At 37.7% G+C, this 144,179-nt stretch overlaps 1 protein-coding gene across 1 annotated transcript; it reads left to right on the top strand.

Annotated features, from left to right (window-relative positions):
- Positions 1-27,004: 27,004 nt before the first annotated feature.
- On the top strand, positions 27,005-110,748 carry LOC135714094 (uncharacterized; the record flags this gene model as incomplete). The annotated part of the gene is made up of 11 exons (XM_065237361.1): positions 27,005-27,337; positions 32,016-32,159; positions 41,374-41,568; positions 46,127-46,387; positions 46,466-46,586; positions 50,130-50,461; positions 50,525-50,698; positions 56,458-56,574; positions 56,690-56,723; positions 104,599-104,769; positions 104,830-110,748. Coding segments are annotated over 11 exons (5,108 nt in total), but the record flags the coding sequence as incomplete, so codon positions are not given.
- Between the last annotated feature and the right edge of the window lie 33,431 nt (positions 110,749-144,179).

The raw sequence follows: 144,179 nt of genomic DNA, 5'->3' as shown, positions 1-144,179 counted from the left end.
TCAATTAAGCCGCCGTTGCTCACACTGATTAGAAGCGTAATTCTCCGGCAGCAGTTTGAAAATTCAATTCGTCATCGCTAATACCAACCGACGTACCGTAATTACCATAAGAAATAAGCCAACTACATAAGGAAATTATACAACGGTAACTTTCTGCTCGGGAAAGGCCCCGCGTCGGGATGACTCTTCTCTTTGCCTTGGCTACATGGTTGAGATAAGAGATAGAAATATTCAATCAGCAGTGAGCCTTAAGACGTAATCTTTCTTCTTCTCGCTCGGGTTTAAATTTACCCATTCTGATAAATTATGATAATAAGTTTAGCGCTACTGCTGAGTTGTATCTTTCCGTGCTTTTGACTTATCCAGGTGCAGCAGTAGTCTGATCTGAACGTCTTCCGGTAGTTTTATCAGCATCCCGAAGATAGGGAAGCCGTACATTTGTTACCATTTCCATATTACTCAAGCTCAAGGTATACACGGGTTGTGGGTTTTTCGTCTATATAAAGAGCTAGGGTGATTCATAATGACACAGCTCACGTTTGGTTGAACTTGCCTGCATTTACTCGGGTTTTCTGTCAAAAATAGCAGTCAAACCTACCTCGACCAAAAACGAGCTTGTTCGACTTGCTTGTCTGAATAAACACCCACTTATTAGTTAAACAGGTCGTACTCACATTAAGTGGAATTTGGCTGAATGAACACTAACCTAAAAATAACAATTGTTTCAACCTGTACAAATATTTAAATAACGAAAGTGGATTCCGATTGATGATTTCTATCGTAATCTGCTATAATAATGGGAAAGGTTAATATTAACAAAGTGACGAAATGTAATTTGTAATTCAAATTGTGATATAAAATAAGGATTGTATCGAAAATAAGTTATCCACATATTTTTCTTTCAAATCATATAAAAAATGATGCTTTATTCAAACAAACGATTGATCCTTTATGGTACGAGAATGAACTTGAACATTGTGAAGACCGGGTGAATTTTATATTATTCCTTCACAAATTTTCGAATTTTTGAACGAACATTTTTCATCAAGTTCCGGACAAGTGTTTCAAGTGTTTGGACACTTTAGCCCAAATTTTTTTTAACTCCTGCATATTCCCAGCTGCTTTACCAGCCTTTTTGCCCTCTTCACAATCGCCCAGTAACGTTCGGTGGGCCGAAGCTGACGGCAATTCGCTGGATTGATGTCTTTCTCAACGAAATATATACCTTTTTCCGTGAGCCAATTGAGAGTTGTTTTGGCGTAGTGCGACGACGCTAAATTCGGCCAAAACAGTGGAGGGGTACTATTCTTCTCATATAAAGGCAGCAACACTCAGATCGATAGATTTCCGCATTTATAGTTCCGGTAGTGTAAAAAATGGTAGACTTCAAGCCGCAGGAACATATTGCTTGCCATACCAGCACTTTTCGACCAAATTTCTCCACTTGAATCGACCTGTCCGCATTGCTTACATCCTCCCCTACGGCAATAGTATAATATTGTGGACCTGGAAGGGTTTTTGAGTCCTCTTTCACATAGGTCTCGTCGTCCATCAAAATGCATGTATCCGGTCGCTGCAAAATTCGCGTATACAATTTTCGGGCCCTCCTCTAGTGGGTACACCACCTGTGGTCGATGTCACCGATTTGAGCCAAACTTTGTCAAAACGCTTATTTTGGCATTCTGAACAAACGCCTTTTTTTTATTTTGCTCTGAAGTGCCTAGATCCCTCTCGGCTACAACCCTGGATTTTCGAGATTTTTAAAAATTTAATCTTTCAGAAGAGATTACTCCACAACCAATAAAGCAATTCGTGATCTTAGAACGTCCATTTGAAGGTTTTTCGATGTAGATTCTTATAGGTGTGCCCACATTTTGTTTTTGAAATAGTGACTACAGTAAACAGGCTGATTACCGGCAGGTATCAAAATTGTCAAAAAATGGCCTATTTTTACCATGGGCGAGATTTGTTATTTCTTAATATTTTGGGCTCAAATTTTCACCACACTTTGGAAAACTCTTTTACTTGATGTGTTTCCAAGGGCAAATGATTTGGACAAATAGTTTTTAAAATATGACCAGATGAGTGAGCGGTAGTTTTGAGCTTTTCTGGCGGAAAATCAATGCTATTTAATATTTTTTTATTTTTTTCTTGAATTTCTTCACGCCGATGGCATAATAATATTTTCATGTTATGTGAAAACATAAATGGTCATTTATTTACTTCTGTCCATAATTCAATTGTGGTCCTAAAAGTGAAAAAAAAACGTTCCTACGGGATACAGCCAAAACGTTGTGCTTAAGAAGTACGATGAAATCAGAGAGATTAGCAGGTATATAAAATTTTAGTTGTGGATGACAGCTGCTACTTGAATAATTTAGTTGGCCAAGTTTGACCACAACTTTTTTAAATTCTGTACCCACTTGAACTGGAATGACCCATGTCTTCAGGTTGTTCCGTTTCTTGATACGATGGATCATTCCGACGCTCGTTCCCGCTTTATTGGCCAAATCACGTATTGATTTGTTCATCCTAACTAGAGATACCACTTTCTGGTCCAGTTTCAGGTTGGAAGATCCGGGTTTTCTACCTCTTCCTGGCAGTTCATCCAAAGAATAGTGCTCCCCAAACTTGTTTATGATGAATTTTACACTCGCGTGATGAATTCCAAAGCGCTTCGCCAATTTTCGCATAGTTACACCCTTTTCTCTTAGCCATGTGTCTAAAACCTTAATTTTCACTTCATTTTCAATGCGCGACATTTTGGAAACGAAGAATTTAAACCGTACAAAAAAGTAAACAAACGAAAGATGACAGTCAAACGCACAGGATGCAGTGATTAGCATATTAAAACTATCACAAATACGTGCGTACAACGCAAATGTATGTGGATAGCTTATTTCCGATACATTCCTTATAGAACTAGCCACATATATAGCCCTAAATTACCCGAGTAGCACATTTCCGTCACAATAAATTGCAGCAACTTGTTTATGACTGATATAAGTTGTATAGAAGTTGCCAAAACCGATTTGTTACAAGCGTGCTACTAGGGTAAAGTTCAGTAGTCGGATTGCTGACTTTCGAATCTACTTTAGACCTTACTTCCGACTTTCGACCCACATCCAACCCCTTGAACCAAGGACTCTTCGACACCTTAGGGATGATCGAGAATAGCCATCGTCCCAAACTTCCTTCACTCCATTTATTTTGCCAGCTGGCGAGCGACTGTTGACGATAAATGAAGAAAAATTCATTGTAGGCGATTTGTCGATCGTAAATATCGCCTTGCATAGCGCCCACCTTAGCAAGTGAGTCCGCCTTCTCATTGCCCGGAATCGAGCAATGAGATGGGACCCATGCAAAGGTGATGACAAAAGATCTTAAAGATAAAGCACTCAGAAGCTCTCGTATTTTCATGAGAAAATACGAGGAGTGCTTTGCCGGCCTCATGGATCGAATAGCCTCGACAGAACTGAGACTATCCGTAAAAATAAAATAGTGATCTGGTGCAAGTGAGGCGATCGTTTCTAGCGTATAGTGTATTGCCGCCAGTTCAGCAACATATACGGAACAAGGAGCTTGAAGCATTCGAGAGGCGCTATGAAATTCGTTAAAAATACCAAAACCAGCGGACGACTCTATTAGTGATCCATCTGTGAAGAACGATCTTGCGGAATCAACTTGGCCAAACTTTGCAGCGTAAATTGACGGAACAATCATGGAACGATGATGTTCTGGGATTCCACGAATCTCCCGCGTCATAGATAAATCAAAACTAACTGAATTTCCGAAGTCGGAGAAGCATACACGATGGGGATTAGGCTGTGAAGGGCTGACATCCTGAGTTATGTACACGTAGTACAATGACATAAAACGAGTTTGAGGGTTTAGCTCAAGAAGCTTCTCAAAGTTCACCAGTGGGTTCATAACTTCACAACGGGTGAGGAGCCTGTGGGACAATTCCGAAAACCGATCCGATAGTGGCAACATGCCCGCCAACACTTCGAGACTCATCGTATGAGTCGAGTGCATGCATCCTAACGCGATACGAAGACAACGATACTGGATACGTTCCAGTTTGATGATGTAAGTTTTAGCCGCCGACTGGAAGCAAAAACTACCGTACTCTAAAACCGATAAAATCGTTGTCCGGTACAACGTTAGAAGATCGTGGAGAATTCGATACCTAGCTGGATAGGCCAAGTAGACAAATTGTCTAAGGTATCCTGTAAGGGTCCTTGCAGGTTGACCACTTTGGGCCCTGTCATAGACACTGCGCCATCATCTGCAAGTTGTCTCATCGTGCAGTTGTCACTAAGACAATTGTCAATTTCTCTGACATAGAAATTGTACAAAAGGGAGCTTAAACATGAGCCCTGTGGGAGACCCATGTAACTAAATCGAGAAGCTGTAGAGTTTCCATGAGAAAAGCTCATATGTTTCTCTGACAGCAAATTGTACAAAAAGTTATTAATTAATGGGGAAAGGCCACAAGCGTGGAGTTTGTCTGAAAGGACTTCAACCGATACTGAATCAAAAGCCCCCTTAATATCCAAGAACACAGAAGCCATTTGCTCTTTTTTAGCAAAAGCCAACTGGATTTCTGTGGAAAGCAACGCGAGACAGTCGTTCGTTCCCTTACTCCTACGGAAACCAAATTGAGTATCTGAGAGTAGGTGGTTCGTCTCAACCCATTTGTCGAGGCGAAAAAGGATCATTTTCTCCAACAATTTTCGAATGCACGATAACATCGCGATGGGACGATACGAGTTATGATCTGACGCGGGTTTTCCAGGCTTTTTAATGGCTATAGCTCTCACTCGCCTCCAATCATCTGGAACAATATTGAACTCCAGGAACTGACAAAACAAGTTCAACATGCGCCTCTTAGCGACGTCTGGGAGGTTCTTCAACAAGTCGAACTTGATCCTATCAGCCCCCGGAGCCGAATTGCGACACGAAAGGAGCGCGAGTGAGAGCTCCAGCATTGAAAAAGGCTGGCTGATCTCGTCTACCGAATTCGTCGTTTCGCGAGGAATCATCTGTGCCGGCACAGAATCAGGACATACTTTTCGCGCGAACTTGAGAATCCACCGATCCGAGTACTCCTCGCTCTCGTTGTTTGAAGACCGGTTACGCATCCTTCGCGCCGTGTTCCAAAGCGTATTCATCGACGTTTCGCGCGATAAACCGTCCACGAATTGCCGCCAGTATCCGCGTTTCTTGGCTTTGATGAGGCTCTTGAGTTCGTGTTCAAGAGTCGAGTACGCTTCGAAATACTCGGGTGTTCCGCGTTTCCGGAAAAGCTTAAACGCGTCGGACTTTTTACGATAAACCTCAGTGCATTGCTGGTCCCACCAAGGGGAAGGAGGTTTCCTACGAAAAGACGTTCCTGGAACCGGCCGAGTTTGAGCTCGAAGCGCGCTGTCCAAGATCAGATTGGAGAGGAAGTTATATTCCTCCAACGGTGGAAGCTCTTCTACCGACGACACGGCTTCATCTATCGCGGTCTTGAACGTTGTCCAATCGATATTACGGGTGAGGTCGTACGCGACGTTAACGGATTCCGACGAATTGAACCCACTGGCAATCGAAATGCCGATCGGCAAGTGATCACTACCGTGGGGATCCTGGATAACATTCCACGTGCAATCCAACGATAATGAATTAGAGCAAAGTGTGAGGTCTAATCTACTTCCATTTGAGGATGGACCAGCCAGACGTGTTACTTCTCCATTGTTAAGAATTGTCATATTGAAGTTATCACAGAGGTCATATATCAAAGTAGAACGGTTGTCATCATACAGTTCCCCCCAGCCTGTACCGTGGGAATTAAAATCTCCCATAATCAACCGTGGAGTAGGAAGAACTGAACAGATATCTGAAAGTTGTTTTTGACTAATCGAAACTCGGGGAGGAATATACACAGAAGCAATACAAAGGCTCTTGCCTTTAACAAAAGCCTGACATGCGACAACTTCAATACCTGGAAATTGTGGAAGATTCACTCTATAGAAGGAATGGCACTTTTTGATCCCCAAAAGTACTCCTCCTCCACGCGAATCCTCACGATCCAGTCGAATAATGTTAAAATCATGAAAAGGAAGATCGATATCTGAAGAGAGCCAAGTTTCACACAGAGCAAATGCATCACAATCATTATTGTGAACCAAAAACTTAAACGATTCTATCTTAGGAATAAGACTTCGACAATTCCACTGTAGAACAGTGATCAAATCCCCGACCTCGTTTGGAAAATTATCCATCGAAGGAGATGATTGCTGCAAGGAGAGGCCACTTCAATGTCAACTTCTTCAAGAGGGTTTTCACAGTAGGAAGCATTGCCAGAACAATGCTTTTCAGAGGATCAGAAATATCGAGGTAATTGAGGATACTGTCCACAATGTAATCAAATGAGAACAACCCAGATGAAGAAGGGGCTTGTGTTCTGAAAATTGGGGCATCGGGGGTTTTGGATGTCCCCGGGAGAGGTGGAAAATCCTGGGTATAATCAGCTCTGCGGAATCCAGGAGGAGTAGAAGTCTCCTTTTTTCCACCACTCCTTGATTTGGGCAAGCTGATTTGGGGTTCTTGATCTGCAACTTTCCGCGAACGGATGCGTTTTCGTTTCCGGGCAGAACCTTCCGGAAAACTGAAAGAAACTCCCTCCTCAGCCAAGTCAGAGCCAGACTCGTCATCTGACAAAAGAGCGAAGGGATTTGTTTCGTTGGTCGATGGCTTGGCTGTCTTAAGCATTTCTGCAAAAGACCGCCTGGAACGTTCTTTAAGAGAGCGCTCTAGTTTTTCCCCGCGTTGTTTGTACACCGGACACGACGAGAGACCATGAGGAGGAGATCCTTTGCAGTACACGCATTTTGGTGCCGTGACTGTGCAGGCGCCATCCTCGTGCTTCTCCCCGCATTTGGAACAGCGTGCCTTGCTGCCACAGTGAGAGGCCGTATGTCCCAACTGTTTGCAGTTTTGGCAGATCATGACCCGAGGAACAAACAAGCGCACAGGTAGCCGAAGTTTTCCCAACTCGATGTACTGAGGAAGGGCTGAACCAGAAAAGGTCACGCGAAACGAGTCTGTGGGGGTAAAACTCTTTTTACCCTCGCTGACAGATACTGAGCCCAGTTTTTGGACATCCAGTATCTTCACCGGGGGGAGCAAGGGGTTCTTGAAACAGCCAACCGCCTGCTTCTCCAAGATCTCGGGGGTCAGACTCGCTTCGGTGACCACACCTTCGATCTCCACATCACGAGCTGGTATGTAAACCCTGTACTCAATCGTAAAGAGCTGGGAGGCAGCAATCTCGTTAGCCTGCTTCAGGTTAGAACGACAACACGAAGTTTATTATGCCTAACCTTCGTGATTTCGGTCACGGCCGAGTATCGCTTCGTCAGATCAGTGGAAATTTGCATCAAGTTCAAAGGTTTGTTTTTGGGCTGAAAATAGACAACCCATGGCCCAGTCGAGTCATCTGGATAGGCTCGCGATCGGGGGCTTTTCTGAGACGAACCATGAATGACAGGACGTTTTCGTCTTTTCTTGCCATCGAGTGGCAAACTGGTGTCATCTTCCGACAAAATGTCCATATCGTCTTCTGACGAGACGTCCATTTTGCCGTACTAGTGGGAGCGGTAAACGCTCTACCACTGAAACGATGCTTAAAACCACACAGACACAATAAACAGAAAAAACTACAAACACAGAAACACAAAATTAAATTTAACTGATGGGCGAGAGAAAGAAACAGGAAAAAAAAACTTATCTGCTATACTACTACCACCAAGTGATTACACAGCAGCAGCGGAGCGACGCGCAGCGTGGGTGACCTTCGATGCGCGTGTGCGGGCGATCTTTGTAGTGGTGTGCTTGTATGAGGCTCGGCACTCAGCTTCACACACGATGATGGATGACCGGTATAAATGCGGAGGCAGATGCTGACACTCGATGACGATGATCCGTGTGCAGGTATGCGTTACCACGCACCGATGGTGCGCAAAATGGTTGGCGAATTGGCAATCGCAAAAACAATTTTCCTTCCGATGATGCCGAAAACACACTTTCTTCTCAGAAAAAACTCACTTTCAGATAATTGTTTAGCCGGGTACTATGCCAGTTATCACTAAGCGAGAAAAAACTGATAATTTAAACCAACCGAATACCGAGAAAACTTCCGAAATACCGGAGCGCGAAACAAGTCGACTGTACTTCTTGCTAGGTCGCAGTGGGATGATTTTTGTGATGGTTGTATCGGAAATACTTTTCATAAGAGATGGTTTGAGTGCTTTTTCAAAACAGCGAAAAACACGAAAATGGTTTTTTAATATTTATGTAAAATATGTAACACATACTGTAGAAAAACTATATACGATATCAACGGAAATACCCTAAGCTACAATATGGAACCAATGTTTCTTATTTAGAAAAAACACGCGAGTAAATTTATTCTTTAAAGTTACCCGCATTATCAAAGATACCCCGTTTTACAATACGTGAGTAAATCGGCGATCATCTCTTTTGCCAGTGGTGACGGGGGGAGATACCAGTTTAAATGTTTGAGCTTGCATCTTCTTTTTTTTTTTTGTATTCACTGTTTGATCGTTTTTTATCTAGAATATACTCTATCTTTGGAGCATTAGCAGTTTTTTGCAACGTTTCATCGATTTTAACGTACTTTTTAGACATTTTTTTTCCATTCGACCTTTTGTTCGTTTTGATTGTTTGCCCCTTTAATATTTATTAGATCTTTTATCGCTTAAAAATTCACGATTTCTTTCGATGATTTGTTTTATGTTATAGATTCAGGACAACTGCAATACAATAAACCCTCTTTCAAGCTCTACAAAAGCACAGACTATATCACCCTAATGATCACCGTACAGCTGATATCGTCCATGGTATAGTTATCGCATTATATTTGCATTCTCCATTCTGCACTTCAGCTTCTGCACGTGAGTCACATTCGTAATGCACCGCCCAGTTGAAAGGAATGGTGATTCTTGGGCTCACTATCATGGTTGATTGAATATATAATCCCTATCCATTCCCTAGAGAGAAGACTGTTAGTAGTGCAGAAAGATATGTTTTAGAAGACGTCTGTATCAATGACGGATGTGATTCTTTTATTGGATTGAATCTTGAATCAAGTGTAGTTTACATTCAATATGTAATGGCAGGTATTTGTATATTGAGGGGAAAGTTTTAAAAAGCCTAGCTCTATGGCAAATTAGCAAATACTCGTCTAGCCTGTGTGCTCACTGGAACCACTCTAGAGTTGGGGAACTGGGTGTAATACGTGTCATGAGGTAATACGTCCAACGGAATTTGTTCTCGTACTATTCAAAGCCCAATTTATATGCACAGTTTTCCAAGCAGTTCATCTAGTAATTCTGGGTGAAAAACCTTTGAAATAGTTTTGATAAACACATAAACAAACATGATTGGGTATATTACCCTGTGGCGCCACCTTACCCTATTACTTCAAGAGGAGGCTTTGCTTATGCGTTGCTAGATAGCTGATTGTCTATGTATCTTCGTTGCCACGCCAGGAAGGCAGCTCCCACACCTGGACCCTACCTATCGACCCATCAACTCATGAACCGGGGACCAACGGCTTTACTTTCCTTCTGAAGAAAGGCGTGATCAGAGATGTTATGCCTCAGAACATCCCGGCGGCGCCGTCTAGGATTGAACCCAGGCCTGCTGGGCTGAGAGATAATCACGCTTACCACTATATCACCGCCGCCGCTAAATAGGCGATTAGGCCGAAGTAAATTTTCACTTGGTGGTGGTATGGTGTAGGTGGCCAGGTAGTTGGTTTATATTTTGGAAAGAGTCCCCTAATGATGACTTTCAATTAAACTGGGAACATTTCGGAGGGTGTCGTTGAGCCTCTGATTGTCGTCATCGCTACTTGTTTTGAAATGGTTTCCAACTTACAGGCTTGAGTTAGAAAAAGTTCAAATTGACTAAGTATCATTCAAATGCTAGAGATATAAATAAATTTCGTCCGTGATTCGGTTGAACCAAATATGAAATATGTAAATCAAACCTATCAATACTCAACAGACGATACGTACGTGTGACTTATACTGCCAACAAATGCTATAGGAGAGACTGGAAATGTTTGGTTCTTGAAGTTCCTACCAACGATTCCAAAATAACAAACATATCCTAAGACATTTCAACAACCGTTCTCCTTATTACATTATAATGATTAACCATTTTAGTACTGTTTAACAAATGAAGATAAAAGACTGTGCAATTTCTTTTGACACATATTAAGTATCTCACTATTTTTTTTTAAGACAGAGTAAAACATCGTTAAAAAAAATTTTTATCATCCGGCCCCATACGCCCGTAGGCCATCAGGTCAAGCGAATGCTGCCACGCAATCAAACCTACTACAGCGGAGAGAAATCGACGTGAAAAGCTCGAGGAAATCATTTCACAGAAGCCACTCGCGGCAAAGGGGGAAATGCCATTTCAATCATAAATCAACCGATTCTCATAATACACCAGCTTTCGACGGGGCTATACATACGATCGTTGACTGTTTGCCATTTCTCGCTACCATCCCTGTGGCCATTTGGGAAATATGTTTTATTTTTCCGCTCCGAAAGATTTTCACCGATGTTTTCCCTCCGATGGAAGTTGGTTGGCTTCGAATACTTGAGCCTTCCGATACATATGTGTGGTACATACTGTGAAAATAATCTCCACGGGGAAAAATTTTCAAATTGGAACCGAATGGAGAGTGATATTAATGACAACGTTTATGGGAAAAGTTTGTCCTGCTGGTGGCGGAAAATCTGGTCATAAAATCGATGTGAATGGGACCGTTGTTGTTTTTTCTTTATTTTTTAAATTGAACTCTTCAGGGAGTCCAAATTTCGTGAGTATGTTATTAATGGACTTTCAACTCAAACTTATAGTGCACATCGTTTCTAATGCGAAATAATGTGTTGTATCTGACAATGATGTTATGCAATCAAGTTTTTTAACCTTCATACATGACGATCTTATGAAATAGAAATAATTTGTAATTCCAAAACGTAAGTATAATTTGACATTCTATATGGGAATGAACTATATACATGTAATTCTGTAACAAATGAGTGAACGACCCAGCTCGTCCCTCTCTGGCTAGATTGACAATTTTTTATCATTTTGTGTTGGGAAATCATGTATTTCCTGCAGATCAAGATACTATTCTGGATCGAAACTTATCTTTCGAAAAGTTATATATATGTTTCTACAAATCTTACCTCGAAAACCGTTGATTGTATAGATCATTATACGAGACTGATCTGCTGATTTTTCAACTCATAAATAAACTTTGACAGGAGGCAATTATAAACCCGCGGAGAGATGCAACATTAGTATCATTAGATCTATCAGGACATACTGCCTTGTGTCCAGAGCTGACAAATATCACGACCATCATGTGAGAATGAGAAAACAGGTCCTTCCTTCGCTCAGGAAGGAATCCACCTTTAAAATACTCTTGCCCTGCGAGATTCGCCTACACTCGCCCCGAGTGAGTCGATCGTACTCACTTTCGTCCGATGTATCGAGTTGTCAAAAACTGAGTAAACGAGAAATTTCAAACTGAGTAAAACCCACTCAGTCAGCAAAATCCTGGAATTAGAAAAATGCCAGCCATGTCGGAGGAAACGTCTTAGGAAACGGGCGAACATTTTGCTCTGATCACGCCTTCCTTCGGAAGGGAAGTAAAGCCGTTGGTCTTCGGATCATGAAATGATGGGTCGGAGTAAACCAACGGAGCATTTCGTAATAATATAATGTCAATCCATTTCTTTCAGTTCCTGAATCGCAAACCACTCACGTTGGTGAAGATTGTGATCTGCATTTTTGAACTAAGTGTGTGTTTTTTTTTCCAAAGCCAGTAGTAGTAATACAGAATTGTAAACCAGAATATGATGAGTTGTACAAACTAATTAATGATGTATGGACTGAACCCAAATAGTATTGTAAGTCCAGATCATGGGCAACAAGACTGTGATAAAACCAAAATTGCTATATAGAAAAGTGGTTTTCCCAAATTTGGAAATAATTCACAAGATATTTGTTTCAACGGTGACCACAATATTGATGAAAATTGATATCAACACTTCTATTATCAAATTTGCAAGTATAAGGAGTGGTTAACAGATTTAGTTTATTCAGCAGAAATTTAAACAGAATTGTATTGTCGCAAGTACCTATTGTTATTGCATGTGTGCTAGAATTTGAAAATTGATATCAAATCATATAGGGTCTCGTACTTAAAAATAGACCAGAGTCTCCAAGGTTGGCTAACACGATCCTTGGGTAAGTTGTAATGAGCGGGGAAGTTTAAACGGCTAGCGTATCTTAAGGGTCTGTCCACAAATTCCTTAAGCAATATTTGAAGGGGGAATGTAGAAAAGTGTTACGATTTATTTTGGATGGGGTGTGGGAGGGAGTGCTTGTCAGAGTTACGCGTAACAATGAATTTTTAATAAATTTTAATTTTCTCAGAGACAAAAAACTGATGAGGCATAGGAAATGTAAAATCCTGAAAATATCTGTCTGACCCTTGTGAATGTGGATGATAGATTGATTTGATATAAAAGCAGAGTATTTGATTTCGAACATTCGGTAATTTCTGATTTGGACTTACTACCAACACGTAAATAAAGAATGAATGGCTTCTCACATGCTTCATTCAAAAATTTACTGTAGACCGTAAAATCTACGGATGTTAACTGCATCATTCAGTGTTCACTCGGCTGTCGACAAAAGCAGGCCACTCTTGATGTGTGTTGCGCGATCGTCTGTTTACTCGGCAGCAACCATTGTGAGGTCCTCCTCATTGTTCTTCATCAGCAGTTCTTTCGGTCGATGCGTCGTCGACTTTGGAAACCAACCGTTTAGTGATGAGTGTGTGAATGCTGACCACGTTTTGCGTCCATTGCTGCAATGGAAAGTCTCTGCCTCCCGTTGGCGATACTGCCATGCAATGAAACCGCTGGAAGCGGCTTCCGTTCTGATGGAGGAGGCTTTTTGGATAGCGGAAGAAAAAGTGTTTATTGTGTTGTACCTTTTGACTATAGTTTTACGATGTTTTGTATAGTGAAAAAGAATCCTCGGCTCTGTAAAGTTAATTAGGTTGAGCCTTATCAAAAAAATTAATGAACAAAAAAAAACCTGGATCATTCCGCAGTTGTAGGAAAAGTGAGGAGGGGTTATCACATCTAAATTTCAATCAGAAGATCCTCAAACAATCTACAACAAATCATCTACCATTTATCGCATCTAGACCTACCACGTATAGTGCTCCACCTTTTTGCAGGAAACCTTAAAGATCTTCATACATCTTCTTCTAATGAAAAAATAAATTGCGATTGGAATGATATCGCACGGCATGTTTTGGTGTTAAAACCTAATTGTTCCCTGCAACAAGTTCCCCCAGGGCAATCCTGGCGGTTCCAGTAGCCAATGAGGCCAATTATCCACTTCAAGTCTATCGAAAGCATATTGATGAACGTGTCGCACGTGTAAAATACAATTGTCCCCCGCTAAAGATTCCCCCGTGGTTTCGAGAGCGGCTAATGTGGTAAATGGTCCATTTAAAGTTTATCGAAAGCCGATTGATGAAAAACCATGAAGAAAAAGCTGTCGCACGACATTTTTTGGAGTAAAATGCAATTATCCCCTGCTTTAGGTTCCCCCGGGGCACAGTGGGGCTTTGAACCCGGTAGCGCGGTAAAATCCTCTAGCGCCGTGGGAATACATTCTACAGATTTGTAGTCTTGAACAAAGCTGCTCAGTTCATTAAGTGTTAACTTTTGGTGTTTTCTGATTGATTCGTATTCCTTCCGCATAGGTGGTGCTCAAATCTATAATTTTACCGGAGGATCCTAGATGGATGGTTTCTTCGGCAAAGTTGTGCATTTTATAGTTTTCAGAAATTTTATCGAAGATATCAAAGACCTGTGACCAGGCATACCAAAAGTACCGCCTCATGACAGTATTCCAACGGCTGTCGCTTTCTTTTTCCTACGACAGCCTTGAGATTGAGCTATAAGCGACAGCCCACAGTGAGGCTGTTATACGACATGCAACGTTGCCGTCTTGTGCAGTACACGACAGCTCGTTCTAAGTAATGTATTTTGTTCGTTCGGCTATGACAGCCTCGGATGGTCATTCGTAACGTTCCTCGTACATAAAACAAGCAGTCCGTCAAACTGCCGATTCGTTGCTGCTGGCTTTGAAATTTTGTTTGTATGTCGTAAGACTGCTACTACACTACCAGTGTGGCGCCGGAGCTCGTTCGGTTGCTATCACGTTCGTGCTGCCCATTGCAAAATTTTCATCCGATATATTTTTTTTTTAAACGCACGGTCTCCGGCGAAAAATATAAGCCTACCCGACTCCAACCTGACTTCTACCAAACCCCAACCCGATGTTGGCCCGACATTGACCCGACATTAACACATAATTGACCTGACATCGACCCGACATGACCGTAAATTGACTGCCGTATATCAATTGTATATAATGTCTCGTGACAGCCTTTTCGTGACTTGGGTAAGCTGAGGGATGTCGTCGGTTTGTGAAGGCTGTTATGACGACAGAAACATTGAGAAGCTGGTCATAAAGAAATGTATAAATACAGCCCATTCGGTTCACTACGTTCCAAGCACGATGATTTTAGCAAACGGGTATAGCACGACTGTTCTAATACAGCTTTCATTCGTTGGTGCGTGCGCTGTTGCCAATACACTTCGAATTCAGATCTGAACGTACGGTAGCAAGCAGTAGTAAAGCACACAAAGTAACAGTCAATTCAGGTATAAACCAACTGTCGCGAGGAGGCTGTACTTTTTGGAAGCCTGCCTGTGACTCCCTTAAAGTGAGACATCAGCTTACTAAAAAAAAACTTACCGTAAAAGAAGTGTTTTCGTCATTTTGTATAGTATAAGGACTGTCCAAGTTATAAAAAGGAAACAAACTTTTAGTCCCAAGTCCTTAATGCTTTATTCTGCTAGTTTAAGCTCTGCTTATAAGCAACATAGAAAAATTATAATTAGTATATTTGAAGCAGTATGTACTTTTAAATCACATGCTATAAAATTAAATGTTTATTCTCATGTCAATTTAACTTGAACTACAGCATAAATTTTGAATTGTATCGTGTCTTTCCTAAAAATATAGATATTGAAACGGCATTCTAAAAAATTATCATCGCAGATTTAGCTAACTTTAGGCATGCCTTCGGAAACTCGGAATGTTTCACTATGGTTATTTTGTTGACTGCACCATAAAACTAAATTAGTTTTGCAGTAGAATGCTTTAAGAAAAATTAAAATCGGAGCTTTTTGAGTATGTGGTTAAAATGATTTAACATCAACATGTCATGATTAGAAACTTAGAACAAACAGGAATTAAAAAAATCTAAATTTCTGAACAGTTCACAAATCACACAATCGGTCTGAATCTAGGGTACACCAACATAGCCCACCAGTAAAGTTTATGCTTCAAAATGTTGAACCGACTTTCAAATTGTGCTCTTTTTTTGGCATCATGATTCTACAAATGGCTCCGATTGGTGTCGATGGGGCGTTGTGTGAATCATCCCATTCGTTTTTGCTCTACAGAAGCGACATTCTCACTTGAACTGTTTGCTACTATTTGATCCATTGCACACTACATATATGAAAATGCTCGCCCCATCACTATGGGAAAAATTTATCCTAAAATCGTACAAACGTTATTCGGAAATGTTTCGTCGTTTTGAAATTTTATATTCATGCTGAGATATGTAGAATAAAACCTACGGTCAGGGTTTTTCTTAAAAATGTTTTTTTTTAGTTCTTTATGAAGGACTAGTTCATCTCCGGACACATTCTTAATAATGTGTTACCCTGTTTGACCATCTCTACGAGATGACTATTTGAATGTGTTGCTTTCTGTTGCACGGTTTGATACGAGAGCTGTCTTCCCCGAAGCAATGCTGTTTGGCATAAACATAAAATCCTTTCATCTCGGTTCTGCTACCAAATCGTTCATACTGCGGTGGATTGAACATGCCATGTGAGGATACGCAAATGTACTATCTCCCACTGTTCCGCACTGCCAACAATAGCACAGAAATGCTCTTTTGGAAGTTTACTTTCAACGTACAGTTCATATGCACCTCGGTAGTTAATCATAGGAACTTAGTCAATGGCTGCTGTCAGTAATAAAAGAAGCATGTTTTGTTTATTCGCATTTATTTCAGCACATTTTCTGTACATTTTAAATAAATTGGATTAGTATGAAAATATTCCAAACATAAGACGCAGAACAAGCATTGGAAATGTTGAAAAAATCATATCCGGGAAAAAACCATTATGAGCCATCCGAAATATTATTTATGTATCAACCGGTGTTGTATAAGCATTTCAATTTCTGTCTTTAGAGATAATTGCAAGACAACAATTTTAGCTATACAGCAGCTTACAGTCGAAAATTTCCTTATACAGCTATTTTTTGTATGTATAAGCAGTTTGTTGGGGAGTGCTTCGATCTTACAAATGAAAACACTTAAATTATAATCGTTATTTCCGTTTTAGATCTCGTTGATTCCGACATGACTGAAATTAAAAGGGTTCGATTCCCTGGTTTTAGATATCCTTGTAAATCATAAACTATGTTAGCAAACCTCCCATAGCTCAGTCGGTAAAGGTGCAGCTATAAAGCAAGACCATGCTGGAGCCAGTTGGGTTTGATTTCTGGTCAGATCTTGAAATTACTTGACTTTCCTGGGCATATGTATGATGGTAAATAATTATTTATTCCGTTTCTGCTCATTTAAGGGGCTTGGTGTCTTCGTAGAAGTTGTTTATAAAGTTCGGACTACAGTGCAAAATAGAAAATTTTGTAAAAAAAACTTTATTGTAAATAAATACTAGGACAACGAACGATGTAACACAGTTTTCCCTTATATTTAATATAGAAATAAAATGATCTGGTTAGAATGACAATTAGAATATCCAGCACTATAGAATCGTTGGCAAATATTATTACTCAGAATAAGTTGTTATGACCTCTATTTGTAGCCTCGAGCATTTACGATCATATTCGATTACTTTTTGCTGATGAGTCCTATTTCCATCCCCAACAAACTCACCGTCATCAGAAGACGAAAAACACTTATTACCATTATCGCTACGTTTATCCTGCCTGAGTCATCATTCTATTAACGCACATTTCTCTGTTTACCGAGATCTTCATCAAGAAAATTAAATCTGTCAGATACTCTCACTGTGATGCCTATTCTACTTTCACGACGAGCAGGAAAAATGTTGCCGAAGCACTTTTCTGATGCTCAAACCCAGCTCACAGGGGTAATGCTGGATGCGTACTTGGATAGTAGCGACTCTATTTCCCCACCGAACACACTTTCTTGGGGTCGTAAAAAATAATGTCGGCGAAAGCGTGCGTGTCTTCTGGGGCAGGAAAAAAGGCCAATACGCGCGGATAGATGATGATGCCGGTACACCTTTCAAATACTTGACATTTTTCTCCTGGGACGGACGCGGATGGCCAAAGGTCACATTTTCCGGTAGCATGATTCTCTCTTCTAAAAGAATGCTGTCCAAGCAAAAATGCGACCCCAACGAAGTGTGAAAATTGATAGCAATCAGATATGATAAATGAAATTAGATACTTTTACACGAAGTGCGTGTTTGCTTGAGTGTAAACGCAACAGATCCTTTTCAAGGTAGGGTCTAACGAATACATTGAGCAAGCAGCGTTCCTGGGCTGATCTGAAGGAATTTTGTTCCCCATCATGTTGGTTGTGTACGCTCAAAACGGGATTCCAGGAAGGATCTATATAGGGGAAATGGATCTAGTGTTGGCCTAAATGTCTCTAATTTGGGCCGATACATACATGCAGTAGTATGTCAAATTTTCATTAGCAATCAAAAAATTGCATTGGAACCGCCACGATGATGCGTTCATCAAGATAAAATTGATAAATAGGAGATTTTTAGCAATGGGCCCAATCTTAGATCCATGGACCAACATTAGAACCATTTCCGATAAATAAAAATGAATTTCTAACCCTTAAAGACTTGGAAACTACTGAACCGATCGACGTGAACATTTGTATGCAGGGGTTTTTGGGACCGGTTAAGGTTCTTATGATAGTTCGAGACCCCTCCCCATCTGTATAGCATGCTTTTTTTAATCGGCGCATAAACTCAAGCTAATACTGAATCCCGAGCAAGGTCGGGCACACTCAGCTAGAATCAGATAAATTGCTTTATTTTGAGGGTGGGTATGGATGGAGACAAATAGTTTTAGTAAGATCTGCTCGTTTAATGTGTAATTGTAATATGTAACAATTCCAAAAAAAAAATAATAACAGTTCTGTTGATATTTCATAGAACGAATAACCCACTACGCAAATCATACGCTTCTAATGTTTAAGGGACCATATATATATATAGCACGTGGAGAGTCAATGCTTGTCCCTATTCGTGAAGGTGGGGGTACGTGGACACGTTAAATACCGTTCTGATTAATATATCAGACACTTTCATGTTTCGGACACTTTATAATTTGAAATACGGTAGGTGACCTATATGATATAAACATTAAAAATATATCACGCTTATTTCTACAATCTGGTATTGACTGATTCAATAAAAATATTAAATAATTGACGATTTACACTAAGGCATCAGTCATTATCTGAACCTTAAAATAAAAAAAATATTAGTCGTGATAGTGTTACAAGGCATTCAAGTGATTTGAAAATCAGTAATGGGTTTAAATTCCAAATGAATAAAACTGCGCGACATTAGGTGCAAACATCGCTCAATTCAGTGCGGCGTTCAAGGCGAAATTTAAAATTTTGATAGGGAAATTTACGTATTCTCGTCAGTCTAAGCAGCCTCCGTGCTTCTATTATATTTTCTCAGCGTCACGCACACATCGCTCTACTGTGCATGAATTGCCAATCAATCACCATATCCAATTACCATTCAACAGTATAAAAATAAAACTCCTCAACTCCGTCCGTCACTATCAAAACCTAAATTATATGAAATCCCATTCGAGCTGCCCCCCCTCAAAGATGGCCGGTTCAATTTTTTAATAATTGAACAGGATTTCACAAAGTGTCACAGTGGGATTGGCGATAATTGAAAATTCACGCTGATATTATTTTCCACAATTTGATGGCTAGTCAGTTGGCTTGATTGCGATTTTTTCACTCTCGGCATCACCGCCATCCTTTCTCCTTTTGGTGCTTCTTGATGTGAAAGAATATTAAACGCGCTGCTTTCGCCGAATAATGAAAAATGAGATTGAATTAAAGTTGCGCAAATATTTCCACTCGTTAGGCGATGCTTTGATAAGAAGGCAAGAAATCATCACTAGAGGCCCCGTACTAAGGCAGAAGATGACTTTCCATGCCGCCCGCACTTCGTGGCCTGGTAGGGGAGGGGTTTGATTTTTTTCGGTTCAGTGATGCATATAAGAGAGAGAATTTGCTTGCCAGCTAAAACACTGAAGGGGGCGAGACGAACGTCAAACGAGAAGTCGAGCTCGAGAAACCATTTTCAGAAGATGAGTCATCTAGTAGAGTATGCAGTCATAATGTTGAGCTTTCGGAAGGACGCATTTTAATTTTAACGTTCAATGATTTTCGTTGTGGTCTTGGATGGCTTTTATTCCTTTACTAATCATTAATTTGGCGCCAAGGGTGGATGATTGGATTTAAATGATGTTATTTTTTTAAAAAGGTTTTGAACAGAAATGCCTAAAAATTGATCCAGATTGTGTAGAAAAAAGTGAGCACAGAGATGCAGGTACAGAGAAAAAAAACACGGTAAACCACCACCCAGAAAAGATCATATTACGATCCTCTTAGACTTTGCAACGAAATAGTGTTTTATGTTTTATAATTTGAAAAGTGTTTAAAGACTTTCGAATCTGTAATGTTTTATTAAGACAATTGAGCCCTTTTCATTACAGTCCCTTGTAAGAACTGCCATTGTATTTGTTTTAAGAAAAATATATATCCACACAAAAAATATATATCCACCCATACATTCGATTAACGTATCATTTTTTTTTTTGCGTGTAAGAATGTCGGTAATACGCGAACACACAAAAAAATTCTGAATATTAACTATCGCATCACTATTTTGAGCTATACTTGGCATAAATAGCGAAATCGTTTACCAGATGGCACAAAATATTGCTGGAAATGTATATTAAAAATTCACTAAATGATAGATCAGCAGCCCACTTAGCAGTTCTGGATGAATAATCATTAGATTTTGGTGCAAGTTACACCATTTCCCCCCACATTCTTGAATGAAATCTCTGGAGCTTTCCATATACAACGTGAACATAAAAAGCAAGATTTTGACTCCCCCCTCCCCCTTCGTGGATAAGTTTGGTTTTCATCTATATTTTGTTAACCTACTTACTTCACTTTTTCGATCCGCCATCCTTCAGGATTTCACTTACTGTATTATCAGTAGGTACTTTAAAAATGATAACATTTGAGAAAAGGTACCGTCTACAAGTTTATGGCAAAGGATGAACTAAATGACCACCATAGGTTTCTTAATTCGCACTTATTATTCCGGTAATAAATGAAACCAAAAAGTAAAGCAACCGTCGCTGACTGGAAGTTGAAGTCAGATAAGTTAAATAGATATCAATTGTAGTTCTGAAGATCAGGGTTGCTTCCACTCACTTGCTATAAAAAATTGTTTTTCGGAATTATAAAATCATTAGATGATGTAACGATATGTTGTACTTGTAAGTAACAAGAAGAGGGTGTAAAGTATGTGTTTGACTCATAAAACCTGTCAATTTCACTTACAAAGCGTCACAATCAGCGATCTTATGATTCGTGAGCGTTCACTCAGAGTGAGTAGCACTGAAAGCAATATTGACAGGTTTTATGAGTCAAACACATACTTTACACCCTCTTCTTGTTACTTACAAGCAGGGTTGCTTCCACTCACTTGCTATAAAAAATATTATTCGGAATTATGCAATCATTAGATGCAATAATGATATGTTTTACTTGTTAGTAACAAGACGAAGAAGTAAAGTATGTGTTTGACTCATAAAACCTGTCAATTTCGCTTTGAGAGCGTCACAATCAGCGATCTTATGATTCATGAGCGTTCACTCAGAGTGAGCGCTCACGAGTCGTAAAATCTCTGATTGTGACGCACTGAAAGCAATATTGACAGATTTTATGTGTCAAACATATACTTCATGGCCTCTTCTTGTAACTTACAAGTACTAATAAGCATAATACTATATCATGATTTCATCATACCGAAAAACATTTTTTTATAGCAAGTGAGTGGAAGTAACCCTGCTTACAAGTACAACATATCGTTACATCATCTAATGATTTTATAATTCCGAAAAACAATTTTTATAGCAAGTGAGTGGAAGCAACCCTGATCTTCAGAACTACAATTGATATCTATTTAACTTATCTGACTTCAACTTCCAGTCAGCGACGGTTGCTTTACTTTTTGGTTTCATTTATCTCTTCTTGTAACTAACAAGTACTAATTATCATTATAACATCTAATGATTTCATAATTCCGAAGAAATTTTTTTTTATAGCAAGTGAGTGGAAGTAACCCTGCTGAAGATTGTTCACTCATTGCAAGACTTAAGATGACTACAGTTTCAGATATAACTAAAGATAATCCCAAAAGACTTCCATGCTTAACAAACTGAACGTTGATGGCATTCATTAACAATAAAAGATATTCCAAGTAGATTATTTGGGAATTTGAAAAAAAAAATCCCGTATTTATAAGTTTTCCTTATCGTAGGCTTAAATTTCTATGGGATTTTCAAATCACTATTCGTAACTCAACAAATAGAATAAAAATAGGCGTAAACATGATCAATTTAAGTTGTTCTGTGATTGGAAATACGCGTAGGGTAGGTGTTCCAGTAAAAGTGGTGTACACACTTTGAAAAATTAATTTAAATTTAGGTGCTCTGATACTGACTTATACGAGCGTCAATTTTGACATAAAATTGAGTCATAATAGACGCGAAATTCAGCTCAATCAAACGTAACCTTAAAATTTTAAATCTCGGAGCACTTAATTTTTGTTTACTTCTCATCCTTTATGTCAAAGATGCACATAAAAAAATCTGAATTTTACTGATGATGTAAATATGCATGCATGCAAACATTCATGCATGTAAACTTCCTTTTCACGTAAGCCTGCAACTTGCAAGAAATGTTGCTTACAAAGGTGGACGGTAGCATACAATTTATGGAATATCTCACGACTTGTGTCATAAATTTACGCCATTTATAATGTAAACTTGTACGATATATGACGCTCCATTTATGTGCATCATAGTAACAGAAATTTACATTAGTTTTTCAAACTGTGTGGATTCCGTCACGTGTAAGATTAGGTATTTCGAAGTGTGTACCAAAAGTTGCGGTATGGTGGTTTTGTCAGAGTAATGATGGAAAACTGGATAAGATTATTTTTCATCGATGGCTATCCTAAAATAAAGTAGATTTACTTAAAATTAGCCCAAAAATGACGGAAAACAATTTAGTTTCCCTAAAATTTTTACTCCCTTGCACCTATAGTTGCGGTAGTATTCCTATAATAGTGGAACCCATAAGAAACCAATGCGTTCCACTATTATACGAACCAAAGTTAGCAAATACCACTTTTACTGGAACAGTGTTATTAATGGATTACGATGTAATATTTTTCTAGCAAAATACAGATTGAAACCCATAGTTTGAAGTATAAAAATTGTACGTACATCGTTTATTCAATTTTTAATAAATAATTTGTGTTAGTTCCTCCCCTACTGGCTCACCCACCCTATTCTCATCAACCATTTGTTTAAAATTGAAAAATCAGCTAAACGTTTCAAATTATTCGAATTATAATTTTCAAGACAATTCATATTAACCAGTGAGTATATTTAATTTACTAGAATCAAGAATTGTCTCGAGTCAGTTCTCTAAAACTAAAAGTGGATGTTTTTCCTCATCAATCTGACGTAATGCTACGTAGTTTGGGACAACACCTCAATAGTCTAATATAAAAATCGAAATTGATTCACATTCCCCTGGCAGTTGGTTGCTATTTATTGAAGCGCAAGCTGCTTTTCTTCTGATCAAAAAGTCTTTTATAAACCAAAATTCAGAGCTAAATGTTGCATGGTTGACGTCCAAGTTCATGTTCGTGTTATTCTTCAATGATGTGTCCCACGTCCTTGAAAACTGCTGCTTGTTCTACGCAGTTGATTTGAACATCTACTTAGTTCTAAGGAGCAGTGATGACTGTCGTCAATTGCAACAACAGCTAGATTTATTTGTCAGTTGGTGTGCGCTGAATCATCTCACTGTCAGCACGACAGATTTTGGTTCTTATCGAGAATTGAAAATATACCCGGGAACACCGGAATATGCCCGCGAGGGCCAATGGGATCGTGAACGCTCTGTAAGACCATTACCATTTTTTTTTCCTCTTTTCAGGACCTAACACCACTGCTACCAGTAATTTGATCTATTGTAGTATATCCCGTGTCCTTAGTTTAGTGCATGTCGTATTCCTCCATAACTATTGAGAAATGATGAAGTATTCGATTTTTTACAGTTGTCTTTCTTGCATTTATCGCAAGGATCCGACTCTAATTGAAAGGTCCCGCTATTTATACCCTTCGGAGTGTTGAAACACCCTCCAAAGGCGCGCCCCTTTGTCAGTCAAAATTGTATTCCTTAGCAACAAAATTAAGGGATGACACCGAAACTAGAGAACAACGAATAGAAGATTAGGAATCACATAACTGAATACTAACTAACTCATTTTTTCCTTGTTTCAAGATCATCTTCGGTGGACAAAGCCGATTTTTGTCACTATCAACAAGGCATAAAAAGTAACAAGGACTAAGATGTGTTCCTTTGATTACTGAAAAATCCTGTTCCCCTAGTTTGAAGTAGTTAGGACTAGGAATCGGTGGTAGATCTTACATCCCGTAGCGTACCACGAAAAGGTGATCTACCCACGTTACGGGGCAGACCATTAATGTTATATGTCGCACGACGGATTGTGGTTCTAATCGGGAATTATCCAGTTCCTCGGGGCGCCTGAATGTGCGCGAAAGCCACAATGTGATCGTGGACTCTCAATAAAGCCAAAACTGACAGAGCTACGTTAAATCTTGAAGTTTGATGTATGGCGGGTTTTGGTTCAGGTCGAGAATTAATAATTTCCTTGGAGTACTGGTACATTGCCGGGGTCACTGAGACATGCCTGGGATGGCGAATATGACCGTGAACTCTTAATTAGGCCATTACTGGCCGAGTTCTGAAAAACCATGAAGTTTGATGTGTCGCACGACGGGCTTTGGTTTTTGTCGAAAATTGGCTACTTCTTCGGGGCACCAGAACATGCCCAAGGGAGCTTGTGTGACCGATGACTGTCAATAAGGCCATTACTATCCGAGTTTTTTTTATTGATGAACTATGCTGTGTCGCACGACCAGTTTTAATTCTTGTTGAAAATTGACCACTTCCCCGATGGTACCGGGGGTAGCCAATGTGAACATGTCATCTCAATAAATCCATTACCCACCGAGTTAAGAAAAATCATGAAGTTAAATATGTCGCACGATGGGTTTTGGTTCTTGTTGAGAATTGGCCACTTTCCCGGGGGCACCAAAACATGCCTGCGAGGGTTAGTGTGTCCATGGACTCGCAATAAGACCATTACCGGCCAAGATTTGAAAAATCATGAAGTTTGATATGTCACACGATGGGTTTTGGTTCTTGTTGAGAATTGGCCACTTCCCCGGGGGCACCAGAACATTTCCAGGATGCCCAATGTAATTGTGGACCGTCGGTATAGATGCTATTGGTCCAATTACATAATTTGAGAGAAAAAAAAAACATAATCTTCATCATGTGTATAATTATTACAGAACAGTAAAGTCGAATGCCGACCAAAAGTGACTCCAACGGGAACCGTTATAACTCCGGAACCATGTATTTATCCAAATGTTTTCACATGAATTCAAATATTTCAATAGATTCCCGAAAAAATGCAACTTGTTGTGAAGAAAAAGATTCAGAAATTATGTTTTTAGAGCTGAAATCTATGCAAATTTAGACATTAGGCTCGCAAAGGATATTCACTTGATATGGACACTTGATTTTTTTTAATTCTCATGTGATTTGCGATGTCGCATGATGGGTTTTTCCCAACTCAACGTGACAAACGTGATCCTGAGCGCTCAATATGACTACCATTGACTACTTATGGCTCATATACATCCCCGTAATCAGTTGGTTATATATCCGAAACCGGTTGACCGATTTCAAAAATATCCAAAAGCATTATATGGAAGCATAGTACTATTCATTTAACGCTGAATTGATGTACTGGTTGCTGAGAAACACGACTTACTTTATTTCGTCACAAACGCAGACACACAGACATTTTCCAATCTCGTCAAGCTGAGTCGATTGATTGGTAGTTTTGAATCGGCTTAGCATTTTAAAATGTAAAGCGCTGATTACACTATTATCATCGCCTGGTAAAAAAAGTGTATAGGTTTAGCACTGATTTTTTTTTATTTGGTCACTTTAACACTCTTGGGTCATTCGTGACTTGTCCGGGGGTGAGATTTGAACTCGTGACTTTGGCGTGAGAGGAATGGATGTTAACCACTACGCCGGGGTCGTACCCTAGCACAGAAAAAGGAATCGGGTGTAATTCACATTTTTGATTATTTGTGATTGCAATTTTCACAACGGCTGCATTTTCGTGACGTGACCACATCTATAAAACTATGTTTGAAGCAAAAGATTATAAATGGTTTTAACAGTTTACAGTAAAATTTTAATTTCTTCATAAACCGTTATTTTATTTTATTGAATTCAATAATCAATAAGGTTAACTTGATACATGCACATAAATGATTGATCCTCGATAAAGTGGATTTCTATGCTATGCGTTTGGTTTAAGAAAACATATTAAAAAAAATCACTTTTTCACAAATATATTAGTAATGGTAATATTAAAATTCATTAGTCACAATCGCTTCCTGGATCAAAATTACTTAAAAATTGATTTTTATTTAAATTTATGTTTATACATCCATATATCGATCACTACAGTAACTTGTAAAGGATATCAAGGCTTGCATCATTCTTGATGGTTCCATAACTCTTTTTTTCCCTTGATTTGTTTTCCGTCGATCTTGTTTTCCGTGCTGCCAATGCTACCGACGCCAGGGAGGCAGCTCCCTCACCTGGACCCTACCTATCGACTCATCAACTCATGAACCGAGGACCAACGGCTTTACTTCCCTTCCGAAGGAAGGCGGGATCTGAAATATTATGCCGGAATATCCCGGCGGCACCGACTGGAATTGAACCCAGCCCTGCTGATGTGAGAGGTTATCACGCTTACCACTACACCACTGGCGCCGCTAACTCTTGTCTCTGTATCTTTTTTTATTGATAGCCAACTTATACTTAGATAAAACAGTAAACTCACTAAACTTGAACAGAAAAGCATTGTTGTTCCTTGGTGAAAATGTTTCATGATGATAGGACGAGGTCAACTAAAGCAAAATACAACGACAAAATATTGCCATTATAGAAAAAAAAAACCTTATTTTGTTTCCTCACATTCATGTTCTTCAACACAATATGCTTCTTCTACCACTAACAAATGCCATATCCACGAGATGGGAAAGCTCATAAATTTTAAATTGTCTTCGTTATCTCGGTGGGTAGTTTTGAATCCGTGCCAGCATATCAACCATACTTTTAGTCACTCCGTTGGATATTGCGGGCAAGTGCCAAGAGTATCGCAAAACATATGTACCTCAGACATGCATTAAATAATTATACTGCTAATTGTGTTCTGTCAGTCGACCTAACAAGTTTTGCTTTTCCTTTTCTCTTCAGACTCCGTTGGTCTTCAGCGATTCGCCGAGCAACCAAAGTACACAGAGGTCAATCCTGGCCAGGACGCTTTGCTAGTATGCAAAGTGATCGACAAACGAGGCGTTTGCTCGTGGCAAAAGGACAATAAGCCAGTTGGGATATATCTCAAAAAGTATGAATGGGCCAGTCAGTACGGAATCGGCCAAACGACGCATATAGGAGGCGATTGTTCGCTGTGGGTTCGAGCAGCTCAGCTAGAATTTGATGACGGTCTTTGGGAGTGTCAGGTGACTGCGAGCGATTTCACAACACAGGATGCCCTCACTAGTCAACCTGTCAGATTGGTAGTCAGAGGTAAGTGAATTCTTATTTATTTGTTGATTTACCATATGATAGGTATTTAATTGTAGTTAGCACACAATGTGGTATGTAACGAATGGTATAGTGTGCGCCTTCTAGTAAAAATGCAGCACTTAACGCCGTAGGAAAAAGGTTTCATTTCACCATTATGAAATTAGTAGTAGATTACAATTCCACCAATAATTTTCATTTGTGCAGTGTGGGTGGAACGAAGTTAATTAACTAGTTTAACTAATTATTAACTCATAATAAACTCATTATTATTTGAACTAAAAGTTCTGAAAATCTGAGATGAATTGAGAATAAAGAACCTTCTTTATATTCGAAACAATGAAGGGGTGTAATTTTTTCATGAATTTTAACCGTAAACCCCATGTAAAATTCCGACCAAAAGTGCCAGAATTACAACCAAATGAGCTTAAACTTTAAGAGAGTGATTCTTCTAAACTAAATGTGGGAGTTAGCCCGTGGAAAATTTGAACTTTAATTTTTAAGGGCCAGTCTGCTCCACAAAACTCAGAGCTCTGATAAACTGCACCCATATACATATAATACAAAGTGTACCATGTACAAGACACTGATAAGACCGGTGCGGTAGTTATCTACGGTCACGTAGATAACAGGGTTGCTCCAACTTACTTGCTATATAATATTAAAGTCGGTGGAGGAAACCCTGCTTAGGACCATCTTCAGCGGAAGGAAAAGTGGGACGCCCGAAAAACCGGAAACAAGCAGTGATGAACCGAGTTAGTAGGCGTGTAACATTGTCCAGCAGGTGAAATCCTGTACACCAGTAAACAACTCATAAATTGCAAGCTATTATAAGCGATTTGGAAAAACTTTTAAACTCACGCTGTCGTTCTTTTTGCAACACTTGTGAGATTTCCGTTATAATTTTATTGCAGATGTCAAACCAACCTAATTGAAGAAAAAAAAAACATATAATTTTTTACATCAGAAATACTCTAAATTGTAATTTTAAATTGTAAATTTAGATCACGTAAATGCAACACGTAGCATGTGGAGTTTGGCATAATCCAACTTGGAATTTCTAGAGATCCTGACCAAATATAAATTTTCTGTTTTGGGCACAATTCTTCTGTGGGTGGAGAGCATTTGGCTGGTGCACAGTATCTTAGAATTTTCTCAGTACGCGTTAGTGTAGTTTTTGTTTTAAACTTTATTTAGGAGATTTTTAAAACGCTAGTGTACAAGTGAATTTCCTGAATATGATATATCTTGAGATCCTGGCCATATTTTGGTTGATGGAAAGCATATACGATTGTACAAAATATTTTTTTCTTCTGCACCAGTTGTTCTCTATAGAAGTGCAAACAAACTACTGTCAAAGATTTTCAATTCCCAACACTAGAGGCGTGCTTGTAGCGTGTGAGGGAATACTAGTTTACTTTTAGTCAGCCTTTACATTTTTCTAAATAATATGTGTATTAGAGTGATGCAAAATTTGAAATTTTCGCTCCACAATACTTAAACGATTCCAAATCGGATCCTGACTAACCTCTCAAAATTTGAACCCATTTGGTGAGAAACTGAGATGACACAAACCATTTGAAGTTTGTATGGGAATTACTATGGTAAAACCAAGATTTTTGTTCATGTCTATCTAATAATTCACCATATTGGTTTGCTTCAAAAGTTTTCTACAACCTTGCTCAAGACCACTTTTTGATTAAATGCAAGGATCGAAAGTTATCAATGGTTCAATGCGCTGATGTCTTATGATCATGCTCAATCAACTGCTCAGCAGGCAACATTGGTGTTTCTGGGGCGTTGAATAAGACACACAAATCATGGCTACTATGTCACACTGCAAAATACAGTGTTGCCTACAGAGCAGCTGCTTGATCATGTCATAAGTTTACCAATCTTTTAAATAATCAATAACTTTTTCCTGTCTCGTTTTACATAGAAATAATCTTCAGCAAAGTTGTAGCTGAGAAAATTTTCTATAAGAATGGCTATCGAACTGTTTCTCAGCTCAATATGGAAAAGACTAGAAGGCGATGAACAAAAAGTTCAGATTTCCCATAGTAATTTACATGTAAAGTCAAATTTTGCATCAGTCTGATGTGTATTATCCTGCGGAAAATACTGAGTCTATAATTCTGAAAATATGTGCCAAGTATTATGCAAATCGAAGATGGTTGAGCACTATTTCTGGATTTTTGAGGTAATTCTGGATGAAATTCCTTTGCTAGCTTTCATTTCTGTTGAAATCGAGCAGCTCCGCAGCATTCTAGCACCATAGTGCCTACAAACAACTGTTCAATAGTTTGCCTCTCTTTCTCCCGTCGCTTCATTCGTCATTCATTCAAGAAAGTTACATTTAATATGTTTAATTTATCTTTCATTTCCTTCTTCTTCTTCGCATTTCAAGCTTATTGCTTATCGCACATTAGCTTATTGCGGGATCTCAACTTAATGATCTAGATCCTCTTCTACAATTATTAATTGAGAGCTTACGATGCTTGTTATTGTGTGGCAATTACAATCATACTCTATGTCCAGGAAAGTCCAGAAATTTTCCAACCCGAAAAGTTCCTCGACCGGACCGGTAATCGAACCCAGTCACCTCACATGGTCTTGCTTTATTGCTACGCCTTTACCGACTAAGCTAAGGGAGGTCCCATCTTCCATCCACATATTTATCTAAAAAAAGTAACGAAAATGGGACATAATGCATATTAAATACATTGACAGAGCGGAGACAGTGTCAGTGAAGGGATTGAAAGTCATAATGTGGTTTCGGTTTCAACTTGAAAATCGATGTTACTTTCGTTGATACATGGTTAGGAACGCAACGACGAGAAAATCAATAGCCTGGCTTTCGTTCTAAGCATGCTTCTTTTTAATTTAGGATTCGTGTTGATGGTCTAGCTAGGTGTATGAAAAAACAAAACTCGAGTTCATTTAAGAGCTTCGAAAATGTAGAGCCCTGATCCCGATGACGAAATTAATGTAATTTGGATCGTCCCAATGAATTTCAGAGATCTACCCCCATAATGAACGAAATGTATTTTATAAGATTGTCACATTTAAACCAAGATTTATTGAAGTATAAATGTTAATAATTCGGAAATTTGGGCAAAACAAGTTACAGACAGTGATATGTGCAAGTTGAAACAATTATTTTCTTTTGAAACAAAATCAAAATAAAGTTTATATTTATCAACACGATTAAAAGTTTTGACAGTTATACAAGTTTTGAGAACACCACCTGCACAGTGGTCCAGGATGGGAATTCAGCCGGAAATTAGGTCTAAAACTTTTTCTTTAATATTTAGACGTTTAAATCTTCGGTGAAATTTTTGTGCTTAAAATGTCATTTCTTTTTGGGCGCTATAAACATTATATAATTTTCTTATTTTTTAATAAAAAGACATATGTTCTTAAGCGAAATTGCAACTGAATTGAAAAGCAAGCTATTTTGTTAAAAAAAAACATGTTTTTCTATCTTTTAACTTTCTAATTTTATAGTTGTTTTTCGGTATAGAACTAGGATGTACCTGAAAACCTGTTAATATGATCAATTATAAGATTTATTTATAAGATACGCTCTTTTCAAATTTTAATTACTCAGCATTGGGCAAATTCAAATGAATTTTATGTTTAGTTCAAGAAAGGCCACAACTAAAAGTACATTAGACAAAAAAAGAGATATGGTTTTTGAAATCAATTTGACGTTAATATTTTTTAAGCATGTTTTCTCATAAAACTTGCTTGTTAAGAAGCCTGAAAAGTATCTCGGAGATGTCTTTCATGAAAAATTTTAAATTAAAAATGTACAGGGAAACGACAGATTTGCGAGGGCCACCCTAACGGCAAATTTTAATAAAATGTGCTACCGCTTACCTTTTTCAATACTGTTTTTTTTTTTAATTGCTGTTACATTTTTCAGGAAGACGAGATCTTTAAGGGATAGAAAAAAATATATTGCAAAGTTGCTTGACATAAACTTACAACTTTGCTGAAGAATATATGTCTTTATTATTAAAGATATGAAAGTTAGTATTTGAATATAAACCAATTTGAAGGCCAGCAGCCACCAAAAGAAGATACTTTTAAAGCACTAAATCATCTAACAACCAAACGTCTAAATATTACACCAATTTATCAATACCTACTGTCCTGCTAAATTCCCATATTGAAACCAATCCCATTCAATTCCTGATATGTTTAAATTGTAAGGACTAATTTGATCAAGTTTCTGTAACGGGAACAGGAGATGATGAAATTAGAAACATGATTTGCAATGTTATCCCCAGGCATTCCAAGCTTCGAAAAGAAAATGAATTTTTCGTATAAAGAATATTATTTTTATCAAACCATAATTTATTTACTACTATTCTCAGTAGACCAATGCATAATATCGGGTTTAAAGCTAAGCACTTCAATTATGTCTTGGGCTCAAACCTGTAAAAAGTCATACAGTAGTGGTTTTTGATCAAATGCATATTTTCCAAATCCTCTGCCAAAGCGTTGCTTTCCAGTCGACTGGAACTCAATTTTCATAAAGCTCGTTTGAATTCAAATCGATAAATTGTACCTGGGACGCTAAACTAATTTCGCAAATCTACTGTTCCTGTCCCCATAAACTCACATAGGAAAATGGACCAATCTAACTTTTATCGTTTGCTGTTTTTATTTGCAGTTCCACCACAACGACCCAGACTCGAACATGAAGGCGTTCATGTTCCTCCCGGGCACAACGTTACCGTAGATTCCGGTGCGATGGCCACCGTGAAATGTGTCTCGCACTACGGAAACCCTCCAGCGCAGTTGAAGTGGTTTCTAGGTAAGCATTTTATCCGATTAAATCTAGCACTCTGTACATCCGTATCCGAAATTTTCTGCTATTTTTTTTTTATTTCACTTCTCGCTGCAAGCCATTCAATGCATCCACTCACAGACAGAGTCAGTTGTCGTATATTCGGTTGCACCGTTGCTCTCATTCCACTCCTCTGCCAAATTCACGTTCCACTGAGATTTTCCAAAGCTCAAGAGTTTTCCAAATTTGCCGCATCACGTGCAACGTATATTCGTAAATAAGCTTAAAATTTAAATCGCTCCCCCCAAGCTTCACTTCAACTGTATTTAACGAGAGCCTGATCTCGTTTTAGCAATATGCAAATTACACTTATGAAATAATTCACAAAAGCTCGCGCACGGTTTCAGGATGAAATAGCAAACAAAAACATTCGCGCACTCTATCTCACTTGTACTCTCACTAGCACACACCCACTCGACACTCGCTGTTCCGGAGGAAAAGATGCAAAAACGTAGCTGGATTTAATTTAACCCAACATATTTTCCCACATTCTCTTCAGGCTTGAACCAGCCATTCCCAACCTACACCATACCCACGGCTACTCCTTGCATCACAATCCGGAAGCCTTCTGTTTCACGGATTTTTGCCCTTGCTGCTGCATGTGCCATGTTTAGCAACCAGCACCGAAAGCATCCTCTCACTAGCTGAGCTCACATGGAAAAGAAAAAACAAAATTAAATTTTCAACAGCTGCCAAAAAATCATCCTCAAACCGACACCATCAGCATTCAGCAAGAATCGGGTGCATTGGAAAACAAAACAGAAAAAAAATACCTCAACAGGATATGGGAATTGGGAAAAGCCATCCCATCAGCGAGCGTGGGCCAGCACGTCTATTTGCCTTTCTAAAAAAAAGCACTTCAGTCGATGTAATACTGAGAAAGTGAAAAACTATGGCCGCATGGAAATCTCGGAAGCAAAGCGCTGCACTAAAGTGTTTACCCTCCAACAGAGGCCACTCAAAGAAAATTAAAATGCATATTAATAAAATTGCAGTAACGTTGGGGATATGAACAACAAGCCATTCGTTTAGTTTAAAAGACCATCTTCAAAAGGAAGAGAAAATTGCTGGTGTGAAAAAATCTGCACAATATTACACAGAATAGAACTGGGATTTATGGTGTATGAAATTCACGGATGATGCTTTTGACAAGATGGAAGAACGTTATTGATGTAAATGTGCTCGGCATTACATATATGAGAACCTACTTAGAACCAATTCGCTGACTGAAGTTTCGCATACGAGCATATTTTACCAATTTTGTTAAGTGTTACTTCATACTACATACATAGTTGTGGTGACATGCAAGAATAAAGCATACCAATTTGTGAACATAGGGTTTGTATCCAAGCCCTGTCGAAAATCTTTTCTTCTCGCATATTTTTTAGCTGTAAGTTTAGAGCTCAATTCAATCAATCATTTAAAAAAATCAGGATGCTATGTTACCGAAACATTAACCCCTTTAAGGAAAAAAAGGGTTTTACCGAAGACAACAAATAAAGAAGACTGGCAACTTTTCTCATACAAACGCTATGAAATAGGTAAAATCGCGTCATCTGCCTCTCAAAGGTAAATGCTTCGAACGAATTTGATAGCAAATATTACATCCTCAGAAGAAGGGTATGTGTATTTGCTCATTTGTCTATGCGTTGCTTCAAGCGCAGTGCCATTGTATATGTCGCTTGGATTCTGGCAAAGTTGCAAGTCTTCTTGAATTGTTGTCTTCGGTTTTACACAACAATTTAGTTTTCTTTATTTGCACATGAAAACAAAAAAAATCAATGAGAATGAAGAGGTCATTATCATACGGCAAATACGATAAATTCTGACAAAACAAGACGATTACAATTTATTATTTGAAATAATACTTGAGCACCATTAAAAAAAATCAGGCAATAAGGTAATGAATGACCTTATACATTCAATTTGGTATAACAAACAAATTAATTTCAAAATTGACAGCTAAATGCACACAAAATGAATGAAAGGGATAATAACAACGGTAATTTGGCAAAGTATTTGGACATTTACCACCAACTAAATCTGGGTTAGGTTGGAATTTCTTTATTAAGGAGGCTTTCAGCCTGTGGCTGGTTCGCCTCCTGAACTAAATCTAGTCATTTATATTGCATTTTAGGAAAAATAGAAATAAAATTTTGCCCAATAACTTTAAAACTTGAACTTAAATCAGACAAAATTTCTATCTAGAATTAATCTTAACAAAATTGTTGATAAAAACTCGAAAGAAATCTGTAATCTATTTGCAACTTTCTTTCAAGAAATCTATAAAAAAAAATTCTGAAGATCATCGAGTTCGCGATTATTTTGATTTCTTCTCAGAATTTACTAGAGACATTAGTGTCAATCAGGTTCAAGTGCAGGACACTATGGAAGCTTTAAATAAATTAGATGCCCCTAAAAGTTCTGGACCTGACGGGATCCCAGCTATATGAAGAATTTAGCACTGGAACTTACAGCTCCATTGTTTAGGCTTTTTTAATATGTCGCTGGAATCCGGCAACCTCCTTGATAAATAATTGAAAAGCTCCTAGCAGAACTGTCTGTTGGCCCGGCATTGTAGATAATCCTGGTACACCATCAGTTTTGTAGGAAAACAAATTTTGTACATTTGAATAAACACAGGTATTTCACTTTTCATTATTTAGAACATTTCGAGACCGATTGGGCCCACAATCAACTGTCTTGCAAATAAAAACATACCCAAGCATCGTTCGAGTGCAGTGGAATGTTATTTTAATCCAGCAGATTTCAAAGTTTTGACACAATTAAAATACTGAAATCCTCTTGTTTTTGCATACACTATCTCATCTTAATTCTTTATGCGATTATAAATAATTTTGTTCAATAATCATATTTTTGAAAAATTATGCTCTACAGGGGTTAGTCAGTAACTTGTTGAGTGGGGTAAGATCGCCACCCTATTTGGAAAACTGAGTATAATGTTATAGAATTGTCTGTAATATGTCGAAGAATCTTCCGTCAAAACAAGCTAATATTACCGTCAAAACAAAATAGCGAACTAGTTTTCTAAAAGGGTGTATAGAAATTTTCACGTCCAGTTGTATTGTTACGATATATGAGAGCGTGTTAGTGAATATCCGAGGAAAATATTTGTTTGCTGAAATTTAGTTTCAGGTGTTCATAAAATTATCATTTAGTCATATATCGTGTTTTGCCTGTGTTTGCCTTGAGTGACTCGTTTGACCTTGAATGTTACCTTCAAAATCTACGACACAGCATCAGTTTCACTGATCGATGTCGGTTTTCATTGCCTCCCGGGAGCCCGGTTCTCCGAATTCGGATGCCACCCTTTCGGCGTGTGTTCTATTGAGAGATTCGTCACCGTGGGCGAGTTTGAACCAGGTCCGGCTGGTGAATTAGCTCGAGAACGTGCTGATAATGTATCCGTCGCGAGTTTTGGTGCCGTGAATCAGCAAGTTTTCCGCATGCAAAAGTGCTCGGCTGCTTGTCTCTCGTCGGTGTTGGACATTGCGAGCAATCTGAAAGATGCCCGCTGGATACGCTAAACACTGGACGGGTGGTAGCTGGTGGCTGCAAACGGTTCCTAGGGAAAGCACTAGACGCGAACCTCCTCCTAGATTACCATTACAATGCAAGAAAATTTGTGTTCGTTGATAGAAATATTACGACCACGACTTACATATACCAGGCTAGCTACTCCGCTGCTGTCATTTTGTGTGTGATGTCATCAGATTCGGTGAAATAAACAAACAAGTTTTCATTAACAAATATACATCAATTTTCAAACTTTTCTAATTTAAATGATACATCTGTGGTCTTTAAATCAGATAAAGTTCAAGCTAATATTGAATCGCGAGCAAGGCCGGATACACTCAGCTAGTCCAATATAAAAATACTGATGTTCGGTCACAAGACATAAAAAATAGTGCAAATTCAATAATTTACTAACGAGTTGACTCTAGGATTATCAGTTTAATCGGGTTTCATAAACAAACATAACTTAAAACTATTCCACAAATAATTTGGATGATACCCCAAACACGTCAATAATCATTTTCTAAAGAACTTTTCATTTAAAGCCTTGTATACAGATCGAAGCGAAACGAAATTGGGTTCTTTAATTTAGAAAAATATATCGATTTTTATATATCATCTGAAAGAGCTTCGTTTTCTGAGCACAGCGATCGCGGGAACCTACACACTTTCATCTCGATTTTTAAATCAAGATTTAAAGCAAAATAATAACTCCACTGTTTGACACTAAACTGACAAAATGACAGCTCGCTCCCATACAAAGTGACACCGAGGAGCGCTAATAAGGTGATTTTTGCAAATGTAATCGTTCTTATTTAAAATAGTTCCAGTGTACCAAAATTGATAACATTTTGGGCTTAGGTTACATTTTTAATGCAGATTACGAATATGCATTTACCTCAATACCCTTAAAGAACCCAAAAACGCGAAAAATCATGAAATTTCGCTAGCGAAAAAGGTTGTGGAACATTTTCCAGTTTCCTTTTTCTGCAGTTTACAGTTCATGTGAAACGAAATCGATCAGTTTACACCTCCGGTGAAGTGAAAATCTGACAGATACGCTCTTTCTCGAAACGTCAACTTTTCGCTAAGCTACTTTTTTATAGCTCTTTATTTGTTTCAAATTCAAAATAAATTACATTTCATTTTAACCTAGGTGCTCCAGTTACTTCAGTAACGTACCAGCCTTAATTGTTATGATATATATCTAAGTGTTTTTACATTGTTCATGTCTTGGCAATTCAGTATTTTAAACAGGTTTTTTAAACCTGCACGTCAGTATAACAATTGATATCTTAAAACTAAAAACTAAAACTAAATCTTATCTAAGTATAAAGAGAATTAATCGTTGCAATTGAGGATTGCAACGATTTTTGCCTGAAATTATTAATTATTTTGTGGGAGATTTGTTCTAAGGTCTCAACATTCGAAATTCTATGTACCTCAGTAGTACTGTACCAGGGAGGCAACTTCCAAATCATCTTCAGAACTTTGTTCTGAATCCTTTGAAGTGCTTTTTTCCTGGTAGTGCAACAACAAGCCCATATTGGCACAGCGTAAAGCATGGCCGGTCTAAAAACTTGTTTAAATATTAGAATTTTATTTGTCCAAGAATGCTACCCTGAGGAACTCCTGCACTAACAGGTAGTCGATTGGATTTGGAATTTTGGTAATTTACCTGCAGAGTTCTGTCATTTAAATAATTCTGAACTAAGTTCATAATGTAAAGTGGAAAATTAAACTTTTTCAATTTAGCAATCAAACCTTCATGCCAAACACTGTCGAATGCTTTTTCTATGTCTAGAAGAGCAACTCCAGTTGAGTGGCCTTCAGATTTGTTTGAACGAATTAAATTGGTAACTCTCAAGAGTTGATGAGTAGTTGAATGCCCATGGCGAAATCCAAACTGCTCATCTGCAAAAATTGAGTTCGTATTGATGTGAAGCATCATTCTATTCAAAATTATCTTTTCAAAAAGTTTACTTATTGCAGAAATCAAACTTATTGGACGGTAGCTAGAAGCTTCAGCTGGATTTTTATCCGGCTTCAAAATTGGAACAACTTTTGCATTTTTCCATTTACCAGGAAAGTATGCCAAATGGAAACATCTGTTAAATAATTTTACCAAGCAAGACAAGGTACTCTCTGTGAGTTTTTTGATGAGGATATAGAAAATTCCATCATCACCTGGAGTTTTCTTATTTTGAAACTTTTTAGTTATAGACCTTACTTCGTCCAAATCAGTCCCCCAGGAATCATCAAAAATATTTTCCCGAGAGAAAATATTCAGAAAATCCCGAGCAACCTGATTCTCAATAGGCCTAGTAAGATCCAAACTGAAATTATGGGAACTCTCGAATTGCTTAGCAAGTTTCTGAGCTTTTTCCAAATTTGTGATCAAAATTTTACCACCTTCTTTAAGCGCTGGAATAGGCTTTTGAGGTTTTTTCAAATTTTTTGTGAGTTTTCCAAAGGGGTTTGGAACTCGGGTCTAATTTAGAAACATTATTTTCAAAAGTTTTGTTCCTCAGGGCAGAGAATCGCTTTTTAATTTGTTTTTGCAAATCCCGTCAGATAACTTTCATGGCAGGATCGCATGTTCTTTGATATTGTCTCCTACGGACATTTTTAAGACGGATCAAGAGCTGAAGATCGTCGTCTATTATAATTAAATCGAATTTAACCTCGCTTTTTGGTACTGAGGCAGCTCTTGCTTAAACTATAGAAGTAGTCAGAGATTCAAGAGCATAATTAATTCCATCTTTGGTTTGGATCGAAATTATATTCCATAAATGTTCGATATTGCTCCCAATCAGCTCTATGGTAATTGAAAATAGAGCTGTTGGGATTGCAAATTATTTCTTGGGATATTTCAAAAGTTACTGGAAGGTGATCAGAACCGAAGTCAGCATGGGTAACCAATTGGCTACAAAGTTGACATGAATCAGTTAAGACCAAATCAATAGTTGAGGGATTTCTTGCAGAAGAAAAGCATGTTGGACTGTTTGGATATTGAATAGTGTAATAACCTGCAGAACAATCATCAAACAGAATATTACCATTGGAATTGCTTTGAGCATTATTCCATGAGCGGTGTTTTGAATTAAAATCACCAATAATGAAGAATTTAGACCTATGACGGGTAAGTTTCTGGAGGTCACCCTTGAGAAAATTCTTTTTCTGGCCTACGCATTGGAATGGCAAATAGGCAGCTATAAACGTAAGTTGTCCAAATTTTGTTTCAACAGAAACACCCAAAGTTTCCAAAACTTTGGTTTCAAATGAAGAAAGAATTTTATGTTTGATTAGTCTATGAACAATGATGGCAACGCCACCACAGGGTCCATCAAGACGATCATTTCTATAAATCAAATAATTTGAGTCCTTCTTAACCTTATGGTCAGGTTTAAGGAAAGTTTCAGTTATAACGGCAATATGCACGTTATGAACTCTCAAAAAGTTAAATAGCTCGTCTTCATTATCTTTAAGAGATCGAGCATTCCAATTTAAAATATTTAAAGCTTTAAAATCCATTGCTGAATTTTAAAGTCATGACAATATTATTAGCAAATTTTACTCCAGTTTGAATAACATCAAACATGGAATTAGATTTAAGCATATCAGAAATCATGTCAATTAATGAATTCTGTGAAAGTTCCATTTTAGTAATTAAATTCCAAGTAATTTTGCCAGTTCATCTTCGATCTGATCCAGAGATTCACCACTGGGCAGTCCTTTCATGACAACCTTGAACACACGTTCAGTTTTGGTGTCGTAAGTAAAAAATTGTGCTTCTTCTCAGTAAGATACTTGAGAAGACATTTAAATCCATCCAAGGCTTCAGCCAATACACGGCATTCACCTCGACGTCCAATTTGTAGTGAAAACTTAACTTTCACGAAATTCAAAAGTGGATCACAATAGGGGTAATCTTTTCCTTCTTGGCATTAAGCCGGGAAAGTTTACTGGAATTTTTCTTGGATGATAGATCATTCTCATCATCCGTGAGCAAATCAAATTGATTACTCAAATTTATTTCATCAGAAGGGGGATCAAGAGTTTGCCCCTTTCTTTTGCGTTTAGGCGCCATGGCGGCAGTAAATTTTTTATCCAAATCGACTTCCAAGCTGATTACTATAAGAATCTGAAGGATCGAAGAGGAATTTTCCAAATCGATATCCAAGAAGGATTACCTCGGGTAGGGTCCAAACAAGGATCGAAGAGGAATAAGAGTTGAACAAGGTAGAAAATTTTTACAGGTTGAGCACTGAAAAGTGCTGTTTAAATTTGTTGTAGCTTTAGGTAGTAGTAACACTTCCTTAAGCAAAAAGCAAATAGATCCGCACGGCAAGAGAGCACGATGCGGACTTTCGCTTAGCTACTGATATTTTCGCGAGCGCTGCATACGTGAAAAAAGTAAACGTAAGCGAAAAAGATGCGATTCACAAAATTCGATTTTGCTAGATCGTATTTGTTTACAGTTCAAAGCGAAGTGAAATATTTGCCAATTGCGTTTTTCACGCAGGTGAAAAATGTAGTATTTTGTATGAGATTTTCGCTTCGCTTTGATCAGGCCTTAAGGCAAAAATCAGATCTCAAATGAAATAAATAACTGACGGTGCCAGTTTGACCGCTACTCGCCACCCTAATAAAATTGTTATGATTATTTTGCTTAACGACGTGTTCGGGGTATCATCCAAACAATTTGTGGATTAGTTCTATTATTTCAGCTATCGTTCGTTTATGGTAATTTTTAATAAGGGCTCCCCTTCTGCGCACGCTAGTGAAACTATGTTGGCGCTTTGAGGGGAGAAAGTATATGTAATGACGGTAGAAATGAGCTACACATCGTACAGTGAATTAAAATATAAGAACGAAGCTCGATGACTCTAACGTCATGCAATCAATTCATAGACTTTATTCACTTCTTCTCAGCATCAAATAACAAACAATACATAATAACATTAAGTTCAGAAGCGCACTTGCATTACAAACAAATTGGAATTTTATTACTGCTTACACTTCTTTCCTCTTTTAATGAATGCTTATAAATTGCACCTTATGGCTGTTCGATTTGTATTCGCGCCGATTAGGGTGGAGGAAAGTGCCAGATAATTAAACAAATTCAATTTTCCGGCAACTTTTAATATACTAATTCACATTCACAGCTTGCTTCGGATTTTTCTCCTATTGTCTTGTATTGAAGGAAACTTTCCACAGAAAACTGAACGTTCTTTCAGTTTTCTCTTTTCTTGCTCACGGAAAAAGATCCTTATTTCCTCATAGACTCGATACCAGACGATTTCAGTTGGATGCCGAGTGTACTGAGTTAATTATAAATTTTCAGCTTTACGAACTTCCTATTGTTGAGGTGGAAAAGTTTCCCCTGTGCAAATCGTAGACAGATAAGCAAGGTAAGAAGAGCAGCGCGAGTCAATGATGAGCATTGAACAAAAAAACAATCTCCATGGAAAAAACAATGCTTTCAGATGAATTGACTACTCCTGAAGATTACAGCCCTACAAATGGAGATTTAAATATCCCAGACGATGACGATAAAAGCTTCGACAGTCATGCAAATTTAAAAATTAACATTCATTAGCATCGTTTAATTGTTAACTACTATTTCTTCTGTTTTTTATAGGTGACCAGGAGATAACGCCATTGCATCCGCAAATGAACTCGACAGAACCAGACAACCCTAGGACATGGTCTGCAGCGTCCGTGGTTCAAATTCCAGCTAACAAGGATCGACATGGTGCTATTCTTAAATGTCTAGCGATACATGAATCGTACGCGGCCCGCTCGGTAGCTGTCGAAGCACGATTGGATGTGAAGTGTACGTATGCCTAGAATACTAATAATTGGGCAAATCCACAAATTTCAAACTGGTGGACAAACCGGCATATACTATTAAGCTATACCATTTAATTGTTAAGATTAAAATTGAAAGACTTTGATTATGGCATCCGCACAACTAGATCAGCGACGATAGAAGTGATGCTCACCGCCAGAAAAGTTTCAATCACTTAGATTATAGAAACTATGATGTATAGCAATTTTAACCCCCTTACTGTTGCATAACAAGTAATTCCCCTAACGGGAAGACGTGCCTTTCTAGAACAAAGTCAAACGAAAATACAGAAAAAGTAGGGACCAAATATAAATTAATTCAGCATTCCTCAATGGTTAACGAGAAACCGGTGGGTCGCAGAAATTTAGAACACTTTATCAAAGGTTTTTTTATGTTTCTTGCAGAATCTAATTAATTTAAAAATTATGCTGTAAAAGCAACTAATTGTTTTTTTTTTTTTTGGCGTTTGGCATTATATAGTCAGTTTGGAAAGTCTACACACTAACTTTAGATTACTATAGTCAGTAAAATTTTACTGGGTTTTTGAATTGCGGATCACCCAGTAATCATCACAGAAATAATTTGCATTACCGAACTGTCCGTAGTCAATCTGTCAAAAATAGCTGTTCATTCAGTAATTGGTTCTAGTTGCGTATACTGGAAAACCCAGTAATTTCTTTTTGTTTATTTCGCTGCAATTTAACTGAGAAGACAGTTATTTGGTTCATTATTATACCGTGTTACCCAGTTATATTAAAAGTAGTGAATGTGCAGCAATAAAAGCATGAATCCTGGTGCAATCCACCGTTTATAATATGCCAATTAATATGACGACTTAATCCCTTGAGCGCGTCGACAGTGAAAGCAAACAATGCAAACATCCATTTTGTTAATCAAAATTTGTTGGAGATCAAGGAATTGCAAAAAGAGTAAATAATAAATGTTGGTACCAACGAAATAGTTCTTCAATTTCGCTGTCGAGCTTTCCCAGTTCCGTCATGATATAATTCATGATATAATTCAAATTTTAACAAAACTGCGCGATTAAACACTTGCTCCCGGATTTTACTGAAGCTAAAATGGCGGCGGGAATAAAATTGACAGGTTAGAGTTTTACAATCCGTGGTCGGTAAAACAAGGTGGCTATTTTGCTGACCAGTCGGTAAAAAAATAAAGACTACTTTGTGCACAGTAATTGTTTTTACTGACTTTTCGTGAAATCACGAAAATTTGGAAATTAACGACTTTCTCAGTAAATGAATGTTCTGTGTACAGTATTTTGCATCAAACGATACCGAAGTTCAGTTTGTGTTTTACAGAACGTCGGTTATTCACCTGATTTAAACTGAATTTTCAGTAAATCTTTCGTTTTACCGTGTAAGCCCAGTACAAAAAAATACCGAACAACTAAATACTGGATTAGTGTGTAGGTCATTTCGACTGATTTTAACAGTTGATAACTTTTCAGGATTATTATCTTCTTTCCTTTACTTAACGTCGGTCTCTGTTCCGCCAATCACCGACGGACATCGATTGCCATCCATTGACGGCAATCGAATGTGCAGAAAGGCAGCTTCCACACCTGCGTAGGATATCGCACCCATTCAACACACATGGGCCGAGACCAACGGCTTTACTTCCTTTTCGAAGGAAGACGTGACCAGAGATTTGTGTGAGAAAGCAGTCACGCTTGCCACTACACCACCGGCGCCGGCTTTCATGATTATTATGAGAGTTGTCATTTTCAGGCCTTTTAAAATAAATATAAAATAAATTTCTAGGCCGTTTTAGTGTTTTAAAGGAATTTTGGTAATTGTTAACATGTTAAAAGATTTTGAGGCCTCTCAAGTAACAATTTTTGATTTATAAAGGTTATACATAGCAATTTGAGACCTTTTTCGTGATTTAAAGTCATTTTCCGTTTTTAAGGACATTTTGGTGTTGAAATATGATTTAGAGTTGAAGTTTATATTATTGCAACATTATGAAGCAGACTTTGGTTGTGGGCAAAATTTCATAAAATTCTGAGCCCTTCCAATAATTTAAACAAATCCCCTACAATCAGCAAATGGAATTAAATTTGATGAGGCTAACCTAAAGCACTCAAGTACACTGAAGTCTTTTTTAACACGGTTTTTTTTACAGTTTTCCACGATTAACACGGTACGTTTTCAACGATTTCTCGACAACGATACAACCTATCGACTTTATTCCAATCACATTATTCGTTTCAAGCTATAGGTAATCGAATGGCATACTTAAAAAAAAATGAATAGACGACTGTGCAGCAGGCCTGGGTTCAATCCCAGTCGGCGCCGCCGGGATGTTCTGAGGCATAACATCTCTGATCAGAATTTCCTTTGGAAGGGAAGTAAAGCCGTTGGCCCCCGATTCATGAGTTGATGGGACGATAGGTAGGGTCCAGGTGTGGGAGCTGCCTCCCTGGCGTCGGTAGCATTGGTGCTCAGGGAAATCATTTAAATTTGAGCTGGAATTCTGCCATTTTGACTCACGGCTCATTTGTCAAAATTGAATTTTCAAGGTAAAGAGATAAATCCAACCTAAAATCAAAATTTGATACAAAAACAATATTAAAATTTGAAATTAAAACAATGTTGACTAAAATTTGAGATTATGTTATTGTATTTTTTATAAAAAAAGACCAATTTTTTGCCTAGAAAGTTAATTCTAACGTAATTTTGATTAGACGAGTTGTTTTCGTGCTATAATTTATTGGAAAATATTGAATACGCCAATTGAAAAATGAGACTCGAGTCAAAATAGCCGAATTCCAGCTCAAATCATACAAATTTTCATGGAAATCGAAGAAGATGACTTCAGAAATTGTTTTTTTGTGTGGCCTGATTTTCCTCAATTGTGTTACATTCTAGTTATATAGGGAAGAGCACGATATTTTAATACCACATTATTTCCATAGCAATAGAATGGTGTGATTACGAGAAAAGTGTAAACAAACCAAATTCCTATGGAAAACCCGAATTTATCCACCTATGGTGTGATCAGACCCTTCTTACTTATTCAAGTTTATTTATTTTATTGTCATTATCAGTGACCAAGCCCCCAACCCCCGTGTCATCCAGTGACGCTACGCCACTGCCTGGGGGTACCCGGAATATATCCGGGTGTAGTCTATTTGGTGAGGCTACCAATCACCTTATCATCGTATTTTAATGTGATTTAATGGGTTTTAATTCAATTCATATCAACTTCCCCGGGGTACCCGGAACATGTCCAAGTGTGTCCAATGTGGTCTGGAACACTTAACACGACTTGCATTGATCTTATTTTTGAATACTGTAGTAATTTGATGTGTCGCATGATGGTTTTGATACGTTTTCCGTTAAATCCAGCGTGAAGGCCCATATTCACCGGATCTTATTCCGGCCATATCTCCGGAACCGGTTCACCGATTCCAAAACCGTTCAATAACGTTCAATGGGACCCCTATCATTTGGCGCCGAGTTTGTCCAAATCGGTTGAGCGGTTGCTGAGAAACGTGAGCGCATTCATTTCGTTACATACACACACACATACACACATACACACATACACACATACACACACACACACACACACACACACACACACACACACACACACACACACACACACACACACACACACACACACACACACACACACACACACACACACACACACACACACACACACACACATACATACACACACAGAGATGTTCCGATCTCGTCGAGCTGAGTCGAATGGTATATGACACTCGGCCCTCCGGGCCTCGGATCGATAGTCGGTTTTTCAAGTGATATCAATACCCTTCTTTGTAAGAAGGGTAAAAAGTGATATTCAAATATCGTGCATTTCCCTATGCTATGATTATATACACACTTAGAAATAACTAATTTACACGTGACGGAATCCATTTTTGGCATAAAGGATCAGACTCACGTAAAGTACGTTTGATTGAGTTGAATTTCGCGTCTGCTATGACTCAATTTTATGTCAAAATTGACGCTTGTATGTTAGTCTCAGAGCACCTAAATTAACATGATTTTTTTTCTAAGGGTGTAGTCAGTTATGAACACATGAAATCAGTTACATTTGAGGTAGAAAAGAAAAATCTGAATTTAACTGGTGATGTAAACATCCATACTTGCACTCATTCATAAATTTAAACTTCCTTTTCACGTAGACTAGTAACTTGCAAGAAATGATGCTTACAAAAATGGACAAAAATGTTTACAAGATATATGGAATATTTCATGACATGTCTCATAAATTTACACGATCTATTATGTAAACTTATGACTTATGACGCTCCATTTATGCACACATAGTTACAAAAATTTACACTACTTTTTCGAACTGTGTATGTACAAGGAAAGAGATTTAAAACAACCTCTTTTACAGAATAACGACAAATTTAAATCATTATGAATCAATGTAAATTAGTTGACTGTGGGAGCTTTAAACACAACCTTATTGTTCTATACGAATCTAGACCCACGATGAGATTATATTTTAACAACAAACAACCTTCTCATTTCAGATGCGCCTACGGTAAGACTTTTAGGCGCGCCACAAATCGACCTGGAGGAAGGAAAAGATTCACTCATCCTACGCTGCCAGGCCGATGCCAATCCTACAGCAAGCATTGTATGGCGACGGGCGGGCCGCTCGGAAATAGCTAGTTTACAAGAATCACTCCAACTGAGACCCGTTGGCAGGCGTGATGCCGGTCTCTACACGTGCCAAGCGCAAAACTCTGTGGGCACCTCGGAAACACTTTCAGTTCAATTAGATGTAAAATGTACGTAAGCGGATGGTATTAAAATTGATAACTAAATAATTAATTTCTCTCACCGGCTTTCTCGGAACCGTTTTCCAGATGCCCCAAAGATTTTATCAGCCGGTCCCGATCGATTAACAACGGCACCGCTGTTTAGTCCCGCTGCCTTCGAATGTGTAGCGGAAGGAAATCCGCAACCCACATACAAATGGGTGCAAAGGTAAGTTTTTCGGAAGTCGATTGTTCATTTACGCAGATGCTCAAACTCATTAAGATTTAAAATTGGTTCGCTCAATTGCAGAACCAAGCCAAGTATTGAAATGAATTTATTTTGCATTAGGGGAAAACGGGGTAAGAACGCCCGGTGGGGTAAGAGGGGCCACAGCCAGTTCTATATGAAATCCTCAAGATTCTTACCAATACTCAATACAAAAATATTAACAACATGTTAACTTATGGAGCTTTAAAACAATAAATAAAATCAAACTTCTCGTTCCAGATCAAGTATTAAGCGACATTGATTTCTCTTAGCTATATCCAAGAAAAAAAAACTGGTTTCATCCATCTATGGTGAGATGTGACCATTCTTACTAATTTACATCCCAAACATAAAATAAATTTTGTTTTGCTCCCAAGTGGTATCCGTAACATGCCCGTGAGTGGCCAATGTGGTCCACCATACTCAATTTAACTACCAATAACAATTTTGTAGAGTTCTCATGTGATTTTACATGTCGCATGATGGATTTCGAGTTAATATGATTTTGACCACTTTCCCGGGGGTACCCGGAACATGTCAGGGTGTAGAAAATGAGGCCCTGGGCACATAATATGACTCCTATTGACCATATTTTCTAATGCTCTGTGTCACAATATAGGTTTTAACCGCTTTTGGTGACTTCTAGACCTGTGCTCACAGGACTTATGGTCACTGGAACCTGTTCCGGCCATATCTGTGGAACAAGTTGACCGATTCCAAAGATATACGGTTATGATCTATGTGACCATAGTATCATTCATGCGGCGCTTATTGCGTCCAAGTTTGTGCAATGGTTGTTGAAAAATCTTATCCCTCCTTGTCCTTCTTACGCCGCTTTTAATAGAACGAGTAGTTTTTGATCGTTCCAAAAATTGATGAAAAAGCATAAATAATGTGATGAATTTGAAAATTTTATAACTTTTGTCCATTCAACGCTTATTCATATGTAGCAAAGCAAACTGTGAATTTCCTGCTCATTTTAGTTACTAAATTTATTGCTTGGGGTGGCGGTCTTACCCCGTATTCCCCTTCATCTTATTTTAAAACAGAGTAAAGCACTTTCTTGGAATTCACCAAAAGAATGACTTAATTATTTGGTCTCTCTTATCTTATGGATAATCGAGTAGTGCTATTCATTTTTTTATTAGTTGATAGGGTTATTGGAACTGCATTTCAAAGAAGTAATATCTTTAAAAATAAAGAGAGGAGGATTAGTATTTACCATTTAATCCCACTACCCACTAGTTAAGTATTAGTACAAGACACTGAAGAAGTATGCACATTGTAGACGAAATACGCGTATCTGTCAAGGATAAGCAAATAAGGTAGTGAAATTAAATGGAATTTAATAATCCTGCTCTCTTTCTTTATATTTAATTGGTTGTTAATGCAAAACAATTCAACACTGTCATTGCATGATTTTAAAGATTGTGTATATAATAGATCAAATTCTCCTATCTTATTCCTAAGGAAATCAATAATTTTCCCAACACATAAAAACCCAGTGTATGTAGAACTCTTTTGATCTGCCAAGTGTTGTTCCACTTCTCTTTAAATATTATTTTCATTGCAGCCCTCTTATATGTGTTGATGAAGGTGCAACAAATCAGAAGCCAAATTTCTATAAATGAAAATGTAATCACAGTATTTTGCTTGCCTCTTGATTCAAAGAGAAACCTCAATAGGAGTAATCTTGAACAATAACAGAAAGCTGCATTCGAATATTATAGAAACTACCCTTGCCTTTGAAGATTTTGAAAATATCTTGACTTCTCTTAGCATGGAGTATCATAAGCCGGGATGCATCAAGGTTTTGCATCTCCTATCCGACGTTTCTAGGATATATTTCATCTTTTTCTGAGATTTCTATAATTGCGTTTTCATAATTTTTAATTAAAAAAAATATTGAATCATTTTGAAAATAATACTGTTGTAATTATTTTCGTAGAGAATAATTACAGCAAATTTTTGAAGCAAATGAGTGGATTAAAAGATGTCTAAAAATGAGCAAAACTTCAGATAATTTGTAACATTAATAATATCAATAAGGGTTCCAAAGAGTATTTTATTTACTAATATAAAACGGTAATTGGACACACTTAATCCATGGGAAACTTGAAACTCCCCTGTTAATTCAAAATCCAGAAAGGATTTTTTTTTTGATGTTTCTGCACAATTTTGTCTACGCAGAAGACATAATGCTATGATGACATTTGCATTCAGTTTGATGAATGTTTTTTTTTTTTATAATTATTATTTTTTTCTTTTGTTTATCCCTAAGACTTTTTTTTTGCCAGCATATCTATAAAATTAAAATATTTTCTTAATTAATAAGCAGGATCTATTTAAACCATTAAGTTCGTGCTGTTTCTTTTGATCATTTTATAAGTGTGATTTGGAGGTAAAAATTCAGTCATATTCAAGGGATTATCGGCTAAGGGGTATCGAGCTACCCATCAGCATAAAAAACACAATTCTTAAATTTCTTTACATCTCCCAAAAGATTAATTTTGGTAAAGTATTATTTGATTTTGATATGAAATTGAAAGTAATATTTAATATTTAAATAAAAATTTAGAATAAGATGTATATTTTTTACAGATGTCTTGACAAAATTAAATTGTCATATCTATTACATATCATATCCAAACATATTTGTATTAGATCTCCATTAAGCTTAACTTTAAATCTCAATGATCAATTTTACAGCAACGGCTTTATATACAATTACCGGGGAAAAATACATGTTAAATCGACTTAGGTAGGAGAAAATACATGAAAAAAATAATCGAAGCACATCGAGTAAAGGGTGTATTTAGATTTGAACTCATGGCCTTCAGCGTGAAAGGCATGGATGCTAACCACTACGCCTGGCTCCCGAGTAGCACCGTTCCGTTCCGAAAAGTAGCAGCAACCTGTTTAAGACTTAAAAAAGTCGTATAGAAGTTTCTACAACCGATTGGCATCAAGCGTGCTATAAGGGCGAGAATTTTTACTCCACTATGAAGGACCATAGTGCTGCAACAGATTTTATAGACAATGTGTGAAAGATGTGTATGTTATATTATAGACACAAAAAATTTCATCTCAATCGGAAGACTTCCACTCAATGTTTCTATCAGGCTATGAACAACACTGAGATTTATTCAAGTCCGGAGCTGTAGAAGATTATGTACTTGAATAGGTTTATATAATTTAAACCATACCACTCAACAACTTCTTTGTATTCACATGCACATTCTCAATCGCTTGTTAAATTAACGAAGACCCTCTGGCTTGAAAGGTTTCTTTTTTATTATTTATTTAGGAGAGCGGATGCAGCATACTTTTTTTTAATTAAAATTCATTAACGCTTTTCAAGACGCCAGAGGCGACCGGCTTTTGTTTGTTAGCGATCTATGCACCGTTTTGTACTCGTCTGTGACAGATTTTTCATTACGCCTTTCCATGTTTCGCAATGTTTTCATTCAACCTTTTACCCATTTTCTCCCGCTGTCAACACAGGATCTCCACACAGAGTAAACCATTCCTCGACAGAGGACGAGAGTCAAGACTGGTAATAGATAACGTAACGTACGACTATCAAGGCGAGTATGAGTGCCGAGCGACTAACTTCATCAATGGTCAGGAAAGGACGGCCACATCCGATCCGATTGCACTTCAAGTAGTCGGTGCACCACAGGTTCTGCGAACGTCATCAACTGCTTCTGGACATTCAGTTTCAGTCCGGAAGGGAGACTCTGCCACACTTTCGTTAATAGTGTGTGCCGACCCACGGCCTCGCCACGTTTCCTGGGAATGGGGCTCGTTGCGGTTAGAAGCTGGATCTGGTATAGGTAAATATTTTCGTTCGCACTTTTAATCACAATTTGGGCCTAATTGATATTCTGCTCGTAAAGGCCGCTTTCGGGTCGATGACGTTACACAGGACAGCCGGGAAGATTGTTACCTAGCAACGTTGCACATCGACGATGCTGACTTGCAGGACCAGCGTCCGTATTATCTGGTGGTCGAGAACGACCGAGGCACCGACCGACATGCAGTAAATCTGCGAGTTGAGGGGATGTTTTCAGGTGAGTGGCTCAAGTGCATAGGATGAATTTCATTCCAAAGCATATTATATGGCGTTGGCTTCCAATGAAACTTTATGGATGTAAAAACATCGGTTATTGAAGCAACTCTGCATACTTATAATCTGAGAAAAAATCTAGACTTCTATTTGAATAGGGCTGGAGTTTTTTTTTATCTTTCAAATAGTATACTTCAAATGGGTGAATTACTCTTTGAGAGTTGTTCCAGTGTATAACCCTAAGCAGCATAAAGAATCATAAATGAATAATTTTCAGATATATCAGTCATCGCAAGTAATTCAGATTGCCTTGAAGACTCTTTTTTGTATCTTTAAAAGGAAGACTGTTCATTGCAAATAAAACCATCAGTATTAATTTTATCGACGAAGTAAGATTCAAACTCATCTGCCGACTTCAAATGATCTCCAAGTTACATAGATCATCCGTCAGCCACTGTTGAAACATCTTCTATCCCGTTTTCCTCTAATAGTGTTGAAATTCCTCATTAACTTCTTCTTTGGTAGCACATTCTTTGCAATCAGCACACAAAATGTATGAAAGTCATAAAAACAACGACATTTTGACAAATTATTTGAAAAATTTGCGACCAATTAAATCTAGATATTGCATTCGAGGAGTACTATTCAAGAACCAAACATGAAATTAAATCTTGTCTTTAATAACAAAATTAACTTTAAATAATATAGAAATTCAAATCAGATAATTGACCATCAGTCTTTTCGTAAAAAATGGGGAGAACTCGAAAGAAATGTACAATCTATTTGAAACATTTTTTCAAAAAATCTATACTACATAGTCAGAAGTCCAAGTTTAGGATATACCAGGATGATGAACGGAACTTGTTAAAATGGACCTGGAAAAGCTAGCTACTTGTCTGCACCGACTAGCAATTAGGATCTGGGATACATAAATACTACCGCAGGAGTGGAGGTCTCCCTTAGCTCAGTAGGTAAGGCACATCTACAAAGCAACACCATGCTGGAGTTGGCTGGGTTCGATTCCCGATCCGGTCTACGAATTTTTTGGCTCGACTTCCCTGAACATAGAATATGATTATACTTTCCATACAATTATAGGGTAGAGAACTAATTCAGCCTAATGGCCCATTTTGGGCATATCAAAACATCAATCCCAAATTCATGATTTCGGCTTTAAAAAGTCAATTATGCGTTTGGTACGTTTGTTTTTCCTCTATTCGGGACATAAATCCACTGCAACCAGTTATTTGATATAATGTGGTAGACTCCGTGTCCTTAGTTTAGTGCATGTCGTATTACTCAATCACTCCATTACTATTGAAATGATGAAGTATGCGGTTTTGATACAGTTGTCATTCTTTTCTTATCGCAAGGATCCGGCTCTAATTGAAAGGTCTCTGTATTTATGTCCTTTGGAGTGTTGGAACACCCTCAAAAGGCACGCCGCTTTGTCATTCAAAAGCGAATTCCGTCGCAACAAAAACAAGCAATAATACCGATTATGACCATGCATCAGAATCCTAGCCTTAACTATTTCAAACTACAGAACAACGAATAAACGATTAGGAATCAAGTAGATGAAAAATAACTACTTAAATATTTTTTTCTTGTTTCAAGATCATCCACGGTGAACAAAGCCGAGTCTTGTCACTATCAACAAGGCATGAAAAGCAAAAATAACTAATATGTGTTCCTTTTAATACAAAACAATAATGGTCACCTAGTTTCAAGTAGTTCGCACAAGGCTTCGGTGGTTTATCTTAATGCCTGTAACGTACCATGAAAAGGTAATCTACCAAGCGTTACTGGGTACTGATTACTAGTGCGATACTTTATTTTAAAAGCTACAGAACGTAGTCAATAAGAACGCCTGATATGAATGTTTGCACCCATTATTCTCAAAAACAAAAGAATCGCTCTAATCGAATCAATTATTATCTTCATCCGATAGGCCCAAGTAAATTCAGAACCGTTTCATTGTGTTAGGCCGAATTTAGAATCCGTAGGCCGAGTTTGGTGTCAAGAAGCAATGCTAGATTTTTTACAATATCTCAACAATGTGTTGCTCTTTATCAAATCTTACGGTACGTATGACAAGGAAAATAAATTAAGAAGTCATCTGCTCTGTGATTAACAGTGATTATCGTCACTTGATCGAAATCTTGCATCAATTCACTAAGTTAAGAGCACGCAATAAGCTAATATGCGATAAGCAATAAGCTTGAAATGGGAAGAAGAAAAAGGCAGAAGAAGAAGTTAGTTAGTTATCTTTATTATTATTATCGCCACTTGCAACCAGATGTGTTAAAAGTTATCAAGCCGGTTTTGGAGTCGGGGATAGACAACAGACCAAATACGTTGCAGCATTTCCTCCAAAAGTATCGCGAATATCGAGTCCCTACGTAACATCTATTCATCGAGTTCAAGATCGTTAATGGAAGATTACAAGAAAAGGTTGGACTAAAGGTGAATACGTTGAAGACAACCCAGACAGCCAGAATGCACGTATATTCATAGTTTTTTTTTTGTGATTTAAACACATAGGGGAATTTACGTATTCTCGTCAATCTAAGCAGCGTCCGAACTTCTATTAGCGATTTCTCAGCGTCACACACATACATGACAGGTTTGTTTGTTGACATTTATCTGCTGCTTGCTGTTCTACCAATTCCAATCGACAGAATTGATCAAAACGGGTTGAACATGTTTTTACAACGATCCAAACTTCTCAGGTGAGTGTGACTATTGTCGGCAGTCTCTTTTTCTTCGGCACCCTTTCCATTTGAACTGCGTGTTAACCAGCTGTTCTATTATCGGCAACTCGAAATCAGCCGTATTTTGTAGTGTGTATGTTTAATTTAAAGAAAAATATGACATAACAGGATTGCACAGTCGTAAAAATGTAATCAGATTGAAGCTGAAAAGGTAAGGAATTGGCTTAATACATTCAGCGAAGAGTTTTGATGGGAAAATACAGTGAAATTAACGTTTCAATTTCGGTTGGCGAAAATAGTCAATGGGTGCCGAAGCCATAATTTACCCTATATACAAACAAACAAATCGTAAAAAAATTAAAGAAAAATGGCTTATATAAAAGTGGAGGCCATGTACGTGCATATGTTAATTCTTTTTTAAATGAGTTGATTTGACATTATATAAGATTTAATATGCAAAAACAAATACAATTTGAAAAGTCTTACGATGTCTGATTTAATTTTTGATACATAACGATAGAAATTTTTTTTTTTTTTTTTTATTATTATAGTCACTTTAACACTCTTGGGTCATTCGTGACTTGTCCGGGGGTGAGAAAAATGAAAAATGATTCACTGCAAATAAAACGGAAATTTGAATTTTATACGATTTAACTAAAACATAATGCGATGTATGTCATTCTTATATGCGATGTTGACTTAAACTGTAGTAATTTATGATACTGTCTGAACATTGCTATACAACTTCTGGTTGTCTGGGCATCTAACTGTTGGCATTACGTACCAAGCGCGATAGAGTAGCAAAAATTAAAAAAAAAATGGGGGACTGTGAAAACTTTCGAGACCTCGGACATATATAATATCATATGATTTCTGGGATAGATTTGTTTTTAAACTTACAAATACACTAAATTCATCGATTTTTTTTTCGTTGTTCACCTCAAACATAATAAGTACAGCATTGTTAAAATCATTTTTATCTAGATTTTTTTTTAACAAGTTGCAATTAATTTTATTGCAATTTGAGATAGCACGATCAAAATAAGAGGTGATAAACAGAATTTAGGGTATAATGCAAATTTTTACTTAAAATTCGTTCGGGCTAAGTTTTTTACAATTTATAAAATTAAGTTAAAAATTAAATGAAAATACAATAAAAGGTTTCAGTTAATTTTTCATATTTTGCAATGGCCTAACCTATACAGCAGCAGCTACTGTACATTCAAACATCGTACTATTTAAACATATTTTTTTACTTTTTTTTTAATCAAAGGTCAACTTGAAATACAACCAACAGCAACACCCGGGACTTGAATGTCCAAGTTTAAATTATATTTACGCTTATTTTTAAAACAACATGTACTCAGTACATTAACGTCGCTGCAGCTGGAAAAGTTTTTCGAGTTGCTGGTACAATGATACTTGATAACAAAATAAATGAGTACTTTAGCATTTTTTATTGTTACCTGTATAACCTTGATTGCGCGTGAACTATTGTTCGGTTTGTGTGATGAGCCAAGCTTTTGTTCACACAGGAGTGGTGTGTTTTTGAAAAAAAATGCTGTGATCGCGATTGATAGTGCACTGTTAGAGCTTATCACTCAACTAATTGAAAAGGAAAAACGTGTTGAAAGAGCTTTTTGGGCTGAATATTTTGAGTGGAGTGGAGCGAATCCAGGACGTTTTACGAGTGTAAGAGTTTCGAACCCAACATCACGATCGAGTTTGAACTTGTTTGATAAAGTTTAACTTATAGCCGATCAATTTCGAGAAGCGTGGAAAAAGTTGTTGGGTTTTATTTTATCCATCTTTGGACGAAAGAAATGCAAAGGTGGACATTTTAGTTTGGTACTGTACTATGATACCTTGTTTTGCAAGTGTCGGAAGCAAAGGCAGTCGATTGTCACAGAAAATGTGTCGACTACCGTGACCGCTTAAAAGACTGGTTTTGAAACCATAAAATCCAGATTATCAATGTTTAATCAAATAAAATCTTCTGGAGGCCAGTACATATTCTGTCACTAGTTCAACTACAAATTTGACCCTGGAGCATTCTATCAGATATTTGTATAATATTTCAGGGAAAATATTATAGGAGAAATCAATCAGACTCAACTTGCTTAATTGGCTTGTCTACTGATTCGACAAAAAAGAAAATCCTGTAAATTATTTAACCATTCAACCTATAAAGACAAGACATGACTAATCAAACCATAAGATACGTAATAATATCCATTTAAACAAGGAAAAAAAACATCAAAAATCCGATTTATATTGCTGAACTATGAATTTAAATTTTAAAATTATGATTTAGGTTTGGGGCTCGACGAGCTAATAGTATTGCAACAAAACACATAAAATATACAATAACCATATAATACGACATGAAAACAGTCGCAATATTGTTCTGCACATATTGATATAAGATGACTTTTACCGGTCGTTTAGAATAACACTGCAAGATAATAATTCGTTCTAATGTTGACGTTTCGTTCCGATTATGTTTCTTATAAGCTTCAGATATAAAAAAAAACATTTCAATCAATACATTGGGGGTGACTGTTGGCAAGTTTCCATATTCCAATATAAATAAAATAATATATGGGTGACCCTAAGGTCTTAAATCGAACAAGTTTTTCGATTGAAACCCAATTTTATATAATATAATAGCCTTCCGATACATCAAAAGGTGCCAAAAAAAATGTACAGAAGATCAAATCGACCACCAATTCACATCACTAAAAGCAACACAATTTCAACCATGTTAAAGTAAACAGCGGGTGATAGGTTGCCAGGTTATCGTTTAAAATGAGGTAAACATCACAAACACAAATGACCCTCTGGTGAAAAGGGATTTAAGCTGATTCGATAGAATGTTACAAATTCGCTCAACCCAACCCTTGTACCGCTATCACTTACGAAGAAATGTTTTTCTTTGCATATTTAAATCCCACGACCCGAACCATCATTCTTCAACGCTTTTGACGCACTGCTGCGACCTCACAAAACAACCAAACCGGATGGAAAAACGGATCACAAAAACAAACAGTGGAACCACTAGAATTGAGTTACCTGCTCGGAATCGCCGGGGGATGCCTGGCGGCTTTCCTAATCCTCGTCTGCCTGTGTATCTACGCGATACGGACGAGGAAGTGTTGTTTTAGAAGTAAGTATCACTTTACAAACCTCATCCATATTATAATGCCACTCAACGAGGCACTTTCCACCAGATTTGCCAAGCATTTGTTTATAGCTATCGTTTCCATCCCTCTTCACTACAGATCGAAACAACTACAAAACATCAGAAAAGGACAGGTGAGTTGAAACATTCCACACTGTTCTCGAGGGACGGCTCAGAGTCAATTATACTTTACATATAACAAGACATGGTATTTCGGTATTCCAATGATCCATTTCCAGTGTCAAACACGCATATTTCCATCCGACAAGTAACGGCAATGCTCGATTCTATGCATGCAGAAAAATATGGCTACCGTTTGCACCTGCTTGGTAAAACCCACAATCCGTATGGTGGCAGTTGTGAATTTTCTCTGAATAAACCCTCAACCGTATATGTCTTGCTACTCGTAGATCGGAAAATATCTATCTGCCTTTCGCTTACCAAATCAAGCTGCCTCTTGTGTCTTCTTGTTAAACGTAGCGAACGACGATAAAAGTTGATAAAATATTCAGATGGTAGAGAAATATTAAAATACTTTCCATCTTTCGATATGGCCCATCCGGATTCTGGTTCACGACTTTAACCGAAGGTTTTCGATTAAAAGACATGCTTTTATTTTAACTTGTCATAAATTATGCTTGTTGATATTTTGCGAAACGTTTACAATTTATAAAAAGTGAATTTGTTTAGAATCACATCTTCCAAATGAAATAAAAACTACTGACGTTCTGTGTGATTTATACTCTGCAAGTCAATATCCAATATGCAAAATATCCAACCCTAATCACAGCGGTGGTGTAGTGGTAAGCGTGATTGCCTCTCGCCCCAGCAGTCCTAGGTTCAATCCCAGTCGGCACCGCCGGGATTTTCTGAGGCATAAAAGCTCTGATCACGGCTTCCTTTGGGAGGTAAGTAAAGCCGTTAGTCCCCGGTTCATGAGTTGATGGGTCAATAGGTAGGGTCTAGGTATGGGAGCTGCCTCCCTGGCGTCGGTAGCATTGGTACGGAAAACAAGATCGACGGAAAACAAGATCGACGGAAAACAAATCAAAGAAAAAAAAACCCTAATCATATTTCAAGCAATGTAGTTTCCGAAGAACTCACTACATAATTGCCAAGATGAAGAAGATGCAAGATAAACGAGTAAGCTCGTACGGAATCGCTACTGATAAGAGGAATGGTAGGCAACTGTGGACAATAATTTATGATTCCAAACGCGTGTGCCCGCTTGCCAATGCCAACCGAGCCATCATAAATCATCTGAACGACATTGAAAATTGAAAATAACACATGACAAATGGTTACCGGGAAAGGGCAATTTTTCTCTTCCATCACATGTGCGAACTATTTCCTCTGTAAATCCGACCAAATGATAACAGTTTGTAGAGCCATGTCGAGTCGGATTTTCAAATTATATTACACACCCGTTACTAAACGAATGGCATTGTTGAACAAAAGACATATCCCCTAAGGAGTTCTTACATCGTATTTTATGCATCTAGGGTTGCGTTATCTATTATATGTTTATGCTCCAAAATTGGGCCAATCGCTTGGAAAAACTTCCTTATGTTTTCCATTTGAAACTTATTATAAATTTAAGCATCATCGTTTTTATATCCAATGAAACCTCCATGAGTCGATATTCTATCTGTCGATTCATGGGATCAACAATGTAATTTTAACGTGAAACCACGTAATATAAAGTACATTGTAACACTTAACACTATAATAATAATTTATCTAGAATTTATCACTTTAAATTTAAACCTTAAATAAAATATAAGCATTTTTAGTGCAGCCCAGTGCGGCTGAACTCGGTGGTTCAGCCGGCGCGGGTGGTGTAGTGGTAAGCGTGACTACTTTCACACCCCAATAGGTCTGGGTTAAATTGCAGCAGTGGTCGGTAGGATTTTTTGAGGCATAAAAATGTCTGGTCACGTCTTCCTTCGGAAGGGAAGTAAAGCCGTTGGTCCCGGCCCATGTGTATTGAATTGAATGGGTGTGATATCCTACGCAGGTGTAGAAGCTGCCTTCCTGCATAATCGATTGCCGTCAATTGATTGCAATCGATGTCCTTCGGTGATTGGCACTAGATTGCGGCACACAGACAACCGTTAAATAAAGAAAAAAAGAAGAAGAAGAGCTCGGTGGTTGGAGCTCCATTCGAATTTATCTTTTTAATCGCAATACCATGTGTAGTAAACACAAATTACTAATCGATCAAACAAGACCTCTCGGATTTTCATAAATCTTAGCATAATTGTTTGTATGGGCAATCAATCCCATTTTTAATGTTATCTTTTTTCAAAATGGCCTTTTCAACATTTTTTAATAAATTGCAGCACTTCTGATCGAAATAACGTCTAGGACAAAGTTGTAGAAAAAAAATAAAGTGTTTGTTGGAAGAATATTCACGGAAAATTTATTTGGTAATCTTACCATGGTTTTCAAGATTCCACGAAAATGCACTTTTCATGAGCTTTTTCTTTTAAAAAAAAATCATAAAAATTGAGCAAGGATATTTTGAGATATTTGAGTATTTCACACTTTATTGGAACTTATACTCAAAATTAAAAAAAAATCCTTGTGTATTTTTCCCAGAAGCACTAGATTTTTTCTTTAAAACTTTGTTTCAGGCGTCATTTCGATCAGAAGTGACGTTTTCATGCTAAAATTTCTTAAAAAATGTCAAAAACGCCATTTTGAAAAAAATTACAAGCTAAAAAATGGTTGAATTTAAATAAAAATAACCCCATAACAAACAATTATGCAAAGTTGCATGCAAATTGGAGAACGTCGAGTCAAAAAAGAATTTTAAGAAAAATAATGTTTAGTTTTTATACCTGGTTACCATAGAGGGTCACCAGTTCTAACCACCATAACATCACTGTAGCCTAGTCAATTAAGGTGCTGTATTACCAAGCCAGAGGTCGCAGGTTCTCGATACCCAGTCTAGTTTAGAAAATGTTCATAGAGCCTTGTGCTTATGACACAATATACAAGTTCAAGCATTAATTGGCGTAGAAAGCTCTCAATTGACAACCGTGGAAGTGCTTCAAAGAACACTGAGATGAAAGCAGACAAAATGTTCACATAAGAAGTGTCAAAGGTAGAAAAAAAAGAGTTTTCCACAGGGCTGTGTTCTGTACAGATCTCCCGTATCTGCTTTCACTGCGGAAATGAAGTCCATTAAGGCTGCGATAGAATATTTACCAATGCTTACGTAAAATTATTATTCATAATAGCACCTCCAGACTGAATCGGAAATTTAACATTAAACATCCATAAATTCATCAAATTCAAAATTAAGCACTTGATGCAGCATACGGAAATGTTTTTCCCTCGTTTTTCTCTGTCTCCGTTGCAGTTCGTAATCTTAACAAAAAAAAAACTCTCTCAGAATCTTCCCCCGGTGAGGTGCAGCGCTGTCTACTGCTAGGTCATACAAGCACGACACCCACTAGACTGTCAATGTTCGCACTAGAGATGATACATTATTCAATACCAAGCAGCCTAACGAAAGCTTTAATATAGTCCCCGCAACGTGTATGCATATTCTGGAGAAACATGAATGGCAGAAAGCACTCACACAACGTGGGGTAAATTAAGGAAAAGGAAGTACGAGCAAAAAGAGTGGCACATTCGTGGTAGTCTTCTACCGAGATTCGGTGCATGTGTTTCATTTTGAACCATTTTCCGAAGGCATAACTACACAAAATTACGTTACCAGTGAATAAAAAATAGCATCCTCCATACGTACTACAGCACGTCGCTTAGCTCTGCAAAGCAAGCATTTGAGGATGGAGAGACAGATACGGAATCCCTTTCACAGGGCGATACCTACTTGCTAAAACTTGAGTCAACACGAGCAAAGCCGACGCGCATAATAAAGGTTTCATTTTTCTTCAAAATTTATTCATCGGCACGTGATCGAACAAGAATGTCTGAAACATGCTCGCTACCTGGCCAGCATCAATTTATAAAACCGACCCAATAGGTCTGTGCCTGTGCCCGTGAAGGATAACACTTTTAAGATGTAGACGAGGTTAAATACAGTGTGTGTCTATATGTTGAAAAACCTGCCTAAATGCTCTGAAACTTGTAATAAAATAAGACTGCAACAATTGAATGCACATACTCTTTCCGTTTGCAGCAAACATAAAAGACCATAGAGCAAGTGTGCCAGTTGCATCAACCGATGTTACATCGAGTTACAGAATTATCAATATGTTTAGCACAAAAAAGTGTGTTTTGTTCGTTTGCTGAAAATCATGAAACGATCCATCTATCCTAGCAACATACATGTTGCAAAACAGTTGAGGCAATGTTTATGTGACTTATTGCAGTCACATTCAATATGCTGCAACTTTCTGCTACAGATTTGTACTGCTTGGATACCTTGATTTAATTTCGATAATAACCTAAGAATCAATGAGAGAAGGTTCGTCTTACATCAGGACATGGCTAATTTGTTCCTTAGTATTCAACGATAATAAGATAGTATTCAAATGATATAATAATTATTATAATTCATCAGGATTTTCCGATGGAGAACGACTCTATTTACGATGCAGGAAAGATTTTGTTTTGTGTGGTGTGCACGGTGAGTAAATAGAAAGAAGTTTGATGGCGATTCTAAATATTTCCTGCAAAGAGATGATGCTGCGATGCAAGTAGATGCGAGAAATGAAAAAAGATTTTTCGTAGATTGATTTGCTACTGTGAGATTTTCCGGGCATCTAGAGTTGAGATTTAGTCTTAAAAGCCGCACACAATTATCCGGATCTGTCCAACTAACAATTTTCACAATGTAAACGCTTTACTCATTTCATTTATACAGCCTCAAGCTGTATTCAAAAGTTATACGATATGAGGAAATATTTACTCAACCTCTATACTAGTAAATCTGGCGAATTTAGTCAGCTAATTATGGTTGTTGGGATGGTTGGGACAAGCTCTTATTGCATATCCATTAACGCTTCTATACAGCTGTTATCCTGCTGTTTAGTTGTGTGTCAACTTAAATGGCGCTTATTTAATCTTTTCCCGGTTATCCAATAATCACTACACAGCTTTCTCTTAAAGCCGTGTTAAATACCGGCTACATATGCTTTTTTTATGGAGGAATTTATTGAGTTTGTTTTGCTGTGATTCAAATTAATCGAAATTAGTTTCAAGTCATCACCAAATTATTTACCCTGCACCGGAACCTGGAATCGAACTCGAGACGATCGCATTGGCAAACCTTGACACTACCAACTGTGCTACGCCAACACTTTGAACTGATGTAAACAAATCAACATGCCCTTCTAGAACAAAATCGCTGAGTAGAGACTTTATAATAGTGCACATGAATCACGTTTCTCGACTAGTTACTTCAGCTTTGTAAAGGAGCAGAGTAAAAGCTGTAAAACTTCACACGTCTAAAAATAAACGTAGTTCCCTGTGAGCATGCTTCCGAAGTAGCTCTAACACAGTTTATTAGCTGAGTACAGGATGTTTAGTTGTTGAAAAAGCACTTTTGATGTTTATGTTATTCAGCAAGAGTGGTTGGTTGTGTAGAAGCCATTAAATGAGTAACATATTCACTTTATTAGCTTTGTTTTGCAGTAACAAGTTGAAAGTTGATTAGTATGTGTATAAAAGATACATTACGGTTTTTTGGCTGTTGTTATTCAGTGCGACTGACAAATTGAATAATGGTTGTGAAAAAGATGAGTAAACGCTCTCCAAAACTATTTTGTTAGCTGCTGCTTGTAGCTGTATCTGCAGCTTCTTTTCATCTACTTTACAGCACAACGCTGGAAAAGTTGGCTTATAAAGCTGAAAATGTTAGTTGGGTGGTCCGTTGCGGCAAAGTGACAGCTAGATGTATTGTCCAACTATCAGATTTACCGAACGGTTCAGATACGGGTGCATTGTGCGTGGCATTTTAGCATTATTCACATGCAATGAATCCAGTTTTGATACGTTACGGTCAATTTGACACCAGACAAACGATATGTCTGCTATTTCACCATAACGCATAAAATCAGACCTGGTGGCCTTCCAATTGGATCTCAAACGCCGAGCTCCATCTTTGGTATTACCAGAAACCAATATGAACAAGAATCTGAGGAGGCAAAAACAAAGGATAAAATTTTGCCTTAGATTTACACCAGTACAATCATTCATTAGGCTTCGAAATAATCAGTTAATTGTTTTTCAAATCATTTACATTCATTTTGTGCATTCATTTACATTCATTTGCCTCTAACTTTTTTCATCAACAGCATTCCGCAAAATGATGTATTGAGCTTTAGTAGGTTTTGTTATTAGCTACAACTTTTGCCAGTTACTCAAATCAGTATCTCTTATGCATCACAAATTAGAGCGGGCAGAACTCATTACTGTTTTTCAGTGAATGTAAAATACATTCACTGAAAAACAGTAGTGGATTCTATTTGCTCTGGTTTGTCATGCATAAGAGATACGGATTTGAGTTCGTAGCAAAAGTTGTATCGTATAACAAAACCTACAAAAGCTCCATACATTGTTTTGCGGAGTTCTGTCGATGAAATAAGTTAGGGACAAATGAATGTAAATGAATGCATGAAATGAATGCAAATGATTTTCCATGCCTGCCCCTTGCCTTGAAAACATATTGATTTTTATATCGAAATTCCAAAACTAGTTCATTGTATCAGCTTTGGTTTAAACCAAAAAGAAAGTGGATGCAAAGTACCAAAATCAATGTGAGGTAGATATGTTATATGTTGGATTTGACAGCCACAGCATGCCCTTGGGAAGAACATCAACGAAGAACAAGCAAGTCGAATGAAATTTCACATGGGCCCAGACAAAAGCATGCAGCAGCCAAGCAGAGATGTAAGGTACTGTACCAACTTTATTACCTCAAACAATAATTCATAAAATTAACAAACTTGTTACAGTACCTTACGGAATCAAAATAAAAAAAAAGAAGTAACAAAATTGTTCGTGTACAAAAATCAGGATACATGGCATTGCTGTAACCACAAGTCTTTCAAGTTGGCCCTATGCTCGAAAAATACTTAGAAAAATTTAATTTTAATTGCTGACCAATATACCGAAAAAAAATCCAAGTCACATAAATTCATGTGATGGCATATTTTATTCTTCTTCTTCTTTCTTCTTCTTTCTTCTTATTCGCATTTCAAGCTTATTGCTTAGCGCATATTAGCTTATTGCGTGCTCTCAACTTAGTGTTCTAAATGCACTTCCACAGGTATTAATTGAGAGCTTTCGATGCCAATACCAATGCATGAATTTGTATATTGTGTGGCAAGCACAGTGATACTCTATGCCCAGGGAAGTCGAGAAAATTTCCAATCCGAAAGATTCCCTCGACCGGACCGGGAATCGAACCCGCCGCCTCCGACTTGGTAATACCGTGCCTTTACTGACCAGGCATATTTTATAAGTGATGTCTAAAATCCCAAAACAATTAAAACCAAGAAGAACTGCTCATGTTTGAAAGAAGGAAAAATAAGTGCTGAAAATCTCGGAAACATAATTATGTCTGCAAACTGGTCAAAATTGATGTAAGTCTGGATAAGCTGGAGACCATTCAGCCTAATAATTATTCGTTTTAGTGACCTTCCAGTCTAATGACCATTTTTCCTGATGACCATTTGGTCTAATTAACTTCGGCCAAACGGCTGGACACCATAATATCTTACTAAGAAAAATCCATAAAAATTGCTTGCGTTATTATTGTATGACCCCTAGGTACTACAACATATTTTGTATAAGCAACAGAATTCAAAATCAACGATCAAAACGCTTAATCCAATGTTTCAAGGGTGGCAGATTCGTTCTTCATGTTCAGATGTCCTGGTAGAGATTCTAGTTCTGGTTTATCAGCTTTTGGTAGGCAGATCTGAGCTCATGCTGAATGTAGGACCCAATCCAGTAGCCAGCTTAAATATACATCATTATAAGCACAGATTAGCCATTTTGAATCTAGGTAAATATTTCAAAACGGTGTATTCGATATGTTTTAATACACCGTAGCTCACAAACTTCACCTCCAATCGAAATGACGTCTGAATTAAAGCTGTAAGAAAAAAATACATAGTAAAACATGACAGTGAAAAGTTCAATGAAATTGAATGAATTTTCAAGGATCATCGATAACGGCGCCGGTGATGTAGTGGTAAGCGTGACTGCCTCTCACTCCAAAGGAACTGAGTTCAATCCCAGTGGTGGCACCGTTGGGATTTTCTGAGGCATAACATCTATGATCACGCTTTCCTTCGGTAAATCCGTAGGTCCCCGGTCAATGAGTTGATGGGGTTGATAAGTAGGTTCTAGGTGTGGGTGGGAACTGCCTCCCTGGCATCGTTACCATTGGTACTCTCAGAAAACAAGATAGACAGAAAACAAATCAAGGCAAAACGATATTTGAAATTAACGTGGTGAAAATTACAAAATAGTTGTATCTATGTGGCCCTGTCAGTAAAAAAATACAAATGCTAACGAAAAATACTTTTGCGCAGTGTTAAATCTGAAAAATTCGGGGAACAACGACTTTTAGTAAAATTTATAAACATTTTGTTATGAATGTTTTTACCCATCAAACAATTTTAAAGGTTTCCTAGATCTTTCGCTAGCTGGTGCATATTTAACGGTGTTTTTTCTCATGCTGAACTGCGGCCAAGTCAAGCCCTTGAAATTGAATACATTGAATAAATTCATGAAATTTCAATATTGCTCGTAATACAATCACGTTGGTCCCTCTCTTGCAATAAAATAAATTTAATGCAACTCCTACATTTGGCCGACAATTTTGGGTGGAAGGGCTTCGCATCTGCAAAACCCTTGGGCAAAAATGTTCCCAAAATAAGCAGCAGAACTCGTTGTGGAAATTCCATCAGCAACGAGTTTGCTTTTAAAAAAGCGACAGAACAAGTGCCGTAGAGTCGCCGAGCAATATTCAAATTCAAGTTGTGGTATCATGTTTCTCCTAAGGGCAGCGAGCTCTGTGCCAGTTGTGGGCTAAAATCCCTTACCTATTACGGAAGAGTTACATCTCGCCTGCGATATGCGGCATGACAGAATGTCACAAGAGCGAAACAAGCGTCGACCCTCCTGCTGTCATCCTGTACTTGCTGCTGATGATATTGCTGTGATGTTGTGCCATCCTGGCCATGACGCTGCACGACCCTGTCCAAATCGGTGTGTCACCGTGGGTTGTGTTGACTGAATCGCTTGTAGGAGTGGAAAAAACCTTCCACTCTCCCAACAACTAAGTACAAGGTACATTTCAATACGGAATCTCGTTCGTAGCGTGATACATGAAAAATATATACTCATTGAAGTTACACACAATATTAACAACATTATTACAAGCAGAGCGGGAAGAAATATAATTAAAACATGATCTAATCCACCATCAGTTAGATATTACCTTTCTTTTACATGTCGCATGCATTAATGACGATCCAATGATAGAAAACTAATGGTAACGGGGATGGCACTCATCAAACAACAATTTTAGAAAGAGAATGGAAAAATTACGCCCTTCTCACACATAAAAATGAGGATAATTATAGGATGGGTTGTATCAGAGTTGAAGTAAAAATGATTTTTTATCAACAATTATGTATATACTCGGTCATTCCCCTCCTTGGTCATTCATGACTTTATATTGGGATTTAACTATTGAACTTATATTACAACATTAAAAATTATGACTAAACAAGTAAAACTTGATACTAAGGAAGTAAAAAGTAAAGAGTGAATAGGTTCAACTTGTATCTTTAAATATCTGCTAATGAGCTTTAGAGTATAATTTCTCTTAATCTGGTGATATCTCATCAATCGTGATCTGGTGACGTCACATGAATCACGAGTAAGAATAAAGAAGGGTAAAAGTTCAACCTTAGTTTAAAAATCTAAATATCTCAAACTCTAAGCATTTGGAATCAAACTAATTTCATACATAGAATCCCTAAAACAAAGTTTACAACTAGCTCTTACAGAGTTTTAATAAATGTACAGTTCATTCGTAGCTAGTGAAAGAGTGTTCAAAACGAACAGCGGAAATGAGTTTTTTTAAGGCATTTATTCAATATCTCAAAATTCCGCTGAATATAATGGGATATTAACGTATTAAAAGTTAGATTTTTTGACAATAAATCGCATGCCTAGGTGGTTGTGCATGGCACGAATCATTTTCGGGTAGTTTGAGGTAAAAATTAGAATTTAATTGTTTTTTACTGAAAGTGGTACTGCTGAACCTTAAGAAGATTAAGTCCAATTTTGAATTTGATGCATACAATTATGAAGGACAATCTTAGCTTTGAAATGAAACTTGTTTTATTTAAAACGATTGACATTTTTCTTAGTAATCGACTGTAACACATTTTTAAGCACTAAAAAATAAGGATAAATTCCTTATTTTTGCGTCAAACTACCCGAAAATGATTCGTTCCGTGAACAACCACCTAGACATTCGATTTCTAGTCAAAAAAAGCTAACTTTTCATGTACAAATATCCCATCTGTTCTCAAAATTGGCAAAAAAAATAAGGACAATGAGGAACGTACATGGGAAAACAAAAATGCAAATGCAATGACTAAATTCAAATTGCAAAACCTTTTTACAAATATCTAAATGGATAAATAAACCCAAACAAATTCCCATGTACGGGGGATAGTGGTGGGCCATCATCAAATCCAGCGGCATTTTGAGATATTGAATTAAATGGTGGAGCAAAAGCTCGATTCAGCAATAGGGCAAAAAGCTCGTAAACTTAATGGCAGTTTTTGGGAATAATTACCACTAAAAATCTTTAAATGTCCCAAATGGTGCGAAGGACGTCAAGAAACTACATGATTGGGTTAGGTTATCTTTACTAACGAGCCTGGCTGACTGAATTTTACTCCAACAGGGAGATTGACGCGCCCTTCCCAACAAACAATTTTAGCTGCAGATTAGCTTATACAGCTAAAATTTGCCTTATGCAGCTAATTTTTGCCTGTATAAGCTAAGCTGCAGCTAAAATTGTTTGTTGGGTTCTTAATAAACCATCCTGTAGGAAGCTTAATAAGTATTGCGAATTGCGTTATTCGATTTGTTGGATCGTATCGTTTTTTTTCCCCTGATTTGTTTTCCGTCGATGTGACTTTTGGAAACAAATAGCATTAATTTTCGTTGAAAATTTAAATTGCGTGATATAAAATAGAAGTGTAAAAAATCGTGTTAAAAGAAAATTGAAAACATTTCCAATCAAATATGCACAATTTGTTATTCTTTATCAAATCCAACGCAACGGCACATATCAAAAGAGAAAAAAAATTTAGAATTCATATTTAGTAAAAAGATTAATTTTTTTTCGAATCCGTTTCAAAAAGAGAGCCAAAGCGCGTGATGTGCTTAAGAACGGAAATTAGATCAAAAGCCTTAGAAGAGAAAGTATTGTTAAACATCCATATTTTAGATTACTTCAACCATAATTCAAGATTTGAAATTTCACAAACATATCCTTGTTTTACTTTGCTTAACTGTAATTTCTGAATTTTACTAAAATTTTAGATGTTGTTTCTGTTTTCAACCTCAATTCAACAAATATTTGTTTAAAATCACCATAATGCTGGATGTCCATCTTCAAAGATTTGGGGACAAGGTACTTTGGTCCCATAGGACGTTTGAATATTTTTGGAATCGAGAACTAGTTTTGTAGATGTATGGCCGGAACATGTTCTGGTTTGATGAGAATTTAAACATCAGTTCAATGGTAGAAATAATCAGGACTATACTGGCCACATGATAACTTTAGCTGGAATTTTTTTTTCAATTTGTTTATTTGTTAGGCTCAAAAGGCCACGGAGCCGAATACCAGTAATCTTTTTTAATAACAATAAATATTACTGAGGGACAATGTAAAAATTTGAAGTTTTGTTCCTTATCACAAAATATGAGACCCGTTTTTTTATTTTGTCGTTAGGGTGGTCAAAAAAATCGATTTAAAAAAAATGATTTCAAAGATCAAAATATCAAATAATATGTAAGGGGCAGTCCATAAACTACGTAGACATGTTAGAGGGGGGGGGGGTGTTGAGAGTTATCCACGGCCCATACAAATTAAAAAAAAATATGTATGGACAATTGTCTACGCAGGGGAGGGGGGGATCGAGAATCCCAAAAAATCTTTCTAGGTAGTTAATGAACAGCCCCTAAATAAAAATACTTTTTAGAAAAAAAATATAACATCGTTTTGCTGTGGAATGGCTGTATACTAATGTAAAAATAGCACAGGAATCGAAAGCTCTCAATTAATAATTATGGAAGTGCATCTAGAACACTAAGTTGAGAGCACGCAATTGCTGAATATGCGATAAGCAATAATCTTGAAATGCGAAGAAAAAGAATATAGATTTTTCTTCCGCTGTACGGTATGCGGCGATCAGCTGAGTGGGATCCGCGTCCAACACTTTCACAAAGGTCGCAATTTCATCCATTGATAGTTTTTCGCAGTTAGCTGCGAAGCTGAATCTAACAGTCAGCTTTGTTTCCACCGACATCTCCAGTTGTTTGCTTCTAACAGCGCAACCCTAGAAGTGAACGGACTTCAAACAATGTGTAAACACCACGTCAATTGTTGCTATCGAATAACAGGCTATCGCGTGAACTGTACCTAAAAGACACACCGCAACCTGTCTCGATATCGGCTCCGGTGGTGTAGTGGTAAGCGTGATCGCCTATCCACCCAAAAGGCCTGGGTTCAACCCAGTCGGCGCCGCCGGGATGTTTTGAGGCATAACATCTCTGGTCACGCCGTTTTTCGGGGGAAAGTAAATCCGTTGGTCCCCGGTCCATGAGTTGAAGGGTCGATAGGAACGATCCAGATGTGGGAGCTGCCTCCTTTGCGTCGTAGCATTAGCATTAATTAAGCTTTGTAACTATTTTCTCTATAAAATCATGGGTGGGACAAAGCTTTGACTGTATGCTGACTAGTAAGTTTGTGCATAGGACATATCCCATCTGTCCCACCCATCCCTCGCCACTTTGGTTATTTGATTTTGACAGCTGATAAAACTTAGATAAATTTAAATTAATTTTAGTTTAATCAACTATGTTGATTATTGAGTTGAAATTATTAGAATATTCAAATTACCAACATACAAAAATCAAAATTAGCGATCCCAAAATGCGCTGTTTGACATCCAGTGAAGTGGCCTCTTCCTCCACCGTCACCACCGTCCGTCCGCAATGTTTGTGTTTTGACCACCCTCATTCCCTCACACCGTTCAGCTCCAGCTGCGGAATCCAATCCGTACCGCCTTGCTCGTGAAATTGTGACGGTCGTCCGAAGGCAAAGTGCCGACTGCACACAACTACCAGATCCCAGTCGATGTATTTTCTGCAAACAACTCGGATCCAAGCGGACCTCTGCTCAATCGATGGCTGACTACCCTAATGCAAATCATCAGAAATCGATAGAACAAAACTTCAGCGTTCGACGAATTCACACAAACAACGCTATTAAATGTAAGGTTTAAATTTGAATTTCTGTAGCATGTTTGCATTTTGTTTGAACTTGTCGTTGTCGTTGCTAACAAGCTTAATATTTGTTGAAACTAATTTGTTTTTGTTTTGACGCAACTGAAATGTTAGGTTTAATCAACTAAAATTCATTTTGAATCCGAATTAATTTGTAGGCCAACTGTACATAAAAAGTCGTATAAGTCAAACAAAATTACAGACTTAAATTAACTACCATTGACTCAGCCAATTTGTCTGTGTTAATTTAGACCATTCAATTGTTTCAAACTAGTATCATTTTTCTCCATGTAAAGTAGTTTAGCTGAACCCCTAACGTCTGAAAAATGCTAAAACTATCATAAACCGGCCATTTCTGAGCAGATTTTTTTTATCTATTAACAAAATCTCAAACTCCTCAAGTTTTGATAAGTTTTAAAGAATTTTGAAAAAAAAATATTCTTAAAATAGTTTGAATTTAAATGGGGTATTTTATTTTTACGATGGGTGATTGAGAGCTAATATCCATTGGCTTATGATCAAATACTCTCAAGTCTCAACAAACAATCTAGTGGATACATTCAGGCGATGCGCAACCTAGCGACTTCACATTATTACATTGAAACTGTGTATGAAATACAAACACATGCAATCGCTTACAGTAAAGTTAGTAATATTTGTTTTAGTATGCATAAATATTCAGACGCATCGCTTACGAGTGGCGCTGTTTTCTACAAGCTTAAATTTGCAATCAGTGGACAGGGTGTAGTATAATACTTGACGGTTCAGGCATTTGTTATAATTGTATGGTGTAAACATGTGTTTCAAATGGGAACTTATTCAAATACATTTGAAAATTATAAATTTAAATAATATACTGCGAATACCTATTAAAACATTAACAAAGAGCTGAAAATTTCGTTTGAAATCAATAAAACATGCATGCCATCATAAATAATAAATAATATAATACTTTTCGATTTTTAAAAACTTATTTGATCTTCAAACAAATACATTAAAACCAGATGGCATACGCCAGAATTCACCATAATATACATTCCCCCACAAACTTGATTCATATGCCGAATCCGTTAGTAAACCTACATCAGCATTAATTCCCCTTTCTCTGTCATATGTGACTGCAAAGGAACCTATCAGAAGCGGCCTGGAATTAAGTTTTAACCCATCCGTATCAAGAAGCTGAAAATAGAACAATATATCTCCTTGACTCTTGTCCGGTACCAATCCCCCATTGTAGGACCATTTTTCACGTTGGGATGTTTTATCCTTTTCTATGGTCTAGCTTTGATGAATGTGCCGAATTAGAGATAGCAACAAAAATCTAAACAAATTTCCCACCATATTTTACTTCCGCATATCCCACATATCGTCCCATGTGCCGAACCCTAGACTGGTCTACCAAACTATGCTGTTGATGGTAGCTGAGATAGCTGTGACCAAAGGATCTCCTTGGACGAATGTTTACTGGAAAAGTTTTGTGTTCCCATCTGTGCGTCCGTCGTTTAGTCTGCGAGAGGGCCGTTTTTGGCTTCAGCTCTGTGTCCGAGGGGAAAAATAAAGCTCACACATATACACTGTGTGAATATGGTTTAAGTGGAATGAAATGTTTCCTTAATCGTCATCATAAATAATGCTGCCACTGATGTTGATGGAGGATATTCTCGTCTGTGCAATGGCTGACCAAGTTGATGTTGGTATATGTATTGTTCTGCTGGTGAATCCTGCCCATGTCCTATCCTAGTGAATGATGCTGAGCACCAAAAGAAAGAAAAAACGGTATAAAAGTTTTTTCCTGACTGAAAACACTTCGCTATAATAACTCCGCTGACGGATATATTGTGGCGAACATAGCTGTCATTTGCACGTTGTAGCCCTCAATTAAGTGATGGGTGGCGGAAGACGAACACTGAAGAGCAAACGATATGCCAGTTTTATGACTTTGATTACACCAATTTGCAAAGATGTGCCCTGGTAGGGTTATTACCGTAAACTAGAAAAGTTCCACCTTCTTGTAGTGCTTTCTTACGAACAAAGTATAAACAAAATATGGTTAATCAAAGCGTGATCCAGTAACAAAACGTCAATCAAACGAATACTGGACTTTAGATTGTAATAGAAATTTAGTTGTTTGATTAATTTGAAGCTATTGGCGTTGCCAAATGCAACCTTCTAATCGAGCCGATCCTTATATCACATAAAATCACATTTCTAACAAAAATCATTTATTTTTTGTAAGTTATTCTTTGAGTTCAAGACCAACAATTGAAAAGGCCTCAACTGCATTTTGTAAACAAACCTTGCAAGGCCATTTTCTCGCGAACCGAACTCCGCCAAAGGAAACCAACATAATGAACAGGTAGGGGAATTTCTCCTCTACCCGATTGTGGTTTAGGTTTGCGAATGTAGGTTTCGGTTTGTGAGAAAATGGCCTTACAAGGTTTGTTTACAAAATGGAGTTGAGGCCATTTCAATTGTTGGTCCTGAGTTATTTATGAACATACTGATAACGATAAGTTCATAAAACTCAGCCACTCCAAGTGCTCATCATTTACGCATTCAAACCCCTCAGCGTTCGTGGATGATAGCAACCACTTAGGCAACAGTCGGTGAACATGTTTCAGGTTTTCTCGGATATCAATCGAGATATTAAACAACATTATTCAACAACTAACGAATTTGCACAGCGAAAACTTGCTAATTCACTGTACACAGCAATAATTGCTTATCTATCTGGAGAATAACATTTGCAAAATAAAGCCAGCTATGAACCATCATATCAAGACATTTTAATCAACTTAGAGAATTATTTCCTTCTTTCTGTCAATCAACTTTTGCACAGAGGTTTTTTTGCGGTATGTTGGCCCATTTTAAATCAGTTTTAAGCTTGCTTAGCCAAAATGAACTTTCGCTATGCCATAACTTTGTAAATAAAGGGTGATACGGTCAAAATTTGGTCAATATCAACTTGACATATTTCTTTCAATTTTGCATTTAAAAAACCTGAACACCCCTCATTTTGAAGGTGTGTGTGTGTAGAATGTTGCTCCTATTTTGATTTTGGAATTCACTCTTCAGTTGTCAAAATGCCGTCCAAGCAAGAAGAGCAGCGTATCAAAATTTTGCTCGCGCATCGCGAAAATCCGAGCTACTCGCACGCAAAGTTGACAAAATCGCTAAAAGTTGCCAAATCAACCGTTACAAATGTAATTAAAGTGTTTGGGGAACGTTTGTCGACAGCCAGGAAGTCTGGATCGGGGGGAAATCGAAAACCGGAAGCCGCTGAGACGACAAAGAGAGTTGCCGGTAGTTTCAAGCGAAACCCTAACCTCTCTCTCCGAGATGCCGCAAATAAGCTGAGTGTATCGTCTACAACCGTGCATCGAGCCAAAAAACGAGCCGGACTATCGACTTACAAGAAGGTAGTGACTCCAAATCGCGATGATAAACAAAATACGACGGCCAAAGCGCGATCCCGGAGGCTGTACACGACGATGCTGACGAAGTTTGACTGCGTGGTAATGGACGACGAAACCTACGTCAAAGCCGACTACAAGCAGCTTCCGGGACAGGAGTTTTATACGGCAAAAGGAAGGGGAAAAGTAGCAGATGTTTTCAAGCACATGAAACTGTCAAAGTTCGCAAAGAAATATCTGGTTTGGCAAGCCATCTGTACCTGTGGCTTGAAAAGCAGCATTTTCATAGCTTCCGGAACTGTCAACCAAGAAATTTACGTGAAAGAGTGTTTGAATAAACGTCTGCTGCCTTTCTTGAAGAAACACGGTTGTTCCGTACTGTTTTGGCCGGATTTGGCATCTTGCCATTACGGTAAAAAGGCCATGGAGTGGTATGCCGCCAACAACGTGCAGGTGGTTCCCAAGGACAAGAACCCTCCCAACACGCCAGAGCTCCGCCCAATTGATAAATACTGGGCTATTGTCAAGCGGAACCTAAAGAAGGCCATAAAAACTGCTAAGGGCGAGCAGCAGTTCAAGGCAAACTGGCTTTCTGCGGCGAAGAAGGTGGACAAGGTGGCTGTACAAAATCTGATGGCAGGAGTCAAGCGTAAGGCCCGGCAATTCGGATTTGGAAAAGCGGTAGCCTAACTGAATATTTTTCCTGAATTTTATACTAATTGAACTTGAAAAAGAAATTTAATTTGATTTTTTAAATAAACGATTTCACCGATTTACACGCGTTTTCCCTTGACCAAATTTTGACCGTATCACCCTTTAGAGCATCTAGAAGTTGGCATTTTTTGTTTTGGCTTTTCCATTGAATTAAAATGTCCGGGACTTTTCAGAAGAGCTGCAAAAAAGTTTCAGATAAGGTGTTTACGGGTCATATTGACCCGGATTTCAAACTGACTTATAAATATGTTTTATTTCATCAAATCTTTACGTTTATACACTAAAATTGGTCTTTCCGTTTTTTTAAAGTCACTTAACACTCTTGGGTCATTCGTGACTTGGCCGGAGGTGAGATTTGACCTCGTGACTTTGGCGTGAGAGGTATGGATGCTAACCACTACGCCGGGGTTGCCCCGCTTTTTCTAGTAGATGTTACCAATTTTGACCCACATGGCTACTTGGAATAGATTTCGGAAGAAGTCATGTTTGACCACAGTACAGGTGCAGTCATGTTTGACCACAGTACAGGTACAGGTGCATCGTAGGGTTATGAGATGTAATGTCTGCCTAGTCCCTAACTTCAGCCTATCAAGCATATAACTCATTTATTCAGCAATAATACACAATAGTGTGCAACTTACCTTGTGAAGAGCTGGTCCGAAAGTGAGTGGAGAGTTGCCCGTGTGTGTTTATGAAGCGTTGCCATAGATACCTCTGTTTACCAGCATTGAACTGCTGCGCTTACAACGGAGGGCTGCACACATGACTTGCTGACTCGTTAAGCGTCAAGTTAAGACCTGCTTACACTAGCGCTAATATATGCCACACATGTCCCTCTCTCCTCATAAAAAATAAAGAATTTTACCCGGTTTTCCTTTTCAGCCGTGAATGCACCATTGCTCTGACATCATTATCATCATCATGAAGATCAATGGGAGCACTGTTAGGGAGCTTAGGAATCTCGTTCAAAAATCGAAATGGATGATTTTTCAATTAATCTCATAGTTGCTCGGAGAAAAACTGACCCGATTGGATTCTGGGACTTCTGGGGCGCAATGTGGGATGTTTGCCGTATAGCAAAATGTTGGTAGACTGTGTACTAGTGAACTGAAGCCGTTGTGACACGAAAATGAAAAGTGGACGCAGGCCTTGTTTTCTCTGCTGAGATCCCTCTAGTTGGAGCAGCTAGAGTGTGTTTCGTGGTTGATGGGGGTTTACGCTGCTGTGAGGAACGAAAGGCGAGAGTGCTGTTTTTAACACCTGTTGAAGATATAGTGGCAGCATTTCTATGGAGCTCTTAGAAATCTTCGTGATTAACGTGATATCATGGATTTCTTGGTAACATACCGGATGATATAATTCCTTTATTTTTTCTTAACTTTCATTCCATTATTATATTAAACATTAAATGTTGTGGACAGGACGGACCACCAGGGCACCCGATTGACGCGAAATGGATGGGGAGAGTCGAAATGCCAACTCCCTGTCGTTTACATTTCATGAAAAGAAGGTGGGCTCTTCTCCCCCACTCATTGGGACATCCTCCTGTTGGATGGCCTGTGTTTTGACCGGTTGTATGATCCTGTTGTTGGAAGGAGATTCTCATTTATTCCATGGATGCAAGTGGGCGATATTGCGCACGGATTCACCCAAACCGTTTTTGGCCCTTCATACAATGGCAGGTTGAATACAATTAGAAGCTTCGGCATTCTTCAGCTGCTAGATGGACGAAGGCAGTGCAAAGCGGCTGCTTTTCAACTTCGTCAGCTGACCAGCTTCACGGCGGATCTTCTGCGAGGACACCGGTGTGGAGAACATTGAGTTGGCCAGATGGTCGTTCACCAGCATTTTGTCGTTGGATAGCGAACGGACCTTCAAGGCACCCTTGATGGGGGAGGTTGCCTTCCGTTTTTTTTTTTTTTTTTTTGAGTGCTGCTGTCCATGACGTCGATTTCCTGTGTCAAACGGTCCTGTTGGTGCATCCGTACTGATATGCATTAGATAATGCTGGTAAAATGTAAAGTATACGTTATTTTTTTGTTTTGTAATAGGGTTCGTGGCGTCATTTTCAAGCAATTGAGGCCAATTGATTTTTTTTTTGCAAAACCGTCGCTTTGAAACGATTAAGGCTTTTTTTATTTTATGACATCGTTTTGAAACGATTGAGGCAGATTTAGCAGTTTATTTATTTTTGTTTTTTTCGCGGTGGCATCGTTTTGAAACGATTTGAGCAGATTTTGTGTTTTCTGTAATGGCGTCGTTTTGAAACGATTGAGGCATATTTAGCATTTTTTTTAGGCATTGGCATCGTTTTGAAACGATTTAGGCAGATTTTGCGTTTTCTGTAATGGCGTCGTTTTAAAACGATTAAGGCAGGCTTGGTAGTTTTTTTTTTCGCAATGGCGTCGTCTTAAGACGAATAAGGCAGATTTGGCGTCGTTAATAAACGAATCAACCGGATCTAGCAGTTTCCATTATTTTTTTTTTGCGGTGCTTGAAGGCTACGCACGGTTATTCTAAACCGATTGATATTAGCGTGGCCTCTTTATGATAGAAAACCAAATGAGCTTATGGAAGATTCCATATGGCTTAGTTAAATCTGGCAGGATCGCCAATGTGCAACTTACCTTGTGAAGAGCTGGTCCGAAAGTGAGTGGAGAGTTGCCCGTGTGTGTTTATGAAGCGTTGCCATAGATACCTCTGTTTACCAGCATTGAACTGCTGCGCTTACAACGGAGGGCTGCACACATGGTTTGCTGACTCGTTAAGCGTCAAGTTAAGACCTGCTTACACTAGCGCTAATATATGCCACACAAATAGTAATGAAAAACTAATACCACATCTGCTGTGAAATTGTAATCCGTAAATGAATTGACTATTTTCATATATTTTGAATTCTAGGTGCTATAGCCGGCACCGGTGGTGTTGTTGTAAGCGTGACTGCTTTCTCATCCCAATGGGTCTGGGTTAAAGCCCAGTAGAGGTCAGTGGGATTTTTCTGAGGCATAAAAATCTCTGGTCCCGGCCCATATGTGTTTGAATGGGTTGCGATATTCTACGCAGGTGTGGAAGCTGCCTTCCTGCACATTCGATTGCCGTCAATTAATGGCAGTCAATATCCGTCGGTGATTGGCACACGTATTTGCGGAACAAAGACTGAAGTTTAAAAAAAAAGAAGGCGCTATGATCTTGCCGTATTATTTCACTAACAAAAATCTATACTGCGGTGGTCATCAAAAAACCTGAAAATTTCGTGAATTAAAGCACATACCTTTTTGTAACATGCTACACAGCAAAAAATAAATGTTAATATTACATCCAAGAGTATGCACTTCAGTCATGTCGAAAATCTCATGTAATTTTTATGGCAACACAAATAAACAAATGCAGTAAAAGCAACGTAATGTCAGTTCATAAACTGTATTAATGATAATTTTGCCTTTTTTCGCAAGTAAAATTACACCATATTTTCGACACGATTGAAGTGCATCCACTTTGATGTGTTATTAAAATTATTTTTTTGCTGTGTAGCCTAATAATGCAATATCACAGTTTTCGCTGTTAATCACGCCTTACTCCGAAAGTGAAGTGAAGCCGTTGGTCCCCAGCCCATGAATTGATGGGTCGATATGTAGGGTTCAGGTGTGGGAACTGCTTCCCTGGCGTCGGTAGCATTTGTACTCAGTACGGAAAACCAGATCGACGGAAAACAAACTAAGGAAAAAAAAACATGCAACACCAAAAGAAGCATTACATTGATGTAAATTAAATGGATTTGTGAATGTTGAAAATAAATGTTCTGATTATATGCGGCCAGTGTTTCTGGACTTCCTGAATGCTGGTTCCGGTGGTGATAAATTTCATTCTAATAATACTAAAAATGCGACAAATCTAATCCTATCAGATTAATGTGTATTAAGTGATTTCTTGAACAAATTTTCCTGATTATATCGTATTTTGCAATTTAAACTGCAATTTTCGAAAGTGCGGTATTGCTAATAAAAGTGCGCTTCGTCGATTTATATTATTGTTCTCCTCTGCATACTTAAACTTTATGAACCAAAGTATAAATGCGGAAACAGCACTGCACAATGTGCAATATGTGGCCTACGATTAATTCCAGATATCAGTTCCGGTGGCCTCAATGAACTTTCACTAAGCATGCGACACATAAATTCATATCAGATGGATGAGAATTAAATGAATATGTTACAATATTTCCTGATATGTGGCCAGCGATCTATTCCGGATGTTCCTAAGGCAATCTTAGCATGTGATGTGACTTCAAGTTTCGCATGCTTAGCACAGACACTGTTGTCTGTGTGCTTAGTCCATTTACGTCAACAGTGGACAGGAGGAGTGATATCCTGAACATCTGTGATAGATTGCTGGTCACATATATTTAGACAAATTTGTACAATACCCATGCAACACCTAAGTTCTTTAACAGTTAATATAACCCTTATATAACTTGATTTGGTTGTAAAGAGGTTTTTGTGCATCGTTGATTATTTGTGCTACTACCCTACCCACTGTACGATTCTAGAAAACATTATACAATACAATAAAACAGTGTCTTGTACACAGCAAAAAAGAATGTAATATCGATCAATGTAATTCAAGCTGATGTATGAAATAATGAGGTAATAGCAAAAAGCAGATACAATATAACATCAATGGATGTAGTTTTGTTCGCAAAATCGATGTACATTGTACAACGTTATATTACACAACCGATGGATTGACCTGGTTGCAGCAGTTTGGATGTAATATTCAACAACTTTTTTTCTGTGTATGCTTCCGCCATGGCAGGACGGCGTAATTCGTAATTATCATAACAATCAACACAACATAGGGATCCCGCCCATGCGCGATCAAGAGGTTTACTCAACATAATTGCATGAAGATGTGTTACTTGGGTAATCGCAAAGTCGCTTCATATAAACTAATCTGATATAATTTGATATGCCGCATGCTAATGATGAAGTCCATTGTTGTCATCGAAATAAAAAATCGTACTACTACTTCATACTATCCTTTCACTCCACACTTAAAGAAAACTTTACCGCTCAGAAAAAATGGCGCGTTTTTATTTTTCTTAAAATAATGTGAAAAAATATAAAAAATCCAACAAAATTGGTTTTTTCTTTAGGTTCTTTAGAAAATTTACATGTAAAAATATTTTTTCTATCTCACTATGAAAAATGGGGCCCTCAGCAAAACCGAAATGTCAATTTTTTATAAAACGGTCGACACTGATTGACAACAAATAAATAAATTGCATTCCACATCGATATAAAAAAGAAGCAAATTTTATCCAATTTCCGCTATTTTTTTATTGTTTAAAATTCCGATTTGATTCATATCGATCAAAAAAAATCAAAAAGATATAATCCAATCTCGTCGAGCTGAGTCGATAGGTTTATAAAACTCGGTCCTCCAGGCCTCGGATGAATGCGCTCACGTTTCTCGGCAACCGCTCTACCGATTTGGACAAACTCGGCGCCAAATGATAGGTCTTGGGGTTCCATTGAACGCTATTGAACGGTTTTGGAATCGGTGAACCGGTTCCGGAGATATGGCCGGAATAAGATCCGGTGAATATGGGCCTTCACGCTGGATTTAACGGAAAACGTATCAAAATCATCATGCGACACATCAAATTACTACAGAATTCAAAAATAAGATCAATGCAAGTCGTGTTAAGTGTTCCAGACCACATTGGACACACTTGGACATGTTCCGGGTACCCCGGGGAAGTTGCTTGAATATGAATTGAATTAAAACCCATTAAATCACGTTAAAATACGATGATAAGGTGATTGGTAGCCACACCAAATATACTACACCCGGATATATTCCGGGTACCCCCAGGCAGTGACGTAGCGTCACTGGATGACACAGTGGTGGGGGGCTTGGTCACTGATAATGACAATAAAATAAATAAACTTGAATAAGTAAGAAGGGTCTGATCACACCATAGGTGGATAAATTCGGGTTTTCGCAAGTAATATTGCACCATATTTTCGACACGATTAAAGTGCATCCACTTTGATGTGATATTAAAATTATTTTTTTGCTGTGTACATTTATGTGGATAAAATACAAGATCTGCAATGAAAATAATAAATATGTTACATATAATAAGATGCATCTCTATGTCTCCTTAGCTCACAATATCAGGTGGATGTAACACTGAATTTTCAAGGTTATATTATGCAAACAAATATTTTTTACTTGATATTCTCTACTTACAATAATGAAAAAAGTGTGATGTATAACTAACAGGACTAACAATGAAATCGAATCTCATCTAAAATGATGTCATGCATGACGAGAAACAACCTGTAAAATAAATGTGCGCATATAATGTTAAGTATTATTGTTGTTTCCATAGCTTCATCACCTTCATTTTATTTCGATGAGTAATGCAATACAACATGAATATATAAATACTCCAGTCAATATTGATTAAGTTGATCTTGTGGTCTGCAGAAGGTTAATTATTTTAATGTTTGTCTTTTTATGACTCTGAATCAAATCACAACCTTATGCACGAAAGAAACCGAGCCAGGCCCCATCTGCTACTGAAGACAAAGAGAATGGGGAAATGAGGAGAAATAATTGAAACACGAAATCAAACAGTTTTGATTGTGCGTCAATATTTGTATCAATATTTTCGTTTTGCTCACGACACCACCAATTTAGTTTTGTTGATTATTAATTTATTTGATCAGGCTCAATTGAATTAACTTAACATAGCCGAGGATTCTTGTTCACTATAAAATACATCTTAAAACTATACTCAAAAGGTACAACACAATAAACACTTTTTCTTCCGCTATCCAATAAGCCTCCTCGATCAGAACGGGAGCAGCTCCCAGCGGTTTCATTGTATGGAAGTATCGCCAACGGGGGGCAGAGAGTTTCCATTGTAGCAATGGACGCAAAATGTGGTCAGCACTCACACACCCATCACGGAACGGTTGCTTTCTAAAGTCGACGACGCATCATCCGAAAGAACTGGTGATGAAGAACAATGAGGAGTACCACACAATGGTTGCTGCCGAGTAAACAGACGATCGCGTGACACCCATCGAGAATGGCCCGCTTCTGTCAACAGCCGAGTAAACACTGACGACACCACCAATATTATTGACAATACTATTGAGTGTGGGCAATATTTCCGTTCGTTGTGTGCTTGCTTTAGAAGGTTCATGGAATCCATCAACGTCATTTTTGTCCTCGAATGTTCACTTCATATGAATATCATTACCAAGCAAGGGTGCATGTACCAAACGGATGCGCGTTGATATCTACTTTTCTGAGCCTTGCTTTATAAAGTAAAATACTTCAGCTACACAATGTCGATACACAAAAAACGGTTTGAGTTGGGGGCGAATGCACTGCACATTTCATTGTGACCTACAAGTAGCAGAGCAAGCTTGCAGATTTTACGATGGGCGCCTGCCTTGGGGATCCAATACTGAAAATCATGAATAGCGAGACGAGAGGATTTTTATCATAAGTATCATCAACATCACCATCAACAGCTTCATCATACATGGGAGTACAGAAGCCACGAAAATGTAGACAGAAAAGAAGCGAAGATCGTATAAACATCATAACCATATGTAAAGGTATCTCCTACACACTCTTTCGGTTTCCTATGAAAATCATCCGCTCGGGGCTTACACATGGATGATGTGAGTTCCAGTATTCTCCGTTGTTACTATGTCAACCCGAACGGCCACCCCACCAGCTGGCACATTCTGATTGGTGCGATAATATGTTAGTGTGTACTGATTATTGCTCATTCACATAAAATGAGCATGAACCGAGTGGTGTCATAATTAGAACATAGTCTTGCTTTGACGATGGTAATGATGACCGGTCAAGTTGGCTTGCTGGTGCTTATGGGGAAATGATGTAAAATTGAGAATCTGCTACGATACGAAAAACGTATAATATAAAGCACGCTCCTTAGTCGCCGAGTTGTACTCCATCAATCTTCTTTGATCCAGTCCTGGTTGAAAATCCTGTGGGACACTCCTAACGATATTTTTATTTTGTTGAATACATGTTTTCCGTCACAGAATTTGCGGTGATGAAAGGAAAAGCATGTTTGAGTTGAAATAACTTTCAATACAGTTCAATAATCAATATTTTGTATTATTTTAAGAGAATTAATTTCGTGGGCGTTTAAGCACTTGTATAAGAATAGTTGTTACACTGTTAGAAATACATTTAAAAAAATATTAATACTCATGAATGTTTAAGAAAGCAGGAAAAACATAATTTAAAAAAAAATCTGAAATTCAATTATTTGAGGGGAACATCCTATAAGGTTATCCCTTAGTTCAGCCAGTAAAGGCGCAGCAACACCATGATGGAAGCAGCTGGGTTAGATTCCCAGTCCCGTCTAGGAATTTTCCAGATCGAAAAATTTCTCGACTTCACTTGGGTATAAAGTATAATTGTTCTTGAAACACAATAATACTAAGGCACAATAAATTTAAATAAAAAAGGAGATGACCCCGGCGTAGTGGTTAACATTCATACCTTTCACGCCAAAGACTCGAGTTCAAATCTCATCCGCGGACAAGTCAAGAATAGCCCAATAGTGTTAAAATGAATACACATAAAAAAAACTGATGCAAAAATTTTACTGGTTTAGAAAACCAATCAATTCACAACTGTGGAAGTGCTCAAAGAACACTAAGTTGAGAGTCGACGTAAAGTGCCAATAGGGACGCAATAAAACCCAAAGAAGAAGAACCTTATAAATATTAAATACTAACATAAAAAAGTCTCCTAGGACTTTTTACGGTCCTTTTTAAGTACCATAACTCTTGCACTAAAAGAGTCGAACATTGAATCGCATCGCTTTTTGTAGCCTCGAATCCGTTGAGGGTGGAACACACATACGCATTTCCAATATAAATAAACTAGAATAGAAAAGCATATGCTGAGAAGAGCAGCAATTGAATGGGAACAGTAAGTAAAGGAAGATTCGTCAGTAGACCAGTGGCATTGAACATCGGGTGTTGCAGTGCCTTTTCGTCTAGACAAATCAGGTGAACGATATATTTCTAAACGAAGAATTCTATCAGAATTTGGGATGAACCGATATATTCGCACTGCATAGCAATATACCTAAATGCTTAATTAATTACGACATGTGAAACAGTTTAAGCTTACCCCCAATTCAACCTTTCGCAGACTATAATTTGTTTTGATTCCAATGTTTAAAATAGCTCAGTTGCTGATCTGAGTGCTGAAACAAACAATTCAATGCTAGTTTTAAAAAAAATGGAACATGTCATTCTTTGCAATTTCAAATACAGTTGCGAGTCCTTCCTCGAGGTGTTGAATAGCACAGCCGTGAAACTCGTTTGCATATATTTTATTAGATTTATATTTGCTAGAGAAATATTAAACATAAATATTATCCATCTGTTTCAGTGCTCCACCTTTAAGTTTGCATGGACCTTTTCCCAGAAATGTTGCAAAAATGCCATTTTGTGTCGATGTTGCATTATGTCTGCTTTTGTCTTATACCTAAACATATTGTTTTGACCAGAATGTCTGCCCCTACGTCGTGGTTTGATGATGGCAGAGTAGTTCGACGATAAACTTTCCGGAACACAGTAAAAACTACAATTTTAACTGATTAACTATTTATTGCTTCCAAGAGGCATCTTGCGTGTCGTAATCCCATCATTTATGCGTTGGGTGGTACCAGCTGTCATTCAACCAATTACGCTGATTTTTTTATGCGATTAGTGTCAACCATAAACTAGTCAATGTTTTAGTTAAGTGTCAAACAGTGATGTTATTATTTTGCTCTTCTTCTTCTTTTTATTTAACGTCGGTCTCTGTTCCGCAATCGAGCGCCAATCACCGACGGACATCGATTGCTATCCATTGACGGCAATCGAATGTGCAGGAAGGCAGATTCCACTCCTGCGTAGGATATCGCACCCATTCAACACACATGAGCCGGGACCAACGGCTTTACTTCCCTTCCGAAGGAAGACGTGACCAGAGATTATTATGCATCAGAAAAATCCCATCGACCTCGGCTGGGATTGAACCCAGATCTTGGGGTGAGAAAGCAGTCACGCTTACCACTACACCATCGGTACCGGCTTTATTAATTTGCTGTAGATCTTGATTTAAAAATCGAGCTGAAAGTATATGGGTTCGAAAAAATATCGTACTCAAAACTAAAGAACCCAGCTCGTGATGGAAGCGAAAGATTAATTCAATAGCAGGAACCTACGTTTGATCCATACTAATAATACTTGAAATAACTCTTGACGCCTAAGCCCAATAATTACTATTTGCTTCAAAGTGACGATGCTTCGGTCCGATAATAAATGCAGTGGTCCGGTTGGAGGACGCAGGGGTCTGGCAAGATTACGCAGAGGTCCTACGATTGATGCAGGGTCTGGTACATGGACGCAGGCGTCCGACAGGTTGACGATTTGGTCCGACGTACACTGTTCCTAATAATACAAGAACGTGATCGAAATAATCGAAGTTGATTTTTGGATTATAGTATCTTCAAAGAAATTTCTCAGACAAATAGTTTCCATCTTATGATGTAAGCGGTTTTGTGATTAATCGCCCTAAAAGAGAGAAGTAAAATTTACTATTCATAATACCACATATAAAGGGTGTACCGTTTAAAATCCGTACACACAATGTTCATTCTCAAAACTCGAGTTTTTATCCGATTATCAACAAATTTTCAGGGAGTAAAAAGAAACAATTAAAGTTAGTTTTGACATCATTCATTTAATTTATTTTGCCTTTATATCCGAATACTCGAACCTTGGCCTTAACCTCAGCCATAAGGTTCTGCATGACCTCAGAATCGACAGTGTTTTGCATATTAACCCATGATTTCTTCATTTCTTCTACATTTTTCACCACTTTAGGTCGTTTTAGAAGGTGCTCCTTCATAATGGTCCAGTATTTTTCTATTGGGTGCAGATCCGGAGTTTTTGGGGGGCTCAGATTTTTCGGCACGAAATCGACATCATTCGCCTTATACCACTCTAGCACGTCCTCCGTGTAGTGGCATGATGCCAAATCTGCCGCTTTTGGAGACACTCTTCCAAATAAAGCTGTCCATTCATGGTGCTTGCGCTAACAAAAGGTGTACTCCGCTTTCCGCAATCACAAATCGCTTGCCAAATTAAGAACTTCTTGGCGAACTTCGTGCCGGAGGTTCTCGAGAGCATCACACTTATGCTTGGCAGTCACATACAGGTTTCCTAAAATCTGGTTGAAGTCCGCCTTCACACATGTCTCGTCATCCATTACGCAGCAGAGTGATTTCGTTAACTTCTGGTCGTACAAATTCCGGGCACGGCTTTTTGAAACCGTATCTGTTTCTCATCAGGCTTTGGGGTCTTCTGAACCTTAAACGTACGTAGTCCAGCTCGAGTTTTGGTATTCTGCACGAAAGTCTTGCTCACATGCAACTTTTTAGCCACATCTCGAACTGAGGCGCTCGGTTTCCGTTTAAAGGCCCCAACCACGCGTTTGTGATCATTCTCGTTGACCTGATGGCTTTTCACGGATCTTCGCTTCCGATCAACAGTCTACAAACCAGACACCGTGGAATTCACGATTCCCAATTTTTTTTTTGCGATGGCACGATGCGACAGATCCTTATTCTCACAGTACTCCTGCAAAACATTTTCGTGCACGCACTGTTCTTTCGTCGTCATTTTGAAAACTTTTGAGCACCTGATGTAATCAACTGACAGAGTCGTACAACTTCCGGGCACGGCTTTTTGAAACCGTATCTGTTTCTCGTCACGCTTTGGGGTCTTCTGAACCTTAAACGTACGTAGTCCAGCTCGAGTTTTGGTATTCTGCACGAAAGTCTTGCTCACATGCAACTTTTTAGCCACATCTCGAACTGAGGCGCTCGGTTTCCGTTTAAAGGCCCCAACCACGCGTTTGTGATCATTCTCGTTGACCTGATGGCTTTTCACGGATCTTCGCTTCCGATCAACAGTCTACAAACCAGACACCGTGGAATTCACGATTCCCAATTTTTTTTTGCGATGGCACGATGCGACAGATCCTTATTCTCACAGTACTCCTGCAAAACATTTTCGCGCACGCACTGTTCTTTCGTCGTCATTTTGAAAACTTTTGAGCACCTGATGTAATCAACTGACAGAGTGTAAACAATACACATTAAACTATGTTTACGCCAAATTTCAATTAATTTTACCCAACGGATCAAAAGTTAGAGCAATTTGAGTGTGTGCGGATTTTAAACGGTACACCCTTTAAGTTAAATATATGATGTATTCAGTAATTTTGTAAAAAATATTATCAGAAGAATTGTAATTGATTTAAGTGCACATTAGTGGGGTTTTGTGGAGCGGCGTTAAAAATCTGTTTTTCTATCATAACTTTTTTCTGGTGATTTTCTTCAGATTTACCGAATGTATACAACCGGTGGATGTAAGATTCGCTTACAATTATGTGGGATTCATCATCAGAGGATGTAAGTGGAGACCGCATGAACCGAGGATGCGATATACCTAGCTGCGGTCCGATGTAAGACAATTGGAGACCGAAAAAGGTGGAGTGTATTAGTGAGTGAAATTAATTATGTCGAAAAAAATAGAAAAAAGGTTGCCGACTGGACTCGAACCACGGACGTTGCGACTATCAGACCTGTGCTTTCTCCACTGCTCTCTCCATGCTTCTAAATATGGTTTGCCTAAAAGCAAACATTAAGCGCTCATTTTCTCGCATGCTCGACTTCGTATGCTTTTTCTGCTGGAGAGATTCGAGACAAGTGTGTGCGTCGTTCTACAATGTTCTACAATGTGCGTCGTTGTTCTACAAGCTTACTGGTATAGTCGAAAGCGTACATGGAAGACGAAATAAAAATGCTCGACTTCGTATGCTTTTTCTGCTGGAGAGATTTGTCATTCTACAATGCTCTACAATGTGCGTCGTTCTACAAGCTTACTGGTATAGTCGAAAGCGTAGATGGAAAACGAAATAAAAAAAGACGAAAAAAACCATTACATCGCCTGCATGGTCAATTCTTAACATTCGTTGCGATGTTCATGAACAGAGGATGATAGGAACTGGAACTAACATTCATTGTAATAGATTTTTGGTTTGCGTGTACAGCGCAAATAAATGCTTGTCAGCAAAGCGGTGTCTCCTCAGAAGATAAGATCATGGAATTTCTCCGAAGTCCATGGCATTTCTCCGAAGTTCTGGGAACTTATGTAAAAAAAATGAACTTCGCTGTATTTTACTAGACAAGAACAATGAATAACGCTAAAATGTAATGCAATTCATGTTAGTACCGGAATGATCATCAGTTGGTTGCAATTATCGGCAGTTGGTTGCATAATATGTATCTTCAATCAAAAACTGTGGCCTTAGTGTGTTCAACGAATGAGAGAAAGTGACTCAATTTTTCATGGTCTGTCAAGGGTGTAGAACGTTGGTACCAGAACGTTCCCCTGCAAATGGGAGATTTTCTCATTATCACCTAGCATAGTAAAAGGAAAGATATGGAGAAAGCAATGGAAACTGGATCGGATCGGAAGTGAAAGGAATTATCGAAACTCCCAAAGGAGCATCGTATCGCATAAGTATCCAATAGCTTAATAGGGCCAATACACATGCAATAAGGCATGACAATAAACCACTAAGTTTTGTCATACACCGTACGGTTTTATGTCAAAAGCGTTGTAGCTGCACAACCATACTGCAGTGTGTATTGGCCCCATAACACTCTTTGCGGTAATGGGATAAAACAATAATAAATCCTTAAGGTTATTTTTAAAATTGATTTCACTTCATGAACCCAAATACTTGGACACGCAGTTGGTTGCTGCTAGGGGAGCATACATTAAGGTCCTAACCGGAAATTTTGTGATAACCAACCCTCTCCTTTCGCCCTTCGTCACGTTTCTCCTAAACCTAACGCATTGCTTGTCACACATTTGTAACCCCTTCCCCCCATACAGCGTGATGTACTGCATGGATGCTACCTAGTTACTTATCAAATGACAAGATATTCCAAAGTATTTAAGAAGTAGATTCGTAGGGAGCAAAGCTGCAAAGTGTCCATTGCGTAGGCTATGTAGGCATGGGCCCATGTTTTGTACCTGCCATGAGAAGTGTGATTCAAAAAAAAATGTATCAATACTTCTTCATCAGTTGATGAGTAGCAGTAATTTGGTTTCGAAATTCTTTAACTTGAATATATACTTATATTTTGTTTCCGTAAGCCATGCATGGCACATACGTAGCCCTACACTGCTTCCTGAGCTTCGCTAGATCAGAATTCCACCAGGGAATTTCTCACGTGAATTTTACAAAACTCAAAGACGTTGTGATATCAACGGTATCATCAAAGTTGTTCAATTTCCATGAAATTTTATTGTTAACAGTTCATGTGATTCCATGAGGATACCAAAAATTGCCATCATAACGTCTGATATGCTGATATCAGTACAAGTTTTCTAGATCACAAATCTCGGGCTCTGTTGCGACATGTTGGTACACTGTAGCAAACGTGGAGTACCAGTTTCATTGTTGTATATTTTGCAAGAATTGATATTTGTGCGCTTGAAAATTCGAGGTGACAATGAGATTGATCAGAAATAAGGTTTCCACAGCGGTTCACCTTAAAGTTCCTTCATCTGATATTTAAACCAACATGTCTTCTATAACAGATTCCATAGAGGTTGAGTGATTGCCTTTAGTAAAAAATCCAATATTTGTATTAATTAATTATTCCATCAAACTGAAGTCTCTCAGATTAACATATGTGCAATCCCAGATGATATGGTGGGCATGTACATCATTCTTAAAGTCATCCGTAGGGGATGGTTCATCATGTGGTAAATAAACTAAATTGTAAACTTACTTCCTAAAAAGTAAGCAGCAATTGTAAGTACACAAACATCTTGAGTCGTTAGTTCAGAGATATGATAAGCGACTATAGTGTTATTAGGCATACGTGAGTTTTTCATTCCACTTTTAAAACAAGAGCAAAAGTTGAGTTCACGAGGTTTCCTAGTTTTCTTTATGAAAGTAATGTTATTTTGCCATTTTGCATTAATCATTGTTATGAAGATAGACTTGCGCTATCTCAGCAGTACTCACAACTGCACAACAATCCAGAATCTTCAGCGTCAACATAATTTGAACGGTATTGATTTGAAAAATACCAAAGGAAAGTCACAGAGGTATTCTGAGTAAAACATATGAAATGAATCCATATAGGAGAGGCATACCAGTTATGACACTGCATAAAAAATGTGCCAGTTCTGATATATGTAGTTTACATGGAACAATGCCATAACTGGTACCATTACATGTATGGAATAGTGCTATAACTAAAACTTGATACGAATGGCAGTAGCACTAGCAAAGATAATTCCACAATACAGCCAACTCTCCATATATCGATGTTATATATATCGATGGTTATCTCGGTCCCTTCAATCGATCTAGTAGGCTAATCTTGCCCTATATCTCAATCTCTCTTTATCTCGATGGCCCCTTCAATATTGAGATATCTAGAGATGACTGTATTACCAAATGACTATATCCAAAGGAGACGACTGAATTTTAACTATCGCGTAAAAATTTGCTCGTCAATGTTGTCATAAGAATTGAAATTGTTTGCAAGTTTGTGTACAGCATGGCTGATTTATGTTATATTGCGCTTAAATTTACATGAAATATTGTGTAAATTTACGCCAAATCTAGCGTTAACAACGTGTGCGCTAAATATCGCAGAAATTGACATGAATTTTTCAAACGGTGTAATACGCAAGGAAGATTTTGGTTTTCTGTCGTGAGATGCGTGTGTAGATAGAAACTGGGTCTGGCGAAGTCGAATCGCAGCCAGTTTCAGACACTATCCAAGACGCATTGCAGCAAGCTTTACTCTGTTCAAACGGTTGTCAAATTGATAAACAAAGCAAATGTGTGCAAGATTGTGAGTGACTCTCTTGAAATGTCGATTGGTAGTTGTAGTCTGTTGTAGTTCGTTGTTATTGTCGGTCGCGTTTGACACCGGAAAACCTCACACCCGACTTTCGATTTTACTCTCGTTCTGTACAACAACAAAGCGTCGGACATGGTGTGCATTATGGCGCATCACTGTACAAATACAGCGCACTACGTTATGTTTTATGTACAGATTGAGAGTAAAATCGATTGGCGCGTGTCGAATTTTCCGGTTTTCTACTGTATCAATAATATTTGGTTTTCATAAAAGTTCCTAAGCAGTTAAAATGCGATGTTACGCAAAGTTTTGCAGCTACACTGCAAGTACACCGGTGAAGAGAAGTTTATTTCGCTTTCCGAAGGATCGTTTCTTGCACCGCGCGTGGTTGATTTTTTGCGAGATTGATCCGGAAACCCCAGTTCATCAAAACTATGAATATGTTTCCAAAAATAATAACAACTACGTTTTACTCAGATTACAATACTCCCTATCTGTTTCTTCCATATGAGCTCTTATAAGAACAGTAAAAATTGTTCGATTTTGACAGTTCAAATTGGATCGAAATCCATTACGAGTCCACCAGACCCAAGATAGAAAGAAGATTTCTGCAAGAGGACGAAGCACGATGAGACTAAATGGCAGAGCTTAAAATTATTGACTGCCTAGGCTGACTGTGAAAGCACTGCACTATTCAATCCATTGCACTATGGGGCATTTTCATACAACCAGGCGGTCAAAAATATTTCTATCATTTTTTCACAATTTCTGCTATTATTCTTGCTTTGTTTCATCAATATAAGGTGTGCATTATCACTTTTCAACATTTGCACGACCAACTTTTGAAAAGGGCCTAACTTTTGATCAATTAAAATTTAATTTTTACGATTTTACACAAAGACAAAGACAACCTACCATGGTTTTATTGGGGGGAACACCGTAAAAAATAAAATAAAAACCTTTTTTTTTTGGAAATATGTTTATTTTTTTCAACAAATCTTCTGTAAAAAAAATACAAAAAGCCATGATACAATAATCAAAATCAAATATGTTTCAACGAATTTCTTTTTATTCCTCTGTTACAATATCATCATGAACAAATTCTTCTTCAATTTCATCGACTGCTCTCATAAGTTCCTCCAAGGCATTGAAGTTATTAGTATCGACTACTGAATCACTTGCAGAATTTTCAAATATCATGAAACTTTTCACGATGTCGGGTTAATCCAGGGATACTTTTGTTTGTCGTCTTTTTGCCATCCAAATGGAACTGATCAGTGGGTCCGATTAATTAATGGCACGAATAAAGACATCATGTAAATTTTCTACTCTTGATCGTTTTCTTGCATGATGGGTTCGATATTTTTTCAATTGTTTATGTTGACTTTCTGCTGCCTCTTCCGTTAATGAATCAAGTGGTGCTGGTGAATGTATGATTATTTCTCCAGCATGAGCGAGAACTTTATGCACGGTTGCAGGAATTTTGTACCAATCATACAATTTAAGATAGAGCCTATATGTTTTTTATTTATATTATATTTAACAAAATATAATAAAAATATATAAATATAATAAAATATTTATATAATTTTTCGTAAAGCTGTGTCGTCACATGTTTTTTTCTTTGTTCAAATAGTTCTTTGAACGGTTTCGTTACCTTCCATTTTTTGATATCCATTCTGTATGCAATATGCAAAAGGCATTCGAAAAATCTTATCCAAGCATGAAGTGGAGATATGCCGTAATGTAAGGCTTCTTCGTTTGATATAAATCCTTCCTCGAATTTCTCTGCATCATTCATTACATTTGGTGTTGCCCTACATATTGGACAATTCTGCATCGACGATTTTCCAGTGATATAAGTTAAGACTTTTCCGTCTATCATACTGAGGACAAAATCAAAATCAACAAGTATAAACTTGTCGTTTGAGAGTTCAATTTTCACTGGCGTTCACATTGCTCCTTTTCGATGAATTCCTCGATGCCAAATTCTCCATCAAGCCAATTCCGAAAATACGACTTAAATCGCTCTTTCGTGCGATTAGCTTCATGCCATTTTTTGATGTATTTAGTAACGATTTTATTGATCTTTTCATCGAGACGTTTACGTTTTTCCACCGAGATGTTATAATTTTCACAAATGAATTCAATGGCTCTGTGAACATTGTCACTATGGCTTAATGTTGCGTCTAATAGATTAATAATGGTTCTATTATCCATGCTCAACCGTAAATTTGAATTACACTGTAGTAGTTTAAATAAAAGCTACACAAAATACACTATGGCTTCAAATTGACACTACAGTAGGTTAAGTAAAGACTTAGGTATAAATTAAACTCATCCGCGCATATGCGTAGGTACATACTTACGCATATGCTTCTATAATCGTCATAACCCAGGTACTTACTTTAGAATAAAGCATAAACGAATGTAGTTTTACGTTCATCCAACAGTGAACTTTATGATAATGATGACTTCTTTTTGTACAAAAGCTTAAGCCCTTTTTTAAAAGTTGGTCATGAAATATTAGAAAATGTTCTTTAAGAATATATTTCGACTATACCAAGCCGGCTCTTGTACAATTTGAAATCTCCCATAATAACCGAAAATTTTCAAATCGCTTATATTTCCAATGGGGCAGGTTGGGGCAGGAAAACTCTTCAGTACTTGTTAGAGTATACTCAAAACTTCATCCAGAGCTGAGAATTAGCCTGGGAGTGTGCGAGACTCGAAAGTTTGTGATCAATAAAGTTAAATTTTCATTAATTTTCAACTATTTTTTTTTCTATTTTTATTTTTAAATTTTTTTTGTTTCCATCAAATTTCCAAATGGATTTTATTTTCGGAAAGTTTATTAAATTACCTTTCCAACGATGTATAATGATGTTGTAGTTATATGATAAATAGTGGATGAAATTTTATTTCAGTGGTAGTGTATTGTTGCGGCAAAATTTGTACTTTTCTTACTCTTTTTTGACTTCGACATCCGATATCTCAGAAACTAAAACTGCTAGAAGCTTGAAACTTTCAGATTATCTTAGTTGAAATGTTTACTATCGACCAAAATAACGAAATAAGGATTAGTGAAAGTCGATTTTTTGATTTTTGACCGCCTGATATTTGATAGTGCATTGCTCTGTGCAGATCATTTGTACCAAACGGTAATGGACGAGGCAATGAAAGAGCCAACAAAAACATTGAGTCACTCACAAGCAGGCGACGCACACCGCTTGCCTTCGCTCACACAGCATGTAATTGAGTCATTTTTCCATAGAAAATGTACGCTCAGTCATTCAAAACAAATATTGGGTACCATCACGGCAGAATAAACGTATTGACTGAGCTACTGACTGAGTACTCGGCTATCAGTTATTCATTTACCTCTCAATCATTCAGCCTATGGCAGTGAATGATGAGGCAAATGGCAGTTCATATTAATAACAAAATGACTCAATGAACCTGACTGTTTGGCGCACTGCTAGATGGATTTACAAGCAAGAAATTGCAGATTACTTTTTGAAAATTGATTCGCTAGCGATATAATATATTTAAAATCACAGAATGGAATACTTTTAGGCTAAATCCAATAAACCGCCTACAGTTTGGTCATCATACTTACCTTACCTTACCAATCAGGCTAAGGCTTTGTTGTCCTCTGCTGTCCGAAGAAGTCGTCTCCACTCAACTCGATCCATGGCCACAGTTCGCCAGCCTCGTAGTCTGCGAAGGGTCCGCAGGTCACCTTCTACTTGGTCGATCCACCTTGCCCGCTGCGCGCCTCTTCTTCTTGTTCCTGTTGGGTCGCTTTCTAGAACCATTTTCACTGGGTCGTCGTGCGGCATTCTTACGACGTGCCCAGCCCACCGTAGTCGCCCAATTTTTGCAATGTGGACGATGGATGGTTCTCCCAGCAGCTGGTGCAATTCGTGGTTCATTCGCCTCCTCCACGTTCCGTCATCCATCTGCACTCCACCGTAGATGGTACGCAACACCTTCCGTTCGAAAACACCAAGGGCGCGTTGGTCCTCCACGAGCATAGTCCAGGTCTCGTGGCCGTAAAGGACCACCGGTCTAATCAGCGTCTTGTAGACAGTCAACTTCGTGCGGCGGCGAATTTTATTCGACCGGAGCGTCCTCCGGAGTCCAAAGTAGGCACGATTCCCTGCCATAATGCGTCTTTGAATTTCTCTGCTGGTATCATTTTCGGCGGTCACCAGTGAGCCCAAATACACGAACTCATCGACCACCTCGATTTCGTCACCGTCAATCTGAACTCGGGGTGGGAGGCTAACATTGTCTTCCCTAGAACCTCTTGCTTTCATATATTTTGTCTTTGATGCGTTGATGGCAAGTCCAATCCGTCTAGCTTCAGCCTTCAGTCTGATGTACGTTTCCGCCATCATCTCAAAGTTCCGTGCCATAATGTTAATGTCATCGGCGAAACCAAGGAGCTGGATGGACTTCCTGAATATCGTGCCACTCGTGTCTATCCCAGCTCTTCTGATCACACCTTCTAACGCGATGTTGAACAGCAGACACGAAAGTCCATCACCCTGCCGTAACCCCCTTCGAGATTCAAAGGGACTCGAGAGTGTCCCCGATACTCGAACAACGCACATCACTCGATCCATCGTCGCCTTGACCAATCGCGTCAGTTTATCCAGAAATCCGTACTCGTGCATAATCTGCCATAGCTGATCTCGATCGATTGTGTCGTATGCGGATTTGAAATCGATGAACAAATGATGTGTGGGCACGTTGTATTCGCGGCATTTCTGCAGAACCTGCCGAATCGCGAAAATTTGGTCCGTGGTAGCGCGGGCACCCATGAATCCCGCCTGGTATTGCCCCACGAACTCTCTTGCATATGGTGACAGACGGCGGCATAGAATTTGGGAGAGTACCTTGTAGGCGGCGCTCAGCAGTGTGATCGCGCGGTAGTTGCAGCAATCCAACTTGTCGCCCTTTTTGTAGATTGGGCATACGACACCTTCCATCCACTCCTCCGGTAATATCTCCTCCTCCCAAATCTTGGCAATTACCCAGTGCAGCGCTCTAGCCAGTGCTTCACCACCGTATTTCAATAGCTCACTTGGTAGTTGATCTACACCAGTTGCTTTGTTGTTCTTCAGCCGACCGATCTCCTCCTCAACTTCTTGAAGATCAGGGGCCGGTAGCCTGTCGTCTTCTGCGCGTGCTCCAAGGTCTGTTGCCGTGCCACCTTCGTTTTCTGCTGCTTCACCGTTGAGGTGCTCGTCATAGTACTGCTTCCACCTCTCAATCACCTCACACTCGTTCGTGAGAAGGTTACCGTCCAAGTCCTTGCACATATCGGCTTGCGGCACGTAGCCTTTGCGCGAACTATTTAGCTTCTCGTAGAACTTCCGTGTGTCGTTTACGCGGTACAGATTTTCCATCGCCTCGCGATCTCGATCTTCCTGCTGACGCTTCTTCCTTCGGAAAACCGAGTTTTGTCTGTTCCGCGCTTGTCTGTATCGCTCCACATTCAATCTCGTGCGGTGTTGCAGCATTCTCGCCCGTGCTGCATTCTTCTCCTCTACTAACAGTTTGCATTCGCCGTCAAACCAGTCATTTCTTCGGTCCGGGATTGCAGTACCTAGTGCCGCTACAGCAGTACTACCTATGGCTGAACGGATGTCCCTCCAGCCATCTTCAAGAGAAGCTGCGCCAAGCTGCTCTTCCGTGGGTAGTGCAACTTCCAGCTGCTGCGCGTAGTCCTGGGCAACTCCGGTGTCCCGTAGTTGCTCAATGTTGGGTCGTGGCGTTCGACTTCGACGTGTGTTATGCACCGTCGAGAGTTTTGAGCGCATGCATACTGCAACTAGGTAGTGGTCCGAATCTATGTTCGCACTGCGGTACGTGCGGACGTTGATAATGTCGGAGAAGAATTTCCCGTCGATTAGAACGTGATCGATTTGGTTTTCTGTGTGTTGGTCAGGTGATCTCCAGGTGGCTTTGTGGATATCCTTGCGGGGGAAAAAGGTACTTCGAACTACCATACCCCGGGAGGCTGCAAAGTTCACGCATCGTTGGCCGTTGTCGTTCGATACGGCATGCAGGTTGTTTGGCCCGATTGCCGGTCTATACATTGCCTCCCGTCCTACCTGAGCGTTCATGTCGCCGATGACGATTTTGACGTCCCGTTGCGAACAGCCGTCGTACACCTGCTCCAGCTGCGCATAAAACGCTTCTTCCTCGTCGTCGGGTCTCCCTTCGTGTGGGCAGTGCACGTTGATGATGCTGTAGTTGAAGAAACGGCCCTTAATCCTCAACTTGCACATCCTCGCGTTGATCGGCTGCCAACCAATCACGCGTTGGTGCATCTTACCCAGCACTACAAAGCCGGTTCCCAGCTCGTTGGTGGTGCCACAGCTCTGGTAGAAAGTAGCCGCTCGATGCCCGCTTTTCCATACCTTTTGTCCCGTCCAGCAAAGTTCCTGCAGTGCTACGACTTCGAAGATGCGTGGTTGAAGTTCGTCATAGATTAACCTATCGCAACCCGGGAAGCCGAGCGATTTGCAGTTCCATGTTCCGAGTTTCCAATCGTAGTCCTTATTTCGTCGCGTAGGTCTGTGCCGATTGTTCCGATCCGAACAATCGGTATTTGCAACTTTGTTTTTTTTTCCAGGGCGGCTTGTTGGGCCTGCCCCAACCCCCTGTCTCGCCGGGGGACCATCGTGCACAGCTCTGTTTAGAGTCCCACGCTGGCACTAGGACGGTGATCAGCCGCTCCTAACATGGAGAACAGACGCCGTTTTGAGCCGCACCTCCATGGTGAGCAGACGCTCAGGTTTGGTGAAGCATTTCCTCTATCACCGTACTATGGTTACCGCGCCAGTGTTCGCGTCGCACCTCTTCACTTTGCTATTGCCGGACTGGCAACATTGCCCAGGCTACGCCAACCAGCTGTGTCCATGTTTCAGCTGGTAGTCTTTTGTTATCATATGACTCGAGGAGGCGTGAAGTAGGAACTTGTGAGGACCAGGGCTAGGTATTCCGCTCCTTCCAGGTTGTCAACTCACCATTTTGTAGCCAGTTTGGTCATCAATTAAAGCTGAATAATGCATTAGGTCTTAAGTAACATTGACAGATTATCTTCGTTGATTTTATTTTTGCATCCTGTTTAGATATTCCCAGATATTTTCAGCACATAGATTGATGAAAGAAGCTATTATCTATGTAGGTTATAAAATGACAAATACGACAAGAATCGGATCTGTATCCAAGTTATTAACGAAAAAGAAAGTTGATGAAGAGAATAGATCAATGCATTTTTCAGCTTGATTTCCTTCTAAAAACTTTAAGTAACGTGATATATTTTCTCATGTACGATCCTCCTACCCTCCGTTGAAAACCGCTGGTCTTCATGTTTGCCTTATGTTTTTAGCCAAATCAAATCTATATGAATTTCATTGATTTGCCTTATGACAAATAATGATGGTAAAAAAATAGTTAAATGGAGCAGACTGGGATCTAACAATGAACGTTGATACTACGGGGATCGTGTCTTGGCCACTCGTTTACGAAACGTTGATTACGAAACGAACATGACACGTAAAAACCATTGATTTTCATGTAGCTAGAATCGCACTATTGGAACGTCCTACAAAGAGTGTATCGTTTTTTTTCAAGTGGTGACTGTTCTCCGAAATATGTGTCTTAAACAATTCAAAACGATATCTTCATTGGACATTAAATGAAATTTACAGGATTTACCCAATGGCAACTACGCAAAATTTTTCTTCAGTGAATCAACGCTTAGAAACGGAAAAGACTAAAGGTGTATAGTATGCAAAAAAAGTTTATCCACCACCCTACCAATTAATTTTTTTTTTCGTTTTTCTGGTGAAAATCAATTTAATATGAGTGTTCCTCCATGATTTATCAATTTATTCCTTTTAATTTTTCGAACCTCTTAACGGAATCCCTTTATGAAGAGCTTTGAGTGGGTTGGTTTATTTCCTTTAAATTCCGTTATAATTGCCTATCTTTTGACAGATACGCGTATTTCGTCTACTACTTGCAGACTTCATCAGTGCCAAGTACTCAACACCACTGAAGAATCCATCTTTTATCTACGAGTTATATACTAATCAATAGGTACTAAAAATCAGCAGGTATCCACTGCCATGTCAAAATTTACCTAACCAGGTACCTAAATTCAGTCTCCATCAGGTAGATGCATGCTACGATGTGTTGTTTTAGGTAACATGCTAAAGAGTCTCGAGTATCCGTTTCCTTGATCTCTATTAAGCAATGTTGATGGATTATGTTTAAATATTTCTAAACTTTCAGCTACGTCTAGTTTCCAAGGCGAAGATACAGTCCGCAGGATATTAATGTTTTCCTTAGTCAAATTGTGCCCCTTTGTAACGATATGTTCTGCAACCTTGGATTTAAATTAATAATGAAGTCCTTTATCCATCTCTTTGTTAGCCTTTTTTACCTCTGCGATGTGTTCCTTAAACCTTGTTTCCAAAGTCCTTTTCGTCTGACCAATGTAGATTTTATTGCAATCTGGACAAGAGATTTTGTAGACTCCGGCTTTCCCTAAGACATTTATTGAATCTTTAGTTGATCCTAACAGTGACTTCAGCTGATTTGTCCTACTGCTGAATACTAAATCTAGGCCAAAACTTCTAAACTTTGAAATCAATGGTTTGGTAATGTTTTTGTCGAAATTCACCGCTACCCGTTTTAAACCCTCAGTTACTGGTGTAAGAGTTGTCGAAATACGTGACGTGGAAGAGACTATCGTTGACATGGAGACTGCAATCACTCACAGACTTCCTATTCAATTACACGAGACTGCCAGGAATATAAGTTCAGAGACAATACAAAACGGAAAGGGACATTCACTTAGTAAAACCGAAAAAGAGGAAATTCAAATTCTCAAAGAACTAAAAACAAAACCGGTATTCTATACAAAAGCGGACAAAGGCAATGCAGTAGTGATTTTGGACAAAGAGGACTATGACAATCGGATGACGGAAAAAATTACTAATGGCCCATACAGACAGTTGAGGATTGACCCACTCCCATCTATAGTTAAACATGTGGATAAAACGTTGAAAGAGTGCAAGGCGTTTATTGGCAACACTACGAATCAATTGAAAGTTTTAAACCCTATTCTACCTAGGATCAAAGGTTTACCAAAGATTCACAAACCAGGAAACGAAATGAGGAAGATTATCTCGGCTGAAGGATCCCCCACTCATAAGCTTGCCAAATGGCTAGTAAAGGAATTTAAAAATATGCCTAAACCCTTTTCCACTCGCTCAGTTAACAGCACACAGGAATTCGCAAGTCAGCTTCAGGCATCAGGAGAGATTCGGGAAGATGAAGTCATGGTTTCATTTGATGTCACAGCACTTTTTCCGAGTGTACCAGTAAAGGAAGCCATCAGCCTTTTAGAGGACTGGCTTCTGAAGCAACGTGAGGATTCTACTTGGAAAAACAAAGTTCGGTCATATCTCAAGCTTACTCGTCTTTGTATGGAGGAAAATTATTTCATTTTCAGAGGAAATTTCTATAAACAAACTAAAGGCGCTCTATGGGCAATCCGCTTTCTCCATTTTTATGTGAATAGTTCATGGCTAACCTAGAAAATACTCTGGAGGATAGGAATTTGTTGCCCAAATGTTGGTATAGGTACGTGGATGACATCTTTAGCATTGTCAAAAGGGAAGATTTATCAAAAACTTTGGAGGCCATAAGCAACGTTCACAAGGACATCAAATTTGTAACCACAGGTGAATACCGCCCTTAATTAGCTATGAAGCTTCTCGTTCGTTAAAAAAGTTTTAACCTTTTTCTGCAGCAACTTTCGCCATCTCTCGGCAGGTTGAGAGAGTGATGAAAAGCTCGCGCGTGAATTATTTGGTGAGTTCCACTCAGATCTCATAACGTTCTCGGGGGCTATTTGAATTTGACCAAAAGATGGGCTAAAGGAGGAATCTAGAAAAATAAATATTAAATACACGATTTCCTCACACGGATGATTTAGGTAGCCCAAATTGTCGGTCTTTAACAATAGCATATGGAATGCCAATTATTCAGCCTCCAAGGCCATCGGCTTTGTTTGAGGGAGAGAATTTCTGGTTTGGGTTTTGAATTTTATTAAAGTGGAGACCGTCATCTCGATAAGTCGTTACTTGAGCAAGTGCGCCTAAAATCCCGATTTGGCAGAACATTAAATTGTGAACGGTAATAAGCCAGTGAATCAAGTTCAAAACGTTAAAGCTAGTAGAATTCCTTTAAAAGGATAACAAAATTGTTAATCGCTGTGTGAGAATTGATTGTACCTGAAGGTAAATTTGTGAAATGAGTTTCCGAATTGTTAGCCAAAAAGTTAATTTTGTGTAACAGGGTCATAGGTTAATTCAGTATTAGCGATTAATCTAATTGTGAATTCCGCTACGACATAAATCGGGTAAGATTTCAAAAGTAAGAAAAATCAAGTGAATACGGCGCACTAATTAAATTTTGACGCATGTTGAACAGATTTAACCCACTGTTCGACGTAGGTGCGTGTTTGGGGCTTGGAAGCCTGTGAGCTGGTCCGAACCTCGCACAGGATTGCGCATCCGTAGTGCATACCCGCCTTTCGACCCTGGGACGAAAGCTTTTCTCACCGGAGTGAGACCGATCCGACAACCACCCAACGACGCCCGATCAAAGCGCTCCACGATTAATCGTTCGAGGCATCCGTCAACCACCTTGATAGCTTGTGGCGCCAGTAGTAGCTGTCGTTGGAACTGTGACAATCGGAAAGCTTCCCGTTCGGTCGGTTCGAGTGCCTGTCGTCGACATCAGCCAAACGGTTCGACTCGGTGTGTGTCCTGGATAGCGATACCTCGTCCGACTCGGCGTGCGCCTCGGGTATTACGTTTCCACTGCTCGAACACGTGTTGGATACAGTTCGTCCGATTTGCTTTTCCGAGCCACTGCATGTTTGTGTGGCCTGCCTGCTGACGTCCGCCGTGGGAAACCCCGTAAGTCATCGCCCTTCTGGATCCACCGAATCAAGGTCAGAACGTCTGTTTTTTTTATGAGCTCGAAGAACTCCCTGTACATAGTTGTGACGTCACCCTAGCTTTAAGAGAAGATTGAAATCCCCAACAATATAGTGCACTTTAAAGTCGTCGAACTTTCTCTAAAGCTTAGTCGCTCATTTTTCGATTTGGAGAGTTGATGCCTTCACTTTGGGTGACAGGGTTTAATAGACTAGTTTTCTTTTATTTGCTGAATAGTTTTCATTTCGTTATCTTCAAATTTCATGTGGTTTTTAGTAGTATTGAAGCAAATTCAATCGGCCCTCGTAAACGTCAATTGGGATCGGTGTTTGAGCATTATTGACCCGCCCTGAAGAGAGCCTCCAGCCGGGCCTCTTGATCAGCGTCAGCAGTCTCTCGATTCGGAGAGTGGCGCTTAAGCTGCTGTTTGCAAAGAGCTTAAAACATTCGTTACCAATTTACTCACGAAGAAGAGAGAGACGGCAAACTCCCCTTCTTAGATCTTCTCATCATCAGGGAAACGTCTTCGTTCAATTTCGAAATCTATAGGAAACCAACAAACACAAAGAGAGTAATACCAAGCACTTCAAACCATTCCCATCAACACAAAATGGCCGCTTTTCACCACATGGTTCACAGGATGCAAACTCTTCCCCTTAGCGATACAGGCAAATCAAAAGAAATAGCTCACATTTTTGAAATCGCTAGACTTAATGGGTATCAAGAAAAAACAATTCAAGCAGTAATCGATAAAAGAACAAGGGATCATTTAAGGCGTATTTCGACAACTCTTACACCAGTAACTGAGGGTTTAAAACGGGTAGCGGTGAATTTCGACAAAAACATTACCAAACCATTGATTTCAAAGTTTAGAAGTTTTGGCCTAGATTTAGTATTCAGCAGTAGGACAAATCAGCTGAAGTCACTGTTAGGATCAACTAAAGATTCAATAAATGTCTTAGGGAAAGCCGGAGTCTACAAAATCTCTTGTCCAGATTGCAATAAAATCTACATTGGTCAGACGAAAAGGACTTTGGAAACAAGGTTTAAGGAACACATCGCAGAGGTAAAAAAGGCTAACAAAGAGATGGATAAAGGACTTCATTATGAATTTAAATCCAAGGTTGCAGAACATATCGTCACAAAAGGGCACAATTTGACTAAGGAAAACATTGGGGAAGCTCACCGCTCCGAAAAAAATAATTACGTTTTGATTTTTCTAAAAATATTGGAAAAAAATATCAAAATTCTAAGAAAATCACATATTTTTTTATTTTTCAAAGAAAATTCACGTGCAAAAACATTTTTTATAAGTCATTATGGCATAAAGTTGGACTCAAAAAACCACAAAACATCGACTTTTCGGTTTTGCTGAGAGTCCAATTTTTTTTCATGATGAGATAGAAAAAAAAAATTACATGTAATTTTTGACAAAAATCTAAGGAACAAACTGATTTGCTTTGATTTTTGTTATTTTTTCCCAATATTTTTAAAGAAATAAAAATGTGCCGAAAATATTTTTTTATTTTCGGGCCGGTAAGCTTCCTCTTAATATCCTGCGGACTGTATCTTCGCCTTGGAAACTAGACGTAGCTGAAAGTTTAGAAATATTTAAACATAATCCATCAACATTGCTCCATAGAGATCAAAGAAACGGATAGTTGCAATTATTATGATTTCAAGTTTAGGGTGATCATCTTGACCCGTCTACCCCTAACACTTAAATTAACTTTTTGCGTGACCGATCAGCCTCAAGTGATTATTTCAATTGGCTGTATAATATGTTTCTTCACTCAAATACTTCAATAAATGAGAGAAAGTGGCATCATTTTCATAGCTTGGGGATTTTTCAAGGAATTTTTCTATCCCAGCTCCCGCTTAGTAAGATCAAACGTCGAATATTAACATGTTCTGTATTCTTCTGAGATTCCCTGTCTTCCTCGTAAGAAAACGTAAGATTTTTTTTTCTTGTCAAAGATGTAGTAAACCCCCACTACGACGCTACTATTGTTTATTACTGCTTTAGGGTCAATCAACTAATCGCGTTAATACAAACAGCAATCTAGTTGTATATCCGCTATAGTTTTACCATATGCCACACGGTTCAACTATACGTTGTATGGTGAAATTTTACCGGTTGTGCTACCAGATTGCTGTTTGTATTGGCCCCATAAGGGATGAAACCAAAATTTTGCATCGATTATCAACAATTACTTGCAAGACCCACTTTCTTTTCTTTATTCCAGTGGCTCGTTTGCGTCACAATAATCGATTCAGTTCAGAAAAGTTACTCCGCTCTTTTCTAGAAGATGGAAAAATGCAAATTTAAATTCTCCTATTGTTTCAAGCTGCATAATGCCGCTCAGTCTAAACTCTCTTTAATAGCCACTTCAAAAGTGTTCGACGCTCGGGGAATAATTAACATAAATATATTGAATTGTAAAAGTTATCCGTTGAAAGTGTTCCATTTTTGCATTTAACAATTTTTCTCACATTAGGAAATCCATTTCCTTTGCCTTTTACTCATATACTTTCACGTCGTCGAAAAGAGCAAGTTTCGCTTTCGAGTGTGCTATTTCGCAACTTCCTCGCAAACAGGAAGAACTGTGGTGCCTACTAGGTCTCCGATCGCAGTTTCCATTTATTTCCAACATCCTAGTTTTTCAATAGGCCATTAAAACTTGGCCTATCGCGGCCATCTTGTAAAACAGCTTAATGATGCAGATTTGAAAATTAATCCCGAGTAGGAATATGATTTAAACTTTAAAATCCTTCTGTTAATCAAATAAAGCTTTTATTTATGTTTTCGATGACTCTACGGGGGAAAGAGACTCCAGGGCTACTCAGTAGACGTATTATGTTAAATATTAGAGATTTAAAAAAAATATATATATGAAACTGGTTCAAATAGGTAGATTTCGACTTTTTATACCCCACAGCAACACTCAAATCGATTTAAAGTACTTTATTCGAAAAACTTTTAAAACTTCTCTCCCATCCCTAATAAAATTGTTATGGTTATTTTGCTTAACGACGTATTCCAGGTATCATCCAAACCATTTGTAGAATAATTGAACCATTTGGGTTACCATTCGATTATGTTTTTTTATATAAAAATACCTTTTTGAAAACTGCAACATCAAGTCGTTTTTCAAGATGGCCGCGAGAGGCCAAGTTTTAGTGGCCTATCGCCACACTCATACACTCATAAAGCGTTCACGGAGGGGGGAAAACTCAAGTGAAAACACATTAGAGAGTCGTTGTTTATGCTTTTTTCCTGTTCATCTCGTTGCAGCGAAAAAGCGGACCTGAAATCACGATCCGACAGCACTAGCGTACCGCCGCTCGATTCCATCTATACCACTCCGACCGGCTTCCATCATCATCACAACGGAACGCCCGGCTCGCCGGAAGCTATGAAGGTACGAATGGCTGCTATGATATTACAACCACCGACAAGGGTTTAGCAGATACCCACAAGTGAGACTGATTGTACGGTAAAAGAATCCCTGGTGGACGCTAACAGTAACGGTAGCACTAGTCCGAAAAATGCTTCAAACACTGACCGATCGGTTCCCGGATCCGACTCAACTAGTCCCCCTAGCCGAGGCGATCAAACGGAACCAATCGCCAGTGCCAGTAGCTATCAGTCTCAGACTAAATCTAACGACAGTAATGAAACGAATGGTGGTGGCATTCGCTTGTTCAAAGTAAGTGATTATAGTGTGGAGAAATTCAATCGATTTCTAGATAAACTAGATAAAAATAACTTTTTAATTAAAACGAACTTTAAAAAATCTTACTCACTAATTCTAACTAGGTCGCATGTAGCAGAGCAGAGTTTCGCTGTAGCGTGCACAACCAAAGATAGTAACAATGACAGCAACAATAACTGTAATGATAGTGTAGAAGGGAAGAAGCAAAAGGGAAATTTAATTAAAGCCAACTCCAGCACGGGCATCTATCATCAACTGGGAAAGAGCATTGAACAGCCACAAGAGCAATTGGACAGCAAACGGAAGCCACCAGTGACGCATGATTTGAATTCTATCAGTGACACCGGAATTCAACAGTATCCGACTGCAGAGAGCAAGCAGAAGGAAATCGAAAGGGTAAACGAAAGGCAAAGGCCAGCGGAAGCTGGCAATAATTACAAAACCAAAAGTTTGTCATTGTCGTACTGCAATGAAGGTGGAAAAGATAACAACAATGATAGCGATGAATTTTGCCAGTCGGAAATATTCGATAACGACTCGACAGTTCCCGAGAGCCAACTAGACTTTGTTGTGAATGATCTGACCGGAGATGCAGAAAAGACGGCAGATAGGATTCAAGTTCCTGCTAGGAAAATGGAAAACAATTACGAGAATATACGTCCATGCAGTAGCAGCACACTGAGCCACTGCTCGAGAAAGCATATCCGAAGGAAATCCAATATCTCCTACCGGAATTACCACCAAGAGGACAATAACGGTCGAATGAGCCTATCGAAAGAGGAGCATGAAATCAGTAGCAACAATGATGCAAGAAATAAAAGTGCCATACCTACACGTTTTTTCAAACGCCAGGACTATGCTCAGCCGGAGCTTGATTTCCCTTCGGACTACTCGGAACCTGGTGGCGAGGGAACAACATTTAGCAAGCGAGGACCAAAAGTCAACGCCGATCTGTTCCATCTGCCGTTTGGCACCCGCAAGAAGCAGGACAAAATGCCCCAGTTGAAAAATATAAATCTCAACTTCCCCAATAAAACCACCCATTTTGACGAGCAAAACCAGCAGCCATCGAATAAAGTAGCGTGTCAGCCTCACCTGGTACTGCATCCTGTTCAGTGGCAGAAAAATGAAAACAAATATTTTAGTAAAGCTAAAACACAAATCTTGAAACTCGGTCAACGATGTAAGCTCCTTGGCACCACAAAGGAAAAAAGAAACCACTACATCAGCTCATACAACTTGGATGACTTGATAAAAGCCACTCATAAGTACGAAGAAAACGAAAAATCCAATCTTAGCAATAAAATTGTATATAAAAGCTACAAGTCCGAGTTGGATCTAACGAAAAATCTGGCCTATCTGGATACGTTCCTCAACGAAACGTTCGATAACGAACCGGAACAGGAAGCACAAAAAGTGCGAAAACCAACGCGTCCGCGCCACGTACACAAGCGTGCAAAATCCTGTTCGAAAACTCTTGACCAGATGCTGATGACAGCATCGACCACAACCGCACCGCTGCTGATGCCGCAGCCTAATAACGCACGGACGCAAAACCTAATTCTACTGGATGACGCGTGGAGTGAACATAAAAAAGTCAACAGTGAACAGCTCAAAAACAACACAGTTTCCTCCTGTTCTAGAGCTAGTAGAACTAATAAAACAAAATTAGCTAGTCTTATTAAAATGGAAAATGACTTTAGCACGACGACGGTGGCGAACGAACAGAACCTGTTCAACGATGCACGCCCGGTGATGGCGGGAGAAAAAAGTGGCAAGAGTAACACCACTTCTAGTTCGCTCAGCAGCAGTGACTACGCTTCCGTTTACAGTGCACCTTCCCCCGGTGCTGGAGGCAACAACTCGAGTGGTAATAAAATTCAAAATTTGAAGCTGATTGGTACGCCCGAGGAAACACTGCGCTGCTGCGGCGAACGAGGTGACTTTATCGAGTACTCTCCAAAACGTCCCTCGAAAAGTAGAACCGAAGAAAATGACTCCAACCTAGACCTGTTGGTGCTAGACGATGGTAGCTATTATTCGCTGCGAGCCAATAAATCACACCAAATTCATAACAATTCCTCCAACTGTTCAATTCCTATCGAACGCTCCCACAACCAAGACCCAGAGTTCTATCCACATGAGTTTCATAATGCGTCCACCCTTCAGCTGCCACGTCTATCGCAGCAGAACCTATACCCAGATTCATCATCGTCAACCCATCGACAGCAGCGAGCAACACGTGATCCGGCACAGTTTCGGAAGCAACATAACAATCCTCATCATCGCCGCCACCACCATAATCACACTCAACAGCGCCAACATCCACGTCGATGGCACCATCGACAGTCGCCACTTGAGGCTGATTTAACATATCAAGAGGATTATCTGGAGCACTATCAAAGCACACGAGCAGCAGCGGCAGCGGCTGCAGTTGGATTCAAACCGGTACAATCGAAAGGAGGAAGTGGTGCAAGTTCCGGTACCATCGAGAGCAATTGTGATTCTTCGCTGGAATACTTTCCGAATCAATCATATCACTACGGAAATACAATCATCGATAACGAGACTCTAAGAAACAATATTTCCGTTAACGAACGAGGCCACGTCGTCGACAACGCCGACAATGACGTTGATGATGAAGATGACGATTCCAATTCTCTGGATGACAATGGTGTCGATGATGACGATGATGACGACAACGATGAGGACGCCGACGACGGCGACGACGATGGTAACCCAAATGGTGATAACGATGGCGATAGTGGCGGAAAAATTGCGCGGGATGTCATCGTCAGCCATGACTATAACGACCGTGTAGCAGGGCGAAGCCGAGCGCACAGTTTCACAAATGATTTCAGCCAGAAGGATTTTCTGACAAGCTCCAGATCCTTTAGCAGAGGCACTGCTGTAAAGCTCTCGCAAGCCAGTGGAACTGTTAATCCTAGCTTCCTAAGCAGTTACGGTCCGCATCGGGTAATTGTCTCCAAATCGCACAAACAGCGTGGTGAGCTCGTCTTGGAGTACGAGTGTTAGCAGGAAATTAAACCTTGCCCTGCAATCACATATTCTCTGAACATATCGCATCGGATGTACTTATAGGCGTAGCTGCTCGAGCAAAGCACACAATTAATCCTACGACTCAAAATGAAATCGATTTTCACATGTGGAACATAATGTGGTAACGACAATAATTAGTATGTAAGACGAGAGACACTCGAACAGTCTATACATATATAGTGCATAAGTTAGTTATCCCAAAGATGAAAGTTAGTAGTATTATCAACGACAAGTGAGTGTACATGTTTGTAAATAAGCGCTTCGGATTTATCCTTTTTACGTAACAGAGTTTGCTACAAAGTTGGAGTTGCTTAAGATGAGAATTTTATACTGTTACGATGAAGTTTGTTTGTAAAGTTTAATTAATTACTTTTTGGCGTAAGCATTAAAAGCATACTGCCAGCAGCCGGTGCTAATGGTACTCTCAACTTTAATGGCCCAAACGTAAACTGACCAGGGAAATTTAATTTTGTCCTCGCTTATTACATCTACGAACCAGCAGTGAACCACCCTCCACCTGATAATAAAAAATAAATAACTTCTCAATGGTGGCCACTTCCTTCAAGTTTGAAATCTTAAACGACCGAAAAGTGCTTTGCTAATCAATAAATATCTTCTCCATTTCTACAATATACATTCAATACAAAATGCCTCAGCCCAGCTGTCGATTATCTTCGTTAAAGAATAATTTCGTAATTGCAAAATAACTCACTTTGAATCGAAAATACCCACTGCATCATTCCCTGTGCCCAGCGTGGCCCACCCACAAAGGATAAGGAATCCGATGTAACGTTCTCAATCTTCGTTACAGGAGCTTGCGGCACCCAGTAAGCATATTCAAGAAATGTTTCCTCACAAAGTCATAACAAGTTTTTCTCTTAAGCAAGACAGTGGCAGTGTCTCTTTCTCTGTCGTTGAGGGAAAGACAACGCTTCTATACATCCGCTGCACTGTGCTCAAATTGTTTAACGAAGAATTCCACTAACGACCATGTTTAGTCTAGGAAGGCTTCGTCAAAACTATTTATTAGGAAACTTTGAGATTATGTATAAACCACTGAACTTCGATCATTATCTTCTTCGTACGATAACCAATTGAAATGTTTCTGAACACAAGAATTTAAAAACATTACTGCAGTATATCGAGGGAAAATTTTATCATTTTTTTTTCAAGGGCCAACCCCTAGATTTGTGCCATTAGGTGAAAAAAAAACTCTCTGAAAATTTCAGCTCATTCCGATGTAACACGAGCTGGCGCTTTTGATTTAAAATTTATATGAGGATATTGGTTGAAATGTATGAAGAAATAATATCCCTTCACCCTTTCGTGTATAGAACTGGCTCAGCAAACTTCAGCTGCCTGTATCTGCAACATATAAACTAGATTACCACTAAATATAAAAGTTCAAATTTTGCACAGGCCAACATCCAGGCTCGTGTCTTTAGATGCAATAACCACTATCTGAATGCTTCAGCTCTTTTTAACTTTACACGGGCTGACGCTTTTGGTTTAATGTTCTTGTAGAAGATTTGGTTGAAATTTCCATACACAAAATGCTCATATACATTCAAAAGCGAATACCTCAATAAAACTAACTGGATTGCAATCTTCAGCTAAGTTGTTACTAATTAACTGAACTACAAGTTTTGAAAATCTGAATCAAATCGAGAACAAGGAAACTTTTTTATGATCGATTGAGTGTAGGAGTGCCCTTTCTTCATGTATATTATACAAAATTCAAACTAAAAGCGCCAGCAAATTGGCCTTGTTGACTCTATATATCAGTGCCGTTGTGTGCTATTGATGCAACATCCTCAGTCAATTCAAAGTAGCTTAGATGCTCCATAAAGATAGGCTAATTTACGATTCAATACATGATTCTACCATGACCTCATCGATTACTATAAAGAGTAGTAGCAGTGATAGTGTACAGCCTTGCTTCATGCTAGCGACTAATCGGATAAGCCCGGACATGACTTCATTAGGCGCAGGGCTCTGCTCGAAAATTTATAATTTTATCCGGCACTCTCTTGCGTCTCAGGGTGCCCAGAGATTCTCGTGATTGATTCGTATGAATGATTTTTCGTTTTTTGAATACCAAATGCAGAAACTCTCCCAATAACGATGCATCCCAATCGTCACGCACAGTAAAATCCCCCTTCTTTTGGAACTTCACATAGAAGTTCTGCATTCAGTCTATAGGAAAACATACAGTTCCCCAGATACTACAGAATAATTAATTAAACACTTTGTGCGATCAGCATGGGGTCAACTTTAAGCATCTCTGCTATCGATCTCTGTAGCCTTGTTGGATTTCATGTTTCGGATAGCTACTATTATCTCTTGAAGGGATGGAGCCTCGGAATTGTCGCGAAGGATGTGCCCATCTATGCAAACCAACAACACCGGATACCCTTCAGTGTTCTCTAATTTAAAGTAGGGTGCATAGTCAATATCGGTGTCCTTGCTTGATATTGTCGCCAAAGAATTCGATTTTGTTTAACAAAAGGGTGCGACTTTGGAGGGAGCTCTCATTTTTCGAAGGGTATAAATAGCTGGACCGTACAGTTAGAATCGATTTCTTACGTTATATGCATGAATGGAAACTGTATCAAAACCGAATACTTCCTCTTTACAGAATAGTGATGGAGTAATACGACCTGCACTAAACTATAGACATTGGACATACTACAATAGATTAAATTACTGGTCACAGTTAATTTATGTAACTCATAGTTAATGAGTAACTGCAGTTTTTTTTTCCAAATATGAGTAAATTTCGTATGGAAAGAAAATGCTTTGAGTCAATTGAATTCAGTCCCTGAGTTGTTGGAGTTGGTCGTGTAGCAGAGAATTTCATAATTCTATTGAGAATTCAAAAGGAACTATGCGAAAAAATCGTAGGCGATTCCGAGAAGAATTACAAGGTAATTCAATAACGAGTTTCCAGAGAGCATTTCATAGAATATGTGGATGCAATCCACGGTAATTCTGAATACGCAGAAAAGTTTTCACGATATCAATCTAATAAAAGTCTTTAAGATTTCCTAGACTTTTAAAAATGTAATATCTTGAATCTTACATCCCAAAATATGGATAAGTTTTCTAGATTCTGGAACATGAAAAGTTTTCAAGATTGAAATCTAGCTGGAGATTTTTAAAATTTCAATAATTCTATCACTCATTCTGGTATGAGTAGTCCTAGATTAATACGAGACATTAATACGCTACCTAGAAATTCATGGACGATTCAACAATAATCAACGATAAATACTCTAGGACATTGAAAAAAGTTACATGTGATACTATCCCGTACCTTATAAAAAAGTAATAATTACTTAAAGAAGTATTCTATGGGACTAGGAAATTAATTTTCAAGCAGATTTCTGTTGAAATATTAACCATCCAGCAACATTATCCAACCAAGGAATGTAAGACTATCTTACAGTTTTGTTTAAAAATTAACCGAACCTGTAAGGAATCACCAAATGAACAGATTCTGAAATGCAGTCGTCAGAAGACTTTTCAAATAATGGTGTAAAATAAATCTAATTGCTACTTTTATGAAGTATATACATTCCCGCCTATACAAGCATTAAACCCAGAAAATTATGCAATTGAAGTTTTGAAAGAAAAATTTGACCCTGGAAAAGTTACAGGCTTATGTACGCTTTTCCATTTCTTACCATTGAATCTGACTCATTTTTTTTAGTTCCGTTTACTTAAATTCGCAAAAACGCAGGTCGCACATAAACTGAGTATATTTTCCTGGATTTTCCTCAAACATCTACTCGAATCGAAGAAAATTTGAATCAGTCTATGAATATAGGATATGGTCATACGTTCTTATTATGGTGTGCTCCAGTTATGGCATATGAGAATTCTATAGACCATAATTGGAACATACCATACTAGGAAAGTATAGTCCCTACTCGAAAACTAAATAGTTTTTTTTCTAAATTTTCCTCTTAATCACGCAGATACATGAAGAAAATCGAAGGAAAATTTACTCAGTTTATGCAAATTTGAGAAAGCGGATCTTATATTTTAGTCGGATTCATAGGCCGTGTAGGTATTCCACATTTCCCTGGTCAGTAAAAAAAATGTTGCAAAACGAACAAAACGGTCAAAAATTTGATTTTTCCTACATTTGACGTACATGAAAAATTGTTTGAAGTGGCCTGTATGTAAGAGAGAATCACAAGTAATGCCGTGTTGAGTGTAGAACGAATCTAAAGGCTATTTCCTGAAACATGTATTCTACAGTTGCATTTGATTAAATACAATGAATAGAACTGTCCGATCTGCAATTCTTATACTGCTTTTCAAAGATTTAAATATTCAGCAATGGTTTTCGGTTTATGTTTTAAATTCATAGAATTATTATTTAATGATATTTCAGAAAATAATACAAAAATATGAACAGGTCTATTATGTAATCAACCTAATCTGAACAAAATATGACCGTTTTTTTTTCTCTACCATTTGATGGTCCATGGTGCTCCGTAAGAGGGGACAAAACACAATGATCGATTAATTAGAACACTTTAATTCCTACAGCCCGAACATAACGAGCTCCAATCAGCCATTTGTGGTAAAGATTTCCAATCGTAGCGTACAATCTTCGACGGGATAGGAAGAAGAAGAAAAAAAAACCAGCGAAAACCATAAAAAATAATGATGAAAAGGCCATTAATCAACCGACCGCACACTACTCTACTGCACCACCACAACCACCAACAGCAGAACGGTCCTGGCCGCGGCACGCGATATTCATCTTCACCGGCAAATGAATACTCAACCCAAAATGTGTAGGTGGTTTATTCCAGGCGGGAGCTTTTACGCCACTTGCCGAGTTCCTTTCGCAAAGCGAGGCAGTCCTGGGCGATATCGCTCGTAGAGGAAGCGCACTCTGGGAAAAAGTCGTATCTGGAGCAATAAAAAAGGACGAACAGCAAATAACAGCAGCCGCATCATTAGTCGCTTCTGAGCAAGTTCGAATTAAATTATTCCTCTGTATTTGGCGGAACGCGAACGTTACTTGGTTGGTAGAAAATCCAACCTGACACCACGAGCTTATTAGGATGATCCAGCGAATGGAGGAAATATCGTTACACAACTGGCAGATTCGGATTACTGTGGAACAACAAGAAGAATAAGAAGAATAAAAACAGCGCTTGTATAATCAGAGCTTCCAGCTGCGCGAACAAAGATTTCTATATATTTAGATTTTGTGTAGATATGAAAGAATTAGTTATGAACTTGTTTCGAATACATTTCTTCGCACTACGGTCAATTACTTGCAACGGTCACCACCAAGTAGTTTCATATTTCCAAGTCAAGGATTACGATTAAAAAACTAGCAAAATTATATCTTGTCAATTGATTTCAATCGGATAACTTAATCGAGTCCTATCAAAGATTTATTCAGGTTTTATTTGAGTATACTAACGTTTAAAGATATTTGTTAATTTATTTTATTTATATTAAGCTTTAGTTAGATTTGTTTTAACCTCTCTAGTTTTCATTTACCCTCCTTGCATCACATTTTAAAGAATGAAATAAACCAAATATCAAAATTTTCATCTCACCCTCTGAATGTGAATTGTTATTCGCTAAACCAAAACGAGAGAGAACGGAAAGCTTACTAATCCATCCATTCACGTTTACTAACCAATTAAGCAATCTGTCACAGCCGAGTAATATAATGTCGTACACCCACGAGAGTGCAATGCAATGCAATCATACTAATAAAGGAAAAGCAAAATGATTTTCTTTCAAGCGTTTCTTTTTATGTTATCCTTCTCATCGTTCTTTTTATTTTCACCATTTCCTCCGAACAACTCTTTTCCGATTTATTTTTACTTCACTGCCAATTTCCCCGATACCTATCATTGCATCACACCTGCTCAATCCTTCCTCTCTGGTTTCCGTTTTGATATGAAATCGATAAATCTCACCTTTCCTCCGAACGACCACCACAACCCACCCCTACACGATTCTTTCAGCATCCGTCCTCAAATCACCCCTTTCCCGATTCGAGAGTTTGATCTAGTTATTCTTCAGGTTTATTTTTTTCTTTCATTTTGCATTTTACGTTCTGTCTGATTTCACCGTGTGTTGTGTCACCTTTCTCACGTTTGTTCACCTTAGTTTCCGTAGTTGCGATCGCGCGCTGGCTGTGCAAAACGAGGAAATATCGTCTTGTGTTTGTGATGTTGCTAAACCCTCTTCCGCCCCCGCCCTCGATCCAAAACTCTTTGCATCACCCACTTTATTAGTTCACCCGTTTCCCAGTATCCCGCAGAGTCCAAGGTAAACCTATACTTCGCAAAAAAAAACGAAGGAGAAAAAAGCCAACAGCAAATACTCGGCAAACTTCGGTAATGGCTGCAGCTATAACCATGCAAAACACGTCAAGCTACGTTGGATGACAATTGATGAAAGGTTCTTCTAGATTATAAAAATACATGTGCAGTGCTATTAGTAAATTGTCCGTACATTACGCTTTATAAAATTTAACTTATGTTTTATTACTGGGTAAAAAAGAATAAATAATCTCAAATTAACCATAACAGAAACATTTAATCTATAGCAAGGTTTCTCGAAGACATTTTTCATTGTCTCACCTTCATTAGAATTCAAAATGTCCAATTAGGTGATCGAAAAGTTATTTTTTTTTGTATTAATTTATTTGTACAGGCTCAATCGAATAAACTTTACAGAGCCGAGTTATCATTTGCATTATACATGATTAATGTCTTAAATCTAGAGTTAAAGGAATTGAACCGATTACTCGCGGTCGTCTCGAGGTTAGTGGAGATTTACAATTTTTTGGATGGGGAAAGGGAGAAGGAGGTTTGAAATATGATTTATTATACAAATATTTAATTAATCCTAAAACATGAACTTATTTCTATTCATCTTGAAGACAAACATTAAAAAAAAAACTACACGCACAATACACAAACTAAACACAAGGTTAATCAAACTTACAATCTAAGGTTAGTATTCTTAAAGTAAACATATATGAGTTTCATAAACTCCAAATCGAAAAGTTATTATAGAATATAAATAATTGAAAAGGTTTCCCAAAAATAACGGGCAAACTCCTTGAAATTTGATGCAAAATTATCAATAGTATTGCATACCGAGGATATTATAAAGATACAACTGAACATTGGAAAGAATGAATAATAAAAATTATGTTGTCTCCTCTGAAAAAGAGGAACAATATATTGAAAAAATTAATTAAGTAGTATTGAAATGGTTTGCCTGCCATTAACGAATCCTTATCGTTTTATAAATAGATGTAAATCCAATTTAAAAAGTTGAAAATGGCAAAACTTCAAAATTATAACAAAAATCTAAAATGTTCCATTGGCAAAATATGGATATCAAAACAGCAAAGAGATTTTTATTGAAAAATGTTGATGATTACGTACATTGGCTCATTACTTTTTTACTTGTATCATATATTTTCTCTTTTTGTAAGAAAAACTTTTGAATTTTATAGACACTTTATTAGTATTTAAGTGATGTTTATTACAACGATTCACTTCCAGTAGGAAATTCTTCAACTATTTATGGAACATATGATAATTTTATTGGAAAAATATTTCATATCCACTGCAGTAACAAAATTTGCAGTTGCAACTTTTTAAATAACAGAACATATGTTCTACTGAAAAATTTGAAATTCTACACCACTTTTCAATGAGTTTGTTTCTCAGTTTATTCCCTGGGGTAGAGGTTCTTAATTTTTTGTCAATTATGACTCACTTTGAAAAATTATATAATCTCGCCACCCACCATTATTAAATACAGATATTGTAAGGGAAAAGGATCATAAAATTATAATGTAATTTAAAAAAAAAAAGATTTCCTGAAACACAAAAACAGGATAACATTGAGTCAACTTAAAAACTCTAAAATATAAATGAAAAATTGCCAAACAAATTAAAATAGCTAGAAGCGACAGAGATACAAAACAGTCCACAAATTAAAAAAAAAAAATCAGAGTTGCCAATTTTTTTAGAAAACCTTAGTTAAAGTTTTCCGATTTTCTCGGACACCACCAACTTAAAAAAATCATAACTTTCGAACAGCCAAAAACAATTAACAAAAAATAGTTGAAATTTTATCAACTATGCATAAAAAATACAATTGGAAACAAATTTCGCATGAAGGTTTTCACCATTAAAAAATCCAAAAGAAAAGCTGTGGAAATTATCGTCTGTATCATGGATTTTTATCAAAAAAAAAAAAATTCTTTCGTGCTTGGAAATTCATAAGCTTTTTCGGTGAACATTTCAAGATGGTAGGTATCTTATACCGTTTTTGAGATATGCCCGAAAAACTGATGTCCGGTCTACCACTTCTCTTTTAAAAAAAAATCAAATTGTTCTTTCTCCTCGCACACCGTCCGTACGCGTAGCAGCTTAAATACCTACCAACCCATCTATATTGTATAACAAAAAAGAACCTTGATTTACTAAAACTGAAAATCATCCGTATCATTCGTAGTTCTCTGTTGGTGATTGTTACCAGACATGTAAATAAGGATGCGCAAAATAATGACGTCGCTATCAACGAATATATAATGACCTGAATGAAGAAACAATTGGCTATGAACAGTTTGGTAAAATTCAAATAATCTTTGCGGGGATTTATATATTGCAGAAGAAATAATACCCTATTTCAATTCATTTTTATTTATATTTCTTTCAGAGTGGTTGCACAAACTACTACTAATCTAATTATTCATTATGATCAACCGTTTTCATGACACGAGAACTTCGCCTTGTACGTCTACGTTTTTGGTATTATCAAGGGGATAAATTCGTGATATTTCTTAGTTTCAAGCATTGATACTAAGTCTTCAAATCTTTCCTGAAGCGCATTTTCAGCATCTTTCGTTTGTTGCAAAAATAAATTCCCAATCTTGAACTGGTGTTTCGTTTCTTCAAACGTTGTAAAAATTTGTTAATTTAAGCACTCTTTGTTATGCTAGCATCCCTAGCCAGCCTCTTGATGTTACCGCCAATACCATCACAAGGACCATTTCCATGTGAAGTTGGAAAAAGTTCCCTTCTGCTCTGATGTTAAAATCCTTGTCATGACTACACAAGTTTTTAAAATTAAATTTGTTTTTATATTGCCCTGTGCAACCATCTGACCGATAAATATTTCTTTTTCAAGAACTGGAAATTTATCTTTTAATTTTGAAAGTAATTTACATTGAAACGTGTAAACCGTTTTTTTCATATTTTATTTTGAAATTTAAAACTTTTAAAGAGCAACCTTCACTGTAGTAAATTAGGGTGAATAGTTACGTGTGGCCTTGAAAACTAATGACTTTCAATCGTACCTTGGATCAAACAAGCATAGTTCTTTGCGAAATCCTTTTGTCACATTATTTCTTTCCCTGCAACCAAAGCTTCTTCTTTCATCCTTATTAACTTGATTTGCTTTTAATCTTTATATTGATGAATAATGAACTTTTCAATTTGGTTTTCTAAGCTTTACAAGAATTCACTCACATCTTCCTTGCTTATTATTTCGCATCGAGGAGAGGTTGTACAGAAATTATATTTAATTTAATCAATTTTCTGCTGGTCCAAACATTGTTCAACAAAATTAATCATGTTGCTTTAGTTGCACTGATCACAAGATCGCAAAAAGCAATCGTCTGTACTATTTACACATACTAATTTGTTCACCAAATAGTTTTTCAAATCTTTTTCCGTGTTACAATTTTTAAAACAAGCTGTTTTATGTAATGCATCAAAGAAAAATTTGCTGTTTTCAGGAATCATGCAAACGCAAACATTCAATGCCGATGAATCTTTAGTAACCACACATTGCTTTTATCGAAGATTCCAAATGAAGGTAAACGAAACCTGCTATTCACTATCAAATGAATCTAAAAACAGTATATATAGTTCACTTAACGGAGCCGGAGCAACAGGTGTTTTTGATAATTCTGTCGAGCTCCATTTGACAACTTTATACAAATTGTGTCTTTCAATCCAGGAAATGGTCGACTGATGTCTACACTATATGAAGGTCATCCTGCTGTTGATAAACGCTGCAGTCCTATTACATTTGTTTTTGATTCAGTTATCATGTGGCTATGCTTATCATTACGACTGGCTTCTTCAAAATGTGATTGTATTTTGGTAAATGACCATGTTGTACTGCATCCGCTATTTGAAAAGCGGATTTTAAATTCAACAAAACAGATTTGAAATCTTCGTTCGTATCAGTAGCCTCATCGGGAAAATACATTCACTATTTGATGAATTCTTATAACCAACAGTTACTGGCTAATACTTCAACGAGCTTTAGCAACTCTCTTTATTCAAATCAGGTATAATATCTTGAACACATATCTATCTAACGGTTTCTAACGGCATTATTAGACGATCACCAGAACGATCTGTTTCATAATATTGACCAGGTCGTTTGACTTAGACGTTTCAACTCGCCGGACCTCTTGATTTTAAAATAATTTAATTTGATTTTATTATAATATAGATGGATATGTAGGTATTTAAAACTGCTACGCGTATGGATGTGCGATGTGCGACGAGAAAGAACAATTTGATTTTTTTAAAGAAGAGCGCTAGACCGGTCATCAGTTTTTCGGACATATCTCAAAAACGGTATAAGATTCCATCTTGAAATTTTCACCGAAAGAAGCTTATAATTTTCCAAACATAAAATCCATGATACAGACGATAATTCCCACAGCTTTTATTTTGGATTTTCTTTAGTTGTATTACTACCAAATAGAAAAGCAACTCAAAACGATTAAATGGTTGGAAAAAACGACTTCGGGCCGCGCTGTAAGGCCACAATGACTGTATCTAGATTGATCGATTCTCTTTATCGGCATTGTCACATCTATCAATGTAGATAGGACCTATTGAAAAGTGACGCTAAATTCATTCCAGATTGAAGCAAAGGGGTAAGGTGACAAACAATTTCAAAAAGTTCATGAATCTTGAAGAAATGTTCAGGAAAATTTTAGCGAAATTGTTTTGATAATAATTCCAAAGAAACTCAAAAGCGATCTCGAACTCTGAGAATAGTTTCAAGGAAATGATGTGAAAATTCCAAAGTAATTCTAAGGAGAATATCAAGGAACTCCGGGGAGCATTCTTAGGGAATTTCGAGAGGTTACTTAGGGAATGTCAAAGATAATTCCAAAGAAAAACACAAACTTTGAACCAATTTCCGAGTTAAATTTAACTCGTGGTTTAATTTTACCCATGTAAAGTTTTCGATTAACCCTGCTATCTCAGCGGGGTAATCACAAGAAGTTAGATTTACCAATCATAACTAAGTTATGCTCAGAAGCCGGTCAATCGATCACACTGAGATTTTCGAACATAAATAATAACTTTCGAAATGTCACTTTTAACCAGGGTTGCTCCCACACACTGGCTATAAAAAAAATATAGGAATTATAAAATCATTAGATGTTATTATGATATTTTGTACTCGTTAGTTAAAATAGAATGTTGTAAAGTATGCGTTTGACACATTAAACCTGACAGTTTTGTGTGAGCGCTCCTGAGTTGTAAAATCGTTAATTGTGACTATCTGAAAGCGAATTTGACTAGGAAATCATTTTTTACAGCAAGCGAGTGGAAGCACGCCTACTTTTAACTACGAGTTAAATTTAACTCAGCATATGGTTCATAGCCTAAGGAACAGGATATTTTCCTGTGACATGCAACAACTTCAAATACCAGACATTTAAAAAATAAATGGTGGATCATCATCAATGTATAGCGAAGCTGTTATGGTTTAATGAAATCTGAACACAAACAATAAATTTATGATTTTCATTATTCTTTTCGAAAGTGATGTACGGACAATTTTAGCTGTAACAAGAAACAAAAAATAAATTCCAACCAAATCGAAGGATTTGCCCAAGTAAACAGTTACCACATAAGAAAAAATCACTCTACAAAAGTTCAAAGTAATGCTCCACATTTCAGCAATTCAAAGTCGGTAACACGTACATACTAAGATAGAACTGCACAAACAAAAACAGACTAGATTATTTAAATACTTGCCTTCATAGTTACGCCTCCAGAGGCTCCGGTTGATTTGACTTTTAATTCATTTCTTGTTCCCAGAGTTGTAGAAGGATGTGTTTACTTTTGCAACCATTCGGTCCATTAGATGCAGAGGAGTGTCATCGTTGTCGCCATAATAAAATACCGTGCGTTTCCATGGAATAAAAAGCTCAATCACGCGTATTTATGACCGATTCCTTCGTTGGGGTGGCGTCATTTCAAACGAACGAACGGCTATTAAATGCTGCCGCACATCGCGTGTTTGCAATGAATCTGTCGAAACTCATTTCGTCCCATTCCGCTCCGCGTGCCAGTTTATGATTTTTTATTCGGAAGTATAAAAAGCAACCCGAAATATTTCACGGATTCACGCTTCCAACGCAACACACAGTGGGCTGGGGATCGAAATTTGATTGATTACGCCTGCTGGCAGGCTTTCCGCGTTGCTATGCAATACAAAATTCCTCGCCAAATTCCTAATCAAACATGATACAGTTAAACGTGATTAACGCTTGTTACGGCCGGATAACTTTTATGTCGAACATACCAATTGTAAAGGGTTAAATTTCATCAGCTAGAAGACAAACTTTTACCACGTTGCTGAATGCACACATAACTGTGAGCTCACAAAACAATTTTGTGAGTTTTTGTAAAATGGATCAAGGGTATTCATATTTCCATTGACGTTAGGAATTTAAAAAAAAAAACAAGCATTTTTATTTTCATCCTGACAATTGAATTGAACACAAAACATCAAAGAACATAATATAATAGCAATCAAAATGCATTCCCTGATGTTATATAGTGGTCACTTTTGATTGATTTTCAATCTTTTACGAGAGAACTTCTTAGCTTCCAATTGGCATCGATCCATTTCTATTGTTTGGCATTGTCACGAAATAACTTAGCACATAACTTGTTTATTTAAAATGAGATTTAAAAAATATACAGGTAAGATTGTACTGTGGATATCTTTTTCCAATATTTTTAGAAAAAAACCAGAAAAGTGCCAGAAAAAAAAGTATTTGGGCGGTAATGCTTCCGGATAAAACCTACCTCAGGTTGAGGTTTGCAATGACAAAAAGTTCTGTATCACACTGGGTTGGAACCGGTTTGGAATATTTCCAACCTGGATAAAAAATAAATTCGCTTCAAGATTGCTAGCTTTTCCCCCTGCGTAAGTGTAAAGCAGAGAAGCAAGACACACACCGAGAAATAATGAAAACGCAAAGTGTAGCCATCGCGCGACATAGAGCGCGCACTTAAGCACGCACCACATTGGAAAAATATTGTCAATAATTAAAAAGTATTCACAATCATATTGATACAAATATTAACGACGCAAAAGCTAAAAAGTAAGATTTCGAATTTAAATATTTTCCTTCATTGTCGCACAGCAGCAAAATCGTCCGATCCGAGTTAGCCCGCATGTCAGCCAGACGGCTGCTGTCACGAACTGTCATTTTACAGTTGAACAAGAATACACAAGGCGGAATTGAAATCTTGCGTAAAGTCATGTATGACTAACTGTCGTTTCCAGCTATTTTATTCAATGGGACAACGTTTCTTTTTAATTAATTAAAAATATACACTAATTAATATTGAAAGGTACCATTAACCAAGGTTTCGTCAAAACATCTAGTGGCATAATTCAATTCCCAAACAGAAAAGTACAGTTTCTCACTGCACATTGAACAATCTCAAACAATCACTACACGCTCAAGCTATTTTGCTACGCCTGTTTTGATTTGATTTCCATACCACAATTTTTTATGGCAAGAAAAACAAGTATACAATGAATTCCGTGTATGCAACCTGCTTCTCCCTTCCAGAGTGGACCCAATCGAGCATATCACGACGAACAACAGAAAAGAGCGCATCAGCTTATGCGAACAAATCTTCGGAAACCGTTTTCTTGCAACTCAAGGTTCGCCTACGCAAAACAAAAGCATCATTGGATTGGGAAATGTTTCACCTTCCCGATAATACTGTTCATTTGCGTTCTGTTGGCGAAGAAAGAACTATCACAGTTTGGTGTATAAAAGTTGATAGTACATTTTCAATTGTTGGTCTAAAATATGCTTAATTGGTTCCGCCAGACTATAAATATAGCGACTATACTTCCTTCAACATTGTGTTTGGCTCTTTTAAGTTCGACTTTTGACAAACCGGCATTTTTCTTTTTAATCTTTAATGATTATTAATTTTAAAATGATTATCAGGCTGGTACAATTTTACTTTCGCACTACTCTTCTGTACAACTTTCAACAAAATCTAAACTATGGTCACACTACAATAGATTAAATTACTGCTCGCAGTACACACTTGCCTGAACACATACAAAAAAAATAGAATAATGTGCATTTCCTGAACTGTGTTTTTGTATAAACATTTTGTTAATGGATATAAATTTGATTTATATGTAATATGATGTATATTGACTGTGTAAAACCATCTGAAAAAATAAATTGTTTATGATTATTTATTTGGTCAACATCAACAGGCTCAGTGTGGCCCCAATAATGGTATAAAATAGTAGCATAAAAGATACATAAAATTAAAGTCAAATTAATAAGAAAAGAAATGAAGTTATAAAAAAATTAAATTATCGTACTGTCTTTAAATGAATAAATATTGTACAAGGTACCGTTTGTAGTTGACTTCTTGATTGTTTAGATTACCTTTAAAGAACAAGTGATCTGTGCTGAATATTGAAAGTATAAAAAATATAATTTATGTTTCAAATATACTAAATTTAAACGCTTGACAGAAAGCTTCCTCCTGCCACATTGACACGCAGCCCATTGTCTAGTACCGTCTAGTGACGGGTAACAACGCATTTGCTAATATTTATGAGAAATGTTGTGTACAACAACATTTCATATGCTGGCGAACGCCTTGACAGATTTAAATTTTTATTACTTTTCATGACAGATGTTAACTGTAAACTGCACAAAGTATGAAAATATAAAATACGACCTCCAACATAGCCACCAAGTCACGAGTGCGAAACCAAAAAGCGCTTGCTAGGTTCACCACGCGACACTGACTGGGTTTGTAATATCAAAGAAAGACGTGAAACATTCACCTACGATGCGACGCTACCGAATAACACACATTCCAATATGTGGACGGCTAAGTCGCGGAGGAGACCTCATGCAAACATGACTTCACCCCACTCTCCAGCTGCTCAGTTTTCCGTGTTGGCTTTGGGGAGGTCTGAGAAAGACACATGCTTCCCTAGAGCGGAGCAAAAGCGCACCAGCCCTTTTCAGCTCAGGGAAGAGAAGCCAACATCAGAGGATTCACTCGGTGAGCTTCTGCTAAGACTTAAATTTATGACATCGAGTGTCAGCATAAATAAAGTAAGATTATAACGCGAACGGTTTGCCTTTCTCCCAATGTAACTTCCAATGTGCTCTATCATCGACCCATAGAGATGTACTCCGGTTCATTCAGCACCCTCTACAGATGCTGTTTGGATTTACCACTGGGAGAAGGTCTCCATTGATGCAATACGGTCGTAGGCACGGAGGCACATAGGAAACGCTTCAATATGTGTAGGTAGGCTCATTCCATGCGAGCCGGCTGCAAGAACCCTACCAGCATTTTTAAACGGAAACCTCCATGGAATTGTCTTGGCTGTTGCTCGCACCCTAGAGGCGAAAAGTGAATTAACTGTCTGCATCAAGGACAGATATCTCGAATAAATCACTACTCAGAAGAGAACTGTGAGTACAGAAAGAGAATAGGAAGCTTACTTCCAACGACGGAATACTAATGATTATCGGGAAAAAACTTTTCCCCCCAACGCAGAAAATCGTGAACCGGTGGTACACAAACAAACTTTTCGCAGCAGGATTTAAAATTTAATATCAAGCCGATCCTGATAAAGGAGTCGACTGTTTGACACTTTGGAAATTTGTTCGATGAGGGTTGAAGGAATCCATTCGATAATGGATCGATTTTCTTGCAAAGCAAGTGGTACCCAAGCGTGTGAATTGGTATAGGATTACTAAGTTTTAATCGCCAGATATTGTTTTTTAGCTGACAAGTTGTAGGCGATTTTAGAAAACAAATTGTTTCGAATTATGTCGTAAATAAAAAGAACATGGTTTGATTGGAAAGTGGAGACACACGCCCGATGTTGATTATTTTTTCTTTTATCATTTGGGTTCAGAACAATACAAGTTTATTTCAACATATCATTTGCAATGGAGTGTAATGGACCGAATACCGGACGGTCCGTTAATTCGGACATTTTATTCATTATAAAATATCAGGCGCAACTACAAAGCAAGACCATGTTAGAGGTGGCTGGTTCGATTCCCGGTCCGGTCTTGGAGTTTTTCGGGTTGGAAAGTTCCTCGATTTCCCTGGGGCTTTACTTGTCGCACAATTATACTAATGCAGAAATGGTACAGGCATCGAAAGCTCTCAATTTATAACTGTGAAAGTGCATATATAGAACACTAAGTTGAGAGCACTCAATAAGCAAATATGCGATAAACAATAAGCTTGAAAAGCGATGAAGAAGAAGAAGATCTGGATTTCAAGTCTTAACGGTACCTTGTGAATAAAAGAAATACTATTTTTTATACGATTGCTAGCGCAACGTTCATTTGCAGATAATGAAGTATGGCAGGATTACCTATGTTGCGGTTGACATTTTTAGTGAAAGTTTTTCTCTAGGCTTTCCTAGACAACGATGGCTTTTTTTTCCGTGTTGGGTGTATTCATCACTGCGACCATTAATTTGATCTATTGTGATATTCCCCGTTTTTATATTGCTTTATCAGTTATGTCGTATCACTATTTTATGAAGCGACCGACATAGACTGACCAAAAGCATTTTCCCAGCCAGGTATTACATTTCGAATGAAATGTACTACTTTACTGGGACCTGCATTCCAAATATCAAAGGGTTCTGCCAGCCCCTTATCCAGAAAAATACGCCTTTTATTGAAGATTGCTGCACAAGAGCATAGCAGGTGTTCAGAGTCTTCCTTTTCTATACCACAGAATCGACACATATCCTCTTGAAGTTTTCCTATTAGCTTCAAATGATATTTACATGGACAATGTCCTGTTATCAAACCAGTATAGACACTGAGATCTTTCTTTGATAATTCAAGAATTTTGCTAGTCATTGAAATGTTCGGAATTATGAACCGTTTCGACTGCCTAGCAATGGAAGTGTTGTTCCAATTGGTCTCCACTTTCATTTTTTTCCATTTCTTGATCTCCATTTTAAGAGAACAAGTAGAAACTCCACAGAATGGTTCTGGTCCTATGAATTGCTGTGATGATCCTAGCCTGGCTAACGTATCGGCTTTTTCATTCCCTTCAATTCCACAGTGGCCAGGAATCCAATATAAGTTTACTGGTTTTGACAGGCCAATTTCTGAAGTGACATTGCACATTCCCATACGAGTTTGGAATTGCATGTTGCTGATTTTAAAGCATTTAATGCTGCTTGACTATCAGACATAATGCAGATATTCGAATGTTTATAATTCCTGCGCAAGCATATTACAGAGCATTCAAGAATTGCTTGAATTTATGCTTGGAACACGGTTGGCCAGTAACCCATGGATATTGAGATATCAATCCCTGGACCTGTTACCCCTGCTCCCACACGGTTGTTCAATCTTGAACCGTCTGTATAAAAATCAGTTGAACCTGGACGGATGTTTGGTCTCCCACTTTCCCAAACATTACGATCAAATTCTGCTGCATTGTATAAACGATCGAAATTATATTTTTTCTCCATCCAGTCTTCATTTTTTAATACAAGAGAATCAATATCAAACATTTTTTAAATGCTAAGGTGTCCTGTAAGATCACCTTCAAGGAAGTACTTTGTTTGTTGAATCCTTAAAGCGCTCCTTTCAGCTTCTAATTGGATAAATTGATGCAACGGAATCAGATAAAGTAGAGCATCTAGTGAAATACTCGGTGTGCTGTTCATTGCACCAGTTATTGAGAGAGTAGCTAGTCTTTGCAGTCTCCCCAGCTTCTTCTGAGCCGATTTTTCATTAGTTTTCGGCCACCAAACTAATGATGCGTAGGATATTCTGGGTCTTACAATCGTCAAATAAATCCACTGGATCATTTTTGGTTTTAGGCCCCATTTCCTACCAAATGTTTTTTTACTTATCCAAAGAGCATTTATTGCCTTATTAACAACCTGATCTATATGTGAATTCCAGTTAAGTTTACTGTCAAGAATGACTCCCAGATACTTGACTGTTCGTGAAAGTTCTATAGAGGTTTCTTTCAATTTTAAGTTATTTATTTTCCGTGTGAACGGTACAATAGTGGTCTTAGAAGGGTTTATATTCAACGATGGCTTAGTTTATGCTTTTGTGTTGGCTGAAGACAACGATAGCATAAGTACGTACACCTTACTGAGGTGGAGATTGAAATGATTTTAATGTTATATTACAAAGGAGGGAATATGTCTCAGACATCTGTTATTTCGGAAAATTCCAATCCATTATACTGACAGAAAGCGAACCATGCATTTTAAATGGAAAATAATGCTCCTATCTCTATAGACGACAACACTCCATCACAGAAGCAGTCTGGAGCACTTACTCCCACAAGTATTCTGCACACCTTTAGTAGTGCAAATGGTTCAGGTCAAATTTCTGTCAACTTTCTTGAGTTCTTTGTTGAGGCTCCGTCACCATGAGTTTGCGAAGCCGTGCTGGGTTCCAATCCAACGCTTGCAAGCAGGTTGGGTATTCGCACCTTCGTAATGTGTGGCCCACCTCCACTTCCGTTCGCGAATTTCTGTTGATATTGGTTTCTATTAATATTGGCTTCTGGATTAATTAGTGTTTACCGCACATCATACGCACCATGTTTCGCTGACGTATAACAGAACAGATTTCACGTTGGAGTTGAATACATATATATATATATATATATATATCTCTCTAGCCTTCTGGATGTGTACGCCTATGACGATTAACCATCCATCAGACGCTATCTGGCTGCTGCTGCTGCAAGTAACCGTTTGAAGAATCATGTAAATTTCTACTATATAGCGCTCACGTAGTTAACGCTAAACTTGGTGCAAATTTACACAATATTTCATGTAAATTTAAGCGCAATATCACACATATCAGTAGTGTTGTATACACGCTTGTAAACAATTTTGTTGTTTATGCCAACTATAGCAATTTTAAACGCGAGGAGATTTTACGCGGTGGTTAAAATTCAGATTTTTTTTTCTGTGATGGAAACAAACATCACAGGAGCGTTACTCCTTCCAAGTTTAATTATTTTTCCTTAATGGGGCCACAACGCAAATTTTCTAGCTTTTTGGTACAGAAAATTAAAATGGATGAAAGATTTTATCTTAAAATAAACGGGGAGTTACAGAATCCGTACAAATTATCTGTTCGGCACAGACAAAATTCTGAATTTTTCCTTTTCACGTAAACTAGCCAGCAAAAAATTGAAATTGATCAAAATTACATGCATTTTCAGCGGTCCCGGTGATTTTTTTTTCTTAGTAATAGATATAAAAAGAAATGATCACAGAAAAACAATCTGAATATTACTGAATAATATGATACACTATTATAAACTTGTATTTCGTTTCACGGAAACTAACAACGTGCAAGGAATTTTGCTCACAGAAGTGAATAGTTGCATACAATATTTGTCATATTTCATTATATGTCTCATAAATTTACATGATCTCAAATGTTAAATTGTATGATAGATGACTCGCCATTTATGTGCTTCATATTGAATATAAATGAACACTACTTTTTCAAACTGTGTACTATTTCATTAAAGGACTCAAGGGATTTTTTTGATAAGTTTTTCTCATCAATAAAGTATATTTTAGTGTTAGTGCATAAATTTCAATTTTGTTTTACTGGCGTTCAATAACTTACCTGCATTTAGGTTTAACAGTGTATTTTAAGAAATTTATTTTGGCCTTTTTGCATAAAGTATAATTCACACAACGATTCTAGCGCCTGATTCGGATTCAGAAAACCCAACATCTTAAAAATGCACTGGCTAGATATTTGAAGGACTGATCAATTCCAGATACAGATCTCATAGCTACTGGTTTTAATACCATTAGCTGGTCAATGTACATTTTTATATAAATTTATTCCTATATTCACGTTAACCAGTGGCCCCCAGTTTACGGTATCTAGAATCCAAGATACATTATGATGAATAAAAATTCGACTTCATTTCCAGTTCGGATCCCAAGGAAAAGTCTTTCCAAAAATAAAATACAACCAACTCTAGGAGGAACTTTAACTCACTCGCATAAGTGATGATTCATTAAACGACTTGCATAAGTGATAATTCATTATATATAACATGTACATTCCATAAACTTTTAAATCCATGTGCAAAAGGGAAGGGAGGGTTCAACAGGGCAACCGATTGAAGCGATGACGGGGAGAGTGGGAATGCCAACACCCGGTTGATAACATTTCGTGGATAAAGAGTAGGCTCTTCTCCCCACTCATTGGGGCATCTTCCTGTTTGGGGGCTCGTCTTTTTTACCAATTGTGCGATCATGTGGCTGGAAGGAGGTTCTTTACTGTCCCGTAGATGCGTAAAGGCGATTTTGCCTATCGATCCACCCAATCCGTGTTTGGCCCTTTATACAGCGACATGTTGAGGACATTCAGAGGTTATTAAGCTTGATCAAGACAAACAGAGAAGAGAGCCCACTGCTATCGTACTTAGTTTCCGTGCAACAATGGGTGGTAAACCACTATCATCATGCATCATACTCCCCTTTGATTGTTCCTTAGTTACACCAATGGTTAAGGCTCTTATAATAGTAGTATCAAGAGGGAGAACTCTCCGGCGTTTTTTAAAAGAATTTTAGGTTAAATCTAAGGAGACATCCTAATGAATTGTAAGAAGTCTTCATATAGACAAAAAGAACATACTTTGAATCAATATTGCATGTGAAGATTTGAATGAACCTTGGCATTTTTTTCAATTTCAGCATACAGGTTTGACTCCATGGATCCAATCATGAAAAATAACAATTACAGCATACAATAATCAAGTCCCAAGCCTCGTTGGATAAACTAAGACTCTTTTTGAAAAAATCTTCTTTTTGCAAATTGTTGCATAAATAGCTATTTTTCACTCAAAAGAGTGTTGAAAAGTAGAACTTTTTGGCATTAGATACTGAAAAGTAGTACTTTTCAACAATGTTATTTTAGTTATGTAGGGTAAACTGTGTCGAAAAGTGACGTGCATCTCGTTACAAAATTAAATTTTTTCACCACTCGACAAACCTCGTTGAATAAATTTTCGACTCATGCTGAAAAACATCTTCTTTTAACAACTTATTACATGAATTACTATTTCTACCCATCTCCCTTTAACACACTAGCCTAAAGATACTTGCATGAGCTAGGTAATCAAAGTAATAATTTCAAATACGTACGCGATTTCTTCTGGAATGAACTTTGAACTGCTTTGAACTTTATAAGACTGAGCGTATGAATATAAATTGCCCCTAGATATAATCTGATCTGCCTTTTTGGACTGAAAATCAATGCCAATTGTGGGCTAACTGGAAGCACATTTTTTTTTTCATTTATTTTGTAATAAACTGCCTGCAAAAGCAAATCAGTTTTGCACTAATGAATATTGTTGAAACTTTGATAACAACCACATGCAATGAGCAGGGTTTCCATATTGGATTTAAAATTAAGGAGTGACCTAAACATTAATTTTTCCATTCAAATATCAAATTAATGAGAAAAATCTTGTTAAATAAATATCATCACATGAAACTAGAAACTCCAATTAAAAACTAATAAACATTAGAAACGAAAAAATATTTAGCACCTAAGCTTGTGAGGCATCACAAAGTGCAAAGACCGATAACTAACTACAGCACTTAACATAATTCTCTTTCAAGTGTATTTTTTCTGATTAACTGTTACAGCTTTAGTGTTCCAATCGAGTATATGGTAGCACTGAAATTGATTTAATATTATCTAATGAATTCTGACCTGATCGATGATTAGTGATCACCTATCGTGAATTATTCAATTTATTGCTTTTTTATTTTAGAAAGTCTCTACGACTATTCACATCTAAGAATATTGAACATGAAAAAAATATCTAATATTGTAGTTACCATAAACCATATTCAACTTATCGGTGAAACTGAGCTATAATTCCATGGAAACACGTTGTATGAACAAAGCGACAAAACTTACCTCTCCTTCGTGTAGTTTAATCAATACTTGAAAACGCATGCTGTGTCATAACAATACCCAAAACCATCAGCGGATGGATCACGTCCCACAAAATTTCCCACTGGTAGTATCCCTTCCGTCATCATCCTTCGTGCTGCATTCACATTTCGAATATACCATCATTCCTGTCCCGTATGAGTTGTTTGCTTTCTACAATTTCCACTTTTACTCAGTGTTGCATTCAAACTTACCATATAATAGTTTCTTCGTTATAATTAAATTATCATTTCATTTTGTTCCATGCCAGTGCCGATGATTATGACATGTACGGTGATAATTCAATTATTTATTACAGAATTTTTGTTTAGTGGAATGTGCAGGCTGCTCTCATTTTGATTGAGGATCATTATTTTGATTTTTGATTTTGAACTGCTACCCTTACTCTCTTACTGTTAGATTACTAAATGGATTTTATTGATAGTCGAAATATATAAATTTTTATATAACATTGTATTGATTGTAAAATAGTTTTGCTACAAAACAGAAAGTTGATTTTACAAACGAAATTGATATTTTATACAAAACAAAAACGGATGAGCGGTAGTCTTTATTGAGTATGATAATAAATATATAAATTTATATATAGTTAAATCATTGAAGACTGTGAAAAATTAAAGTACACTGCATTAGAATGGCCTCTCTTTTTATTTGTGAACTGTTGTCCTGTTTAAATAATCCTTGGTTACACACATTCAGTTGAATGGATAATTTTGTTTTGATTGTCGATATGACGCATCAACTGCAGAGTATATTTATCGATAGTGTTTTCATTTGTTCCGATTCCTCTTCGGTTTTGGTTGGTTCTTCTGAATTGTCGAGTTTGAATGGGCGTTATTTACATAGAATGAAAATTCTCACCATGTTTATTAATCTATTTGAAATTAGTGGATATTTGAGCTGTGTGATTTTATTGAGTTTTCACCGAAATCTTATGTTCTGGGTTCTCTATTATGACATTTTCCATTTGTTTGGTTTTTCTTAAGGAACGCTGTTATGGTTCGATGATTGAGCAATGATGACTACTTTTACTAACAACTTAAGAACGGATATGATGAACATGTTTTGTGTGTGTTGTTGACTGCACTATTTTGCACTTTTAGTTTCGTTTCAGTTTACTTTTTTTTTTCGAATGATAACCAACGGATCCTTAATTTATTTTCAGTTCAGAGAATGATTTCAGTTGCATAAACCCTTTTACAGTTATCGAACAAATACTAAAAGCGTTTTAATCTACATTTTGAAAATTCATTGCAACTAAAATTGTATCAAAATCGCAAAATGTACTTAGGGCAGCAGTGTGCATCGAATGTTCGTATTTCGCTAACGAGAAACAAGTAGATAAAAAAAAACAAAACCCGTTATTTATTTTAATTTTCAATTTACTGCATTTCATTACGTTCGGCAGACTCTACGTTTAAGGAATGAGTGTATCTCTCAAACAGAAACGCATATAGATAGCATTGTCACATCTTTGTATCATAGCACAATTACACTTCCAACCCTAGACTCATTTCACTCGTGCATACACATAAGCAACATCCCACTCACCAAATGGAATGACACATTGATATGTTTTCAGCTCGGCAAAAAATACAGAGGATCCCAACGCACTTGGTTAAAACCGAAAATGCTCTGCTCATTTCTGTCCATCATTGTTCATTTTTGTTTTTACTTTGATGAACTTAATTCTCGCTAGTTTTTTTTTTCTGCACCATATTAAAATATTACACATTGAATTTGTTCACCGCATCATTTCATGTTTGCTCGTACACTTTTCACATTAAGCTAACTCTCCCAAACTGGATTGCATTTGTTCACATTTGTACCAAAGAGCGGTCGTGCACATCAACACAGTATAATGCTTATTTTTTGTTTTGAAAACATCCAGCCCCTTTCTTCGTTCACCACCCTACTCTTTCCGTTTACGTTTCTTCTAATTACTGCACTAGGAATGAAGTATGTGCCTTTTTGCGGTCCTATTTATAACATTATTAAAAAGTTTGCTAATGCTTTTTATGATTATAACCATAATTGTTCATCGTTTCTACAATTCCCTTGTTATTACGTTTTATAAAATTTTACTGCTCTTTCCTTACCACCACTTATACTCTCTTCACTCTTACTGTTTGTTTCTCCGGTACACCCTCACGGTTCTTTCCGCTTTCCATCTCGTCGATTTCAGTGCACTTTTCCACTTTTTTACGCCAGATTACATTAATTTCACAAACGATAAAATTATATGGACTGTTTTTTTCTTCAATTTTTTGTTCGTTCATTTTCATCAACCAAATGCCCAACACCAATTAACATAAACGCCCAGGGTGCCCGATGCGCGGTGATGTTATATACCTACGTTCCTTTTTTTCTGCCTCACTCATGAAATTAAACTGAATGGATATCGTGTACATAAAACTGAGAATTTTTCTTTTGTTATTTTGCACCATAACAGATAATCTCAATGTTTATGCTTTACTCATATTTTAACACCTGCTTCGCGGTACCGCTATACCGTGAGTTATGTTAACACGAAACGGACAGATGGATCTCACGGCAATATAAGGCAATATGATGAAACAAAAAGTTCTACGACATATATGAGAAAATAAAAAGCGCACACAATTAGCTGAGTACACAAGCGCTAATTTTTAACGGTAGACTCTGTGACCAAAAAGGACAAGAATTTTAATTACCCAACATTGTAACAAGCTTATGTCTTCATTAATCTTCAATTAGTTGTAGATGCTGAAGAACACTGGTTATAGACTCCACTCCGATAAATTATGGACTCATGGAAATCTAAGTAACAGATATAGCACTTCCATATAGTATATTATCGAAGACATCATATCAAGAAGACTGCCCAGACAACCAGAAGTCGTATAACAATGTGCAGACAGTATCGTAAATTGCTACAGTTTAAGTCAAAATCGTATATAAGAATGGCATGCATCGCATTATATTTATGTTAAATCGTATAGAATGCAAATTTCCGACCTATTTGCGATGACTCATTTTTCCGTCGTACTGTATCACGAATCAAATCGGATTACATCGTAAGACTTTTCAAAGTGAATTTGTTATTACAGATTAAATCGTATATGATGTTAAATCAACTCGTTTAAAATTAAATTAAAATTTGCACGTATATGGCCTCCACTTTTGTACGTAAAAGCCATTTCTTTGCATTCTATACGATTTGTTTGTTTGTATATATGCTTGTATATCACGAAAACAACTTTGAATATACGTGTATTCTGGTTGTCTGGGTGGCAACTTTGCCAGTATCCAACAGACATATACCAGCGCTACACTTGAGAGAAGGTGGAAGCAGCGCATGGAAATGCGAGCAAATACACAAACCTTTCTTCTTAGGTTGTAATCTTTGCTATATTTTTTTTAAGCATTTAGCGGCAGATGACGCGATTGTGCCTGTCTCAGAGCGGTTGTATTAGGAAATGGAAGAGTGGCCAGTCTTCGATATTATTTACGTTAATGAATTACTTAAATTCCATAACTGCAAATTGAGTAAGTCCTAAAATAATCTTTAAACTACGTATGAAACTTTGCCAAATCATGAAATATAAACGCCATTGTTCCTACTATTATGGAAGGTTTATATTATAAATCATGATCTATTTTTGTTTTAGTTTCAAAGAAAATGTTTAGCCTGATCAAAACCATGAACAATTTTAACGCTATTTGTTCATGACAAAGAATGGACTCACTGAAAAAAAACAATGCCTGCCAGAAGCTTATAAGTGAGCATAAACTTTAAGCCAGAAGATGACACACAGAGAATAAATAAAAAATTAAACGGGCCGGAAAAAATTCGTCCATTTTTAAAGTTCCGTGAATAATTAGCCGATTTTTACTAGAACCTACCACAGTGCACAGTGGTCCAGAACTGTGAAAAGGTGGCCAAAAGCGTTTTTTAAAAAATTGTGTCTTGGGAAAAGTTTCTTATTTTGATATTGATAGATCAATGATTGATGCCCCTAAAAGAGAGATCCAAAATTTATTTTTTTCTAAAATTTCATGTTCAGGATCGGTATTTTAGACAAAGTTTAAGAAAATATCAAAACAAAAAACTTTGCCTTAGACACAAGGTGTCAATTTCATCTTCACTGAAATATGGATCGTTTTTCATTGAAGCCCCATAAAAAAAAGTTTTTAATTTATAATTATTTTCTATAAAATGTTTTCACAAGTTGTTCAAACACATATACCTATTACATATATTTGCTGAATATGATAGCGCACTAGATCGCAAAATTTCTAAGTAGGGGAAATGTCTCTAATGTTGGCCTTTGGATCTAAGATTGGGCCCATCGCTAAAAATCTGCTATTTATCAATTTTATCTAGATGAACGCGTTATTGGGATGTTACTAATGGATATTTTTGGTTGCTATTGAAAATTTAGTCGATTTCTGAATTTATGTATGGGCCCAAATTAGGGACACTTAGGCCGACATCACCACACCTACCTGATATAATCAGTCTGAACACTTTTCCAGAACAAGCTTAGGACCATCGACTTCTTATAGATCCTAGTTTTTGGAAAATATCATACTTCAGATTTTCAACTCTCTCACGAATCCTGTGTCCAGTGGTGCAAAAGGCCAACGTGAAAAACTTCCACCCTGAGCCTGAGGCGGTTGCTTGACTTTGCTTTAACCTGGACCCAGGTCAAATTCCTATTAACTTTCTTGTTTTCTTTGTTGAGGCTCTGTCGTCCCTGGGTCTGCCTCGATGCTCTGAGAGTTTCCAATCCAGCACATGCCTGCAGATTTTGTTTCGGCCCCTTACTTCACATCCGTTTCTGTTGATATTGGTTTCTGATGATAGCGGCGATAGAGGTAAGCATTTGAGATCCAGTTGTGAGGACGAATTAAATACCGCAGGTACCGGTTTATGAACACTTCGAGCTTTGGAGTGTTCTTTACTGATACACACCATATTTCGCTGGCGTAAAACAGAACACGTTGGAATTGAAAATCCGGGTTTTGATGCGATCTGGTATGTTCGCCAGATAATTCGGAAGATCGCAAGGGCAGCTTTATCAATCTAAATAGGTTCGCCGAATATACTGCTTTTGATCTCGCCGTTGAAAATTACCTGGCTGCCAAAATGTTGGAAGTTTTAGACTTTTTCGACTGCTTGCGGAACTACCACAAAAACCCATCGCAGAGGAGCGTTTGTCTTCTTACTCTTACGTCGAACTTACTCTGGATATCGAAGCGTCGATGAGATGCTCCATATTCATAAGCTGACAAAGCAACCAACGGAACTCGGTAACCTACCTTGATCTCGTCAATTTCTAAGAAAAACAGTAGTGGTAATAGAATAAATCCTTTTCTCAACCAGCGACGACCAGAATAGGACAAACAAGGCTCCATTATGCATAATTCTACACTTGAAATCTTCGTACAACGTTTCGATGTGGTTGATGATTTTAATCAAGACTCCTTTGTGCCTTAGGGTGCCACGAGATTCTCAAGATTGAGTCAGTCGAAAGGTCATAGTCAATGAATACCAAATGCAGGCATTCGGTTAACTGCTCCAGAATGATACGGTGCATGTCAATATGATCCGGCACTTAACCGTGCCTGCTGTCGTCAGAGTCATATTGATCTTCTCCTGTATCTTATTCAGGTTAAATTTGCACTATACTATGAGAACAATGCTCAGTAACACGTTGCCTCATCGATTGTTGCATACAGTCTGATTCTTCTTCATTAGGATTTCCACACGCCCTGCTTCAAGTCATTTGTTACAGTATCTCAGATATTACTGAATAATTGACGCCACATTTGTGGGGATAGTATTCAGTCTGCTGTGAGCATCTCTGCTGATTTATGTCGTTTGGTTTCATAATTCGGATAGCTGCATTTATCTCCTGCAATGATGGAGCCCTACCCTCATGCAGAAATTTTGATAGCTGCCTGGTCTTCGAAACGTGAACAAGTTGATCGAAATGCTCAAAATAACGTTTCTGCTGGTCAGTGGAATCGGTAAGCAACTGACCAGTCGCGTTTTTCACAGACATCATTTTGATCATCTTTGCTCCACTTCACCAGTTGATGTGGCTTTCTCCATTTTCGTCTGTCAGCGAGTCCACCCGCACTCACTTTTCCCGTTTACAAGGGTGCTTTACCTCTTCGTTCTTGGCGCCGCTGGATATCCCCAGCTCTATCACGGCTTTGGCTTCTCTTCGTTCCTCGATCTTCTGCCAGGTTCCATCTGTGATACACTCTTTCTTCTGTGTGGTTGTTCTCACTTACTTCGATAAAAGCATTCGTGTAGGCTGCGTTATCGTGGGGTTAGTGGCAACACCCGTCGTTCAGACGTAATGTTAGTGCCACGAAGTGAGAGTTCGATTCCCGCTCCAGCCGGTGGAACTTTTCACATCCCGAAAATTTTCCTACTGGTCTACTGGGTGTTGAGTGTTCAGTCTGTGCAACTTTTGGTTAAGTACAGTATCAATTGTCTTTGATGGCCACCTACTGCTCTTCTACGCTGCTACCTAGTTTTTATAGATAAATATTTTTTGTAGGTTTGGCCAATATCAACGTTATCACGATTTTTAGAGCAGTCCACATCTGATTTTCGACGTCGGTGTGCAAGATCAATTTTCTTCTCCATTCTTCTTCCATTTTGCAAAACTTATTTAAAAAATGCACGAATCGTGAGGAAACTTTCGGCACTGAAAAAGGAGCACTTTCAAAAATAGCTGCAATCAAAAAATTCCAACTGGACCACACTTTTGGAAAGCTAATATTTTATTTTTTCGAGATTGCATGAAGAGCAGAATACTACACTGATAAAATAATGTGTTTACAAATATGTACAGTTGTTTGGGGATATAGTTTGAGCCGATATTACTTTTTACCTGGATTTCTTGATACTTGTTTATTGGTCATAAAGGTACCATTTGTGGTATCTTACCAAAGATTAAGCAGCTAGGAATTGGAAAAAAAATCATCTACCACTCCATCCACAAGCAGCGGTTCCTCTCTATATGAAGATCCTTTCTAAATTATGGAAAATCAAGTTCCACAAGAATCTTCAAGAGAACAAGGCCTTTTTTTACTCTTTATTTGTTCTACATTCAAAATAAATTACATTTAATTTAACCTAGGTGCTCCAGTTACTACAGTAGCTTACCAGCCTTAATTGTTATGATGTATATCTAAGTATTTTACATTGTTCCTGCCTTGGCAATTCAGTATTTTAAACAGTTTTTTACCTGCATGCAGGCATGGAAAATCATTTGCATTCATTTCGTGCATTCATTTACATTCATCTGCTTCAACTTTTTTCATCAACAGAATTCCGCAAAATGATGTATGAAGCTTTTGTAGGTTTTGTTATTAACTACAACTTTTGTCAACAACTCAAATCCGTATCTCTTATGTATGACGAACCAGAGCGAACAGAATCCGCTACTGTTTTTCAGTGAATGTAATTTACATTCACTGAAAAACAGCAACAAGTTCTGCCCGCTCTAATTTGTGATGCATAAGAGATACAGATTTGAGTTATGGGCTAATAACAAAACCTAATAAAGCTATATACACCATTTTGCGGATTGCTGTTGATGAACAAAGTTAGAGGCAAATGAATGTAAATGATTGCATGAAATGAATGTAAATGATTTTCCATGCCTGCCTGCATGTCAGTATAACAATTTACATCTTAAAACTAAAAACCAACACTAAATCTTATCTAAGAATATAGGGAATTAATCACTGCAATTGAGGATTTAACCATGGGCAACGATGTTTGCCTTAAATTATCAATTATTAAACATTTGTTCTAAAGTCTCAACATTCGAAATTTTATGTACTTCGGTAGTACTGTACCAGGGAGGCAACTTCCAAATCATCTTCAGCACTTTGTTCTGAATCCTTTGAAGTGCTTTTTTCCTGGTAGTGCAACAACCATATTGGCACAGCATACAGCATGACCGGTCTAAAAACTTGTTAAAATATTAGAAGTTTATTTGTCAGGCAAAGTTTGAACTTCATGTTTAAAAGAGGATACAAACATTATATATTTGTTACATTTTGCTTGAATGCCCTCAATGTGATCTTTAAAAGTTAATTTTTGGTCAAGTACTAATCCAAGATATTTCACTTGGTTTGACCAGGAAATTGGAACTCCGTTCATAGTGACTATGTGACTACTACTAGGTTTCAAAAAGGAAGCTCTAGGCTTATGTGGAAATATAATAAGTTGAGTTTTGGAAGCCTTGGGAGAAATATTCCATTTTTGTAAATAAGAAGAGAAAATAGCTAAACTTTTCTGCAGTCTGCTGCAAATAACACGAACACTTTTTCCTTTAGCGGAAATGCCTGTGTCATCAGCGAACAAAGATTTGTGGAAACCCTGTGGCAAATCAGGGAGGTCCGAAGTGAAAATGTTATACAATATAGGCCCAAGAATGCTACCCCGAGAAACTACGGCGCTAACAGGTAGTCGTTCAGATTTGCAATTTTGATAATTTATCTGTAGTGTTCTGTCAGTTAAATAATTTTAAACTAATTTCATAATATAGAGTGGAAAATTAAACTTTTCAATTTAGCAATCAAACCTTCATGCCAAACACTGTCGAATGCTTCTATGTCTAGAAGAGCAACTCCAGTTGAGCAGCGTTCAGATTTGTTGGAACGAATTAAATTGGTAACTCTTAAGAGTTGATGAGTAGTTGAATGCCCATGGTTAAATCTGAACTGCTCATCTGCAAAAATTGAGTTTTAATTAATATGGAGCATCATTGAAGAAAGCAAACTTATTGGACGGTAGCTAGAAGTTTCAGCAGGATTTGTATCCGGCTTCAAAATTGGAACAATGCATTTTTCCATTTATCAGGAAAGTATACTACATGGAAACATCTGTTAAATAATGGTAGACAAGGTACTCTCTGGGAGTTTTAAGATGCGGATATAGAAAATTCCATCATCACCTGGAGCTTTCATATTATTAAACTTTTTAGTTATAGACTTGTAAGACCCAAGCTGAAACTATAGGAACTCTCGAATTGCTTAACAAGTTTCTGAGCTTTTTTCGAATTTGTGATCAAAATTTTACCACATTTTTTAAGCGCTGGAATAGGCTTTTGAGGTTTTTTTAAAAAATTTTGTGAACTCGGGTCTAATTTGGAAAAATTATTTTCAAAAGTTTGTTTTTGCAAATCCTGCCAGATAACTTTCATGGCAGGATCGCGTGTTCTTTTATATTGTTTCCTAAGGACATTTTTAAGACTGATCAAGATCGTCGTCTATTATAATTGAATCGAATTTAACCTCGCATTTTGGTACTGAGGCAGCTCTTGCTTCAACTATAGAACTAGTCAGAGATTCAAGAGCATAATTAATTTCATCTTTGGTTGGCAAAGGAATGTTTGGATCGGAGCTATATTCCATAAATGTTCGATATTGCTCCCAATCAGCTCTATGGTAATTGAAAGTAGATCTGTTGGGATTAGAAATTATTTCTTGGGATATTTCAAAAGTTACTGGAAGGTGATGAGAACCAAAGTCAGCATGGGCAACCTACAAAGTTGACATGAATCAGCTAAAAACCAAATCAATAGTTAAGGGATTTCTTGCAGAAGAAAAGCATGTTGGGCTGTTTGGATATTGAATAGTGTAATAACCTGCAGAACAATCATCAAACAGAATATTACCATTGGAATTGCTTTGAGCATTATTCCATGAGCGGTGTTTTGCATTAAAATCACCAATAATGAAGAATTTAGACCTATGGCGGGTAAGTTTCTGAAGGTCACCCTTGAGAAAATTCTTTTTCTGGCCTACACATTGGAATGGAAAATAGGCAGCTATAAAAGTAAGTTGTAAAAAAATTGTTTCAACAGAAACTCCCAAGGTTTTAAAAACGTTGGTTTCAAATGAAGAAGAATTTTGTTTTTGATACGTCTATCAACAATGATGGCCACCACAGGCTCCATCAAAAGTTTTAACCTTATGGTCAGGTTATGGAACGTTTCAGTTATAACGGCAATATGCACGTTATGAACTCTCAAAAAGTTAAATAACTCGTCCTCATTATCTTTAAGAGATCGGGCATTCCAATTCAAAATATGTAATGATTTAAAATCCATTCCTGAATTTCAAAGTCATGCCGATATTGTTCGCAAATTTAACTCCAGTTTAAATAGCATCAAACATGGAGTTAGATTTCAGCATATCATGTTAATTAATGATTTCTGTAAAAAAAATCAATTTTAGGAGCAATAATGCTTCCTAAGTCTAAATTTTCAAAATTTCCGTTAGAATTACGTTGGCTAGTATATTGATTTCTACCCATTGCAATAGCAGCATAGGTAGCTCCATTTACTAGCTGAACATTGTAAGCAGCGAGGGGACCAGGTATAGATGAAAAATTTGAAGCAGAGAATATTTGTACCTACGGGTACGAATGTAGAATTTGTTCCTCACTGACCGTTGTTAACAGCAGAGGAATTTGTACAGTGTAAATTGGATTTTTGGTTTTCAACACAATTTGAACATTTTAATTTCTTAGGATCGTCCTTTGCGTGAGAAAAATCACCAAATTTCATGCATTTAGCTGGTATGTAGTATATTTTTTTTGTTCCATGACGCGATCCCTGGCACTTACGGCACTGGGTGAGGTTTTGGAAATTTCCTCCAGTTTTCCTGAAGTGTTCCCACTTCACTCGGACATGAAGCATAAGGCTAGCTTTTTCTAAGGCCTTAAGCATGTTTAGTCCACTAGACTTGAAGTGAACTAAATAAAAATCATTAGAAATCCCGTTGTGGTTATCACAATAATCGAATCACAGAAATCGGAAGTGGTTATCACAATAGGGAGAATCTTTTCCTTCTTAGCATTAACCCGGGAAAGTTTACTAGAATTTTTTTCTAGATGATGGATCCGTAAGCAAAACAAATTGATTGCTCAGAAGGGCGATCAAGAGATTGCCCTTTTCTTTTGCGCTTAGGCGGCAGTAAATTTTTTATCCAAATCGAATTCCAAGCAGATTACTATAAGAATCTGAAGGATCGAAGAGGAATTTTCCAAATCGATATCCAGAAGTATTACCTTGGGTAGGGTCCAAACAAGGATTGAAGAGGAGTAAGAGTCAAACAAGGTAGAAAATTTACAGGTATATTGATCACTGAAAAGTGCTGTTTAAATTTGTTGTAGCGTTAGGTAGTAGTAACACTTCCTTCAGCAAAAAGCAAATAGATCCCCAAGGCAAGAGAGCACGATGCGGACTGAACAAGGGCTACTTAATGATGATCAGTTAAGTCGCCAATATAGAATCCACTTTTTATTTTAGGTACTTGATCAACTCAAAATTTAATAGAACTTCACTAAGTTTCATAAAAGCTGTACTTATTTGTAATTACGATAGATATTCATTTTTTGACGTTTTCTCAGTTTTTAAAACCACCAACTGTTATTTGAACAACATTAAAGCTCAGTTTTTAGAACATCTATTTTTTTTACAAAAATGAGATAAATTAAACTCTATTTTGAGTTGCTTTCAACGACTGTAACGCCGTAGCTGAAAATTCTGGACATATAAAAGCGTGCCGTCTTCGGCTCAGTTCAGAGCAACCTAACAAAGCGTCGTTATAGTACATTCGAGATTCTGTATAGATACAAATAACCCGTTTCGGTGAAGTTATTTAGCAGGGTGCCATTTTATAAAAATCAATCAATAAAAATAGATTAAGACCATATTAAACAAGGTCTGGAAACGGATAACTATTTCAAGATCAAATCACATCAAGGATTTCGGCTTTCCTGATAGATTTGATGTATCTAATGTGCATTATATTATTAAATGTTGTTATATTTATGAATCATTCTGAATTTACAAATCGATTAAAAACACTTTATTTAGAGCACATGTATGCTGACTGGTCAATTTGAATAATAGATGGTCTTTATTATAAAACTTACTCTAACGTTCAGTGGGTTTCCATAATTAGACCACCATGTGGCAATTATAAATTAATCGAAAGGGATATCATCATTTCTAGCTATACCCGGTTTTACTCACCATGAACCTCATGGTTCAATTTTAAAGCTTGCTTATTTATACCAGTAACGAAACGGGTTCCAAGCACAGGGAGATGCAACGAAATACATAAAACATAATTTCCGCTCTAGTTATCATAAATAGTTATTGATCGAACATTGCACTACCAGCCGTGTCCGACAAAATCGATGCATATCCCATAACCCAACTCAACAGATAAAAAAATAATCGTAAACACTTCTTAGTAAATTACTATTGACAATCTCTGCATGAGTGAAGACACATTTTTAAACCTATATTTTTTATACGCTAAAGAAGCAATGAAAAGTCTAGTTTGGTTTACGATATGGGAAAGCCAATTGAAGTTCACAGTAAGTCGAATGCTCTCACAGAAGGTGTAACAGCTATGGGAGCAGAATCGGTGAAGCACAAAAAAAGAACGACTTTTTCCACATTCGATAAAAAGTACATTTCTCCTTGCATGATATCGAGTTCCTTTGGCTTTTCTCGTTGGGAGGGTGGTAGCTGCAGGATTTAGGTGCTATTAAGATTATTACAAGAAACATTGCCACAGTTACAGTCATTGAGTTGCTAGAATGGGACAACGAAGAATACTAAACATTTCAATCTTTTTACAGCCACTCAGTGCCACCCTAGATGTAATATTCGAATGGGTTACGTTCAAAGCGTATACATTTGTGGATATGTACACATAATATAAATATACTTCCATCTAGCGTTCATGTTATTCACCAACATTTTATTTTCCGATTTACACGATCCCTATGACACACATATATGACTTCTGTTGTAAGGCACGTACTACGTTTCAAATTCGGGTACTGGCAGAAGAAATAACCATAAAATGTCACAAAATTATACTGCTCCTTGTGGTACAGTGATTGTCTTCCCTTTAGCCGAACAATTTAAGTGATGTTTCGAAGACTAGACTGCATATCAGTGCCATCATGAAAAGCAGCAAGCAAGGTACATAGTTTTTCTAGCAACTATGTTTGAATTGAACCATTCCTCAAAGATTCCAAAAAACTTTGTGAGCGTGAAGGCTTCCCGGATAAAAATAACCATAAAATTACAATAAAATACCAATAAAAAACAATAGATTCTATTGTTGACAATTAATCTTATTGTAATTCTATTGTATTGGCCAGATAATCAAATAGTCACCACAATAGGTTTACAACAAATTCTATGGAATCAAAATTTTGCACAATAAAAAACAATAAAATTTATTGTTATGAGATCAAATTTGTTAGAGAAAAAATTGATTTTTTTTATGGTTACGGTAACTAACAACCCCCCTTTTCTATTGTAAATGTCTCATAAACAATAGATTATATTGTACATAACAATAAGTTCTATTGTATTTTTATTGTTTTTAACTATAACATTTATTGTTGCTACAATAGGTTTTATTTTATTGTAACAATAGGTTCTATTGTTTTTGTATGGTAAATTTTTATTCTTGATTTTTTTTATATACCATATCTTGATTCCCGTTCACATCTTCATAATTAAAATTAAATTAAAATTATGACCTTCAAAAATTTGGCCCGCATATAAATTGCAGCAAATTTCATGATACTAGAAGAAAAAAATTATTAAAATTATATGTGATTTTTTTCTCAAAACCTGCAACTATGTAAATTGTGATTTTATTTCCATTGAAAGACAATTCAAT

This window comes from Ochlerotatus camptorhynchus, unplaced genomic scaffold, assembly GCF_037179485.1.
Source record: "Ochlerotatus camptorhynchus isolate MF236.1 unplaced genomic scaffold, CSIRO-AGI_Acam_v1.1 ptg000609l, whole genome shotgun sequence".
NCBI lineage: Eukaryota > Metazoa > Arthropoda > Insecta > Diptera > Culicidae > Ochlerotatus > Ochlerotatus camptorhynchus.
Note: the sequence above shows the minus strand (reverse complement) of the source record. Positions and strands in the feature narration are given on the sequence as shown.